General features: G+C 35.9%; 6 protein-coding genes, 1 long non-coding RNA gene and 1 pseudogene across 11 annotated transcripts; 7 read left to right on the plus strand and 1 right to left on the minus strand.

Moving 5' to 3' along the window:
* Window positions 1-7,596: 7,596 nt before the first annotated feature.
* On the plus strand, window positions 7,597-8,424 carry LOC114303499 (receptor protein kinase TMK1 pseudogene; annotated as a pseudogene).
* A 19,466-nt stretch (window positions 8,425-27,890) lies between these two features.
* Window positions 27,891-28,790, plus strand: LOC145791915 (uncharacterized). Its single transcript, XM_082872371.1, has 3 exons — window positions 27,891-28,279; window positions 28,389-28,650; window positions 28,752-28,790. The coding sequence occupies exons 1-3, from the start codon at window positions 27,891-27,893 to the stop codon at window positions 28,788-28,790; spliced, it is 690 nt and encodes a 229-aa protein (XP_082728497.1).
* A 27,159-nt stretch (window positions 28,791-55,949) lies between these two features.
* LOC114307779 (receptor protein kinase TMK1-like) lies at window positions 55,950-104,662 on the plus strand. Its single transcript, XM_082870550.1, is given in 3 exon segments — window positions 55,950-57,379; window positions 87,985-88,871; window positions 103,730-104,662. Coding segments are annotated over 3 exon segments (2,778 nt in total). The 3' UTR covers window positions 104,191-104,662.
* LOC114312507 (alpha-glucan phosphorylase, H isozyme-like) lies at window positions 59,000-67,410 on the minus strand. 3 transcript variants are annotated; one of them, XR_014330602.1, is made up of 11 exons: window positions 67,234-67,410; window positions 64,027-64,203; window positions 63,858-63,943; window positions 63,495-63,684; window positions 63,013-63,129; window positions 62,678-62,861; window positions 62,417-62,534; window positions 62,201-62,331; window positions 61,502-61,720; window positions 61,197-61,384; window positions 59,000-59,226 (listed from the first exon to the last, which is right to left on the minus strand). XR_014330602.1 is itself a non-coding variant. In XM_082870553.1 (11 exons), exons 8-11 carry the CDS (start codon window positions 62,318-62,320, stop codon window positions 59,203-59,205), a joined length of 432 nt encoding a protein of 143 aa, XP_082726679.1. In that variant the 5' UTR covers window positions 62,321-62,331; window positions 62,417-62,534; window positions 62,678-62,861; window positions 63,013-63,129; window positions 63,495-63,684; window positions 63,858-63,943; window positions 64,027-64,203; window positions 67,234-67,410; the 3' UTR covers window positions 59,000-59,202. The 3 variants fall into 3 exon arrangements, 2 of the variants coding, with proteins under 2 accessions (XP_082726679.1, XP_082726678.1); XM_082870553.1 differs by having other exon boundaries at window positions 61,621-61,720; XM_082870552.1 differs by lacking the exon at window positions 62,201-62,331 and having other exon boundaries at window positions 61,621-61,720.
* On the plus strand, window positions 89,396-91,723 carry LOC145791017 (uncharacterized). The gene is made up of 3 exons (XR_014330603.1): window positions 89,396-89,612; window positions 89,758-89,815; window positions 91,587-91,723. It is a non-coding gene; the product is annotated as an uncharacterized LOC145791017 (long non-coding RNA).
* LOC145790383 (uncharacterized) lies at window positions 95,478-97,698 on the plus strand. Its single transcript, XM_082868115.1, has 7 exons — window positions 95,478-96,246; window positions 96,326-96,376; window positions 96,459-96,587; window positions 96,863-96,918; window positions 96,992-97,111; window positions 97,252-97,371; window positions 97,512-97,698. Exons 1-7 carry the CDS (start codon window positions 96,091-96,093, stop codon window positions 97,696-97,698), a joined length of 819 nt encoding a protein of 272 aa, XP_082724241.1. The 5' UTR covers window positions 95,478-96,090.
* On the plus strand, window positions 97,524-102,180 carry LOC145791016 (uncharacterized). Of its 3 annotated transcripts, XR_014330600.1 has the most exons (8): window positions 97,524-97,881; window positions 98,039-98,245; window positions 98,326-98,415; window positions 98,601-98,687; window positions 98,764-99,224; window positions 100,667-100,717; window positions 101,128-101,271; window positions 101,782-102,180. XR_014330600.1 is itself a non-coding variant. In XM_082870551.1 (5 exons), the coding sequence occupies exons 1-5, from the start codon at window positions 97,840-97,842 to the stop codon at window positions 99,151-99,153; spliced, it is 816 nt and encodes a 271-aa protein (XP_082726677.1). In that variant the 5' UTR covers window positions 97,524-97,839; the 3' UTR covers window positions 99,154-99,652. The 3 variants fall into 3 exon arrangements, 1 of the variants encoding a protein (XP_082726677.1); XR_014330601.1 differs by lacking the exon at window positions 101,128-101,271; XM_082870551.1 differs by lacking the exons at window positions 100,667-100,717; window positions 101,128-101,271; window positions 101,782-102,180 and having other exon boundaries at window positions 98,764-99,652.
* A 28,847-nt stretch (window positions 104,663-133,509) lies between the features above and the next one.
* Window positions 133,510-135,148, plus strand: LOC114311519 (U-box domain-containing protein 21). Its single transcript, XM_028257665.2, has one exon. The coding sequence runs from the start codon at window positions 133,625-133,627 to the stop codon at window positions 135,017-135,019; it is 1,395 nt and encodes a 464-aa protein (XP_028113466.2). The 5' UTR covers window positions 133,510-133,624; the 3' UTR covers window positions 135,020-135,148.
* Window positions 135,149-144,179: the final 9,031 nt, after the last annotated feature.

The following is a 144,179-nucleotide window of genomic DNA, read 5'->3' on the forward strand; positions in this document are numbered from 1 at the left end:
AAAAATTTCATCTCTAACGAAGGTTTTTTTGTCTCTTATTTAGCTTAGGTGGATGATTAATTTTGTCATGAATTCTTTATTTCGTCGCTAAATGAATTTGTCATGACAAAAAATATTGTCACATTTTGTCACTATTACCCTCAATGTGTGACGAATTTTTTTTGACATTATTTCATTATTTTTAATGATGAATTTATTTTTGTCTTTATTGGTAGCTTCTTTGACAAAAAATTTTCGTCTTCGTTTATATTAAACGTGACAAAATTATTTTGTCTCCATTTCTTACATTTATGACAAAATACTTTTGTCTCTAATTTCTCCTTTAATGACAAAATATTTTGTCGCTAATTACTTCCAAGTATGTTCCTAACAGAGTGTATTGGAGACAAAAAAATTCGTCACAAATTTATCATTTTTAATGATGAATTTGTTTTTGTCTCTATTGGTAGCTTCTTTGACAAATTTTTTTTGTCTTTGTTTATATTAAACGTGACAAAATTATTTCGTCTCTATTTCTTATATTTATGACAAAATACTTTTGTCTCTAATTTCTTCCTTTAATGACAAAATATTTTGTCGCTAGTTACTTACAAGTATGTTCCCAACAGAGTGTATTGGAGACAAAAAAATTCGTCACAAATTTATCGTTTTTAATGATGAATTTGTTTTTGTCTCTATTGGTAGCTTCTTTGACAAAAAATTTTCGTCTTTATTTATATTAAACGTGACAAAATTATTTCGTCTCTATTTCTTATATTTATGACGAAATACTTTTGTCTCTAATTTCTCCTTTAATGACAAAATATTTTGTCGCTAATTACTTACAAGTATGTTCCCAACAAAGTGTATTGGAGACAAAAAAATTCGTCATAAATTTATCATTTTCAATGACGAATTTTTTTTTTCGTCTCTAAGACCCTTTAGCGACGACCCTTTGGCGACAGAACGGGTGACGAAAAATGTTCGTCGTAATTAGTTTGGGTGACGAAATATATACATTTTGGGACAAATTTGTTTCGTCTTTAAATCCCAAATTTGTTGTAGTGGTTTTTGAACATCAGTTTTTCACTTTCTTTTTCTTTCAAACCCTAGATCCGAGACTCTCTCTCTCTAAACTTACATTCTCTCTGAGATTTGATCTCCCTAGAGTGTGAATCTAGCCTAGGGCCTTTGTTAAAAAGATAGAGGGCGTTGAGAGCTTCGATTTAATCTGAAAAAGTTTGGATTTGGAGCACGTTGATCTTCGAGTCTTCATCTCCTTTTTGGCTCAAACTTCGAGGTAGGGATATCCTACTCCTCTCTATGGATTTTGTCTTTAAATTTTAGTATTTTGAGATGTTGGGGTTGGTTTGGTAATTTGGTGAAAGTTTGGGGCTTTTGTGTTATTTTACAAAAGTTGCGGTTTTATTCATAATAAACCTAGATGCATGTTTGGCATAGAGAAATGGAATAAATGTTGATTCATTGATGAAAATGGGACCTAAGGGTTGAAATGTTAATTATGAAAAATGACCTAAGTACATTGTTTGATTAATTGGGATAATTAATTGTGAGAAATGAGGAAATGAAATGAAATTGTTGAAAGTGGGAATGTATGGGGTTAAAGGGTGTAGTTGAATTATTTGTTACTCACCGGAATGAAATGTTGATTGAATATCCATTGTGCATTTATTTTCTGTTTAGAAATAACTGCTTTGGGCTATCGGTGGAGAATAGTCGTGATTGTTGTAGACAATGCATGATGATTAGGCAAACGGAAACTAATCAATGGAATGTGTCATGGAATTTGACGGTTGATAGAATACATTAACTGTATGTATTGGGTGATTGTATATAGAACCAATGTGTCTGTATACGTTATGTGTAGAGGAGAAGATGGGGGATGTACTCCGCGGTTTAGGGGAAGATAGGGGATGTACCTCTAAACCGGATAGTATTGGGAGAAGATAGGGGATGAACTCCGTAGATACAGCTCATATGCTTGTCTAGAGAAGTGAAGATAGAGCTTATATGCTTATCTGTGAATGTGGGATATTGTTGTTATACATATCTGTTGAGAATGTGGATATAGCTTATATGCTTATCTGTGAATGTGGGATATTGTTGTTATACAAATCTGTTGAAATAATGATAGAGCTAACATGCTTATCTGTTGAAAAAGGGAAAATGAAAAGTAACTTGGACTCTTAAGTCGTATGACATAAAAGGTGATTTATGTGAATGTATCAGTGTTGGCCATCTATCAATTGCTAATCTTTTAGTCATTGTTCATGGTTGGTTTAGTGTATTTCTACTGGGCTGTGGCTCACCCTATATGGGAATATCATTTTTAGGTACAGGTAGCATGCCACCTCCAAGGACATAGCTTGGGAGGCTAGAGGCGGACATACTTTTGTCGTTTTACTTTTGATGTATTACATGTAAATTCAAGCCAAGGGCTTAACGTGTATGAGTTAGTACTCTTTTGTTGTAACCAAGTGTTAACTTGGAAAGCTGTAAGCCTATAGGGCATTTGCTTTTGTTGTTAACATGTAATACTTTTTGTAATGAAACTCTGATAAATAGAAGAATGTGGTTATTTCATATGTTAAAGAATGTCTTATTTGATGGGTTTAATGTTGTTATTTTGAGGGCGTTACAAATAGGTATAGATCTAGAATGAGAGGGAGCGTGGCATAAGTTTTTAAATAATTTTTTTTTTTACTTTTTAAATTTAAATAATTTACATATACTTAGAAGGAAAATATTTTTTAATTTTCTAAAAAAATCACTAAATTCAAAAAATATATATAAAATTTAATATTTTACGACATGAAATGCATGTTATCTTAAGTGAAATATTTTATAATATATTTTTATATGCCATGAAAATATACATTTTTTACGGTATACTTTTGTATGTCAAAAAAAATCGGATTGAATTTTTTTTTTTTTTTTTTTGTAGAAGTTTTCACGACATTCATTAGCATGTCGTGTAAAGTTATAATATTTTACAATGTGAAATGTATGTCGTGTAAATATTTTACGACATATTTTTGTAAGTCGTAAAAACATACATTTTGTACGACATACTTTTGTATGCTATAAATATATAAATTAACGACTTACACGGTATGTATGCCATTATTGACAAAACATTAACGGCTTGCAAGAAAAAATGTTGTAGAATGTACTAACTATGACATGCATTTAATGCATGCCGTAAATATGATGCCGTAAATAGTTATTTTTGTTGTAGTATGGAGTGGTGGCGATGATGATAATAATGTTAGTTGTAGAGTTGGAGTGGCAACAGTGGTAGTGGAATGACATGTGCAGTAGTGGTGAATGTGGTAGAGGAGATGAGTGGTGAGAGAGAGGGATAAGTGTGAGACAAATAGAGAAGAGAGAAAGAGAGAGAGACAGAGTGATGAGTGAGAGAGAGAAAGAGGCAAAGTGGTCGCTAAAAATGCATTTTCTTGTAGTGGATCGATAAATTGAAATTTAATTATTTAAAATCAAAAAATTAGAAATTTTAGTTTGAGCTATTAAAGCACCCACAAGACTTGTGGTTAGAAACCCCATTTTACTTATATAATAGATAGATAGATAGATTTAATAAGAATTTATATTCGTTTTAGATATTTTTTAATATACAAATTATTTTTTTAATTTTTTTTATAAAAATAATTTAACAATCTCATCAATAACCATAATGTATGGGAGAAGTTGAAAAGGGTGCAGGAGTAGGTATGAGAGAAGTCAAAAAGGCTTGTGGGTTGGGAGAAGTCAATAAATGCTGAGATTTTTTTTTTTAAATCAAAAATTAAAAAAATTAAGATTGGGATATTGGAACTCCCACAAGGCATGTGAGTTAGAAACTTTTTTTTTCCTTATATAATAGATAGATAGATAGATAGATTTAATAAGAATTTATATTTGTTTTAGATATTTTTTTAATATACAAATTATTTTTTTAAGATTTCTTTATAAAAATAATTTAACAATCTTATCACTAGCCATAATGTATGGGAGAAGTTGAAAAGGGTGTAGGAGTAGATATAGGAGAAGTCAAAAAGTGGGTTGAGAGAAGTCAATAAATGCTGAGTTTTTTTTTGTTTTTAAATCAAAAATTTAGAAAATTAAGATTCGGATATTTGAGCTCCCACAAGGCTTGTAAGTTAAAAACCCCCCATTTTCCTTATATAATAAATAGATATAGATAGATAGATAGATATAGATATGGCCAATACCATTTATATCACACAAGGACCAAAGTACCGGGACAACTACTGTAATTTTTCCTTATCCAAATTAAAGGGATTTAAAAAGTAAAAAAAAAAGAAAAAAAATTATAATATTAAAAAATGTTCACTAAAAAAATATTGATTAAAAATTACAAATTAATTATTGAAAACTCCATACTAAACAAAGTAATGTTTTCTATTAATTTTGAAAATTAAAAAATAATTATTAATTTTTCCTCTGTTTTTTTTTTCTCACAAAAAAATAGCTACATTAATTATCTTCTTTTTTTTGTGTGTGGAGAGGGGTTTTGACCTGCGATTTTTCTAAAATGGATGTTCTATACGAAAATGGTAGAGTTGGTTCAGACAATAAGAAAAAGTGCTTATGCAAGAGGCGCCTTCACTATGAGAAAGAATAGTCGGTTTTGCATAAGGTGCCTTCTTGGATAATAGCTTCAATACTGGCATGCATGAAGGGCTTAAGTGTGAGACATATGAGAGGGGCTTTAGTGCGAAAATAGAAGAAATGGTTTACAGAGTGTCTTCTTGCTTCACGACTTCAATACTTGTGAGAGAGGAGTAGGCTCAAGTGCGAGAGAGAAATGACGGTTTGTAGGACGTGTCTTCTTGGGTCACGACTTGAGTGTGAGACAGAAGAGAGGGGCTTAAGTGTGAGACAGAAGAGAGGGGCTTTAGCGCGAAATAGAAGAAATGGTTTACAGAGTGTCTTCTTGAGTCACGACTTCAATACTTGTGAGAGACGAGTAGACTCAAGTGCGAGAGAGAAATGAGGGTTTGTAGAAAGTGTCTTCTTGGGTCACAACTTCAAGGTCCGTGTACATAAAAATGAGTGATAAGCGTCAAAGTGTATCTCTTGGGGTCACAGTTTCAATGCTTCGAAACACAAAACCATAGCATTTTAATAAAGAGAAATGATTAGTGATAAATATTTTTGTATTCTTAAATACCAAAACAAAGAATTTATTATTGGTGATGAAATATTTTTGTCTTCCACAACTTAACCTTATGAGACAAAAAATATATTCGTCACGCAATCAATTAGAATTTATTAGTGACGAAATATTTTCGTCTCCCATGACTTATTCTTCCGAAGCAAAAATATATTCGTCGCCTATTTAATAGAAAAATGAAATGACATTGTCTGCATGATGGAGTGTTTATTGGTGATAAAATATTTTCGTCTTCCATAACTTATCATTCCCAAACAAAAATATATTTGTAGCCTAATAAATGGAAATATGCAATGACATCGTTTAATAGGTATGGAATTTATTGGTGACGAATTACGTTCGTCACAAAAAAAAAAAAATATTTTGTGGCAAAAATGTTTGTCTCCATTGAGCTAAAATAATTTGCGCCAATGCAAATAAAATTAGCGCCTCATTTTTGCAGACGAAATTTTGTTTTCGTCTCCTATACTTTTGAGAAAAATTAAAACAAACGACAAAATTAATATTTCGTCATCTTTGGGTTAAATTTTAAGACAAAAAAAAAATTTCGTCACCAAATTTTGTCACAATAGCCTAGATATGTTTGAAAAGAAGGGAAATCATAAAAAGGCCTATAGTAAGCTTCTTGGGAAATAGGACCTATTAGTCCAACAAAAAACCTTCGGGACTAAATGGGTTAATATTCCTAAATTTGAGATTTATTGGAGCTTTCTCCATAATTATTTTTAGATAGTTAAAATTTAATAATATTTGAAATTTTATATTTATAATCATCATAGAAAGATTCACATTGTTATGTAATGACGTTGATTTAATTTTTCCAAAAATATAAATTTTAACAATATATAAATAGTAAAAAATTTAATTACATTGTAGAAGATAAATTAAATTAAATACTCTAATGAAATTTCTTTTACAATTAAGCTGCAAATCGAATTGAGATTATATTATTAAATTTAGACATATATTAATTTTTTTTTTTTTGGATCCTTTTGAAAGCAAGACTAGAATTATAAAGGGTAAATTAAAAACACACCTCTTGAGATTTACTTAAATTACAAATTACTTAATGTGATTTTAAAAATTATATTATGCCTCTAAGGTTTCTAATTTCATAACAAATAGGTCTTTTTATTAATAAATCATTAAGTTAATTAATAATTTTTAATAATGTTAAAATTTATTTTAATTAATAATTCAAATTTTATTATTGTATAGGTGAACACTTATAAATTTCATTTTTTCAATTAATTTTGTTAAATAAAAAATTCTGACAGGGAGGTATTTGTAATTTTCCAAACTACAGGGAACAATTCGTATTTTAAGCAAACCTCAGATGGTGTATTTGTAATTTACTCAATTATAAATTAGGAATAAAATTAAATACGAATTCTAATTATAAAATTTATGAATAAAACCTTTTTTCAAACCAACCTCAAAAAATAATTAAAAAAAAAAATGAGACCCAGGCATTGTGACAACTTTGCAACCATACATGAAAAATGCTGTAAAACTTAAATAATTTATCAAAATTTTCACATGAGTTTAAGTCTCATACAAATCACATATATATAAATTTAATATTCATCTAAAAAATTTAATAAATTATTTGAAATCTTTCACATAACTCACCATACATATATTCCTCCCTTTCTCAAATATCATTGTCTCTGTCAGTCTCATTTCTCTTGTACTTGTTTAGTATTTCAACCCGATTCTCCGCCGCTTCGTCTGCAAAATACTCAAAAACACTTTTCTGTCTCTCCCTCCCTCTAAAAATCACATTTTAAAAAAATTACCATTAATCTCAAATAATTTATTTAATATTTTATTAAATATATCATATGTATATGACTCGTACAAATTCATATGTGCGTAGATTTTACATTCATATCAAAGATTTAGTAAGATGGCTGATAGATTATTTAGATCCCATATAAAAGATTTAGGCTTGGTTTGACATGTTTATAAAAAGTCAAAAAGTCACTATCCTATTTAAGTCATATCATCTTATTTAAGTCACATCACCTCTCTAACATATCATTTCAAACTCAACTCATATTTCATAAAAAGTCAAAAAGTGCACTTATTTAGATCATCCCAAACGACCCCTTAGTAAAACATTTGATAAATTTTTGAAATTAATAGTGTTACATGCACTAATTAATATATACATTAATATATCAATTAATATTATGTCATTATTACATACTCTACCTATTATACAAATTATAAATATTTATAAATACATATAACATTCTTCTATTTATATCTCCAACATTACTCTTTATAATCACCCTCCTCAAAATGCCAGATCAACTCCCCCACCACCACCACTTTCTCTCATGGTTTCTAGGGTTTTATTCCTCTCTCTCGTCTCCTCTGTTGGTTATCCAACGATGTTTGCGGATAGTTGGAAAGGGAATGATCCTTGTGTCCAGTGGATAGGTCTCACTTGTTCTAATGGAGACATTACTGTTGTCAATTTTCAGAAAATGAGTCTTAGTGGGAATCCTGATATTGGGAATGATAGTGTTAGTCCATTGCCGGGTACGCCCTCAGTTAGTGGAACAAAGACTTCGGGAAGTAGTGGCAATAAGTTGACTGGTGTGGTTGTGGGTTTGGTAATTAGTTGTATTTGTGCGGTATTGGCTGTTGGGGTTAGTGTGTTCGACATTTGTAGGGCTAAACAAAAGCATTCTTGGAGGGTGCAGAGTCCAAATGCCATGGTGGTTCGTCCTCATCATTCATGTTCAGACCATGATGATGTTAAGATTACCATTGCTGATTTGGGTTTGACTGGTGGGACAACGGGTGAAACATACAGTCATGACAGTCGTGGACCTAGTGATATTCGTGTTATTGAATCCAGAAATATGGTAATCTCCATTCAAGTTTTGAAGACTGTGACCAACAATTTTAGCGAAGAGAACATATTGGGAAGAGGAGGATTTGGAAAAGTTTACAAAGGAGAGTTCAATGATGGGAGTAAGATTGCGGTTAAGAGGATGGAGTCTGGAGTGGTGAGTGACAAGGGTTTGGATGAGTTCAATTCTGAGATTGCAGTGCTTTTCAAGGTTCGACATAGGCATTTGGTTTCTCTCTTGGGTTACTGCTTGGATGGAAATGAGAGGCTACTTGTTTATGAATACATGCCTCAAGGGACTCTTAGTAGGCACCTGTTTATGAATACATGCCTCAAAAGAGGAGAGGAATATGAGGGATAAAACCCTAGAATCAAGATGGGGTGTTGTGTCCATATTCTCGAGAAAATCGGGGAGAAAGAGGAAGAAAACCATGAGACAATGGAAGCCCATTTTCTTTATTCACATAATCTATGAGCTCTACCCATTGTATAAACTCTGAAAACGATAAAGCATGATGCCCAGATTGCATGGGGCAATTTCCCAGACCTGTGAAATGGTGTTACATCTCAAGAGGCAAAGCGCTACCTTTTTCAACTTCTCACTACAGACGCCATAAACATCAGAACTAAGAATTATCAAGCCCGACCTTACCATAAAGCTAGCCAAGTCCAAGTTTCAGGCCTTAAAATTTGAGAAGGGCCAATTTTATAATATAATGTAATAAGCCCATGTGATTAATTATTTACTCTTCGAATAAAAAGGCCTAAAACAAACAAAAGGACCCAATGACCGATGCAACAGTCACAAAACTATGACTTGTCCCCTCCAGGATACAACAGCCCGACCGCTTTTCGTATGGTTCAGGCCAACTCTGCACAAGATGGTGAACCCAAAGCTCCACCAATAAAACACCCTTCTTTGCTAGTAATCTCTCTTTTATAGAAAAAATAGTTTTTATATGTTGATATAAAAGAGTAAACTATTTATAGGCCATTAGGACCTTACAGTTACACCAAAAATAATGACCATTAAACAAGAAAATGGTTACACCAAAATAATGACCATTAACCAAGTTCATGAATTCAATTTAACCTCCATTTATGACCAAGAGGTTACCAAAGTAATGAAACCCCATAAATAAATATAAGATATTAAAATGGTCCAACAATCCCCCACTCATTTTAATATCAAAAAAGATAAAAGAGATTACCAAACAAAGATAGATTAGTATGCATCATGAAGGTGTGCTCTGCATTGAACCTTCATTAGTGAAACAACAACCTCTACTCCAAAGTCAGTAGTGGTCTCAGACTTGAACTATGACTGCTTAGGGGAAATAAAGAATTACTGTTCACACATAATAATCCAGGTGTTGACATGAGCTTTAATAGCTAGCACATTACGGCCTTGTGTTAATCCCAGTTTTTTCATGAGCATATTTGAGAATAAGCCTTGTTCTCATAGAAAGCGGCCCCACTTTCATGCTCACATAGGTGAAATCTGTCAAGGATGTTCCTGTAATTTACACACCCCAATCAACAAGAGCGACAGAATTTCATTAAGAGTATAAAAACTCAACCCTCCAACATTACAGGACAAATGCACTTACATCATAGGGATAGACAATATAGCGATCCCGGATTTACCCTTGTTGTACAGTGATCCGGACATGTGTCCGTGGATGTTGGTAGTTGATTATTATCTTGTTTACATCCTTTTTACTTTGTATTTGAGTTATAGGATGTGTTGGGCAGGTTTGTTACAGGTTGGTTGAGTTTAGAAACCAAAACTAGTTGCCCAGATTTTTACCTATCCGCTCGAGCGGGGGTTTTGGCGCTCGAGCGGGAATTGCACCCATCCAGTATTTCCTGTGCAGTGTTGGACGCTCGAGCGTGGAGTTGGCCGCTCGAGCGGGGTTGTGTGAGTGCCGCTCGAGCGGGGAGTTGGAAGCTCGAGCGGAGACCTGGTTCTGTAAAAGTTCTGGGAGTGTGCATCCGCCGCACGAGCGGGATTGTTGACGCTCGAGCGGGAGTTTGTGAGTGACGCTCGAGCGGGGTGTTTAACGCTCGAGCGGGTCGATTGGGTTTAAGTTCCGTGTTTTGACTTTTCAAATCACTTTTTCACTTTCTCTTCTCTCTCCTACTTTTCCAAAAACACCATTGTTGAGCCTCTCACTCTAGAACTCTACCTTCTCTCTAGGTTTTGATCTAGTAGGAGTGATTTGCTCATCTTTGGCCTTTACAAAAAGGTTGTTGATCGTCGAGGGCTACATTTTAATCTGAAAATTTCGGGATTTGGAGCACGTTGGGTTTTGTCATCTTCTCCCTTGGAGCTCCGAATTTGAGGTAGGGATATCCTACTCCTCTCTATGGATTTTGTCTTTAAATTTTGGTATTTTGAGATGTTGGGGTTGGTTTGGTAATTTGGTGGAAGTTTGGGGCTTTTGTGTTATTTTACAAAAGTTGGGGTTTTAATTATAATAAACCTAGATGCATGTTTGGCATAGAAAAATGGAATAAATGTTGAATCATTGATGAAAATGGGACCTAAGGGTTGTAATGTTAATTAGGGAAAATGACCTAACTACATTGATTGATTAATTGGGATAATTAATTGTGAGAATTGAGGAAATGAAATGGAATTGTTAAGATTGGGAATGCATGGGGTTAAAGGGTGTAGTTGAATTATTTATCACTCACCGAAATGAAATGTTGATTGAATATCTATTTGTGCATTTATTTTCTGTTTAGAAATAATTGCTTTGGGCTATCGGTGGAGGATAGTCGTGATTGTTGTAGACAATGCATGATGATTAGGCAAACAGAAACTAATCAATGGAATGTGTCATGGAATTTGACGGTTGATAGAATACATTAACTGTATGTATTGAGTGATTGTATATAGAACCAATGTGTTTGTATACGTTATGTGTAGAGGAGGAGATGGGGGATGTACTCCGCGGTTTAGGGGAAGATGGGGGATGTACCTCTAAACCGGATAGGATTGGGAGGAGATGGGGGATGAACTCCGTAGATACAGCTCATATGCTTGTCTAGAGAAGTGAAGATAGAGCTCATATGCTTATCTTTGTGAAGTGTGGATATAGCTTATATGCTTATCTGTGAATGTGGGATATTGTTGTTATACATATCTGTTGAGAATGTGGATATAGCTTATATGCTTATCTGTGAATGTGGGATATAGTTTTTATACATATCTGTTGAAATGATGATAGAGCTAACATGCTTATCTGTTGAAAAAGGGAAAATGAAAAGTAACTTGGACTCATAAGTCGTATGACATAAATATGTGATTTATGTGAATGTATCAGTGTTGGCCATCTATCAATTGCTAATCTTTTAGTCATTGTTCATGGTTGGTTTAGTGTATTTCTACTGGGCTGTGGCTCACCCTATATGGGATTATCATTTTCAGGTGCAGGTAGCATGCCACCTCCAAGGACATAGCTTGGGAGGCCAGAGGCGGACATACTTTTGTCGTTTTATTTTGATGTATTACATGTAAATTCAAGCCAAGGGCTTAATGTGTAAATGAGTTAGTACTCTTTTGTTGTAACCAAGTGTTAACTTGGAAAGCTGTAAGCCCGTAGGGCACTTTGCTTTTGTTGTTAACATGTAATACTTTTGTAATGAAACTCTGATGAATAGAAGAATGTGGTTATTTCATATGGCAATGAATGTCTTATTTGATGGGTTTAATGTTATTATTTTGAGGGCGTTACAGACAAAATATTAAAGAGTGCATTTTTTACAACCACCATATGATTCGTTCTTTCCATTGAACCTAGTTACTGGATCTCTGGTCCCTAGGTTGGGTATCCTCATACATGGTTTATGATTTTATAGGCTTCAAACCCATCCCCCTCGATGTATTCCAGACCCTATCTCTCACCAAGGCCTTGGTTAACGGATCCGCAAGATTATCACAAGATCTTACATAATTCATAGTTATGATGCCATTACTCAAATAAGATCTCACATTACTGTGTTTCCTTCGAATAGGTTTGGATTTACCATTATAAAAATGATTGTTCACTCTACCAATAGCAACAGTGCTATCACAATGAATTAACACATGAGGAATTGGTTTTTCCCAAAAAGGAATTTCATGTAACAAATCTCTCAACCAATTCGTTTCCTCACATGCTGAAGCTAACGCTATAAGCTCAGCTTCCATTGTAGAATTAGCAATTATAGTATGTTTTTTAGACTTCCAACATATAGCACCACCACCCAAGGTAAAAATAAAACCCGAGGTAGAGAGAGAATCACCTGACAAAGTGTTCCAATCGGCATCACTATATCCCTCAAGTACCGCAAGATACTTGTTATAAAGCAAACCATAATTTTTGGTTCCAGATAAATATCTCACAGTTCTTCCCATGTTTGGGTGAGAACAAAGAAGGGAGGAGATAAAGATTGAATAACAGAGTGATCTTAAAGATAGAATGGAGATGAGACGTGGGTGAGTAGGAAGTTTAGTGTTTGGGCGGGAAGTAAATTGATATATATTTAAAGGGGCTCATCTAATCCATCTATCTAAATACACAATTGAATCATGACCGTTAAAATGTCCTAGTAGGACAATTGTCTCTAGGATAAATTCAAAAACCTTTCTCCCTTATTATATAGTTGCAGAATTTCAGCGTTAGGGACAATCGGATCACGGGTTTAGTACCCGTGTCTCTTAAAGCAGAACGGATGATTCCCAATATGTAGGATTATTCTATATAATAAAGCAGAACGAATTTTGAAAATATGTTAGACACAATTGTCCTACTAGGATATTTCAAGGGTCATGATTCATTTGTATATTCACATGGATGGCTCAGATAACCCCCTTAATTTTATATCAATCCTAAATATATATCTTCCCGCCCAAACATTAAGCCTCCTTCTTACCCACGTCTCCCCCACCCTTCTCTGCTCTCCAGCCAAATCACGTCTCTCCTCCATTCCTCTATTTACCCACGTCTCCCCTCCATCCCTCTTTATTTCTCTCTCTCGCTCCCTGTTCTTCTTCTTCCCGAAACTGCTTTACTTCACTTTACTTTGAATTGATCTCCTTCAACCACAGATTCGGTTCCGTCTACCTCTGCTTCAACCACTCAGGTATGGCAATCTCTATCACAACTGTTCTTCTCACCCTTTAGAATCAGAAATTCCAATTTAAAACTCAACAATTTCTAAACATATTTTTCTGAACAACGACTTGCGATCTTCAATTCCAAATCTTCATTCACTTCTCTCTAAAATCTTCTCCCTTTCGATTAATTTGAAAAAAAAATTAACAACCTCGATCCTCAATTACTCAACAATTTCTAAATATATTTTTCTGAACAACGACTTGCGATCTTCAATTCCAAATCTTCATTCACTTCTCTGAAATCTTCTCCCTTTCGATTAATTAACATTAAGCCTCCTCCTTACCCACGTCTCCCCCACCCTTCTCTGCTCTCCAGCCAAATCACGTCTCTGCTCTCCACCCAAATCATGTCTCTCCTCTATCCCTCTATTTACCCACGTCTCCCCTCCATCCCTCTTTATCTCTCTCTCTCTCGCTCCCTGTTCTTCTTCTTCCCGAAACTGCTTTACTTCACTTTACTTTGAATTGATCCCCTTCAACCACAGATTCGGTTCCGTCTACCTCTGCTTCAACCACTCAGGTATGGCAATCTCTATCACAACTGTTCTTCTCACCCTTTAGAATCAAAAATTCCAATTTAAAACTCAACAATTTCTAAACATATTTTTCTGAACAACGACTTGCGATCTTCAATTCCAAATCTTCGTTCACTTCTCTCTGAAATCTTCTCCCTTTTGATTAATTTGAAAAAAAAAATTAACAACCTCGATCCTCAATTACTCAACAATTTCTAAACATATTTTTCTGAACAACGACTTGCGATCTTCAATTCCAAATCTTCATTCACTTCTCTCTGAAATCTTCTCCCTTTCGATTAATTTGAAAAAAAAATTAACAACCTCGATCCTCAATTCCACTTCATGATCTGCATATCATGATTGTCCCGATACTCTTTATTACGTAATGTTCAAAATATGTACTGCGTTATGCTATGTTTGGTCGCTGAGAAATCCTGGCAAATCAAAAGAATTCCTGTAATCTCGGGATTTCCACTAAACTTTTTTATTTTATGTAATTTTATTTATTTGTCTTTATTGCGTAATTTTGTGTTGGGGTTACTGTGGAATTGATTTTGTTGAATTCTCTTTTTCCTGGATTATAACTGTTGTTAATCTTCTGAATTGAAAGGTAAATTGTTTTTATTTATCTTTTGTTCTTGATCATTAATGGGTTTTGAGTTGAAAGAATATAAGAAAGGCAAATTTTTGGTGATTTGGGTATTGTGCAGGGAGGTAATGCTTGAGAAACAGCTCACTCGACATCGGGTTGTTTTGGGAACAAGCAATTTCACAAGGTGATTCCTTCAATTGTTCTTGCGATCATAAATAAATGTGGTCTCTATCACTTATCTGTTCTTGCTTTCAGATTTTCTGATTATTATTTTCTGCTTCTCTTTCTCTTATTCTAATCTTTTTTTTCAGTCCAGGGCTTCACACCCATTAAGTGTTTGTTTGAATGGTAAAGTTGAGTAAAAGTTTCACTAATGTGGTAGATTGAGAGCTGCAAAATAGCCTTTGAAATTTTGAGTAAACATTTGGGTCTCCCTTGATTTGGGCAAAAATTTGAGTAAAACTCAAATTGGTATGAGTTTGGGTCAATGAGTGGAGGGTGTTTTGAGTGAGTTTTATGAAAATTTGAATTTGACATAGGTCTCTAATGGACAGACTCACATTTAAGTGTAAACTTGAGTAAAAGTGTCACTAATTCGTAAATTGAGAGCCACAAAATAGCCTTGGAAATTTTGAGTAAACATTTGGCTGTCCCTATAGCGATCCCGGTTCTTTCTCCTTTGGTTGTAGTATCCGGACTTAGTTCCATGGATTCCGGTTGTTGTTTTGAACTTGTTTCTGTCCTTCAATTCTTTAAATTTGAGTTATAGAATGTTTTGGACTTATTCGTTCCAGGTTGGGTGTGATTGGGAACAGGTGGTTGCTGCCCAGGTTTTTAGTCCTTCGCTCGAGCTAGATGTTTGTTGCTCGAGCGAGCGTGGAGTTTTGTGTCTCGTGGGTCGAGCTAGGGTGGTTTCGCTCGAGCGAGCGTTGCGTCTGGTACTAGGACCTGAATACTGGAATTCTTGGCTCGAGCGAGCTTCTGGTTTGTTTGCCCGCGTGTGAGTTTTCTGTGTCTGGTCACTCGAGCGACCAAGTCTTCGCTCGAGCGAGTCTATCGTATTTCAGTAGGCAGCAGCGGGGAAAAAGATCATTTTTCTCCCTCTTTCATTCTTGAAACCCTAGCAGCCGAGAGTCTCTCTCTCTAAACTTATTATCTCTCTAGATTTCATCTCCTTCTAGTATGAATCCATCCTAGGTCCTTTGTTAAAAAGGTAGAGGGTGTCGAGGGCTTCGTCTTAATTGGAAAAATTGTGGATTTGGAGCACTTTGATTTTGGGTCATCATCTCCTTTTGAGTTCTCCTTTGAGGTAGGGATTCTCCTTGTTCTTTTTCAATACTACGTCTATAGATAGACATGTGGTAATTTTTGTATTGCATGAAAACCATTTTATGTTGGATTTTTGTATAAATTCATGAGGTTGAACTTTGGGTTAGTTGTTGATTTAGATCTATTTTCATTAGATGTGTTTTGGGGCTAATTGGGTGTTAATTAGCATGTTGTTGTTATAAGGAGATGAAACCCTAATATTTATTTGGTTTAATAACTCAATAGAGGGGTTTTGATCATTGGGTAAATACTTGGGTATTTTGGGTTTTGAATGAAGCCATTGTTGTTTGTTGTAGATGATTGAACCCTTTTATCAATATTGGAAGAAGGGGAGGGAAATCCTGTTTTAGTGATTATGATTTAATTTGTATAATTAAATTGGAATGGCTTGGAGATAAATGTAGTAAATTAAAATGAGCTTTGGCTTTATTGTCCTTGGATTTGATTTTGTGAAAAACAAAAGGAATAAAACCGGTTTTGAAAAATAAAAAGAGTTGGTTTTGTGAAATGGGAAAGGTACTTTGAAATGAGTATGAATGTTGGATTGTTGTATCTTATACTACTATGTTAGTATTGGTGATAAGTTGATGATCTCATGATATTTGAGTCTGTTAATAGATGTACAATATACATGCATCTAGAGGTTTTGTCCTTGGTCATCGGTGGAGGATGACATAGTTGTGTTGAATTGTTGTGTATACATTACACCTATGTGTTTATCTACTTTAATTCGTTGTTAGATTCTTGTTGGTTATGTATATGCATTATACATGTTGGATATGCCTTGTTGCATGGTTGTTGTTGGCGTTATATGCCGCGCTTATAATCAAAGGTACCGTTACCTTCCAGCTAGCGCCTGGAGAACTGTATGCGCTGATAATAGAAGGCACCATACCCTTCCAGCTAGCGCCTGGTAAACTGGTATTTTGGCTTACTACGCACATAGCTAGTAGAGCGAAGTTGGTTGTAGTTATTTCAGTATATCTTTGGCTTACTAAGCGCATAGCTAGTTGAGCAGGGTGGAATTGTTGTTGTTTAATTGTAACTGAAAATATCATAGATTTGATTGGTTCCAGTTCGGAGAACCGAGTTACTCCATTGATTGATTGTATACATGTGGGTGGGTTGTAAATTTATATTTTTACAAGGTTATGCATGTATAAGTATGATAGTAGTGGAAATGAACCAAAATGTCTTTTTTTGTCTTTTGGAAAGTGTGAAGGAGAATGAATGTTTTAACGATAAACATGTTTTGAAAAGGTACATCTGTGTATGTATAGGAACGTTTTGTGAAATGGGAAAGGTACTTTGAAATGAGTATAAATGTTGGATTGTTGTATCTTATACTACTATGTTAGTATTAGTGATAAGTTGATAATCTCATGAAATTTGAGTCTGTTAATAGATGTACAATATACATGCATCTAGAGGTTTTGTCCTTGGTCACCGGTGGAGGATGACATGGTTGTGTTGAATTGTTGTGTATACATTACACCTATGTGTTTATCTACTTTAACTCGTTGTTAGATTCTTGTTGGTTATGTATATGCAATATACATGTTGGATATGCCTTGTTGCATGGTTGTTGTTGGCGTTATATGCCGCGCTTATAATCAAAGGTACCGTTACCTTCCTGCTAGCGCCTGGAGAACTGTATGCGCTGATAATAGAAGGCACCATACCCTTCCAGCTAGCGCCTGGTAAACTGGTATTTTGGCTTACTACGCACATAGCTAGTAGAGCGAAGTTGGTTGTAGTTATTTCAGTATATCTTTGGCTTACTAAGCGCATAGCTAGTTGAGCAGGGTGGAATTGTTGTTGTTTAGTTGTAACTGAAAATATCATAGATTTGATTGGTTCCAGTTCGGAGAACCGAGTTACTCCATTGATTGACTGTATACATGTGGGTGGGTTGTAAATTTATATTTTTACAAGGTTATGCATGTATAAGTATGATAGTAGTGGAAATGAACCAAAATGTCTTTTTTTTGTCTTTTGGAAAGTGTGAAGGAGAATGAATGTTTTAACGATAAACATGTTTTGAAAAGGTACATCTGTGTATGTATAGGAAGTGGAAGAGAGTATCGGGCTTAGTGAGATTATTTTCCTAAGTAATTGTTAATATTATGAAAGATTGGGAATGGGGATTAATGAAAGGAATAAGGAAAGATGAATCGCTTATAGCGTTGAATGAAAGGGTTGTTTTCAAGAAAGGTTTATATATATTTTTTGTATAAACTGTCATATTACTATTCTAGTACGAGAATGAGTGTGAATGATCATAGCTATCTGTAAGTTGTTATTGTTGAGGATCATGTTGAGATCCCTACTGGACTTTATGTTCATCCCACGTTGTTGAATCTTTTTCAAGTGTTTAGCAGGTTGTGCTACAAGATTTGGATCTTATTATTTGTTGGCCACGGGGCCTCTTTGTTGTTGGCGGAACACCATATGTGTAAAAGGGTTACACCCCTTCATTTGTTTATTTAAAAGTTGTAAGCCCAAGGGCAATTTATTGAGTATGTTCATGTAACATTTACTTTGCATACGAATGAGAGTATTTATATTCTTTTCTATGGATTGAATGTATGAGTTTATTTCCGCAAGTTATCTCTGAAATTGAATTAAGTTAATGAATTTGGTAATGGCTTCGAGTAATAAAAAGTGGGGCGTGACAGTATAGGAAGTGGAAGAGAGTATTGGGCTTAGTGAGATTATTTTTTCCTAAGTAATTGTTAATGTTATGAAAGATTGGGAATGGGGATTAATGAAAGGAATAAGGAAAGATGAATCGCTTATAGCGTTGAATGAAACGGTTGTTTTCAAGAAACGTATATATATATATTTTGTATAAACTGTCATATTACTATTCTAGTACGAGATTGAGTGTGCATGATCATAGCTATCTGTAAGTTGTTATTGTTGAGGATCATGTTGAGATCCCTACTAGACTTTTTGTTCATCCCACGTTGTTGAATCTTTTTCAGGTGTTTAGCAGGTTGTGCTATAGGATTTGGATCTTCTTATTTGTTGGCCGCGGGGCCTCTTTGTTGTTGGCGGAACACCATATGTGTAAAAGGGTTACACCCCTTCATTTGTTTATTTAAAGGTTGTAAGCCCAAGGGCAATTTATTGAGTATGTTCATGTAACATTTACTTTGCATACGAATGAGAGTATTTATATTCTTTTCTATGGATTGAATGTATGAGTTTATTTCCGCAAGTTATCTCTGAAATTGAATTAAGTTAATGAATTTGGTAATGGTTTCGAGTAATAAAAAGTGGGGCGTGACAGTCCCTTCCCTTGATTTGGGTAAAAATTTGAGTAAAACTCAATTTGGTATAAGTTTGGGTCAAGGATTGGAGGGTGTTTTGAGTGATTTTTATGAAAATTTAAAATTTGAAATTGATATAGGTTTGATTAAAGGTTTGGAGATGATCTAACTTATGATTTATTTTTGTTTGAAATATTTGATAATGAAGCTACTAGAATGCTGAACCCAGAAGAACTGTCAAATTAAATAATTTGTAATTAGTTACATATACTAGCCCTTGGAATATGGGTTTATTAAGTACCTCAGGGTTAAATTAGAGATTCGATTTTTTTTTCCTTTTTTGCCCGAGACAGAAGAACTGAAAATTGGAAATTTTGCTTTTGACAGTTTATAGAGTAGGATTAACTATACTTTACCCCGTGTTTAGGCCAAAAAACGTATAAAGTTTGGAGTAAGAAAATGTGCATTTAATCATTGAAGTTTGGACCAAAGTTAGAAATCTAATGCTGTTAACATTTTAATGCGAAATTTTCTAAAATACCCTTTCATTTTTTATTTCAATTCCTCCTTTGTGATGTAGCATTTTATTTATATGATGCAGAAGGTCAACAAGATACTGCTAAAGATCAAGTCGGGAATACAACTATCCCCAGTGGAAGGTAAGAAGGTGAAATTAATGCATCATGACGTCATTTCATGCTGAACCACTTGAAGCATTTTCTTTCATTTTTGGTGTTTTTAATGTGTCCTTTTTCTATTAAGGTGATCACTTCTTCCTTTAAAGTCTCACTGGAGTTCACTTTATTTGCTATAAAAGCTTATCAACCACAATATTTTTCTAATTCTTTCCACTCATAGTTGTTGTTGAGATTTTGTTTTCTTGAATAATAAAAGAATTATTTATTTATTTTTATTAACAAAAAAATTGGCTTGGCCGAACATAATGGAACTTTAGTTTTGAAGTTGATCCAGGGCATGATTGTTGCTCACATGTAGGAGGGGATACAAATTATGGTGTGGTTCTTTGCCATTAGTTAATCCTGATAGTTCATTTGGCTTTTGAAGTCATGCTATTGCAAATTTATATCATTCCTTGGTAGTGCTTCAGAACTTCTTGGTTCTATGTCAGAATTTAGGAGTTGGATCCCTTTAATATGTTATTCTGGGTTTTCTGGTTCGAGTTTTCTGGTATTACGATTGTTCTCTTTGTTCTTTGTTCTCATTGTTGATTGCTTATGTAGATAAATGTGGTGATAAGTAATATTTGAATCTGTTTTTGAATCTTTATAAAATATTACTTATCCCAAAGCATCTTTATAATGAGCATCAATCCATAAGAAGTAATATTACTGAATGTAATATCTCTATAATGAGCAGATTTTTTTGAACAAAAATACTCCATCTTATAAGAAGTAAAAAAACATTTGTTTATAAGAAGTAAAAAACATCTGTTTATAAAAACATGCTTAAAGAAGTAAAAATGGAGTGCAGAACCCATTTTTAAGAAGTAAAACATGCTTTGGGAATTTGAATTTTTATAATGAGCAGATGTTTTGAAGATGTTTTATAAAAATGGAGTGCAGTAATTTTGAATTCAAAATTTTTTACAAAAACATCTGTAATTTTGATTTTACAGATGCAATTTTGAGCAGATGTTTTGAACAGATATGGAGTAATTTTGAACAAAAATGGAGCAGATGTAATTACTGCACTCAATTTTGATGATGTTTTTGTAAAATTACTGCACTCCATCTCATTAGTTTTTGAATTCAAAATTTTAATTTTTGAATTCAAAACATCTGTTTTATAAAAAAACAGAATCCATTAATTCAAAATTTTGAAGTAATATTACTTTGGGAATTTTGAATTTTTACAAAACATCTGCTCAAAAATTACTGCACTCCATGTAATATCCATTTTTATAAAACCTGTTTTTATAAGAACTAAAAATTACTTCTGTTCAAAATTACATCTGTTTATAAAAATATGTTTAAAGCATCTTTATAATGAGCATCTGTTTATATCATCTGTTTTTGAGATGATAAGTAATATCTCAAAGCATCTTTATAAAACATATTTTTGTAATCTGTCAATAAATAAAAAATTATTAGTGACAACATTTTTAAAATATAAAAATTGTCAGTAAATCTATGTTGAGGGGTGCATTAAGTATTACATCCAAGCTTTGGTCTTTGTTGTTTATAAAGACTCATAATACTTCTGAGTTGGTAAGGAAAAACATGTGATGGTAGGGATAATTTTTAACATTTTTACCCTATATTTTGACCTAAAAAAATTTAAAAATGCATAACTTAAGTTCTACAAATCTATTTTTAACAAAATTAATATAGGTAGATTTGTCTTTCTGATATCTTTCAAATAAGATCAGTATTGAATATGAAATTTAAAAATAAATAAATAATATATTGATTTTTCGATTAATTAAAATAATAAAAAAACATTTTTTTTTTTTTTTTTTTGAGAAAGTAAGCACTCGAAACCACTTTCGGGAATTTTGAATGGATAGATCTCACAACAATAAATAAATAAATAAATAAATAAATAATTGGAATAAAAACAATTGTCTAAAACGGAATAACAAGCGTAAAGTTATGAGTTATTGTCCTTTTAACATCATAAGCGAATTTTTTTGCATCTTCATATACATATTTGTTCAAATGATTTGAATCTCATCGTCTAAATTATTTTAACTTTGTCCCATATTTGAACCTATCGGTCCAAATCATTTTAACATGTTTCAATAATTTTAATCTATCTGTACAAATTATTTGTCCCCATATTGTTGACTTTTGTGTCCAAATTATTTTAACATATGTATGTCAATATTTTTACCTATCTGTCCAAATTTTAAGGTCCGTTCATATTGTAAGGTCCGTTCAGTAAATCATCTATAAAAATAAAAATAAAAAATTAATTGGATATCTTTAGTCCCATGATTAGTTTTTAATTGTTTTGGAAGACATATGGTCCCCTGTTATAGGTCCTACATTGCTGCTGATTAGAGCATGTTCACAATCGATTTTGTAGTGTGTTCTTATATGCCTTCCAATATGTTTGTTCCTGTTAGCCAGTGTGTTACTTCCACCAAGTAATACAATCGATTGAGAACACACTGTATAGCCAGTTTTCTTTCTAACTATATATGCCTTCCAAAGGCACTTCAATCGATTGTATTCTTTTCATTTTGCCTTATGAATTTGGGGTTGTTTGTTCCATTTTTTTTTTTTAGAAATGTTCCATTGTATTTTTCAATGTGTTGGGTTAGTTTTACTTCAGAGTTAGTATAAATTGCTTGGGTTAGTTTTACTTGAGAGTTAGTATAAATTGTTGATTAAACATTTTTTTTTTTTTGGTGGCATACATTTATGTTTGGACTTTCTAAATGATAATGATAAATTTAAATTTAATTTCAACACTATAAAATTGAAGTCAGTTGGGGAAGAGAAGAGTTCAAATTTGGACAATTGTTGTATTCCCATTTTAATACTCTTCATGTTGCTAGGGTTGATTTTAATTTTATCATTTTAATGTGATTGTTAAAATACATCATCGAACAACCATAATTATATAACCAAACATTTCAGGTTGAAGTACAATAGTTATGGACAATATCACTATTTTCGGTCAAGTAAGTGTTCTTTTTGTTTTCTTTTTTTTTTCTCCCTCCATAGAAACGTAAATACCTCTCTTATAATGTAAGGCCTATTTATTTATTTATTTTAAGCTTATCATATCTAATTTTCTTCTAATAAATGCTTTTCCCCTCATACTTTATAGGTGGATGAAGGCTTACGCCGAACGGTAATATGAAGAAAGAAATGATTTTTTTTCTTATTTATGTGTACAAAATTTTATTTATCACTCTAAAGTTTTTGTATATATGGATTCAATTTCTTCAAGAAAGAAATGTTAATGTTGTTGTCCGCGATGAGCGTGACCTTAATACTATTCGCATTCGTGAGGTAAGCCTACAAGTAACTTATATTCGCATGCATTTTCTTATCATTTTAAAAATATATTTCAATTTCAATTATATATTCTATTTATTTTTTATGGGGAAAGGAAAAGGAAAAACACAAAGCAATATCAAAGGAGACAGAAAAGGCTATCCCTTCTGACAAAGGAAAGGAACATGCAAATCCCGTAGTCTGGTTTCCCAACATTTTTAAAAAGTTTGTTTTTCGAATATTTATTAATTTGTTTTATATAGATTTTTGTAAGAATTGTATAGTGTCATATACTATTTTTTATGAATATTTTTATGAATTATTGTTTTTAAAATATTTATTCAATTGTTTTGATTGATTGTAAAATATTTTTCTAAACTATGTTAAAGTAAGCAAACCATGTTAAAGTAAATATTTGTATAACATGTTAATGCATTTGTCTGAACATTAATTTGAACACATGTTGCATTTACAACATCTATATAAGAGAAGAAAATGAAAAACGAAATGAAGTTTTTAATTATATAATATAGATTTTTTTTTTAATTTTAATTTTACTTATAATTAATTTCTGTAGCAATGAAATTATTATCATTTTGAATTAATTTTTTTGTAAAGGATGTGATTCCAATATTAATAATTTATGTTAATTGATTTTTGTAGAATATGTGTACCAATATTATTTACACCGTGCCTTTAGGCACGGGTATACACTAGATGGATAGTGCATTTTTGGCATTTGGTGAAATTCCATGAGTTTTTTTCCTCCCTTTTAAAATTTTATCAATACACGCATTGGTTCTTATGTGACTAACAACTCAACCGAGCGAAGAAGAAAAGTTAGTTAAACTTTTGAGAACAAATACATGATAAAAGGGAAGCAAGAGATGGGACAATCTTCACATTTTATGCACCTAATTATATAATATTCTCATTTTAGGCACACAATGATAATGTGTTATCAAAAGCTGCATTGGCTCAACGTGCACAACGAGAACGTGAAAAAAATCAAAACTCATGTTCTGCGTACCAATTAGGACAACGCTTGCGACGAGAACGAGAGAGATCAAATGAATGTATTAACTCAAGACAAACTTCTGTAACACCCAATTGGTAAACAACTATGTTTAATTCTTGAAATACATACTCTTACTATTACCACTTTATTATACATATTTTAATTTATTCACAATCCATTTTTGTAGGCCTGCTCCTACAACCCCATCTAGAAATGTTGGTATGGTCATCCGTGATGAGCACGACCTTAATGTTATTCGTGTTCGTGCGGTAAGTACAAAATCAAGTAAAACATTGTATGTATTTTTATTTATATAAGATTTTTAAAAATGTTTTGAATATTTTATTTATATTTGTTAGGCAAAAGAAAAAGAAAAGGTCAACCCAATGTCTAAGGGAAAAGAAAAGGTGGCTCCTTCTGACAAGAGAATGACAAATGCATGTCAAGTGGTATATATTCCTTTTAAAAAATATGAAGCAAAACTATGTGAATTTGTTGCTTTATGTTTCTGCCCATTGAATGATTGTAATATATTTTCCTATAATTTGCTATTATTTATATGTATTTTTCTAATTTCTTTATTTTTATTTAGCATAGATACATGTGCATTTATAATGTAACATATGAAAAGAATAGAAAAAAAAAATGAAGAAATAAAGACAAACTATGTAATGAAAGAATAAACTAAATATGATAGATTTTTATTTCTTCTTTATTTTTTTTGATAAAAAACGAAATGCATAAAGAAAGAAATAAATACAGATAACACTATTAAAAGTATAAAACAAATAAAATATAAAACAAAATTAAGAGAAACAAAATAAACAAGAAGATATTTCATGTTAAGGACAAAATATTCACATATTTTGCACCAATGACAAAATATTTTCATTTTAGGCACAAAATGATAATGTAATATCAAAAGCTGCATTGTCCCAACGTGCACGACGAGAGCGTGAAAAAAATGAAAAGTCATACTTTCAATGCTCGCAACGAGAACAAGAGAGATCAGAAGAATGTATTCAACCAATACACCCTTCTTTAGCACCAAATCGTCGCAATCGCGCTTGCCTGGAATGGGAAACAATAACTGAAGATTCTCATTCGGCACAAAAACGAACAATGGTTGCCCATCATTCTACATGTTCGTTTTCTATGCCAAGCACATCTTTACCTCCACAAAGGAATCGGTAAACTACTATGTCAAATCTTGAAATACATATTCTTACCATTTTGTTTTATAGAATTTTATTTATACACAAATATTCGTAGGTCTACTTCTATAAATCAATTTCTTCAAGAAGATCTATGTACTGATGATGAATTAGAAGATATGCCTATGAGTACATCAATTGATGCCCGAGCACACAACAATTCTTGCCGCCATTATCTTGGCAAGATGGACGTATTATGTCCTTATTGTTCAACCTTACATTGGATGGATGAAAAATTGACCAAATCATCTATAAAGCGTCCCTTATTCGGAACTTGCTGTTTGGAAGGAAAGATTAGGCTACCTTTACTTATTACACCTCCTCCATCACTTCAAGTGTTGTATGATGGGAATAATGATCAATCAAAATCCTTTCAAAGTTATATTCGATTGTACAATGCAACCAATGCTTTTACGAGTCTTAGTGCTACATTGGATCCTAGAATACTCAGTGGAAGGGGTCCTACATCATTCACAATTCATGGGGAATTATGACATCGAACAGGATCACTGCAACCACAACCAGGGCAGGATGCGAGTTATGCTCAACTGTATATCTATGACCTTGATTCAGCGTTAGAAATTCGTAATCGTAGAAATCCTAACTTGAGAAGGGATGTGCTCAAAACTATTCAGGATAGTTTTTTGCAAGTCAATGCATTTGTAGCTACATTTCGCTAGGCTCATGCCATTTTACATCAATTAGACGCGGCAGGACACAATCTACCTGCTCATCTTCATTACAATTCAACAACTGATCGACGTCGGTATAACTTACCAACTGCAGATGAGATTGCGATTGTAATACCAGGTGATGGAACAGAGGTAAGTGGAATGAGAGATATTATCTTACATTTCCAATGAAATAATGAGTTGATGCAAATTAATGAATGTCACCCAGCATACTTGCCATTACATTATGTTCTATTATTTCCTTATGGTGAGCTTGGATGGGAACCTGAGTTGAAATTGTGGAATGCTCAATATGATCGACCTTCAACTGATCGACTTACTCAAATGGATTTTTATAGTTATCGTTTGTTTGAACGACCCACAGAGTATTCAACTATTTTGAGAGGTGGGAAACCATTTCAAGAGTTTTGGTAGATGCTTGGGCCACAACTGAGCAAAATCGATTGACATACTACAAGCTTAATCAAGGGAAACTTCGGGTTGAGCTTTACCAAGATTTGTCAGATATTGATCCAGATTATGTGCGACCTGGTCAAATTGGTCAAAGGTTTGTTTTGCCATCTTCATTTACTGGTAGTCCTAGACATATGTTTGAAATCTTTCAAGATTCAATGGCTATCACGTGATACAACCAACACCCAGATATTTTTCTTACCATGATTGCAAACCCTAATTGGCCAGAAATTACTTCAGCATTATTATCACATCAAAAACCTATTGATCGTTCTGATTTAATTGCCCGTGTTTTTGAGTTGAAGAGAAAATGTTTGATGAAGGAGATAGAAGCAAATAAAGTGTTTGGAAATAAAGTTGCACATGTTTTTACAATTGAATTTAAAAAACGAGGCCTCCCCCATATGCATGCACTTTTATTTCTTAAGGGTCCAGACAAAATTCGGACATGTGCTCAAGTAGACAAATTGGTCTGTGCAGAATTTCCAGACCCAAAAGATGATTCTATGCTTTTTGAAACTGTCAAATATTGTATGGTACATGGACCATGTGGTGCTCGAAATCCGCATGCACCATGTATGGAAAATGGTAAATGCAGTAAGAGATACCCTCGAGCTTTCATAGAAACAACAACTATGGATCAAGATGGATACCCCATCTATCGTCGTCGCAATAATGGCCAAGTACATACTGTGAGGGGGCAAGAAGTTGATAACAGGGACGTCGTACCATACAATGCATATCTTTCTAAACTTTTCAACTGTCATATAAATGTGAAAGTATGCGCCGGAACGAGATGTGTCAAGTATATACATAAGTACATTTATAAGGGTTATGATCGTACAATGATGGTGTTGGGATCGATAAATGAGATTCAACAATATCTCGATGCAAGGTATATTGGACCTCCAGAAGCTGCTTGGCGAATATTTGGTCATCCTTTGCTTGAAGAGATACCAACAGTTGTACGATTGGCACTTCATTTACCTGGAATGCATCGCGTTGTTTTTAACCCAGAAGAGTCATTAGAAACGATTCAATCTAGAGCTGGTCAACAAATGTCAACTCTTACTAGCTTCTTTGCATATTGTGCTGCCAGTGAAGATGAATGTCCATGCACTTATCAAGAATTTCCACAGCATTTTGTATGGCTCAAATCAGAAAAGAGATGGAAATCAAGAGAAAGAGGATATGCAGTTGGTAGAATGTACTTTGCCAGTCCTAATTGTGGTGAAAGATTTTATCTGCGTTTGTTACTAATTGTTGTCAAAGGACCAAAGTCATTTCGGTCTTTACGCACGGTCGATAATGTTGTGTATGATACATTTAAATTATCATGTGTTGCAAGGGGGCTTTTAAAAGATGATGAAGAATGGATACAATGCTTGAAAGAGGCTGCAGTTATGAAAACTGGATAGCAATTGAGGAGATTGTTTAGTGTTATTCTCACCTAGTGCTCTCCACTAAATCCATGTGCATTATGGAATCAATTCTCTACGCATATATGTGATGATCTTGCACATAAGATTCGTACATTGTTTTCCATTTCTAACCCAACTGAGGCTCAAATTGAAGATTATGGTCTCCATCTTTTGAATCAAATGCTTCATGAATCAGGCAAATGTTTAATTGACTTCTCACCCATGCCACAACCTACTGCAAATTGGAGTGCAGTAGTTGGTAATCGATTGATATTCGAACATCAACAACTGCAGAATGAGACACAACAGGCAGATCCAGAAATTACTATTGATTATCTCAACAGTGGACAACGGAGTGCTTATAACACAATCATTTCTTCAATTTTTCAAAATAGAGGAACTGTTTTCTTTCTTAATGGGGGTACTGGAACAGGGAAAACATTTTTGTACAATACGATTGCATTAAAATGTCGTAGCCTTGGGCATATCGTTGTTACTGTGGCTTCATCTGGAATTGCATCATTGTTATTGGTAGGAGGTCGCACTGCACATTCAACATTTTCCATTCCGTTAGATGTCTTGGAAAATTCACTTTGTGGGTTTACTAAACAATCATTACAAGCTGAGTTGTTTAGAGACAAAACTCATAATTTGGGATGAAGTTCCTATGCAACATAGACATTGTGTTGAGGCGGTTGATCGTACATTGAGGGATATTCGTGATAGAGAAAAGCCATTTGGGGGTATTACTGTTGTTCTTGGTGGAGACTTTCGACAAATCTTACTAGTTATACCTAAAGGATTTCGTGAGCAAATTGTGAATGTATCATTAAGACACTCTGTTCTATGGAAGCATATACATATCTTAACTTTGGATTTGAATATGCGCTTGAATCATGAAGACCATGAAAATGCTATTTTTCCCAAATTCTTGATGAAGGTAACACTACTTTAACCTTTTTCTTCATTATATAGATTATTTTAAATTAATAAATTGTGTTTACACTCATATTTTTTTTTAATTGATTTCACTTTTTTTAGATTGGGACTAATCCTCAAGAAATCATCAACCTTCCATGAACAATACACAAATGTCAAGATTTGAATGAATTGCTTTCTACAGTTTACCCACAGTTGAATATGATAGAGACGTCGACCCCAACATTTTTAACTGAATGCACCATTCTGTCTGCGCGTAACGATGATGTCAGTGACATTAATACTACTGCGTTGAATATCTTTCTAGGGAGATTATATACTTATTTTGCAGCAGATAAAATGTCTGAAGATAATGAAATTGATCCTACCATTACAAATAGATATCCTAATGAATATTTAAATTCATTGGATCCTCCCGGGCTACCAACTTTTAAGTTAGAGTTGAAAGTGGGTTGTCCTATAATATTGTTAAGAAATATTGCACCGAAAGATGAACTATGTAATGGTACAAGATTGATGGTTACTAGGTGCGACACTCGCATAATTGAAGCTCAAATTTTAACTGGAGAAAAGTTTGGCAATTTGGCATTCATACCAAGGATATCTTTGACACCATCTCCTTCAGAAATGCCTTTCCAAATGACAAGACGTCAATTTCCAGTCCGATTAGCATATGCCTTGACCATTAATAAATCACAAGGACAATCTGTGAAATTTGTTGGAGTTGATTTGCGCATACCAGTGTTTAGCCATGTCCAATTATATGTGGCATTGTCTAGATGTACATCCTTTGATCGTATAAGTATTCTCCTCCCTAAAGATAGTTTGGATTTTACTACAAATATTGTTTATCCTTGTAACGCCCTCAAAATAATAACATTAAACCCATCCAATAAGACATTCGTTGACATATGAAATAACCACATTCTTTTATACATCAGAGTTTCATTACAAAAGTATTACATGTTAACAACAAAAGCAAATGCCCTATGGGCTTACAGCTTTCCAAGTTAACACTTAGTTACAACAAAAGAGTACTAACTCATACACGTTTAGCCCTTGGCTTGAAATTACATGTAATACATCAAAAGAAAACGACAAAAGTGTGTCCGCCTCTAGCCTCCCAAGCTAAGTCCTTGGAGGTGGCATGCTACCTGTACCTGAAAATGATATTCCCATATAGGGTGAGCCACAGTTCAGTAGAAATACACTAAACCAACCATGAACAATGACTAAAAGATTAGCAATTGATAGATGGCCAACACTGATACATTCACATAAATCACATATTTATGTCATACGACTTATGAGTCCAAGTTACTTTTCATTTTCCCTTCTTCAACAGATAAGCATATTAGCTCTATCATTATTTCAACAGATATGTATAAAAACTATATCCCACATTCACAGATAAGCATATAAGCTATATCCACATTCCCAACAGATATGTGTAACAACAATATCCCACATTCACAGATAAGCATATAAGCTATATCCACACTTCACAAAGATAAGCATATGAGCTCTATCTTCACTTCTCTAGACAAGCATATGAGCTGTATCTACGGAGTTCATCCCCTATCTTCTCCAACACTATCCGGTTTAGAGGTACATCCCCTATCTTCCCCTAAACCGCGGAGTACATCCCCCATCTCCTCCTCTACACATAACGTATACAAACACATTGGTTCTATATACAATCACTCAAATACATACAGTTAATGTATTCTATCAACCGTCAAATTCCATGACACATTCTATTGATTAGTTTCCGTTTGCCTAATCATCATGCATTGTCTACAACAATCACGACTATCCTTCACCGATAGCCCAAAGCAGTTATTTCTAAACAGAAAATAAATGCACAAATGGATATTCAATCAACATTTCAATTCGGTGTGTGATAAACAATTCAACTACACCCTTTAACCCCATACACTTCCAGTCTCAACAATTCCATTTCATTTCCTCCTTTCTCACAATTAATTATCCCTATTAATTAACAATGTAATTAGGTCATTTTCCATAATTAACATTACAACCCTTAAGGTTCCATTTTCATCAATGATTCAACATTTATTTCATTTCTCTACACCAAACATGCATCTAGGTTTATTATAAGTAAAACCCCAACTTTTGTAAAATAACACAAAAGCCCCAAACTTTCACCAAATTACCAAACCAACCCCAACATCTCAAAATACTAATATTTAAAGACAAAATCCATAGAGAGGAGTAGGATATCCCTACCTCCAATTCGGAGCCCCAAAGGAGGAGATGACAAAACCCAACGTGCTCCAAAACCCGAGATTTTCAGATTAAAAAGTAGCCCTCGACGATCAACAACTTTTTTGTAAAGGCCAAAGGTGAGCAAATCACTCCTACTAGATCAAAACCTAGAGAGAAGGTTGAGTTCTAGAGTGAGAGGCTCAACAATGGTGTTTTTGGAAAAGTAGGAGAGAGAAGAGAAAGTGAAAAAGTGATTTGAAAAGTCAAAACACGGAACTTAAATCCAGTCGACCCGCTCGAGCGTCACTCACAGACTCCTGCTCGAGCGCCAACAATCCCGCTCGAGCGGAGGATACACACTCCCAGAACTTTTACAGAACCAGGTCCCCGCTCGAGCTTCCAACTCCCCGCTCGAGCGGCACTCACACAACCCCGCTCGAGCGGTCAACTCCACGCTCGAGCGTCCAACACTGCACAGGAAAATACTGGATGGGTGCAATTCCCACTCGAGTGCCAAAACCCCCGCTCGAGCGGACAGGTAAAAATCTGGGCAACTAGTTTTGGTTTCAAAACTCAACCATCCTGTAACAAACCTGCCCAACACATCCTATAACTCAAATTCAAAGTAAAAAGGATGCAAACAAGATAATAATCAACTACCAACATCCACGGACACATGTCCGGATCACTGTTCAACAAGGGTAAACCCGGGATCGCTATAACCTCCCTCCCTTAAAGAATTTCGTCCCCGAAATTAAGCACAAGTTTTCAAAAACAAGTTTTCCTCCATTTAAAACAATGTTACATTTTAACATTCAACAATTCGACCCATTACCGGTCATCCCATCCCTTTAACAAGAGGCATTTCACAATATGTAAACAACATATGTACTTTCAACATGCATCAACATTTTGCATTACCTTTCCAATTTCAACAATATATAGTGTTACATTCAACTTCCATATAAGGCAAGTTCCAAAACATACTTCCAACAAACCAAAACATTTTCAATGTTTCACAACTTAAGACATATATAAAAGCTCTTGAGTTCAACAATAGTTCAAAATTTAAATACAAATTACATATCAACAAACAAGTCCGGATATTTCTCACAGACTTCCAACTCACGTTCCCAAGTGGCCTCCTCCACTCTGTGATGCTTCCACAAGACGTTCACCAAAGGAATGGTCTTGCCACGCAGGACCTGATCCCGCCTATCCAAGACCCGAACCGGTCTCTCCTCATACGAGGCATCCTCATCTACCTCTAAATCGGTCCAATCCAACACATGTGATGGATCTGGCTCATACTTCCGAAGCATACTCACATGAAACACGTCATGCACTCCGGACAACTGCGGCGGTAAGGCTAACCGATAAGCAACTTCGCCAATCCTCTCAAGGATCTCAAAAGGACCAATAAACCGAGGGGATAACTTCCCACTCTTCCCAAACCTCATCAAACCTCGCCTAGGTGATATTTTCAGAAAGACATGATCACCTACCTCAAACGCCAAAGGCCTCCTCCTACGGTCAGCATAAGATTTCTGACGACTCTGGGCTGTAACAAGCCTCCTACGGATAAGCTCAACTTTCTCCGTCGTCTCCCTAACCAACTCCGGACCCAACAAAGGTGCATCACCCACCTCGGTCCAACACACTGGAGACCTACACGGTCGGCCATACAAGGCCTTAAATGGTGCCATACCGATGCTAGACTGAAAACTGTTGTTGTAGGCAAATTCTACCAAGGGTAAGTGCCTCTCCCACGTCCCACTGAAGTCCAGGACACAACCCCGAAGCATATCCTCGAGGATCTGGATAGTACGCTCGGACTGCCCGTCAGTCTGAGGATGATAGGCCGTACTAAAGGTCAACTTAGTGCCCAAGGCACTCTGCAGACTCTGCCACAACCTAGCAGTAAAACAAGGATCTCTATCTGAGACGATCGTCACTGGGACCCCGTGCAATCTCACTATGTCCCGAATATACAAGTCGGCAAGATGATCCACTGAATCTCTCACGCGCATAGGAATAAAGTGCGCCGACTTAGTCAACCGGTCTACAACCACCCAAATAGCATCACTACCCCGCTGAGTCCTCGGAAGACCTACAACGAAGTCCATAGTGACATGCTCCCACGTCCACTCGGCAATAGGCAAGGGTTGCAACAAACCCGCTGGCCTCTGATGCTCGGCCTTCACTTGCTGACAAGTAAAGCACTTCGATACGAAAACAGCCACATCTCTCTTCATACCCCGCCACCAAAACTGGCGACCCAAATCCTGATACATCTTAGTACCTCCCGGATGCACCGCAAGGCGCGAATGATGAAACTCTCGGAGTACTTCCTCTCGGCAAGACTCCGGCACGAACAAACGGTCTCGGTATCTCACACTCAGGTCGGGATACACCGTCAAACCCTTCTCAACTTTTCCACTGGAGATCTTCTCTCGGATGGATTTTACCTCAAGGTCACCTCTCTGTGCCTCTAACACTCGTGTCACAAGTATAGGCTGTACAACAACCGAAAACAAGACCGCAGCCTCAACAGATTCGCCCAGTAGCAAATCAAACTCGCCAAGTGCTTCCAACATCTCCCATTCCCGGATGGCTATACTAGCTACATCACTAATGGATTTTCTACTAAGGGCATCGGCCACAACATTGGCCTTTCCCGGATGATAATGCAACTCAAAATCATAATCCTCGATGAACTCCATCCACCTCCTCTGTCTCAAATTCAAGTCTCTCTGTGTAAACAGATACTTCAAACTCTTGTGGTCCGAGAATACCTCGAACTTCTCACCATAAAGGTAGTGCCTCCAGATTTTCAAGGCAAAGATCACAGCCGCTAACTCTAGGTCGTGCATGGGGTAATTCTTCTCGTGTATTTTCAACTGACGTGAGCCATAAGCTACCACTTTCCCCTCTTGCATCAACACACAACCCAAACCCTCTCGTGAAGCATCACAATAAACCGCATAACCCAACCCTCTCTCCGGAATAATCAACACCGGAGCAGTGGTCAATCTAACTTTCAGCTCTTGAAACGACCTTTCGCAAGTCTCATTCCACACAAACTTGACTCCCTTCCGAGTCAGCCTAGTCAACGGTGATGCTAACCTGGAGAAATCTTTCACAAACCGACGGTAATACCCAGCTAATCCCAGAAAACTGCGAATCTCAAACACACTCTTAGGCTGTGCCCAATCTTGCACTGCCTCTACCTTGGATGTATCAACAGACACCCCTTCCCCGGATACCACGTGGCCTAAGAATTAGACTTCTCTCAGCCAGAACTCACACTTCCCAAACTTGGCATACAGCCTATGGGCTCTAAGCAACTGAAGCACCACTCTCAAGTGTTGCTCGTGCTCCTCCTCAGAAGGCGAATAGATAAGAATGTCGTCCACGAAGAAAACCACAAATCGATCTAAGAACTCCCGGAAAATCCGGTTCATCAAGTCCATAAAGACTGCCGGTGCATTGGTAAGCCCAAATGGCATCACCAGAAACTCATAATGGCCATACCGCGTACGGAATGCTGTCTTAGGAATATCCTCCTCCCTGACCCTCAACTGGTGGTAACCCGATCTCAAGTCTATCTTAGAGAAACAACGGGAACCCTTCAACTGGTCAAACAGGTCATCTATACGGGGCATAGGATACTTATTCTTAACCGTAGCCCGATTCAACTTCCGGTAGTCTATACACAATCTCAAGGCACCATCTTTCTTTTTAACAAAGAGGGCCGGTGCTCCCCACGGTGAAACACTAGGGCGAACAAAGCCCTTATCGAGCAATTCCTGGAGCTGAACTTTCAACTCAACCAACTCTGCTGGAGCAAAACGGTAAGGTGCCATAGAAATCGGCGCCGTGCCAGGCACTAAATCAATAGAGAACTCTATCTCTCGGTGAGGTGGCAAACTAACAAGATCTTTGGGAAAGACATCCGAATACTCACAAACCACCCTCGGCAATACAATCTGGGTCTCATCACACTCACCACTCTCAAAGCTAGCAAGTAGACCACTAAGCTCACTTCGCCCTCGCGAATCATACCCCGGTGGCAACACACTACCAACCCGGTCTCCCAAGAAATGGAACCACTCCCCGCTCAAGGTACATAACGTGACCCTCTGGCGGTAGCAATCGATAACAGCCCGGTATGACGATAGCCAGTCCATACCCAAAATAACATCAAAACCCTTCATGGGCATGACAACAAACGGAAAAGGAAGCCTATAGTCGGCGACCTCTATATCACAACCTCTAACACCCTGTTTCAGTATCAACTCACCACCCAAAGGCGATACCACACAAATAGGAGATGCTAACTGTGCTAACTCCAATTCCAAAACAGATGCAAATGCAGCAGATACAAAAGAATGAGATGCACCCGTGTCTATCAACACATTAGCAACCGAGTTGCAAAACTGAAAAGTACCTCTCACTACCGATGGAGCCGGTACTAAATCCTGCGCGGTAACAGCATACACGCGCCCCGTAGGCCCCTGGTCTACCTGCTCACCTCTCGGAGCAAAAGACTGCTGCACAGACTGGGATGACGAAGCTCCCGGATTGGCCCTCGAGGCCTGCACAGACTGAGCTGGCTGAAAACCCTGCGTCTGCCTAGAACCAGACGCTCCCGAAGTGGCACTCAACTGCGGGCAAAACCTCTTCAGGTGCCCAGGCTGTCCACACTGATAACAAGACAAGGGCTGCCCCATGCCCAAACTCTGACTCTGCGGTCTAGCTGAAGAAGAAGCAGCTCTCTGACCCCCACCCTTCTGCAGGCAAACAGAAACCTTGTGACCCAGCTGGCCACACTTGTAACAGGTAAAATCCCCTGACTACCTCTCCCCGATCCTGCACTCGGCACTGGAAAGGTCGATCTAGCAACACCACTCTGCTACTGCTGAGGGTTAGAACCCCTCTGCCTCCTGCCATCACCCTGGCCATCTTGGCTCCTCTTGGAGCCTCTCTGCCCCTCATTCTCTTCCTGCATCATGAGCTCCATATGAGGTGCAGCATCTACCAGGTGCCTATACTCTCGGATATAAGACCCACCAACTCTCAACTTGAGGCCCCGCCTCAACTTCCGCTCAAACTCATAACAACGGCGTTCCTCAGACGCCACCAGTTCAGGTGCAAACCTGGATAGACTGGTAAAAGTAGCCTCAAACTCGGCCACTGACAAGCCCTGCTGATTAAGCCGGCTAAACTGATCCCTTAGCTTCTCCCGAGCTGCTGCAGACAAAAACCTTTCCTGAAAAGCATTCACAAACGCCTCCCAAGTACCACCAACACGAGCCTTCTCGTACTTCCACCATTGACCCGCATCTCCCTTCAGCTGGAAGGATACCAAGGTCACCTTCAGTGCTCCGTCCTCGATGCCAAGCATCTCGAACGTCTTACTCATTTGCTCTAGCCACTCATCAGCCTTCAGTGGCTCCTTCGGATCCCCGATAAACTCATCCGGATTAGACCGGAAAAACTCCCTCTTCAAAAAAGAAGGCCCTGCCTCAGCTGCCTGATTCCCAGCTCTAAGAATACCCAAAGCTCCTGCTATCTCTCTGGCCAAGGCGCCCATGGCCTGCTGACCCACTGGCTCGGCCACATTGGCCTGGCCAACTCCCTCCTGCACTGCCGGAATCTCACCCGGTAACGGTACTTCCTGCCTTGCAGGTCTACCACGCCTAGCACCTCTTCCTCGTCCTGACATCCTAATAAAGGTAACACAGAACGTTAGCACATTCATAAATGTGCCGAAACTAAACACTCACGTCCTAATGCATGGACAACTGTAATTCACTCCACGTAAGCACATAAACACATAAGCACTTACGAATTTCATTTCCGGATAATGATAGTCCCGAGGCGTTACTAGAGTTCCGGTTAGAAACAGCATTGATCAAGTGCCTTTCCAACAAGACTCCCAGAAACCCAAGGATCCAATCAACATCCTAGAAATTAAATCCCATACCCACATAATCACATAAGCATGTTATCAATCAAACACATAGCATATGACACTACATCTAAGTCTCTATCAAGCGAGACAAACCCATTGTGATACTAATCACTTCCCACGTACCCAAAGTATTCGAACCCGGTAGGCTCTGATACCAAGTTGTAACGCCCTCAAAATAATAACATTAAACCCATCCAATAAGACATTCGTTGACATATGAAATAACCACATTCTTTTATACATCAGAGTTTCATTACAAAAGTATTACATGTTAACAACAAAAGCAAATGCCCTATGGGCTTACAGCTTTCCAAGTTAACACTTGGTTACAACAAAAGAGTACTAACTCATGCACGTTTAGCCCTTGGCTTGAAATTACATGTAATACATCAAAAGAAAACGACAAAAGTGTGTCTGCCTCTAGCCTCCCAAGCTAAGTCCTTGGAGGTGGCATGCTACCTGTACCTGAAAATGATATTCCCATATAGGGTGAGCCACAGCCCAGTAGAAATACACTAAACCAACCATGAACAATGACTAAAAGATTAGCAATTGATAGATGGCCAACACTGATACATTCACATAAATCACATATTTATGTCATACGACTTATGAGTCCAAGTTACTTTTCATTTTCCCTTCTTCAACAGATAAGCATATTAGCTCTATCATTATTTCAACAAATATGTATAAAAACTATATCCTACATTCACAGATAAGCATATAAGCTATATCCACATTCCCAACAGATATGTGTAACAACAATATCCCACATTCACAGATAAGCATATAAGCTATATCCACACTTCACAAAGATAAGCATATGAGCTCTATCTTCACTTCTCTAGACAAGCATATGAGCTGTATCTACGGAGTTCATCCCCTATCTTCTCCAACACTATCCGGTTTAGAGGTACATCCCCCATCTCCTCCTCTACACATAACGTATACAAACACATTGGTTCTATATACAATCACTCAAATACATACAGTTAATGTATTCTATCAACCGTCAAATTCCATGACACATTCTATTGATTAGTTTTCGTTTGCCTAATCATCATGCATTGTCTACAACAATCACGACTATCCTTCACCGATAGCCCAAAGCAGTTATTTCTAAACAGAAAATAAATGCACAAATGGATATTCAATCAACATTTCAATTCGGTGTGTGATAAACAATTCAACTACACCCTTTAACCCCATACACTTCCAGTCTCAACAATTCCATTTCATTTCCTCCTTTCTCACAATTAATTATCCCTATTAATTAACAATGTAATTAGGTCATTTTCCATAATTAACATTACAACCCTTAAGGTTCCATTTTCATCAATGATTCAACATTTATTTCATTTCTCTACACCAAACATGCATCTAGGTTTATTATAAGTAAAACCCCAACTTTTGTAAAATAACACAAAAGCCCCAAACTTTCACCAAATTACCAAACCAACCCCAACATCTCAAAATACTAATATTTAAAGACAAAATCCATAGAGAGGAGTAGGATATCCCTACCTCCAATTCGGAGCCCCAAAGGAGGAGATGACAAAACCCAACGTGCTCCAAAACCCGAGATTTTCAGATTAAAAAGTAGCCCTCGACGATCAACAACTTTTTTGTAAAGGCCAAAGGTGAGCAAATCACTTCTACTAGATCAAAACCTAGAGAGAAGGTTGAGTTCTAGAGTGAGAGGCTCAACAATGGTGTTTTTGGAAAAGTAGGAGAGAGAAGAGAAAGTGAAAAAGTGATTTGAAAAGTCAAAACACGGAACTTAAATCCAGTCGACCCGCTCGAGCGTCACTCACAGACTCCTGCTCGAGCGCCAACAATCCCGCTCGAGCGGAGGATACACACTCCCAGAACTTTTACAGAACCAGGTCCCCGCTCGAGCTTCCAACTCCCCGCTCGAGCGGCACTCACACAACCCCGCTCGAGCGGTCAACTCCACGCTCGAGCGTCCAACACTGCACAGGAAAATACTGGATGGGTGCAATTCCCACTCGAGTGCCAAAACCCCCGCTCGAGCGGACAGGTAAAAATCTGGGCAACTAGTTTTGGTTTCAAAACTCAACCATCCTGTAACAAACCTGCCCAACACATCCTATAACTCAAATTCAAAGTAAAAAGGATGCAAACAAGATAATAATCAACTACCAACATCCACGGACACATGTCCGGATCACTGTTCAACAAGGGTAAACCCGGGATCGCTATAACCTCCCTCCCTTAAAGAATTTCGTCCCCGAAATTAAGCACAAGTTTTCAAAAACAAGTTTTCCTCCATTTAAAACAATGTTACATTTTAACATTCAACAATTCGACCCATTACCGGTCATCCCATCCCTTTAACAAGAGGCATTTCACAATATGTAAACAACATATGTACTTTCAACATGCATCAACATTTTGCATTACCTTTCCAATTTCAACAATATATAGTGTTACATTCAACTTCCATATAAGGCAAGTTCCAAAACATACTTCCAACAAACCAAAACATTTTCAATGTTTCACAACTTAAGACATATATAAAAGCTCTTGAGTTCAACAATAGTTCAAAATTTAAATACAAATTACATATCAACAAACAAGTCCGGATATTTCTCACAGACTTCCAACTCACGTTCCCAAGTGGCCTCCTCCACTCTGTGATGCTTCCACAAGACGTTCACCAAAGGAATGGTCTTGCCACGCAGGACCTGATCCCGCCTATCCAAGACCCGAACCGGTCTCTCCTCATACGAGGCATCCTCATCTACCTCTAAATCGGTCCAATCCAACACATGTGATGGATCTGGCTCATACTTCCGAAGCATACTCACATGAAACACGTCATGCACTCCGGACAACTGCGGCGGTAAGGCTAACCGATAAGCAACTTCGCCAATCCTCTCAAGGATCTCAAAAGGACCAATAAACCGAGGGGATAACTTCCCACTCTTCCCAAACCTCATCAAACCTCGCCTAGGTGATATTTTCAGAAAGACATGATCACCTACCTCAAACGCCAAAGGCCTCCTCCTACGGTCAGCATAAGATTTCTGACGACTCTGGGCTGTAACAAGCCTCCTACGGATAAGCTCAACTTTCTCCGTCGTCTCCCTAACCAACTCCGGACCCAACAAAGGTGCATCACCCACCTCGGTCCAACACACTGGAGACCTACACGGTCGGCCATACAAGGCCTTAAATGGTGCCATACCGATGCTAGACTGAAAACTGTTGTTGTAGGCAAATTCTACCAAGGGTAAGTGCCTCTCCCACGTCCCACTGAAGTCCAGGACACAACCCCGAAGCATATCCTCGAGGATCTGGATAGTACGCTCGGACTGCCCGTCAGTCTGAGGATGATAGGCCGTACTAAAGGTCAACTTAGTGCCCAAGGCACTCTGCAGACTCTGCCACAACCTAGCAGTAAAACAAGGATCTCTATCTGAGACGATCGTCACTGGGACCCCGTGCAATCTCACTATGTCCCGAATATACAAGTCGGCAAGATGATCCACTGAATCTCTCACGCGCATAGGAATAAAGTGCGCCGACTTAGTCAACCGGTCTACAACCACCCAAATAGCATCACTACCCCGCTGAGTCCTCGGAAGACCTACAACGAAGTCCATAGTGACATGCTCCCACGTCCACTCGGCAATAGGCAAGGGTTGCAACAAACCCGCTGGCCTCTGATGCTCGGCCTTCACTTGCTGACAAGTAAAGCACTTCGATACGAAAACAGCCACATCTCTCTTCATACCCCGCCACCAAAACTGGCGACCCAAATCCTGATACATCTTAGTACCTCCCGGATGCACCGCAAGGCGCGAATGATGAAACTCTCGGAGTACTTCCTCTCGGCAAGACTCCGGCACGAACAAACGGTCTCGGTATCTCACACTCAGGTCGGGATACACCGTCAAACCCTTCTCAACTTTTCCACTGGAGATCTTCTCTCGGATGGATTTTACCTCAAGGTCACCTCTCTGTGCCTCTAACACTCGTGTCACAAGTATAGGCTGTACAACAACCGAAAACAAGACCGCAGCCTCAACAGATTCGCCCAGTAGCAAATCAAACTCGCCAAGTGCTTCCAACATCTCCCATTCCCGGATGGCTATACTAGCTACATCACTAATGGATTTTCTACTAAGGGCATCGGCCACAACATTGGCCTTTCCCGGATGATAATGCAACTCAAAATCATAATCCTCGATGAACTCCATCCACCTCCTCTGTCTCAAATTCAAGTCTCTCTGTGTAAACAGATACTTCAAACTCTTGTGGTCCGAGAATACCTCGAACTTCTCACCATAAAGGTAGTGCCTCCAGATTTTCAAGGCAAAGATCACAGCCGCTAACTCTAGGTCGTGCATGGGGTAATTCTTCTCGTGTATTTTCAACTGACGTGAGCCATAAGCTACCACTTTCCCCTCTTGCATCAACACACAACCCAAACCCTCTCGTGAAGCATCACAATAAACCGCATAACCCAACCCTCTCTCCGGAATAATCAACACCGGAGCAGTGGTCAATCTAACTTTCAGCTCTTGAAACGACCTTTCGCAAGTCTCATTCCACACAAACTTGACTCCCTTCCGAGTCAGCCTAGTCAACGGTGATGCTAACCTGGAGAAATCTTTCACAAACCGACGGTAATACCCAGCTAATCCCAGAAAACTGCGAATCTCAAACACACTCTTAGGCTGTGCCCAATCTTGCACTGCCTCTACCTTGGATGTATCAACAGACACCCCTTCCCCGGATACCACGTGGCCTAAGAATTAGACTTCTCTCAGCCAGAACTCACACTTCCCAAACTTGGCATACAGCCTATGGGCTCTAAGCAACTGAAGCACCACTCTCAAGTGTTGCTCGTGCTCCTCCTCAGAAGGCGAATAGATAAGAATGTCGTCCACGAAGAAAACCACAAATCGATCTAAGAACTCCCGGAAAATCCGGTTCATCAAGTCCATAAAGACTGCCGGTGCATTGGTAAGCCCAAATGGCATCACCAGAAACTCATAATGGCCATACCGCGTACGGAATGCTGTCTTAGGAATATCCTCCTCCCTGACCCTCAACTGGTGGTAACCCGATCTCAAGTCTATCTTAGAGAAACAACGGGAACCCTTCAACTGGTCAAACAGGTCATCTATACGGGGCATAGGATACTTATTCTTAACCGTAGCCCGATTCAACTTCCGGTAGTCTATACACAATCTCAAGGCACCATCTTTCTTTTTAACAAAGAGGGCCGGTGCTCCCCACGGTGAAACACTAGGGCGAACAAAGCCCTTATCGAGCAATTCCTGGAGCTGAACTTTCAACTCAACCAACTCTGCTGGAGCAAAACGGTAAGGTGCCATAGAAATCGGCGCCGTGCCAGGCACTAAATCAATAGAGAACTCTATCTCTCGGTGAGGTGGCAAACTAACAAGATCTTTGGGAAAGACATCCGAATACTCACAAACCACCCTCGGCAATACAATCTGGGTCTCATCACACTCACCACTCTCAAAGCTAGCAAGTAGACCACTAAGCTCACTTCGCCCTCGCGAATCATACCCCGGTGGCAACACACTACCAACCCGGTCTCCCAAGAAATGGAACCACTCCCCGCTCAAGGTACATAACGTGACCCTCTGGCGGTAGCAATCGATAACAGCCCGGTATGACGATAGCCAGTCCATACCCAAAATAACATCAAAACCCTTCATGGGCATGACAACAAACGGAAAAGGAAGCCTATAGTCGGCGACCTCTATATCACAACCTCTAACACCCTGTTTCAGTATCAACTCACCACCCAAAGGCGATACCACACAAATAGGAGATGCTAACTGTGCTAACTCCAATTCCAAAACAGATGCAAATGCAGCAGATACAAAAGAATGAGATGCACCCGTGTCTATCAACACATTAGCAACCGAGTTGCAAAACTGAAAAGTACCTCTCACTACCGATGGAGCCGGTACTAAATCCTGCGCGGTAACAGCATACACGCGCCCCGTAGGCCCCTGGTCTACCTGCTCACCTCTCGGAGCAAAAGACTGCTGCACAGACTGGGATGACGAAGCTCCCGGATTGGCCCTCGAGGCCTGCACAGACTGAGCTGGCTGAAAACCCTGCGTCTGCCTAGAACCAGACGCTCCCGAAGTGGCACTCAACTGCGGGCAAAACCTCTTCAGGTGCCCAGGCTGTCCACACTGATAACAAGACAAGGGCTGCCCCATGCCCAAACTCTGACTCTGCGGTCTAGCTGAAGAAGAAGCAGCTCTCTGACCCCCACCCTTCTGCAGGCAAACAGAAACCTTGTGACCCAGCTGGCCACACTTGTAACAGGTAAAATCCCCTGACTACCTCTCCCCGATCCTGCACTCGGCACTGGAAAGGTCGATCTAGCAACACCACTCTGCTACTGCTGAGGGTTAGAACCCCTCTGCCTCCTGCCATCACCCTGGCCATCTTGGCTCCTCTTGGAGCCTCTCTGCCCCTCATTCTCTTCCTGCATCATGAGCTCCATATGAGGTGCAGCATCTACCAGGTGCCTATACTCTCGGATATAAGACCCACCAACTCTCAACTTGAGGCCCCGCCTCAACTTCCGCTCAAACTCATAACAACGGCGTTCCTCAGACGCCACCAGTTCAGGTGCAAACCTGGATAGACTGGTAAAAGTAGCCTCAAACTCGGCCACTGACAAGCCCTGCTGATTAAGCCGGCTAAACTGATCCCTCAGCTTCTCCCGAGCTGCTGCAGACAAAAACCTTTCCTGAAAAGCATTCACAAACGCCTCCCAAGTACCACCAACACGAGCCTTCTCGTACTTCCACCATTGACCCGCATCTCCCTTCAGCTGGAAGGATACCAAGGTCACCTTCAGTGCTCCGTCCTCGATGCCAAGCATCTCGAACGTCTTACTCATTTGCTCTAGCCACTCATCAGCCTTCAGTGGCTCCTTCGGATCCCCGATAAACTCATCCGGATTAGACCGGAAAAACTCCCTCTTCAAAAAAGAAGGCCCTGCCTCAGCTGCCTGATTCCCAGCTCTAAGAATACCCAAAGCTCCTGCTATCTCTCTGGCCAAGGCGCCCATGGCCTGCTGACCCACTGGCTCGGCCACATTGGCCTGGCCAACTCCCTCCTGCACTGCCGGAATCTCACCCGGTAACGGTACTTCCTGCCTTGCAGGTCTACCACGCCTAGCACCTCTTCCTCGTCCTGACATCCTAATAAAGGTAACACAGAACGTTAGCACATTCATAAATGTGCCGAAACTAAACACTCACGTCCTAATGCATGGACAACTGTAATTCACTCCACGTAAGCACATAAACACATAAGCACTTACGAATTTCATTTCCGGATAATGATAGTCCCGAGGCGTTACTAGAGTTCCGGTTAGAAACAGCATTGATCAAGTGCCTTTCCAACAAGACTCCCAGAAACCCAAGGATCCAATCAACATCCTAGAAATTAAATCCCATACCCACATAATCACATAAGCATGTTATCAATCAAACACATAGCATATGACACTACATCTAAGTCTCTATCAAGCGAGACAAACCCATTGTGATACTAATCACTTCCCACGTACCCAAAGTATTCGAACCCGGTAGGCTCTGATACCAAGTTGTAACGCCCTCAAAATAATAACATTAAACCCATCCAATAAGACATTCGTTGACATATGAAATAACCACATTCTTTTATACATCAGAGTTTCATTACAAAAGTATTACATGTTAACAACAAAAGCAAATGCCCTATGGGCTTACAGCTTTCCAAGTTAACACTTGGTTACAACAAAAGAGTACTAACTCATGCACGTTTAGCCCTTGGCTTGAAATTACATGTAATACATCAAAAGAAAACGACAAAAGTGTGTCTGCCTCTAGCCTCCCAAGCTAAGTCCTTGGAGGTGGCATGCTACCTGTACCTGAAAATGATATTCCCATATAGGGTGAGCCACAGCCCAGTAGAAATACACTAAACCAACCATGAACAATGACTAAAAGATTAGCAATTGATAGATGGCCAACACTGATACATTCACATAAATCACATATTTATGTCATACGACTTATGAGTCCAAGTTACTTTTCATTTTCCCTTCTTCAACAGATAAGCATATTAGCTCTATCATTATTTCAACAAATATGTATAAAAACTATATCCTACATTCACAGATAAGCATATAAGCTATATCCACATTCCCAACAGATATGTGTAACAACAATATCCCACATTCACAGATAAGCATATAAGCTATATCCACACTTCACAAAGATAAGCATATGAGCTCTATCTTCACTTCTCTAGACAAGCATATGAGCTGTATCTACGGAGTTCATCCCCTATCTTCTCCAACACTATCCGGTTTAGAGGTACATCCCCCATCTCCTCCTCTACACATAACGTATACAAACACATTGGTTCTATATACAATCACTCAAATACATACAGTTAATGTATTCTATCAACCGTCAAATTCCATGACACATTCTATTGATTAGTTTCCGTTTGCCTAATCATCATGCATTGTCTACAACAATCACGACTATCCTTCACCGATAGCCCAAAGCAGTTATTTCTAAACAGAAAATAAATGCACAAATGGATATTCAATCAACATTTCAATTCGGTGTGTGATAAACAATTCAACTACACCCTTTAACCCCATACACTTCCAGTCTCAACAATTCCATTTCATTTCCTCCTTTCTCACAATTAATTATCCCTATTAATTAACAATGTAATTAGGTCATTTTCCATAATTAACATTACAACCCTTAAGGTTCCATTTTCATCAATGATTCAACATTTATTTCATTTCTCTACACCAAACATGCATCTAGGTTTATTATAAGTAAAACCCCAACTTTTGTAAAATAACACAAAAGCCCCAAACTTTCACCAAATTACCAAACCAACCCCAACATCTCAAAATACTAATATTTAAAGACAAAATCCATAGAGAGGAGTAGGATATCCCTACCTCCAATTCGGAGCCCCAAAGGAGGAGATGACAAAACCCAACGTGCTCCAAAACCCGAGATTTTCAGATTAAAAAGTAGCCCTCGACGATCAACAACTTTTTTGTAAAGGCCAAAGGTGAGCAAATCACTTCTACTAGATCAAAACCTAGAGAGAAGGTTGAGTTCTAGAGTGAGAGGCTCAACAATGGTGTTTTTGGAAAAGTAGGAGAGAGAAGAGAAAGTGAAAAAGTGATTTGAAAAGTCAAAACACGGAACTTAAATCCAGTCGACCCGCTCGAGCGTCACTCACAGACTCCTGCTCGAGCGCCAACAATCCCGCTCGAGCGGAGGATACACACTCCCAGAACTTTTACAGAACCAGGTCCCCGCTCGAGCTTCCAACTCCCCGCTCGAGCGGCACTCACACAACCCCGCTCGAGCGGTCAACTCCACGCTCGAGCGTCCAACACTGCACAGGAAAATACTGGATGGGTGCAATTCCCACTCGAGTGCCAAAACCCCCGCTCGAGCGGACAGGTAAAAATCTGGGCAACTAGTTTTGGTTTCAAAACTCAACCATCCTGTAACAAACCTGCCCAACACATCCTATAACTCAAATTCAAAGTAAAAAGGATGCAAACAAGATAATAATCAACTACCAACATCCACGGACACATGTCCGGATCACTGTTCAACAAGGGTAAACCCGGGATCGCTATAACCTCCCTCCCTTAAAGAATTTCGTCCCCGAAATTAAGCACAAGTTTTCAAAAACAAGTTTTCCTCCATTTAAAACAATGTTACATTTTAACATTCAACAATTCGACCCATTACCGGTCATCCCATCCCTTTAACAAGAGGCATTTCACAATATGTAAACAACATATGTACTTTCAACATGCATCAACATTTTGCATTACCTTTCCAATTTCAACAATATATAGTGTTACATTCAACTTCCATATAAGGCAAGTTCCAAAACATACTTCCAACAAACCAAAACATTTTCAATGTTTCACAACTTAAGACATATATAAAAGCTCTTGAGTTCAACAATAGTTCAAAATTTAAATACAAATTACATATCAACAAACAAGTCCGGATATTTCTCACAGACTTCCAACTCACGTTCCCAAGTGGCCTCCTCCACTCTGTGATGCTTCCACAAGACGTTCACCAAAGGAATGGTCTTGCCACGCAGGACCTGATCCCGCCTATCCAAGACCCGAACCGGTCTCTCCTCATACGAGGCATCCTCATCTACCTCTAAATCGGTCCAATCCAACACATGTGATGGATCTGGCTCATACTTCCGAAGCATACTCACATGAAACACGTCATGCACTCCGGACAACTGCGGCGGTAAGGCTAACCGATAAGCAACTTCGCCAATCCTCTCAAGGATCTCAAAAGGACCAATAAACCGAGGGGATAACTTCCCACTCTTCCCAAACCTCATCAAACCTCGCCTAGGTGATATTTTCAGAAAGACATGATCACCTACCTCAAACGCCAAAGGCCTCCTCCTACGGTCAGCATAAGATTTCTGACGACTCTGGGCTGTAACAAGCCTCCTACGGATAAGCTCAACTTTCTCCGTCGTCTCCCTAACCAACTCCGGACCCAACAAAGGTGCATCACCCACCTCGGTCCAACACACTGGAGACCTACACGGTCGGCCATACAAGGCCTTAAATGGTGCCATACCGATGCTAGACTGAAAACTGTTGTTGTAGGCAAATTCTACCAAGGGTAAGTGCCTCTCCCACGTCCCACTGAAGTCCAGGACACAACCCCGAAGCATATCCTCGAGGATCTGGATAGTACGCTCGGACTGCCCGTCAGTCTGAGGATGATAGGCCGTACTAAAGGTCAACTTAGTGCCCAAGGCACTCTGCAGACTCTGCCACAACCTAGCAGTAAAACAAGGATCTCTATCTGAGACGATCGTCACTGGGACCCCGTGCAATCTCACTATGTCCCGAATATACAAGTCGGCAAGATGATCCACTGAATCTCTCACGCGCATAGGAATAAAGTGCGCCGACTTAGTCAACCGGTCTACAACCACCCAAATAGCATCACTACCCCGCTGAGTCCTCGGAAGACCTACAACGAAGTCCATAGTGACATGCTCCCACGTCCACTCGGCAATAGGCAAGGGTTGCAACAAACCCGCTGGCCTCTGATGCTCGGCCTTCACTTGCTGACAAGTAAAGCACTTCGATACGAAAACAGCCACATCTCTCTTCATACCCCGCCACCAAAACTGGCGACCCAAATCCTGATACATCTTAGTACCTCCCGGATGCACCGCAAGGCGCGAATGATGAAACTCTCGGAGTACTTCCTCTCGGCAAGACTCCGGCACGAACAAACGGTCTCGGTATCTCACACTCAGGTCGGGATACACCGTCAAACCCTTCTCAACTTTTCCACTGGAGATCTTCTCTCGGATGGATTTTACCTCAAGGTCACCTCTCTGTGCCTCTAACACTCGTGTCACAAGTATAGGCTGTACAACAACCGAAAACAAGACCGCAGCCTCAACAGATTCGCCCAGTAGCAAATCAAACTCGCCAAGTGCTTCCAACATCTCCCATTCCCGGATGGCTATACTAGCTACATCACTAATGGATTTTCTACTAAGGGCATCGGCCACAACATTGGCCTTTCCCGGATGATAATGCAACTCAAAATCATAATCCTCGATGAACTCCATCCACCTCCTCTGTCTCAAATTCAAGTCTCTCTGTGTAAACAGATACTTCAAACTCTTGTGGTCCGAGAATACCTCGAACTTCTCACCATAAAGGTAGTGCCTCCAGATTTTCAAGGCAAAGATCACAGCCGCTAACTCTAGGTCGTGCATGGGGTAATTCTTCTCGTGTATTTTCAACTGACGTGAGCCATAAGCTACCACTTTCCCCTCTTGCATCAACACACAACCCAAACCCTCTCGTGAAGCATCACAATAAACCGCATAACCCAACCCTCTCTCCGGAATAATCAACACCGGAGCAGTGGTCAATCTAACTTTCAGCTCTTGAAACGACCTTTCGCAAGTCTCATTCCACACAAACTTGACTCCCTTCCGAGTCAGCCTAGTCAACGGTGATGCTAACCTGGAGAAATCTTTCACAAACCGACGGTAATACCCAGCTAATCCCAGAAAACTGCGAATCTCAAACACACTCTTAGGCTGTGCCCAATCTTGCACTGCCTCTACCTTGGATGTATCAACAGACACCCCTTCCCCGGATACCACGTGGCCTAAGAATTAGACTTCTCTCAGCCAGAACTCACACTTCCCAAACTTGGCATACAGCCTATGGGCTCTAAGCAACTGAAGCACCACTCTCAAGTGTTGCTCGTGCTCCTCCTCAGAAGGCGAATAGATAAGAATGTCGTCCACGAAGAAAACCACAAATCGATCTAAGAACTCCCGGAAAATCCGGTTCATCAAGTCCATAAAGACTGCCGGTGCATTGGTAAGCCCAAATGGCATCACCAGAAACTCATAATGGCCATACCGCGTACGGAATGCTGTCTTAGGAATATCCTCCTCCCTGACCCTCAACTGGTGGTAACCCGATCTCAAGTCTATCTTAGAGAAACAACGGGAACCCTTCAACTGGTCAAACAGGTCATCTATACGGGGCATAGGATACTTATTCTTAACCGTAGCCCGATTCAACTTCCGGTAGTCTATACACAATCTCAAGGCACCATCTTTCTTTTTAACAAAGAGGGCCGGTGCTCCCCACGGTGAAACACTAGGGCGAACAAAGCCCTTATCGAGCAATTCCTGGAGCTGAACTTTCAACTCAACCAACTCTGCTGGAGCAAAACGGTAAGGTGCCATAGAAATCGGCGCCGTGCCAGGCACTAAATCAATAGAGAACTCTATCTCTCGGTGAGGTGGCAAACTAACAAGATCTTTGGGAAAGACATCCGAATACTCACAAACCACCCTCGGCAATACAATCTGGGTCTCATCACACTCACCACTCTCAAAGCTAGCAAGTAGACCACTAAGCTCACTTCGCCCTCGCGAATCATACCCCGGTGGCAACACACTACCAACCCGGTCTCCCAAGAAATGGAACCACTCCCCGCTCAAGGTACATAACGTGACCCTCTGGCGGTAGCAATCGATAACAGCCCGGTATGACGATAGCCAGTCCATACCCAAAATAACATCAAAACCCTTCATGGGCATGACAACAAACGGAAAAGGAAGCCTATAGTCGGCGACCTCTATATCACAACCTCTAACACCCTGTTTCAGTATCAACTCACCACCCAAAGGCGATACCACACAAATAGGAGATGCTAACTGTGCTAACTCCAATTCCAAAACAGATGCAAATGCAGCAGATACAAAAGAATGAGATGCACCCGTGTCTATCAACACATTAGCAACCGAGTTGCAAAACTGAAAAGTACCTCTCACTACCGATGGAGCCGGTACTAAATCCTGCGCGGTAACAGCATACACGCGCCCCGTAGGCCCCTGGTCTACCTGCTCACCTCTCGGAGCAAAAGACTGCTGCACAGACTGGGATGACGAAGCTCCCGGATTGGCCCTCGAGGCCTGCACAGACTGAGCTGGCTGAAAACCCTGCGTCTGCCTAGAACCAGACGCTCCCGAAGTGGCACTCAACTGCGGGCAAAACCTCTTCAGGTGCCCAGGCTGTCCACACTGATAACAAGACAAGGGCTGCCCCATGCCCAAACTCTGACTCTGCGGTCTAGCTGAAGAAGAAGCAGCTCTCTGACCCCCACCCTTCTGCAGGCAAACAGAAACCTTGTGACCCAGCTGGCCACACTTGTAACAGGTAAAATCCCCTGACTACCTCTCCCCGATCCTGCACTCGGCACTGGAAAGGTCGATCTAGCAACACCACTCTGCTACTGCTGAGGGTTAGAACCCCTCTGCCTCCTGCCATCACCCTGGCCATCTTGGCTCCTCTTGGAGCCTCTCTGCCCCTCATTCTCTTCCTGCATCATGAGCTCCATATGAGGTGCAGCATCTACCAGGTGCCTATACTCTCGGATATAAGACCCACCAACTCTCAACTTGAGGCCCCGCCTCAACTTCCGCTCAAACTCATAACAACGGCGTTCCTCAGACGCCACCAGTTCAGGTGCAAACCTGGATAGACTGGTAAAAGTAGCCTCAAACTCGGCCACTGACAAGCCCTGCTGATTAAGCCGGCTAAACTGATCCCTCAGCTTCTCCCGAGCTGCTGCAGACAAAAACCTTTCCTGAAAAGCATTCACAAACGCCTCCCAAGTACCACCAACACGAGCCTTCTCGTACTTCCACCATTGACCCGCATCTCCCTTCAGCTGGAAGGATACCAAGGTCACCTTCAGTGCTCCGTCCTCGATGCCAAGCATCTCGAACGTCTTACTCATTTGCTCTAGCCACTCATCAGCCTTCAGTGGCTCCTTCGGATCCCCGATAAACTCATCCGGATTAGACCGGAAAAACTCCCTCTTCAAAAAAGAAGGCCCTGCCTCAGCTGCCTGATTCCCAGCTCTAAGAATACCCAAAGCTCCTGCTATCTCTCTGGCCAAGGCGCCCATGGCCTGCTGACCCACTGGCTCGGCCACATTGGCCTGGCCAACTCCCTCCTGCACTGCCGGAATCTCACCCGGTAACGGTACTTCCTGCCTTGCAGGTCTACCACGCCTAGCACCTCTTCCTCGTCCTGACATCCTAATAAAGGTAACACAGAACGTTAGCACATTCATAAATGTGCCGAAACTAAACACTCACGTCCTAATGCATGGACAACTGTAATTCACTCCACGTAAGCACATAAACACATAAGCACTTACGAATTTCATTTCCGGATAATGATAGTCCCGAGGCGTTACTAGAGTTCCGGTTAGAAACAGCATTGATCAAGTGCCTTTCCAACAAGACTCCCAGAAACCCAAGGATCCAATCAACATCCTAGAAATTAAATCCCATACCCACATAATCACATAAGCATGTTATCAATCAAACACATAGCATATGACACTACATCTAAGTCTCTATCAAGCGAGACAAACCCATTGTGATACTAATCACTTCCCACGTACCCAAAGTATTCGAACCCGGTAGGCTCTGATACCAAGTTGTAACGCCCTCAAAATAATAACATTAAACCCATCCAATAAGACATTCGTTGACATATGAAATAACCACATTCTTTTATACATCAGAGTTTCATTACAAAAGTATTACATGTTAACAACAAAAGCAAATGCCCTATGGGCTTACAGCTTTCCAAGTTAACACTTGGTTACAACAAAAGAGTACTAACTCATGCACGTTTAGCCCTTGGCTTGAAATTACATGTAATACATCAAAAGAAAACGACAAAAGTGTGTCTGCCTCTAGCCTCCCAAGCTAAGTCCTTGGAGGTGGCATGCTACCTGTACCTGAAAATGATATTCCCATATAGGGTGAGCCACAGCCCAGTAGAAATACACTAAACCAACCATGAACAATGACTAAAAGATTAGCAATTGATAGATGGCCAACACTGATACATTCACATAAATCACATATTTATGTCATACGACTTATGAGTCCAAGTTACTTTTCATTTTCCCTTCTTCAACAGATAAGCATATTAGCTCTATCATTATTTCAACAAATATGTATAAAAACTATATCCTACATTCACAGATAAGCATATAAGCTATATCCACATTCCCAACAGATATGTGTAACAACAATATCCCACATTCACAGATAAGCATATAAGCTATATCCACACTTCACAAAGATAAGCATATGAGCTCTATCTTCACTTCTCTAGACAAGCATATGAGCTGTATCTACGGAGTTCATCCCCTATCTTCTCCAACACTATCCGGTTTAGAGGTACATCCCCCATCTCCTCCTCTACACATAACGTATACAAACACATTGGTTCTATATACAATCACTCAAATACATACAGTTAATGTATTCTATCAACCGTCAAATTCCATGACACATTCTATTGATTAGTTTCCGTTTGCCTAATCATCATGCATTGTCTACAACAATCACGACTATCCTTCACCGATAGCCCAAAGCAGTTATTTCTAAACAGAAAATAAATGCACAAATGGATATTCAATCAACATTTCAATTCGGTGTGTGATAAACAATTCAACTACACCCTTTAACCCCATACACTTCCAGTCTCAACAATTCCATTTCATTTCCTCCTTTCTCACAATTAATTATCCCTATTAATTAACAATGTAATTAGGTCATTTTCCATAATTAACATTACAACCCTTAAGGTTCCATTTTCATCAATGATTCAACATTTATTTCATTTCTCTACACCAAACATGCATCTAGGTTTATTATAAGTAAAACCCCAACTTTTGTAAAATAACACAAAAGCCCCAAACTTTCACCAAATTACCAAACCAACCCCAACATCTCAAAATACTAATATTTAAAGACAAAATCCATAGAGAGGAGTAGGATATCCCTACCTCCAATTCGGAGCCCCAAAGGAGGAGATGACAAAACCCAACGTGCTCCAAAACCCGAGATTTTCAGATTAAAAAGTAGCCCTCGACGATCAACAACTTTTTTGTAAAGGCCAAAGGTGAGCAAATCACTCCTACTAGATCAAAACCTAGAGAGAAGGTTGAGTTCTAGAGTGAGAGACTCAACAATGGTGTTTTTGGAAAAGTAGGAGAGAGAAGAGAAAGTGAAAAAGTGATTTGAAAAGTCAAAACACGGAACTTAAATCCAGTCGACCCGCTCGAGCGTCCGACTATCCGCTCGAGCGTCACTCACAGACTCCCGCTCGAGCGTCAACAATCCCGCTCGAGCGGAGGATACACACTCCCAGAACTTTTACAGAACCAGGTCCCCGCTCGAGCTTCCAACTCCCCGCTCGAGCGGCACTCACACAACCCCGCTCGAGCGGTCAACTCCACGCTCGAGCGTCCAACACTGCACAGGAAAATACTGGATGGGTGCAATTCTCGCTCGAGCGCCAAAACCCCCGCTCGAGCGGACAGGTAAAAATCTGGGCAACTAGTTTTGGTTTCAAAACTCAACCATCCTGTAACAAACCTGCCCAACACATCCTATAACTCAAATTCAAAGTAAAAAGGATGCAAACAAGATAATAATCAACTACCAACATCCACGGACACATGTCCGGATCACTGTTCAACAAGGGTAAACCCGTGATCGCTATAATCTTGAAGTGTTGTTGTAGTGTTCAATGTTCATTAAATCATGTTTTATCAAAAGGTAACCATATAGATTTATTTCTATTGATTATATATATAGATTTTTTTTTTATAAAATTTCAATCTAATAATAATTGGAAATATGGATTTTTTTAGGATTGGATCGAAAAATTTATGGAGCTTAAAAGGAGAAATACAACTAGCTTGCTTCGATGGGGATGTAATAAGGTAATTTCAATCTCAAAGTATTTTGATATGTATATTTTCAACAAATATACCAATCTATATTTTTTTTTTTGTTTCCATAAATTACCAGATTGTTGTGCATGTTCCTCATTGGGGATACATACAAGTTGATACCAAGACTTTTTCGAAAGTAATGATGAGGAAGTTTGGGCAAACACGTGTTTTAAGACATGTTATTGACACATCTTCTGTAAAGCATACATATTCTGGAAAGTTTCGACCCACTTTTTTTTATAAAGTTTTAACTCACTCTTTTGGCGTATGACAATATATAATGTTTGTTTTTCTTATGTAGTTAGAATTTGATTGGCAGCAGTAACACTAACTAGTGTGCATTTTAATTTTAATTTCTTTTAAATTGCAGAGTACTGGCTGGTGTGCACTATTTGATATTTAATTTTTTTTTATATTTGATTTGTTTAGAATTGTAGAGTGTAGTCTATTAAATATATTTTTATAATTGCATTTTAATCTTGAATTTAAATAGTGTTGCAATTACAATTATATTATAATCCTAATATTATTTATACTGTGCCTTCAGGCACGGGCATACGCTAGAATATGGACTACATGCTAACTATGCCTTCAGGATCCTCCTAATAGCGAAGAGAGCATATTGGGAAGTAGAGGAGAATATGGACTACATGCTAACTATTAGATATTGATTAGGAATCATCCCAACCATTCCAATGAAATGTATCTCTTAATCCTACATAATGGGAATCATTCCAACCATTCAAATGAAATGTATATGTTGTAGTCGTGAACATATTGGGAAGAGTCGCATGGCACGGTGTAAATAAATTTAAATAGTATTGGGATTACAATTATATTCTAATTTTAATATTATTTACACCGTATCTTCAGACACGGGTATACGCCAGTATATATAGAGAGAGAGAGAGAGAACTCAACTTTCCCATCTAAAAAAAAAGAACTGTAAGATTGCATTTTTAAATTTTTTTTTTTAATTTTTAATGTAAAATAAAGTTTGGGTCCTTTTGTTTGTTTTGAGCCTTTTTATTATAATAAATCACATGGGCTTATTACATTATATTATAAAAATGGTCTTTCTCAAATTTTAAGGCCTGAAGCTTGGACTTGGCTAGCTTTATGGTAAGGTCGGGCTTGATAATTCTTTGTTCTGATGTTTATGGCGTCTGTAGTGAGAAGTTGAAAAAGGTAGCGCATTGCCTCTTGAGATGTAACACCATTTCACAGGTTTGGGAAATTGCCCCACGCAATCTGGGCATCATGCTTTATCGTTTTCAGAGTTTATACAATGGGTAGAGCTAATAGATTATGTGAATAAAGAAAATAGGCTTCCATTGTGTCTCATGGTTTTCTTACTGACTCTACCTATTAATATACACATTAATATATCAATTAATATTATGTCATTATTACTGACTCTACCTATTATACAAATTATAAATATTTAAAATCTCTAAAATTATCTTACATCATCTATAATATACTAATTAATACATATAAGATTCTTCTATTTATATCTCCAACATTACTCTTTATGGTTTTCTCTGCTACTTATAAAATGCCATTCCCTGCTACTTCTAAACAAGATAAACTCCCCCATCACCACCACTGTCTCTCATGGTTTTCTTCCTCTTTCTCTCTGATTTTCTCGAGAATATGGACACAACACCCCATCTTGATTCTAGGGTTTTATCCCTCATATTCCTCTCTCTCCTCTCCTCTTTTGTCTTTGTTCATTGTCAGAGTGACGACGCTTCAGTAATGCAGGCTCTCAAGCAGAGCATCAACCCTCCGAGTTCACTCGGCTGGACCGACTCAGACCCCTGCAAATGGTAGAACGTGGGTTGCTCTGGCGACAATTGAGTCACCCGAATCCAAATTGGGCATCAGAAGCTGAAAGGCTCTTTTCCTCCGAGTCTCGCCAAACTCACTTTCTTGCAGAGACTCGAGTTCATGTCCAGCCAACTCCCTGGTCCGGTTCCGAGTTTGTCCGGGTTGAGTTCTCTCCAGTTCTTGTTCCTCAACAACAACAATTTCTCTTCCATTCCCTCCGACTTCTTTCTCGGAATGACATCTCTTCAAGGTGTTTATCTTGATTACAACCCCTATTCGCCGTGGCGAATCCCGAAAAGTCTCCAAAACGCCTCGGCTCTCCAGGTTTTCTCTACCAGTGCGGCCAATATAATCGGAAACATTCCCGAATTCTTTGGCGGGTTTGTGAATCTGGGTTCCTTGCATTTGGCATTCAACAATCTCGAGGGTGGATTACCGGGAAGCTTTTCGGGTTCGTCGATTCAGTCTCTGTGGTTGAATGGGCAACGGGGTATTAGTTCTAAGCTCAATGGCTCAATTGGGGTGATACAGAACATGACCCAATTGAACCAAGTGTGGTTACATTCCAATTCTTTTTCAGGTCCTTTATCGGAACTTCCAGGGCTAACTGGGTTGCAGAATTTCAGTGTTAGGGACAATCAGATCACGAGTTTAGTACCCGTGTCTCTTGTGAACCTTCCATCGCTTAAAGTTGTGAATTTGACAAACAATCTGTTACAAGGCCCGACCCCAAAATTTCATTCTTTGGTGGCAGTTGATATGACAATTGGGACTAATAGTTTCTGCTTATCTGATCCTGGTGTTGGTTGCGATTCCCGGGTTAATACATTGCTTACGATTGCACAATCTGTTAGTTATCCAACGGTGTTTGCGGATAGTTGGAAAGGGAATGATCCTTGTGTCCAATGGATGGGTCTCACTTGTTCTAATGGAGACATTACTGTTGTCAATTTTCAGAAAATGGGTCTTAGTGGTATGATTGCTCCCAATTTTTCATCAATTACTTCGTTGCAGAGACTAATACTTGCTAATAACAATCTTACGGGTACTATCCCTAATGAGCTCACAACTTTGCCTAACCTAAGAGAATTAGATGTTTCGAACAACCGACTTTATGGGAACATTCCATCTTTTCAGAGTAATGTACTTGTAAAAACTGACGGGAATCTTGATATTGGGAAGGATAGTGTTAGTCCATTGCCGGGTACGCCCTCAGTTAGTGGAACAAAGACTTCGGGAAGTAGTGGCAATAAGTCGACTGGTGTGGTTGTGGGTTTGGTAATTAGTTGTATTAGTATTGGCTGTTGGGGTTAGTGTGTTCTGCATTTGTAGGGCTAAACAAAAGCATTCTTGTATGGTGTAGAGTCCAAATGCCATGGTGGTTTGTCCTCATCAGTCAGGTTCAGACCATGATGCTGTTAAGATTACCATTGCTGATTTGGGTTTGACTGGTGGGACAACGGGTGAAACATACAGTCATGACAGTCGTGGACCTAGTGATATTCATGTTATTGAAGCTAGAAATATGGTAATCTCCATTCAAGTTTTGAAGACTGTGACCAACAATTTTAGCGAAGGGAACATATTGGGAAGAGGAGGATTTGGAAAAGTTTACAAAGGAGAGTTGCATGATGGGACTAAGATTGCGGTTAAGAGGATGGAGTCTGGAGTGGTGAGTGACAAGGGTTTGGATGAGTTCAAGTCTGAGATTGCAGTGCTTACTAAGTTTCGACATAGGCATTTGGTTTCTCTCTTGGGTTACTGCTTGGATGGAAATGAGAGGCTACTGGTTTATGAATACATGCCTCAAGGGACTCTTAGTAGGCACCTGTTTCACTGGAACGAGGAAGGGTTGAAACCCCTTGATGTTTGATAAATAATCCTGACGTTGCTAATGTTCGATGTTTGATGAATAATGTTTACAACAAATTTGGGATTTAAAGATGAAACAAATTTGTCCCAAAATGTATATATTTCGTCACTCAAACTAATTACGACGAAAATTTTTTGTCACTCATTTTGTTGCCAAAGCGTCGTCGTTAAAGGGTCTTAGAGACGAAAAAACAAATTCGTCATTGAAATTGATAAATTTGTGACGAATTTTTTTGTCTCCAATACACTCTGTTGGAAACATACTTGTAAGTAATTAGCGACAAAATATTTTGTCATTAAAGAAAGAAATTAGAGACAAAAGTATTTTGTCATAAATATAAGAAATAGAGATGAAATAATTTTGTCACGTTTAATATAAACGAGGACGAAAAAATTTTGTCAAAAGAAACTACCAATAGAAACAAAAACAAATTCATTATTAAAAATGATAAATTTGTGATGAATTTTTTTGTCTCCAATACACTCTGTTGGAAACATACTTGTAAGTAATTAGCGACAAAATATTTTATCATTAAAGAATGAAATTAGAGACGAAAGTATTTTGTCATAAATATAAGAAATAGAGACGAAATAATTTTGTCACATTTAATATAAACGAAGACGAAAATTTTTTGTCAAAAAATCTACCAATAGAGACAAAAACAAATTCATCATAAAAAATGATGAAATAATGTCAAAAAAAAATCGTCACACATTGAGGGTAATAGTGACAGAATATGACAATATTTTTCGTCATGACAAATTCATTTAGCGACGAAATAAAGAATTCATGACAAAATTAATCTTCCACCTAAGCCAAATAAGAGACGAAATGAAAAATTTTGTCACTAATTCCATAATATTTTTTTCCACATTATATACCTATGTTATCAAAATCTGAATTTTAGTTCAACAAATATAACCCTGTTCATGTTGAAACCTGTTGAATATAACAATTCCATTCACAACTTAACCTAACCTGTTATCAACACATTTATGAATTAACAAAATGAAAATATCCATTCATCATTACAAATAATTTCATCCTAATACAATAAAATAGTGCAATATCCACAAAATATCTAAAAGTTATAACTTATACAATTCTACCAAACATCCAACAATAACTAGTGCAACTCCACAAAGTATGTGTATCCTTATCAAACAAAATGAACATTCAAGCAAATTACATCATTGTTGCACGTCAAAAACGCCACCCCAATCCAATCTGCAAAAAAAATAAATTAAAAGCTTTAGTAATTAATTAATTATACAAAAGATTAAAAACATTAGTAACTCATCAATTTACAATTAGATCAATTATATAATTTATCCCTCTAACATACTTTTTTTCGAGATTATGAGAACAAAAAATTAATTTTAAGGCTAATTCACAAATGGTGCATCCCATTAATGTGCCGTAAGTTCATACAACTCATATTGGTCTCTCCTAAGGTGTTTCTGTTGGTTCCTGTACAAATAATTTAGCCTTTCGATGGCCTTTTTTGAAGCTTTAAATATAGAGAAAAAGATACAAATTGGATGTCCCATGCATGTTTCCATTACTTTCTAGTTCTTCAAACATATATTCTTTTATAAAATTTGTTATATTAAAGTTAACATACTTTACCAAGAAGAATGTCTACTTGTGGATGAGTCCCCTCCACTTCCAAAGTGTCCAGTGAATCCTTTGGTCCTCAAAAAGTTGACAACATCAGCCATTATCTCCCCTTGATTCTTCCTACACTTTGGTACTCAAAACTAGTTTGTCTAGAATAAAATCCGGCTCTAACTCCCAAATCGGGAACCCGATTCGAGTCCCGACTTCTCCCACAAGTCTCTCGTGCCTAGGCGGTCGTGTGTGCCAAGTTTCGTTCTAATCCGACACCGTTTGGTGATTTTGGGACATCAACACCTCGAATTCTAAGTTTCTTAAAGAATTAATTCGCCTAGAGTGAAATCCGATTCAACTCCCAAACCGGGAACCCGATTCGAGTCCCGTCTTCTCTCACAATTCTCTCGTGCCTAGGCGGTCGTGTGTGCCAGGTTTCGTGCTAATCTGACGCCGTTTGGTGATTTTAGGACGTCAATACCTCAAATTCTAAGTTTTTTAAGGAACTAGTTTGCCTAGCATGAAATCCGACTCTAACTCCCAAACCAGGAACCCGATTCGAGTCCCGATTTCTTCCACAAGTCTCTCGTGCCTAGGTGGTCGTGTGCCAAGTTTCGTGCTACTCCGACGTCATTTGGTGATTTTGGGGCGTCAACAGCTCGAATTCTAAGTTTTTTAAGGAACTAGTTTGCCTAACGTGAAATTTGGCTCTAACTCCCAAACCGGAAACCCGATTCGAGTCCCGTTTTCTCTCACAAGTCTCTTTTGCCTAGACGGTCGTGTGTGCCAAGTTTTGTGCAACTCCAACGCCGTTTGGTGATTTTTGGGAGTTAACACCTCGAATTCTAAGTTTCTAGGGATGATTGATCAACTCTCCTTCTTAATCCACACTTGTTAAGCCATATTTTCACCTATGTAGCAAGCTTTATTTGAGGAAGAAACATGTAGGGCCATTTCAGAACCTTATCCAACAACAAAGTATTCTTCGGTTTTCTATACAACTTCTAAAACAGCTTTTCCAAATATTAGAAGTGAAAACTGTTACCTGTTATTGCATGCATCATCAATTTAGCATAATGTGAATCAAAAGCCCTGAAGTGAACATATGCATTAACGGATAGATAAATAAATACATGCATAAATGCATTCTTGTGGAAGAAAATAGAAAGGAATCTAACATTTTCTGTTGCAGCTTGTTCAATCAATGCACAGCCCAGTACCCAATTTACAAAACTACTCGAATCACTCTTAAATTTTTGCTAAATTGAAAGATATACTTTGAAGACTGGAGCTTAACTTCATTGAACTAATTGCTTGTAAAAGATTATAATCATTTCAGGATTTTACCATAATAAAAAAAGGAAGACCAGACCAAATTATCTATTATATGACTGTCAGGTGCATTGACATTTATGAATTATGAACTCTGTTGACATACCCAGATATATGTGTGTGGAGAATATATTGACACAACAAACTTAGTGTATGTAGGCAGTAGGTGTAATGAAATTTTTTTAGCAAGGTAAAGTTATTTAAGCAAAAAAATTACATGATTAATAGTTTGAACACAAAGAAGTTTATGATACCTTTAACTTCTTGTACCTATAGACCACACCCAGAATATTTAGCAGCTGTCTTTTATATTCATGGATCCGCTTGAACTGTAAGTCAAAGAGGCTATTTGGGTCAATGCTTACACCTGTCACTTGAAATATGAACTGAGCTAATCGCTGCTTGTCAGCCATCTTGGCTGATTCCCACTCAGCTTGGAAGTCTGCATCATCAGCAAACAATTGGAGAAGAAGGTTCAGTAGTGACATTTATAACCATACAGAAAAATTCACCGACAGATGATTTTTAATATGAGCTAAAAATCATCTCTAGTACATACTTTCTGAAGATCTACAAGTAGGTCAAGGTTGGTCACCCATTGATCATTTTTTAACCGTTTGGTGATGATGTGGCTGAGTTCAGGGCTACAAAATCAAAGCCATCTGCGAGGAGTTATACCATTGGTTTTATTCTGGAACTTCTTAGGCCATATAGAGACATAGTCTGCAAATAACTCAGACTTTAAAATGTCACTATGCAACTGGGCAACACCATTCACCTGCAGGTAGATGGCCAACGAGAGAAGTCACTTTTTCATTTCCAAATGAAATTGATCAACAGATTATAAGAGGTAGTAAAGGATTAGTGGATCAAGGGCTTAACAAATGAGCAGGACTACGGGCATACGACTAAATAAAGGCAAGGAAGCAATATAACAATAATAATAGGTCAAGGGGACAACATGATTCAATCAGCAGGATTTTTCAGCTTTTGATAGTATGGTCTATATCTAGTTGGAAATTAAAATTACTGTGGCTCCCAAATCAACATAAAAATTGTAGTTTAACAATAAGAAAAGAAAAAAAAAAAATCAATATTCAGTACGGAGATGTTCTCAAGAAAACTTATTAATTGTTTAATACAATTTTCTGCTTTCAGCTTTTCAACAACTATCACTCGGTAATTCTCATAAGAGTTTTAGATTATGGTTGTACACAACATAATCTGTTTGTTGATCCACAAAGAAGGGAGCTCATACCGCATGTGAAGACACCACGCATAAATTTGCCATCCGCACAACTGGTTTTTGGGGATTGTTATCCATAATGCGCATGCTGGAAAGCTTACTTTCAAGTTCTGGTTTTGTTGAACGTATCATTGCGCTATAAACTGCAAGAATTTCATCTTCTTTTTTCAAAAATTGTAAAACCATATACACATAATAAAGAGAGAAAATAAGACATGATGGACAAACCCTCTTGTCGATTTCTTCAATGATTTCCATATGGTAAGGAAGAAGTTTCCACATAACAGCTTGCGAACATTTCTCCAGTGCCTCAGGAAGGACAGTATGATTTGTATAAGCAATTGTCCTGGTTTAAAATTTCCCTTTTTGTTATTCATTAGCACCAATCATAATTTTGGACTATGAACACATTAAAAGTGGCAACAGAAAAAATAGGTGCTGAGAAAGAGTAAATGAAGCAAAACAATTAAGAGAAAACGATAATTGCACCTTGTTGTCACATCCCAAGCTTCATCCCATCCAAGTCCATCATCATCCATTAGTAATCGCATTAGCTCTGGAATTGCAAGAGTAGGATGGGTATCATTCAGCTATACCACAACCTTATTGGGAAATTCATACCACTGCCACGAGCTCTTTCCATCTTTTCTCTCCTTAAATCTGACAATCATGTCTTGAGATTGATCCCGTGATTAGAAAACAACATGGAAAAGTAGCAACTGAGATTGATATCAGCAAAATTAAAAAAGAAAAAGGAATCACGAACTTAGTACTAAAGAAGGATGGGGGACCTAAACAAATACAGAATTGAAAAGGCAGCCAACCTGAAGTGATGCACTGCACAGGAAAAATTGTTGCTTCAATCGCAAAAGCTTTCTATTTTCTGTGGCATCCCCAGGATAAAGAACAGCACAAATTTGCAAAGGCACATTTCCAGATCACTATACCACACAAAAACAATTGAAACACAGATGAGAACAGAAGCAACTTTCCAACAGTTACAGTTACATGTAGTCTGAGAATTTATTATGAGAAAGAAAAACGTAGCAGTTTTAATTCAGGACATACTGATTTTTCCTTCAATGATTTTGTATTTCACAATTACAGCTCAGAATGAAGACCAAAACCAAACTTTCCCTGGACAATTATTCACAGCCCTAGAGTAGAAAGATAGCAGAGGTTTTGAAAGAAGTGAATGACATTTTGGACAACAAGAATGTAAGGGACCATGGTAGTATGTCATGAATTGTGTTCTTTGGCCAAAAAGGGAGGCTCACTCTCCTTTATATAGTAAGGAAAAACCAACCTGCTGAGCTCTAAAATGGAGCTGTGCAGCCGATTCATACTGTCCATCATTAAATTGAAAGAGGTTGAAGTCTTCAGCACCAGCTTTGGCTTCCCACAAATGAAGATTAATAGTGTTCTTGGTTTTGTATCCTGGAATAGGAACATCATATGCTAGAGCTTGTACAACCTCCCCACCAACCCATTTCCGCCTGTAATGCATTCAGAAAGAACCATCACATGGAGAATGTGCAGAAAATCCAAGCAACCACGCAACTACAAATTTAAATTCAAAATCAAACTAAGACTTATAATCGCTTTCTTGAACCTAAACATATGAGCAACAATCCAGTTATACGCAAAGAATCCTATAAGTCACACTTACGATCCAGAGGGATGTACTTCAACTTGACCAAAAAATCTGACAGGGAACACAATGTCATGTCTGACAACTTCCCAATGGCTAAACTTCTGCACAATTCCCACCAAATTTAGGCTTAGTACGCTCCCATAATATAATCAATATTTAAAAGGACTATCATGTAAAATCAAACCTCAAGTCAGTCTTCGACAATTTCTTCTTGGCCCTCTTTGCCAAACCGCTGCTTGAACAGCCCATATATGTACCTCAAACCATACCCCCATGCAGGCAAATTCAATGTTGCCATAGAATCTAGAAAGCAAGAAGCAAGCCTTCCCAGACCCCCATTTCCGAGAGCTGCATCTTTCTCCTGCAAAAAAAAATATTTCTGAAATAATCAATAACTTGATACAGTTACAAACTAAAGTTAAAGAATGAATATAGCCCAAAAAACACACTAAATATTTTTGTTTTGCAAATGGTGAAAGGCTGATATGTCTACCTAAGGTCCATAAGAATGTAGAACCTTACCAAGTTACTAACAAAATTGAACCAATAAAATTGTGTCAAATATTATAGATGCATCTTTTACAACAAAGCACAAATAATAATAGATTTTCTGAGCTTCTTTGAGCCAAAATCAGAAGCCAATATGAAATCAAATGAGATGGGTAGTTATAAATGGTAAATCCAAATGCAAAGACCTCCATGGTAAAATGCTTAGTACCTAAGTATTGATGCTTATTTAACAAAACTAGAAGCTAAGTGCTATGATATCTAATCAGCACATCTTTATTACCATGCAATTTGTTATTGAAGCATAGTTCCATGGAAAAAAAGTAACACAGTCCTAAACATAGAATTAAAAGGTAAACAGGAAAGGAATGAAGAATGGAAAGAAGAAAAGTACTGAAATAAGTCTAAAATAGACTAAAATACTAAGAAAACATTAACTACAAGAAGTGTGAGCTTATAATAATCATTGAACAAAATGAAACTATCATTAGCAATCATTTCAAACTTCAAAGGGCAAAGACAAACTCAACTGCTATGCCAAAAAACCTAGAGAAAACTGAACACAAAACAATGCCAAAAAGCAAGATTTTCTTCTGTATTGAACATGAGAAATGTTGGAAGAACTATAATTAACAAAACCCAATTGTGCTGTTATTGACAAAACATTAAAGCTAATTACGACATGCATTTAATTCAAAGGAATCTATCTAATCTCTTGACTACAAAAGATGAATCATGAATTTAATTCCTTTGAAAAAGGCTACATAAATCCTATTTTTTCATTCCACTCAATCAAGGGTGTAAAATTAATCTAAGTTATGCACTCAAGAAGTGGCTAATTGCTCTGTTACTAGTCAAATTTTGTCCTCGTCTTTTGTTCGCATAAAATTTCTAATTTAGAGCTCAAAAGGAAAAAAAAATAAAAAGAGACACCTCCTATTTGGCTTTATAAAACTTTTGAATTTTTTTTTTTATTTAACTATCTTGTACTTGGTGGTGTCACTAATTTTAGTAGATTACAAGAAATTTGCTACAAATCCCAAAAATGAGATTTGAGAAATAGTCAAGTTCTGACAATCTTTATACATCTTAAAACATTATTTTGACCATTTTCCTATTTATTTAGGATTAGCCAATGCTTTGAGGGCAGATAAGGATGACAATTTGTTATGGAAAGCCAAGAGCTCTGGTTAGTTTATACTTCAGTCCAAATTCCAATGATATAAGAGGAGTTGATAAGATGATTTGGCAGAATGTAACCCCACCCGAAGTCAGATGTTTTGCTTGGTTAGCTTGGAGACAAAGATTGAAGACTGCTACATACTTGCAAAGAGTTTGTGTTATCAATGGCAATGCCAATATGGATTGTGTGTTCTGTAATGCTGAACCAGACTGTGAACCATGTGCTACTATGGTGCCCACATATCTGGAGAATTTGGTCTGATGTGCTACTATGGTGGGGGATCCATTGGGTGATGCCAAAATCTGTGGAAGGAGTATTGCTTTGGTGGTCTGGGTTCACATTCAACAAATTTGAATAGAAAATTTTGGAAAGCCTTACCTCTGGTAGTATTATGGTCCATCTGGAAGCTGAGGAATGTTGTTTTCCTGGGTAAGCAACTAGATTTGCTGGCACTATGCGACTGCATTAAAACTAAAGTGGCTATGTGGGTGGGTTAGAGCTTCATCTCTAGGTGTGCGTTTCTATGTGGGTTAGATGACTGGACACTTGGACCCATTCCTATCCCCAGGTCCATGTAATATAGCTTTAAAGGATACATTGAAATACTACTCAAGTACATTAAGGCACAAAAACAAATTGAAGATGCTTGCATACTAACAGAACATTACATGTCATTGATTTTAGAGTTACAAACCTAAGCATTGATTATGTAGTCCTGTATTCACCTTAAAGGTCAAACAATTGAAAAATGCTAGTCTTAGAGCATGATGACTAGATTAAAAATATTATAGAACTTTGCTTAAGAAACTTTCCCCTTATTGTTGGCATTACTAACTGATCTTTGATTAAATAGACTGAGTTAGAAAGGATTGACCAAAACTTCATTCTTGCATCACTTCTACTTCATAAGTATCGTATCTATTTGGTTGGCAATGATTTAATATTCCAATGAAGTAGGCAAAACTGCAAATAAGGTGGGGGTCATTGATGAGAGCAACTAGTACATCCTCTTATACATACATGGTTAATAAGTTGTTTTAAATTTACTTCACAGATTTTTGACTTCTGGTTTCATTTGTATTTTTTATAAATCAATTAATATATAAGAAGTCACTTCATTCTTATTTTACATACCCAGATAACTTATTTGGGAATGAATATATATCTTACAAGAGAAAAAAAGTAGTTATACTTCTTATAGATCATATTTAAGGAACATACATCTGCTCAAATTCCTTTGTTGCTCTATTTAAGCCAAAAAAAAAAAAAAAAAATATGAATTTACAGCAGTTACACTTACAGATCAAATTTTATTTCTTGAGCATTTTAAGCTTCAATATACATTTTTATTTACAAATACATATACATATTCAACCTCCGTTTTAAGCAACCAAGAAAAACCAAGAAAGACAGACCTAGAAATGGAATGGAGAATGCAGAGAAATTCAATAATAATAATAATAATAATAATTGATATCTTATCAGTGAATCAATGAATCAATGAATTTCAATTTGTGAATCAATGAAATCAAAAAAAAAAAAATACAATCCTAGATCTTATCAGTGCATCAATGCAGAAACAAAGCAACAAAACACAACAATTTCAGACAAATCTAAGGGTTTCGATTTCCTCCAAACCAATGTTCGATCAAATATGAAATTGCTATCCCATTTCTCTCTCTAGAAGTACAAATTAGTTACCTGGTGAATGGGAGATGATAGATCGGAATGGACGAGAAGGAGGCGATCGATGGCGTCGTTTTCGATTGATCTTCGCTCACAGGTTCATAGATGCCGATGGAGAGAAAAGAAGAGAGAGAGAGAGAGAGAGAGAGAACGAATTGAACTGGGGTTAGCAAAGCAAAAACAGTGTGAAGTAGAAAATTAATAAGCAAAAACAATATTAATAAAAAAAAATTGGAAGGTAAAGATTGTGTAACTTTAACAATATTAATAAGTAAATAAAACTTGAAGTAAAAAATTTTAGATAAAAAGATTTTAGGTAAGTTTATAAATTATGTTTATATTAAAAAATTGTATATTATAAATAGAATATCTACTAGATTTTCTAAATAAAAAAAAATTGTCATATCTACTAGAAATTTATAAATATCTAAGAACATCTAGAATTGTTTTTTTATTAATATTTATAATTAAAATATAATTTGGTAAAAAACAATTTAAAACAACACTTACTGATTTAAAAAAACATTTATTAATGCAATCTTTAGAATCACAGGGAGTAATTTTTAGAAAGAATTTTCACTACATACTAATGCATGCCGTGTAAAATTATGATATATTATAACGTAAAATGCATGTTATCTTAAGTATAAATATTTTACGGCATATTTTTGCAAGCCGTGAAAGTACATAAATTATTTTTATATTAAAAAAAATCTAGATTGTAACTAGAATATCTAGTTTATTGGGAAAAAAAATAAAAATTTCTCATATCTACTAGAAATTTATAAATATTTAAGAACATCTAAATTTTTTATTATTATTTATAATTAAAATATAATTTTTGTAGTGAATGAGAGGGTTTAGGACAAAAATAGGTATAGATCTAGAATGAGAGGGAGCGTGGCGTAAGTTTTTAAATAATTTTTTTTTTACTTTTTAAATTTAAATAATTTACATATACTTAGAAGGAAAATATTTTTTAATTTTCTAAAAAAATCACTAAATTCAAAAAATATATATATAATTTAATATTTTACGACATGAAATGTATGTTATCTTAAGTGAAATATTTTATAATATATTTTTATATGCCATGAAAATATACATTTTTTACGGTATACTTTTGTATGTCAAAAAAAATCGGATTGAATTTTTTTTTTTTTTTTTTGTAGAAGTTTTCAGGACATTCATTAGCATGTCGTGTAAAGTTATAATATTTTACAATGTGAAATGTATGTTGTGTAAATATTTTACGACATATTTTTGTAAGTCGTAAAAACATACATTTTGTACGACATACTTTTGTATGCTATAAATATATGAATTAACGACTTACACGGTATGTATGCCATTATTGACAAAACATTAACGGCTTGCAAGAAAAAATGTTGTAGAATGTATTAACTACGACATGCATTTAATGCATGCCGTAAATATGATGTCGTAAATAATTATTTTTGTTGTAGTATGGAGTGGTGGCAATGATAATAATAATGTTAGTTGTAGAGTTGGAGTGGCAACAGTGGTAGTAGTGATGGTAGTGGAATGACATGTGCAGTAGTGGTGAATGTGGTAGAGGAGATGAGTGGTGAGAGAGAGGGATAAGTGTGAGACAAATAGAGAAGAGAGAAAGAGAGAGAGACAGAGTGATGAGTGAGAGAGAGAAAGAGGCAAAGTGATCGCTAAAAATGCATTTTCTTGTAGTGGATCGATAAATTGAAATTTAATTATTTAAAATCAAAAAATTAAAAATTTTAGTTTGAGCTATTAAAGCACCCACAAGACTTGTGGTTAGAAATCCTATTTTACTTATATAATAGATAGATAGATAGATAGATAGATAGATTTAATAAGAATTTATATTCGTTTTAGATATTTTTTAATATACAAATTATTTTTTTAATTTTTTTTATAAAAATAATTTAACAATCTCATCAATAACCATAATGTATGGGAGAAGTTGAAAAGGGTGCAGGAGTAGGTATGAGAGAAGTCAAAAAGGCTTGTGGGTTGGGAGAAGTCAATAAATGCTGAGGTTTTTTTTTTTTAAATCAAAAATTAAAAAAATTAAGATTGAGATATTGGAACTCCCACAAGGCATGTGAGTTAGAAACCTTTTTTTTCCTTATATAATAGATAGATAGATAGATAGATAGATAGATAGATTTAATAAGAATTTATATTTGTTTTAGATATTTTTTTAATATACAAATTATTTTTTTAAGATTTTTTTATAAAAATAATTTAACAATCTTATCACTAGCCATAATGTATGGGAGAAGTTGAAAAGGGTGTAGGAGTAGATATAGGAGAAGTCAAAAAGTGGGTTGAGAGAAGTCAATAAATGCTGAGTTTTTTTTTTGTTTTTAAATCAAAAATTTAGAAAATTAAGATTCGGATATTTGAGCTCCCACAAGGCTTGTAAGTTAAAAACCCCCCATTTTCCTTATATAATAAATAGATATAGATAGATAGATAGATATAGATATGGCCGATACCATTTATATCACACAAGGACCAAAGTACCGGGACAACTACTGTAATTTTTCCTTATCTAAATTAAAGGGATTTAAAAAGTAAAAAAAAAGAAAAAGAAAAAAAATTATAATATTAAAAAATGTTCACTAAAAAAATATTGATTAAAAATTACAAATTAATTATTGAAAACTCCATACTAAACAAAGTAATGTTTTCTATTAATTTTGAAAATTAAAAAATTATTATTAATTTTTCCTTTGTTTTTTTTTCTCACAAAAAAATAGCTACATTAATTATCTTCTTTTTTTTCTTTTTTTCTTTTTTTTTTGTGTGTGGAGAGGGGTTTTGACCTGCGATTTTTCTAAAATGGATGTTCTATATGAAAATGGTAGAGTTGGTTCAGACAATAAGAAAAAGTGCTTATGCAAGAGGCGCCTTCACTATGAGAAAGAATAGTCGGTTTTGCATAAGGTGCCTTCTTGGATAATAGCTTCAATACTGGCATGCATGAAGGGCTTAAGTGTGAGACATATGAGAGGGGCTTTAGTGCGAAAATAGAAGAAATGGTTTACAGAGTGTCTTCTTGCTTCACGACTTCAATACTTGTGAGAGAGGAGTAGGCTCAAGTGCGAGAGAGAAATGACGGTTTGTAGGACGTGTCTTCTTGGGTCACGACTTGAGTGTCTGTGCACATGAAAATGAGTGATAAGGGTCAGAGTGTGTCTCTTGGGGTTACGGTTTTAGTGCTCTGAAACACAAAACCATAACATATTAATAAAGAGAAATAATTAGTGATAAAATATTTTTGTCTCCTTAAATACAAGAATAGAGAATTTATTATTAGTGACGAAATATTTTTATCTTCCACAATATAACCTTATGAGACGAAAAATATATTCGTCGCGCAATCAATCAGAATTTATTAGTGACGAAATATTTTCATCTCCCACAACTTATTCTTCCAAGACAAAAATATATTTGTCGCCCATTGAATAGAAAGATGAAACGGCATCGTTTGCATGAAGGAGTGTTTATTGGTGACGAAAATGTTTGTCTCCAAAGAGCTAAAATAATTCGCGCCAATGCAAATGAAATTGGCGGCTGAATTTTGCAAACGAAATTTTTTTTTGTTTCCTATACGTTTGAGAAAAATTAAAAACGACAAAATTAATATTTTGTCATCTTTGGGTTAAATTTTAAGATAAAAAAAAAATTTCGTTACCAAATTTTGTCACAATAGCATAGATTTCTTGTATTTTGTTTCCTTGTTTAATTATTATTATTTTTTTCTTTTTGTGGAGAGGGGTTTACAGTGAGAAAGAATAGTAGCTTTGCACAAAATGTCTTCTTGGATAATAATGTTTGCATGCACAAACAGCTTAAATGTGAGAGAGAATAGAGGAGCTTCAGTGCGAAATAGAAGAGATGGTTTATAGAGATTGTTTTCTCGAGTCACAGCTTCAATACTTGTGAGAAAGGGACTCTAATATGAGAGAGAAATGAGGGTTTGTAGAGGGTGTCTTTTCAGGTCCCGACTTTAGTATTTGTGTGTGTGTGTGACAGTAAGTGATTAAGGTGAGAGTGTTTCTTAGTTTTTGACGACATTTTAATGAAGAGAAATAATTAGTGATAAAATATTTTCGTCTCAAACTCATATGTTCGTTGCCTAATCAACAAAAATACAAAAACAACGTTGTGTGGGATGGAGAATTTATTGGTGATGAAATATTTTCGTCTCCTTCAACTTAACCTTATGAGACGAAAATATATTCGTCGCGCAATCAATCAAAATGTAATACGACACATGGAGAATTTATTAGTGATGAAATATTTTTGTCTCCCAAAACATATCATTCTGAGACAAAAATATATTTGTCACCTAATTAACAGAAAGATAAAACGAGCATGAAGAGTTTATTGGTGATGAAATATTTTCGTCTCCCATAACTTATCCTTCCCATACAAAAAATATATTTGTCACCAAATAAATAAGAAAATGAAACAACATCGTCTAATAAGTTTAGAATTTATTGGTAACGAATTCCTTTTGTCGCAAAAAACTTTAAATTTTGTGACAAAAATGTTTGTCTCCAATGAGCTAAAATAATTGGCGCCAACAAGAAAAAAAAATTGGCGTCTTTTTTTTTTCTAACGAATTTATTTTTTCATCTCCTATAGTTTTGAGAAGAATAAAAAGAAATGACAAAAGTAATATTTGGTCATGTTTGGGTTACATTCTAAAACGAAAATAAATGTTATCACCAAATTTTAAAAATTAATTATTGAAAACTCCATACTAAATAAGGTAATATTTTCTATTAATTTTGAAAATTACAAAATTTTTATTATTTGTTTCTCTGTATTTTTTCTCACAAAAAAAAATAAATAGCTACATTAATTATCTTTTTTTTTTTTTTGGTGGAGAGAGGTTTTGACCTTCGATTTTTCTATAATGGGTGTTCTAGACGGAAAGGATAGAGTTGGTTCAAACAATGAGAAAAACTGCTTGAGTGCAAGAGGGGCCTTCACTGTGAGAAAGAATAGTGGGTTTGCATAGGGTGCCTTCTTGGATAATAGCTTCAATGCTAACATGCACGAAGGGCTTAAGTGTGAGACAGAAGAGAGGGGCTTTAGCGCGAAATAGAAGAAATGGTTTACAGAGTGTCTTCTTGAGTCACGACATCAATACTTGTGAGAGACGAGTAGACTCAAGTGCGAGAGAGAAATGAGGGTTTGTAGAAAGTGTCTTCTTGGGTCACAACTTCAAGGTCCGTGTACATAAAAATGAGTGATAAGCGTCAAAGTGTATCTCTTGGGGTCACAGTTTCAATACTTCGAAACACAAAACCATAGCATTTTAATAAAGAGAAATGATTAGTGATAAAATATTTTTGTATTCTTAAATACCATAACAAAGAATTTATTATTGGTGATGAAATATTTTTGTCTTCCACAACTTAACCTTATGAGACAAAAAATATATTCGTCACGCAATCAATTAGAATTTATTAGTGACGAAATATTTTCGTCTCCCACGACTTATTCTTCCGAAGCAAAAATATATTCGTCGCCTATTTAATAGAAAGATGAAATGACATTGTCTGCATGATGGAGTGTTTATTGGTGACAAAATATTTTCGTCTTCCATAACTTATCATTCCCAAACAAAAATATATTTGTAGCCTAATAAATGGAAATATGCAATGTCATCGTTTAATAGGTATGGAATTTATTGGCGACGAATTACGTTCGTCACAAAAAAAAAATATTTTGTCACAAAAATGTTTGTCTCCAATGAGCTAAAATAATTTGCGTCAATGCAAATAAAATTGGCGCCTCATTTTTGCAGACGAAATTTTGTTTTCGTCTCCTATACTTTTGAGAAAAATTAAAACAAACGACAAAATTAATATTTCGTCATCTTTGGGTCAAATTTTAAGACAAAAAAAAAATTTCGTCACCAAATTTTGTCACAATAGCCTAGATATGTTTGAAAAGAAGGGAAATCATAAAAAGGCCTATAGTAAGCTTCTTGGGAAATAGGACCTATTAGTCCAACAAAAAACCTTCGGGACTAAATGGGTTAACATTCCTAAATTTGAGATTTATTGGAGCTTTCTCCATAATTATTTTTAGATAGTTAAAATTTAATAATATTTGAAATTTTATATTTATAATCATCATAGAAAGATTCACATTGTTATGTAATGACGTTGATTTAATTTTTTCAAAAATATAAATTTTAACAATATATAAATAGTAAAAAATTTAATTACATTGTAGAAGATAAATTAAATTAAATACTCTAATGAAATTTCTTTTACAATTAAGCTGCAAATTGAATTGAGATTATATTATTAAATTTAGACATATATTAATTTTTTTTTTTGGATCCTTTTGAAAGCAAGACTAGAATTATAAAGGGTAAATTAAAAACACACCTCTTGAGATTTACTTAAATTACAAATTACTTAATGTGATTTTAAAAATTATATTACGCCTCTAAGGTTTCTAATTTCATAACAAATAGGTCTTTTTATTAATAAATCATTAAGTTAATTAACAATTTTTAATAATGTTAAAATTTATTTTAATTAATAATTCAAATTTTATTATTGTATAGGTGAACACTTATAAATTTCATTTTTTCAATTAATTTTGTTAAATAAAAAATTCTGACAGGGAGGTATTTGTAATTTTCCAAACTACAGGGAACAATTCGTATTTTAAGCAAACCTCAGATGGTGTATTTGTAATTTTATAGCGATCCCGGTTTTGCCCTTGTTGTACAGTGATTCGGACATGTATCCGTGGATGATAGTAATTGATTATTGTCTTGTTTACATCTATTACTACTTTGTATATTGAGTTATAGGATGTGTTGGGCAGGTTTGTTACAGGTTGGTTGTGTTTGGGAGCCTAGTGCTGCTGCCCAGATTTTTGGATCTTCGCTCGAGCGAGGAGTTGGTCGCTCGAGCGAGAGTTGAGTTCGTGTCTGGTGGGTCGAGCCAGAGTGGCTTCGCTCGAGCAAGCGATTGCGCCTGGTTCTGGACTTGAGAGTTGCATTTCTTGGCTCGAGTGAGCTTTCTTCGCTCGAGCGGTCTGGTTTGTTCTTCGCTCGAGCGAGAAGTCTGTCGTTCGAGCGTGCTTCTGGTTGCAGACCTGAGGGTTTGAGTTGTTGGCTCGAGCGAGCATTCTTTCGCTCGAGCGCACTTCTGAGTTTTCGGCTCGAGCGAGAACTTCTTGGCTCGAGCGAGAGTTTTCTGTGTCTGGTCGCTCGAGCGACCAAGTCTTCGCTCGAGCGAGCGTGTTTTATATCAGCGGACAGTAGCGTTTTTGAACATCAGTTTTTCACTCTCTTTTTCTTTCAAACCCTAGATCCGAGACTCTCTCTCTCTAAACTTACATTCTCTCTAAGATTTGATCTCCCTAGAGTGTGAATCTAGCCTAGGGCCTTTGTTAAAAAGATAGAGGCCGTTGAGAGCTTTGACTTAATCTGAAAAAGTTTGGATTTGGAGCACGTTGATCTTCGAGTCTTCATCTCTTTTTTGGCTCAAACTTCGAGGTAGGGATATCCTACTCCTCTCTATGGATTTTGTCTTTAAATTTTGGTATTTTGAGATGTTGGGGTTGGTTTGGTAATTTGGTGAAAGTTTGGGGCTTTTGTGTTATTTTACAAAAGTGGGGTTTTATTCATAATAAACCTAGATGCATGTTTGGCATAGAGAAATGGAATAAATGTTGAATCATTGATGAAAATGGGACCTAAGGGTTGAAATGTTAATTATGGAAAATGACCTAATTACATTGTTTGATTAATTGGGATAATTAATTGCGAGAAATGAGGAAATGAAATGGAATTGTTGAGATTGGGAGTGCATGGGGTTAAAGGGTGTAGTTGAATTGTTTATCACTCACCGAATTGAAATGTTGATTGAATATCCATTTGTGCATTTATTTTCTGTTTAGAAATAACTGCTTTGGGCTATCGGTGGAGGATAGTCGTGATTGTTGTAGACAATGCATGATGATTAGGCAAACGGAAACTAATCAATGGAATGTGTCATGGAATTTGACGGTTGATAGAATACATTAACTGTATGTATTGAGTGATTGTATATAGAACCAATGTGTTTGTATACGTTATGTGTAGAGGAGGAGATGGGGGATGTACTCCGCGGTTTAGGGGAAGATGGAGGATGTACCTCTAAACCAGATAGTGTTGGGAGAAGATAGGGGATGAACTCCGTAGATACAGCTCATATGCTTGTCTAGAGAAGTGAAGATAGAGCTTATATGCTTATCTTTGTGAAGTGTGGATATAGCTTATATGCTTATCTGTGAATCTGGGATATTGTTGTTATACATATCTGTTGAGAATGTGGATATAGCTTATATGCTTATCTGTGAATGTGGGATATAGTTTTTATACTTATCTGTTGAAAAAGGGAAAAGCAAAAGTAACTTGGACTCTTAAGTCGTATGACATAAAAATGTGATTTATGTGGATGTATTAGTGTTGGCCATCTATCAATTGCTAATCTTTTAGTCATTGTTCATGGTTGGTTTAGTGTATTTCTACAGGGCTGTGGCTCACCCTATATGGGAATATCATTTTCAGGTACAGGTAGCATGCCACCTCCAAGGACATAGCTTGGGAGGCTAGAGGCGGACATACTTTTGTCGTTTTACTTTTGATGTATTACATGTAATTTCAAGCCAAGGGCTTAATGTGTAAATGAGTTAGTACTCTTTTGTTGTAACCAAGTGTTAACTTGGAAAGCTGTAAGCCCGTAGGGCATTTTGCTTTTGTTGTTAACATGTAATACTTTTGTAATGAAACTCTGATGAATAGAAGAATGTGGTTATTTCAAATGTCAATGAATGTCTTATTTGATGGGTTTAATGATATTATTTTGAGGGCGTTACAAATTTACTCAATTATAAATTAGGAATAAAATTAAATACGAATTCTAATTATAAAATTTATGAATAAAACCTTTTTTCAAACCAACCTCAAAAAATAATTAAAAAAAAAAATGAGACCCAGGCATTGTGACAACTTTGCAACCATACATGAAAAATGCTATAAAACTTAAATAATTTATCAAAATTTTCACATGAGTTTAAGACTCATACAAATCACATATATATAAATTTAATATTCATCTAAAAAATTTAATAAAAAATTTAATAAATTATTTGAAATCTTTCACATAACTCACCATACATATAGTCCTCCCTCTCTCAAATATCATTGTCTCTGTCAGTCTCATTTCTCTTGTACTTGTTTAGTATTTCAACTCGATTCTCCGCCGCTTCGTCTGCAAAATACTCAAAAACACTTTTCTGTCTCTCCCTCCCTCTAAAAATCACATTTTAAAAAAATTACCATTAATCTCAAATAATTTATTTAATATTTTATTAAATATATCATATGTATATGACTCGTACAAATTCATATGTGCGTAGATTTTACATTCATATCAAAGATTTAGTAAGATGGCTGATAGATTATTTAGATCCCATATAAAAGATTTAGGCTTGGTTTGACATGTTTATAAAAAGTCAAAAAGTCAGTATCCTATTTAAGTCACATCATCTTATTTAAGTCACATCACCTCTCTAACATATCATTTCAAACTCAACTCATATTTCATAAAAAGTCAAAAAGTGCACTTATTTAGATCATCCCAAACGACCCCTTAGTAAAACATTTGATAAATTATTTAAATTAATAGTGTTACATGCACTAATTAATATATACATTAATATATCAATTAATATTATGTCATTATTACAGACTCTACCTATTATACAAATTATAAATATTTATAAATACATATAACATTCTTCTATTTATATCTCCAACATTACTCTTTATAATCACCCTCCTCAAAATGCCAGATCAACTCCCCCACCACCACCACTTTCTCTCATGGTTTCTAGGGTTTTATTCCTCTCTCTCGTCTCCTCTGTTGGTTATCCAACGGTGTTTGCGGATAGTTGGAAAGGGAATGATCCTTGTGTCCAGTGGATAGGTCTCACTTGTTCTAATGGAGACATTACTGTTGTCAATTTTTAGAAAATGGGTCTTAGTGGGAATCCTGATATTGGGAATTATAGTGTTAGTCCATTGCCAGGTACGCCCTCAGTTAGTGGAACAAAGACTTCGGGAAGTAGTGGCAATAAGTTGACTGGTGTGGTTGTGGGTTTGGTAATTAGTTGTATTTGTGCGGTATTGGCTGTTGAGGTTAGTGTGTTCGGCATTTGTAGGGCTAAACAAAAGCATTCTTGGAGGGTGCAGAGTCCAAATGCCATGGTGGTTCGTCCTCATCATTCAGGTTCAAACCATGATGATGTTAAGATTACCATTGCTGATTTGGGTTTGACTGGTGGGACAACGGGTGAAACATACAGTCATGACAGTCGTGGACCTAGTGATATTCGTGTTATTGAAGCCAGAAATATGGTAATCTCCATTCAAGTTTTGAAGACTGTGACCAACAATTTTAGCGAAGAGAACATATTGGGAAGAGGAGGATTTGGAAAAGTTTACAAAGGAGAGTTCAATGATGGGACTAAGATTGTGGTTAAGAGGATGGAGTCTGGAGTGGTGAGTGACAAGGGTTTGGATGAGTTCAATTCTGAGATTGCAGTGCTTTTCAAGGTTCGACATAGGCATTTGGTTTCTCTCTTGGGTTACTGCTTGGATGGAAATGAGAGGCTACTTGTTTATGAATACATGCCTCAAGGGACTCTTAGTAGGCACCTGTTTATGAATACATGCCTCAAAAGAGGAGAGGAGAGAGAGGAATATGAGGGATAAAACCCTGGAATCAAGATGGGGTGTTGTGTCCATATTCTCGAGAAAATCGGGGAGAAAGAGGAAGAAAACCATGAGACAATGAAAGCCCATTTTCTTTATTCACATAATCTATGAGCTCTACCCATTGTATAAACTCTGAAAACGATAAAGCATGATGCCCGGATTGCATAGGGCAATTTCCCAGACCTGTGAAATGGTGTTACATCTCAAGAGGCAAAGCGCTACCTTTTTCAACTTCTCACTACAGACGCCATAAACATCAGAACTAAGAATTATCAAGCCCAACCTTACCATAAAGCTAGCCAAGTCCAAGCTTCAGGCCTTAAAATTTGAGAAAGGCCAATTTTATAATATAATGTAATAAGCCCATGTGATTTATTATTTACTCTTTGAATAAAAAGGCCTAAAACAAACAAAAGGACCCAATGACCGATGCAACAGTCACAAAACTATGACTTGTCCCCTCCAGGATACAACAGCCCGACCACTTTTCGTATGGTTCAGGCCAACTCTGCACAAGATGGTGAACCCAAAGCTACACCAATAAAACACCCTTCTTTGCTAGTAATCTCTCTTTTATAGAAAAAATAGTTTTTATATGTTGATAGAAAAGAGTAAACTATTTATAGGCCATTAGGACCTTACAGTTACACCAAAAATAATGACCATTAAACAAGAAAATGGTTACACCAAAATAATGACCATTAACCAAGTTCATGAATTCTATTTAACCTCCATTTATGACCAAGAGGTTACCAAAGTAATGAAACCCCATAAATAAATATAAGATATTAAAATGGTCCAACAATCCCCCACTCATTTTAATATCAAAAAAGATAAAAGAGATTACCAAACAAAGATAGATTAGTATGCATCATGAAGGTGTGCTCTGCATTGAACCTTCATTAGTGAAACAGCAACCTCTACTCCAAAGTCAGTACTAGTCTCAGACTTGAACTATGACTGCTTAGGGGAAATAAAGAATTACTGTTCACACATAATAATCCAGGTTGTAACGCCCTCAAAATAATAACATTAAACCCATCAAATAAGACATTCATTGACAAATGAAATAACCACATTCTTCTATTCATCAGAGTTTCATTACAAAAGTATTACATGTTAACAACAAAAGCAAGAATGCCCTATGGACTTACAGCTTTCCAAGTTAACACTTGGTTACAACAAAAGAGTGCTACACATTAAGCCCTCGGTTTGAATATACATGTAATACATCAAAAAGGAACTAAAACCATAACAATCTGCTCGCCTCTAGCCTCCCAAGCTATGACCTTGGAGGTGGCATGCTACCTGTACCTGAAAATGATATTCCCATATAGGGTGAGCCACAGCCCAGTAGAAATACACTAAACCAACCATGAACAATGACTAAAAGGTTAGCAATTGATAGATGGCCAACACTGATACATCCACATAAATCACATTTTTATGTCATCCGACTTATGAGTCCAAGTTACTTTTCATTTTCCCGTTTTCAACAGATATGCATATTAGCTCTATCATCATCTCAACAGATATGTATAACAACAATATCCCACATTCACAGATAAGCATATAAGCTATATCCATATTCTCAACAGATATGTATAACAACAATATCCCACATTCACAGATAAGTATAAGCTGTATCCACACTTCACAAAGATAAGCATATGAGCTCTATCTTCACTTCTCTAGACAAACATATGAGCTGTATCTACGGAGTTCATCCCCTATCTTCTCCCAATACTATCCGGTTTAGAGGTACATCCCCCATCTTCCCCTAAACCGCGGAGTACATCCCCCATCTCCTCCTCTACACATAACGTATACAAACACATTGGTTCTATATACAATCACTCAATACATACAGTTAATGTATTCTATCAACCATCAAATTCCATGACACATTCCATTGATTAGTTTCCGTTTGCCTAATCATCATGCATTGTCTACAACAATCACGACTATCCTCCACCGATAGCCCAAAGCAATTATTTCTAAATAGAAAATAAATGCACAAATGGATATTCAATCAACATTTCAATTCGGTGTGTGATAAACAATTCAACTACACCCTTTAACCCTATGCACTCTTAATCTCAACAATTCCATTTCACTTCCTCATTTCTCACAATTAATTATCCCAATTAATCAGATAATGTAATTAGGTCATTTTCCATAATTACCATTTCAACCCTTAGGTCCCATTTTCGTCAATGATTCAACATTTATTCCATTTCTCTATACCAAACATGCATCTAGGTTTATTATAAATAAAACCCCAACTTTTGTAGAATAGCACAAAAGCCCCAAACTTTCACCAAATTACCAAACCAACCCCAACATCTCAAAATACCAAAATTTAAAGACAAAATCCATAGAGAGGAGTAGGATATCCCTACCTCAAATTCGGAGCCCCAAGGGAGAAGATGACAAAACCCAACGTGTTCCAAATCCCGAAATTTTCAGATTAAAATGTAGCCCTCGACGATCAACAACTTTTTTGTAAAGGCCAAAGATGAGCAAATCACTCCTACTAGATCAAAACCTAGAGAGAAGGTAGAGTTCTAGAGTGAGAGGCTCAACAATGGTGTTTTTGGAAAAGTAGGAGAGAGAAGAGAAAGTGAAAAAGTGATTTGAAAAGTCAAAACACGGAACTTAAACCCAGTCGACCCGCTCGAGCGTCAAACACCCCGCTCGAGCGTCACTCACAGACTCCCGCTCGAGCGTCAACAATCCCGCTCGAGCGGCGGATACACACTCCCAGAACTTTTATAGAACCAGGTCTCCGCTCGAGCTTCCATATCCCCGCTCGAGCGGCACTCACACAACCTCGCTCGAGCGGCCAACTCCACGCTCGAGCGTCCAACACTGCACAGGAAATACTGGATGGGTGCAATTCCCGCTCGAGCGTCAAAACCCCCGCTCGAGCGGACAGGTCAAAATCTGGGCAACTAGTTTTGGTTTATAAGCTCAACCAACCTGTAACAAACCTGCCCAACACATCCTATAACTCAAATACGAAGTAAAAAGGATGTAAACAAGATAATAATCAACTACCAACATCCACGGACACATGTCCGGATCACTGTACAACAAGGGTAAATCCGGGATCGCTATACAGGTGTTGACATGAGCTTTAATAGCTAGCACATTACGGCCTTGTGTTAATCCCAGTTTTTTCATGAGCATATTTGAGAATAAGCCTTGTTCTCATAGAAAGCGGCCCCACTTTCATGCTCACATAGGTGAAATCTGTCAAGGATGTTCTTGTAATTTACACACCCCACTCAACAAGAGCTACAGAATTTCATTAAGAGTATAAAAACTCAACCCTCCAACATTACAGGACAAATGCACTTACATCATAGGGATGGACAAAATATTAAAGAGCGCATTTTTTACAACCACCATATGATTCGTTCTTTCCATTGAACCTAGTTACAGGATCTCTGGTCCCTAGGTTGGGTATCCTCATACATGGTTTATGATTTTATAGGCTTCAAACCCATCCCCCTCGATGTATTCCAGACCCTATCTCTCACCAAGGCCTTGGTTAACGGATCCGCAAGATTATCACAAGATCTTACATAATTCACAGTTATGATGCCATTACTCAAATAAGATCTCACATTACTGTGTTTCCTTCGAATAGGTTTGGATTTACCATTATAAAAATGATTGTTCACTCTACCAATAGCAGCAGTGCTATCACAATGAATTAACACATGAGGAATTGGTTTTTCCCAAAAAGGAATTTCATGTAACAAATCTCTCAACCAATTCGCTTCCTCACATGCTGAAGCTAACGCTATAAGCTCAGCTTCCATTGTAGAATTAGCAATTATAGTATGTTTTTTAGACTTCCAACATATAGCACCACCACCCAAGGTAAAAATAAAACCCGAGGTAGAGAGAGAATCACCTGACAAAGTGTTCCAATCGGCATCACTATATCCCTCAAGTACCGCAAGATACTTGTTATAAAGCAAACCATAATTTTTGGTTCCAGATAAATATCTCATAGTTCTTCCCATGTTTGGGTGAGAACAAAGAAGGGAGGAGATAAAGATTGAATAATAGAGTGATCTTAAAGATAGAATGGAGATGAGACGTGGGTGAGTAGGAAGTTTAGTGTTTGGCGCGGGAAGTAAATTGATATATATTTAAAGGGGCTCATCTAATCCGTCTATCTAAATACACAATTGAATCATGACCGTTAAAATGTCCTAGTAGGACAATTGTCTCTAGGATAAATTCAAAAACCTTTCTCCCTTATTATATAGTTGCAGAATTTCAGCGTTAGGGACAATCGGATCACGGGTTTAGTACCCGTGTCTCTTAAAGCAGAACGGATGATTCCCAATATGTAGGATTATTCTATATAATAAAGCAGAACGAATTTTGAAAATATGTTAGACACAATTGTCCTACTAGGATATTTCAAGGGTCATGATTCATTTGTATATTCACATGGATGGCTCAGATAACCCCCTTAATTTTATATCAATCCTAAATATATATCTTCCCGCCCAAACATTAAGCCTCCTTCTTACCCACGTCTCCCCCACCCTTCTCTGCTCTCCAGCCAAATCACGTCTCTCCTCCATTCCTCTATTTACCCACGTCTCCCCCCCATCCCTCTTTATCTCTCTCTCTCGCTCCCTGTTCTTCTTCTTCCCGAAACTGCTTTACTTCACTTTACTTTGAATTGATCTCCTTCAACCACAGATTCGGTTCCGTCTACCTCTGCTTCAACCACTCAGGTATGGCAATCTCTATCACAACTGTTCTTCTCACCCTTTAGAATCAGAAATTCCAATTTAAAACTCAACAATTTCTAAACATATTTTTCTGAACAACGACTTGCGATCTTCAATCCCAAATCTTCATTCACTTCTCTCTAAAATCTTCTCCCTTTCGATTAATTTGAAAAAAAAATTAACAACCTCGATCCTCAATTACTCAACAATTTCTAAATATATTTTTCTGAACAACGACTTGCGATCTTCAATTCCAAATCTTCATTCACTTCTCTGAAATCTTCTCCCTTTCGATTAATTAACATTAAGCCTCCTCCTTACCCACGTCTCCCCCACCCTTCTCTGCTCTCCAGCCAAATCACGTCTCTGCTCTCCACCCAAATCACGTCTCTCCTCCATCCCTCTATTTACCCACGTCTCCCCTCCATCCCTCTTTATCTCTCTCTCTCGCTTCCTGTTCTTCTTCTTCCCGAAACTGCTTTACTTCACTTTACTTTGAATTGATCTCCTTCAACCACAGATTCGGTTCTGCCTACCTCTGCTTCAACCACTCAGGTATGGCAATCTCTATCACAACTGTTCTTCTCACCCTTTAGAATTAGAAATTCCAATTTAAAACTCAACAATTTCTAAACATATTTTTCTGAACAACGACTTGTGATCTTCAATTCCAAATCTTCATTCACTTCTCTCTGAAATCTTCTCCCTTTTGATTAATTTGAAAAAAAAAATTAACAACCTCGATCCTCAATTACTCAACAATTTCTAAACATATTTTTCTGAGCAACGACTTGCGATCTTCAATTCCAAATCTTCATTCACTTCTCTCTGAAATCTTCTCCTTTTCGATTAATTTGAAAAAAAAATTAACAACCTCGATCCTCAATTCCACTTCATGATCTGCATATCATGATTGTCCCGATACTCTTTATTACGTAATGTTCAAAATCTGTACTGCGTTATGCTATGTTTGGTCACTGAGAAATCCTGGCAAATCAAAAGAATTCCTGTAATCTCGGGATTTCCACTAAACTTTTTTATTTTATGTAATTTTATTTATTTGTCTTTACTGCGTAATTTTGTGTTGGGGTTACTGTGGAATTGATTTTGTTGAATTCTCTTTTTCCTGGATTATAACTGTTGTTAATCTTCTGAATTGAAAGGTAAATTGTTTTTATTTATCTTTTGTTCTTGATCATTAATGGGTTTTGAGTTGAAAGAATATAAGAAGGGCAAATTTTCGGTGATTTGGGTATTGTGCAGGGAGGTAATGCTTGAGAAACAGCTCACTCAACATCGGGTTGTTTTGGGAACAAGCAATTTCACAAGGTGATTCCTTCAATTGTTCTTGAGATCATAAATAAATGTGGTCTCTATCACTTATCTGTTCTTGCTTTCAGATTTTTTGATTATTATTTTCTGCTTCTCTTTCTCTTATTCTAATCTTTTTTTTCAGTCCAGGGCTTCACACCCATTAAGTGTTTGTTTGAATGGTAAAGTTGAGTAAAAGTTTCACTAATGTGGTAGATTGAGAGCTGCAAAATAGCCTTTGAAATTTTGAGTAAACATTTGGGTCTCCCTTGATTTGGGTAAAAATTTGAGTAAAACTCAAATTGGTATGAGTTTGGGTCAATGAGTGGAGGGTGTTTTGAGTGAGTTTTATGAAAATTTGAATTTGACATAGGTCTCTAATGGACAGACTCACATTTAAGTGTAAATTTGAGTAAAAGTTTCACTAATTGGTAAATTGAGAGCCACAAAATAGCCTTGGAAATTTTGAGTAAACATTTGGCTGTCCCTTCCCTTGATTTGGGTAAAAATTTGAGTAAAACTCAATTTGGTATAAGTTTGGGTCAAGGATTGGAGGGTGTTTTGAGTGATTTTTATGAAAATTTAAAATTTGAAATTGATATAGGTTTGATTAAAGGTTTGGAGATGATCTAACTTATGATTTATTTTTGTTTGAAATATTTGATAATGAAGCTACTAGAATGCTGAACCCAGAAGAACTGGCAAATTAAATAATTTGTAATTAGTTACATATACTAGCCCTTGGAATATGGGTTTATTAAGTACCTCAGGGTTAAATTAGAGATTCAATTTTTTTTCCTTTTTTGCCCGAGACAAAAGAACTGAAAATTGGAAATTTTGCTTTTGACAGTTTATAGAGTAGGATTAACTATACTTTACCCCGTGTTTAGGCCAAAAAACGTATAAAGTTTGGAGTAAGAAAATGTGCATTTAATCATTGAAGTTTGGACCAAAGTTAGAAATCTAATGCTGTTAACATTTTAATGCGAAATTTTCTAAAATACCCTTTCATTTTTTATTTCAATTCCTCCTTTGTGATGTAGCATTTTATTTATATGATGCAGAAGGTCAACAAGATACTGCTAAAGATCAAGTCGGGAATACAACTATCCCCAATGGAAGGTAAGAAGGTGAAATTAATGCATCATGACGTCATTTCATGCTGAACCACTTGAAGCATTTTCTTTCATTTTTGGTGTTTTTAATGTGTCCTTTTTCAATTAAGGTGATCACTTCTTCCTTTAGACGTCATTTCATGTGTCATTTTTGGGGTTAGTGTGTTCTGCATTTGTAGGGCTAAACAAAAGCATTCTTGTATGGTGTAGAGTCCAAATGCCATGGTGGTTTGTCCTCATCAGTCAGGTTCAGACCATGATGCTATTAAGATTACCATTGCTGATTTGGGTTTGACTGGTGGGACAACGGGTGAAACATACAGTCATGACAGTCGTGGACCTAGTGATATTCATGTTATTGAAGCTAGAAATATGGTAATCTCCATTCAAGTTTTGAAGACTGTGACCAACAATTTTAGCGAAGGGAACATATTGGGAAGAGGAGGATTTGGAAAAGTTTACAAAGGAGAGTTGCATGATGGGACTAAGATTGCGGTTAAGAGGATGGAGTCTGGAGTGGTGAGTGACAAGGGTTTGGATGAGTTCAAGTCTGAGATTGCAGTGCTTACTAAGGTTCGACATAGGCATTTGGTTTCTCTCTTGGGTTACTGCTTGGAGGGAAATGAGAGGCTACTGGTTTATGAATACATGCCTCAAGGGACTCTTAGTAGGCACCTGTTTCACTGCAACGAGGAAGGGTTGAAACCCCTTGATGTTTGATAAATAATCCTGACGTTGCTAATGTTCGATATTTGATGAATAATGTTTGATGTTTGAAAAGAAGGGAAATCATAAAAAGACCTATAGTAAGCTTCTAGGGAAATAGGACCAATTAGTCCAACAAAAAACCTTCGGGACTAAATGGGTTAACATTCCTAAATTTGAGATTTATTTGAGCTTTCTCCATAATTATTTTTAGATAGTTAAAATTTAATAATATTTGAAATTTTATATTTATAATCATCATAGAAAGATTCACATTGTTATGTAATGACGTTGATTTAATTTTTTCAAAAATATAAATTTTAACAATATATAAATAGTAAAAAATTTAATTACATTGTAGAAGATAAATTAAATTAAATACTCTAATGAAATTTCTTTTACAATTAAGCTGCAAATTGAATTGAGATTATATTATTAAATTTAGACATATATTAATTTTTTTTTTTTTGGATCCTTTTGAAAGCAAGACTAGAATTATAAAGGGTAAATTAAAAACACACCTCTTGAGATTTACTTAAATTACAAATTACTTAATGTGATTTTAAAAATTATATCATGCCTCTAAGATTTCTAATTTCATAACAAATAGGTCTTTTTATTAATAAATCATTAAGTTAATTAACAATTTTTAATAATGTTAAATTTTATTTTAATTAATAATTCAAATTTTATTATTGTATAGGTGAACACTTATAAATTTCATTTTTTCAATTAATTTTGTTAAATAAAAAATTCTGACAGGGAGGTATTTGTAATTTTCCAAACTACAGGGAACAATTCGTATTTTAAGCAAACCTCAGATGGTGTATTTGTAATTTACTCAATTATAAATTAGGAATAAAATTAAATATGAATTCTAATTATAAAATTTATGAATAAAACCTTTTTTCAAACCAACCTCAAAAAATAATTAAAAAAAAAAAATGAGACCCAGGCATTGTGACAACTTTGCAACCATACATGAAAAATGCTATAAAACTTAAATAATTTATCAAAATTTTCACATGAGTTTAAGACTCATACAAATCACATATATATAAATTTAATATTCATCTAAAAAATTTAATAAAAAATTTAATAAATTATTTGAAATCTTTCACATAACTCACCATACATATATTCCTCCCTCTCTCAAATATCATTGTCTCTGTCAGTCTCATTTCTCTTGTACTTGTTTAGTATTTCAACCCGATTCTCCGCCGCTTCGTCTGCAAAATACTCAAAAACACTTTTCTGTCTCTCCCTCCCTCTAAAAATCACATTTTAAAAAAATTACCATTAATCTCAAATAATTTATTTAATATTTTATTAAATATATCATATGTATATGACTCGTACAAATTCATATGTGCGTAGATTTTACATTCATATCAAAGATTTAGTAAGATGGCTGATAGATTATTTAGATCCCATATAAAAAATTTAGGCTTGGTTTGACATGTTTATAAAAAGTTAAAAAGTCACTATCCTATTTAAGTCACATCATCTTATTTAAGTCACATCACCTCTCTAACATATCATTTCAAACTCAACTCATATTTCATAAAAAGTCAAAAAGTGCACTTATTTAGATCATCTCAAACGACCTTAGTAAAACATTTGATAAATTATTTAAATTAATAGTGTTACATGCACTAATTAATATATACATTAATATATCAATTAATATTATGTCATTATTACGGACTCTACCTATTATACAAATTATAAATATTTATAAATACATATAACATTCTTCTATTTATATCTCCAACATTACTCTTTATAAACACCCTCCTCAAAATGCCAGATCAACTCCCCCACCACCACCACTTTCTCTCATGGTTTCTAGGGTTTTATTCCTCTCTCTCGTCTCCTCTGTTGGTTATCCAACGGTGTTTGCGGATAGTTGGAAAGGGAATGATCCTTGTGTCCAGTGGATAGGTCTCACTTGTTCTAATGGAGACATTACTGTTGTCAATTTTCAGAAAATGGGTCTTAGTGGGAATCCTGATATTGGGAATGATAGTGTTAGTCCATTGCCGGGTACGCCCTCAGTTAGTGGAACAAAGACTTCGGGAAGTAGTGGCAATAAGTTGACTGGTGTGGTTGTGGGTTTGGTAATTAGTTGTATTTGTGCGGTATTGGCTGTTGGGGTTAGTGTTTTCGGCATTTGTAGGGCTAAACAAAAGCACTCTTGGAGGGTGCAGAGTCCAAATGCCATGGTGGTTCGTCCTCATCATTCAGGTTCAGACCATGATGATGTTAAGATTACCATTGCTGATTTGGGTTTGACTGGTGGGACAACGGGTGAAACATACAGTCATGACAGTCGTGGACCTAGTGATATTCGTGTTATTGAAGCCAGAAATATGGTAATCTCCATTCAAGTTTTGAAGACTGTGACCAACAATTTTAGCGAAGAGAACATATTGGGAAGAGGAGGATTTGGAAAAGTTTACAAAGGAGAGTTCAATGATGGGACTAAGATTGCGGTTAAGAGGATGGAGTCTGGAGTGGTGAGTGACAAGGGTTTGGATGAGTTCAATTCTGAGATTGCAGTGCTTACTAAGGTTCGACATAGGCATTTGGTTTCTCTCTTGGGTTACTGCTTGGATGGAAATGAGAGGCTACTTGTTTATGAATACATGCCTCAAGGGACTCTTAGTAGGCACCTGTTTCACTGGAAGGAGGAAGGGTTGAAACCCCTTGAATGGTCGAAACGTCTGACCCTTGGCTTAGATGTGGCTAGAGGTGTTGAGTATCTACATGCTTTAGCCCATCAAATTTTCAGCCATAGGGATCTTAAACCAACGAACATTCTTCTAGGAGATGATATGCGTGCTAAGGTTGCAGATTTTGGACTTGTTCGTCTCGCACCAGATGGGAATGTTTCAGTTGAAACAAAACTAGCTGGAACTTTTGGGTATCTTTCACCAGAATATGCAGGTATTGTATATTAAGCTCATTTTGGTGTAGGATTAAGTTTTACAACTATTGCTCGTCTTCTATATGTCTTGACAAATAATTAGTTTGTGGTGCTTGAAATAGTGAAAATACACTTGTGTGGTTTAATTTATTTGAACTGTCATATCTGTAAACAACAGGGGAACATCAAACTATCAACAAACAAACCAATGAAACATGAAAGAAAGAAATTTCAGCTAGCAAAGGATGAGTGTGAACATAATGCAATACAACTTAATATTTTGTTTTCAATTTCGTGAATGCCTATCATATCCCATTGGCTGATCATGTGGGATTGGATTTACTTCACTTCACAATTAGGTTGTCTCTTTTTCAGTGTATCTAATTTTTTCAAGTTAAAAATTTGGAAACCAACTTCACAAACTTGGCGAGAATCACTACTAGAAATATGATTTTTTGCGTCTATTTTTTTGCGACAGATTATTAAACGGTCGCAAAAAATCAATTTTAGACATCAAAATTTTATTTTACCATCTCATTTTCCTGACCCAATCATTTTTTGACATCATAATCTTATTTTACCATCAAAATCTTATAAAACTTGACACTCTCTCTCTCCCTCTCAATCCGCCCCCTTTTTTCCCAAATCTGAGCTCTCTTTCTCTCCCTCTCCCTCTCCCTCTCAAAGTCTGCCTCTCTCGCTCGAATCTATCGATCGATTCAACTTTCTCAAGTCCACAACTGTTGAAGATTTCATAATCGGTAAGCCTAAACACATCTTCATCGATTCAACTTTGCCTGTAATGATCCGAGAAATCAAGTTGTGTGTACAGAAATCAAGTTGTGTGTAATGATCGATTCAACTTGCTTATCCACTAATCTCACTGCAATCATCTCGATCGATCAGGTTGTGTGTACAGAAAGTGAAGGAATCGGAGATAACCGAGCAGGACTCGCTTCTACTGGTACAGTTCAGCTTTTGATTTTCATTTACAGATGATCATAGCAACTTATATATAAATTTCACTATCTACTTATCTTCATTTTTTGGATCGAATTCCGGAATTATTATTTGAACTTATGGTTTTCTCATATTCAGAATTAGATCAGTGAAATTATCTTCAACATGCTCTTGTTATGTATTAAAACAAGCTACTGATTATAATGCTCTGTCACGGATAGGGAAAAAATGTGCATTATATATTGTATGAGTGATGTCTTCCTCTAGTTGATAAGCCTCAACATTTCTATTGGAAAACACATATAAGAAAATATAAATTTGAGGCAAATAGACATATTGAGGGAATATTTTAATGTCCTGTAACAATTAGCATAGTTCATTTTCCTAAACCTACAATTGCTCAGTTCTTTATTCACAAATACAATTCATTATATGTATATAATGAAAGGCTATTTTTTGTTTGTTTGTTTGTTTTTTTTCCCCCTTCCCTTTGATGATTTTAAAATGTTACATGGCTTGGAGGCACTTAGATTGTACTTTGACTGTGTATGAAATAGAGCTTCTTCTCATTATAAGTGACTTCAATTGGGATAAAATTTATGTGACAATAGTTTCATATATATGCATCTATCTTTTTTCTTCATGTTTTCTAATGGATGGTTGTTAAGATTACTAATAAAAGTTTATGCAAACAATTTGAACTTTGGCTTGATGAATTTGATTGGCTGTACTTTGGCACTTCTTCACTTCATCTACTCCTTAAGATGTAGGTCCTTTATGATTGCTGGTAGTTCTAAATTTTGATTTTCAGCTATCTTAATTGGTGTAACTTTATGTTTGTGGATCATATTCCTCCTTTCATTATTTTGTGAAATATGGTACAACTGGTTCTTATTTACATTGTTGCCCTTCCATCTTTGTTACTGTATTTTGTTCAGTTAAACCTGCTATATTTACCATGTGAACACTGCCTAAGCACAAGATCCAGAGTTTTAAGTTTAATTTTTTTAGTATTATTTGTTGTAAAAGCTAATATCTCAGCGGTAAAAGGAACTTATTCATTCGGAATGTGACCTCAAAGAAGGAAAAGGATATGCTTTTGGCAAATAGATATATATGGTTTAGTCCTATGTTACATGGCTAGGATATGAGTATTGATTGTAGGCATCGAACCTCTTAAATCCAATCTTAAGTTGAAAAACTCTTAGATGGTAGGTAGGAAGTACAGGTCCTAATCCTCTCTACCCCATTCCTCCTACACACATACACACACACATACACACACCCATCACCGGTCCCACAATATTCCTCCAATGGCTTGGTTTATTTCTCTACTGTGAGTTTAGTTTGGGGCTACAGGCTAATGTAATAGTCTGTCCTCAAATATTAAGCCTTGACAGGGCAGTCAATCAATGAGGAATATAAGCGAAAGCCGCAATAGACAAAGAGCTCAAAGAAGGGATGATTTGGATTCGTGGTGTCATACACTGTGACCCAATCAAAGTCCCTATCATTTGGATGAAAAGAGGAGATGGTGTGCATCCTGCTTATTGTCTGGAGTTTGGGTTGAGCTTTTCTCCCTTCTTGACAAGGGATTTAGGAAAAGTTAGATATGCATTTGTTTTGTTATTAGGAATGAAAAATCCAATTTTATATCTATGAACTTATATTACACTTGAAATGAATAATTAAGAATATACCTGCTAACCAAACATGAGATTGTGAATTTGGGTTGAGTTTGGTTTTCCATGGTCTTGATCAACGTCTTCTCTTAGGCAGTCTTTGAGAGGGGCTTTGATGACTCTAAAGATGGGAGGCCTAATTTCTATTTGGGCCTTGGCGGTTCAGAGTTGGGTTCTTTCCAAGCAGGTTGGCCTTTAGTTGGATAAAGTTAAAAAGCCCATTGATAAAGTGGACCATGTCAAAATAATGATATAAAAACAATTGGATTTTAATTCAAAAATCATTATGTGTTGTGTTGGGGCAGTCTTTCTACATATACCCAGCAGTGTTGTCTCAGTGGCATAATCAGTAGTGCTTGTGAAGCGAGTGCAAAGAAGAAAATTGAAATAATTTTTTCAGAAGAGAACCGAGTGCTAAAAGTTAGACATAAAACTATGTTATGCAAATTTTTTTGTATATTACTTTTTATATCATACTATTTGTTGCAATGACACAAATTCTTTGGATTATGGACTTTGAGCTTCTGAATATTCTTTGAAACTTTAGAACATGGACTGCTGGCATGGAAAAACTTGAGTGTATTAGTCTAGGCTGATATTTATAACTATTGTCTGAATACTCTTTTGCAATTCATATTAAGGTAAAGCAGTCGAAATAGAGAATCTCCTTAAAGTAGAAAACATTACATTCTCTTGCAGGCCAATCATGCATATCACATTTCCTATTGGTGCAATGTCAATGTTATTGTGATACTTTTTGAACTATAATATGCAATTGTTATTGTGATACTTTGCAAACTCATTCTTTTTATGGATGTGTACAAAAACAGTTAAAGAAATAGAAAGATGGACAAGAATTGGATTGATTTGCCAAATCGGATGTCAATTGAATACGTGAATGGGATTGATAATTTCTTGAGATTTGCATACAACAATAGAGATGAAAGTTTATCGATTAGTTGTCCATGTCGATTTTGTAGTAATCGATACAATTTTTCACGAGAGGTTGTAAGGGAGCATCTTATTTCCAATGGGTTCGTAAAAAAGTACAAAAATTGGATTCATCATGGGGAATCCTATGTCCAATTACATGGTAACCAAGAAAACCAAACATTAATGGCGGATTCAGTGACTAGAGATGATGTGGTTGGGATGGTACAAGAGGCCCTGGGAATTCCACATATGGGTGTTGAGAATGATGAACCAACTGCAAGTGATCCAGACCAAGCAGGGGCAAGTGATCCAAGCCATGTAGAGGAAGATGATCCGGTTCAGATAGGGGCAAATGACGAAACTTTGAAATATTTTAAACTTTTGGAAGATACACAAACTGATCTGTACCCGGGGTGTCACAAATTTACTTCATTATCATTCATTGTTCGAATTTTGCATATGAAGGTGCTCAATCAATGGACTGACAAGTCCGTTGACATGTTACTTGAACTTTTGAATGAGGCTTTTCCTACGGGCACAAAACTTCCAAGCTCATATTATCAAGCTCAGAAGGTTACTACAGATTTGGGTTTCACATATGAGACTTTTGATGCTTGCCCCAATAGTTGTATGTTGTTCAGAAAAGAGGATACAAAGCTTGATAAATGTGTTATATGCAGTAGTTCTAGATGGAAACAAAATGGTGGTGTTGGAAATGATGAAAGGGAATCTGGTAAACGGGTAGCAGCAAAACAGATGAGGTATTTCCCTTTGAAGCCAAGGTTGTAGAGATTGTTTATGTCATCGAAAACGGCAAAGCTCATGAGATGGCATGCGGAAGAACGAGTTGATGATGGTGTGTTAAGGCATCCTGCTGACTCCCTCGCATGGAAGGACTTTGATCGGCGAAACACTTGTTTTGCTAGTAATAGTCGTAATGTACGTCTTGGGTTAGCTACAGATGGATTCAACCCATTTAGATCAATGAACATAGTTCATAGCACTTGGCCAATTGTGTTGATTCCGTATAATTTACCACCATGGATGTGCATGAAACAACCAAATCTGATTTTGTCTGTGCTGATTGATGGGCCAAAAGGACCTGGCGATAAGATCGATGTGTATGTGCAACCATTGATTGAAGAGTTGAAGGAATTATGGGATGAAGGTGAACAAACATTTGATGCATCAACCAATGAAATGTTTCAATTGCATGCAGCTTTGTTATGGACAATCAGTGACTTTCCTGCCTATGCCAACTTATCAGGATGGAGTACGAAAGGTGAATATGCTTGTCCTTGCTGCAATGTGAAAACTCAATCATATTGGTTGAAGCATGGTAGGAAGTATTCATACATGAGTCATCGTCGTTTCTTACCAGTTAATCATAAATTTCGAAAGGATAAAGTATCGTTTGATGGTAGTCGAGAATGGAGACTAAAACCTCAAATTTTATCTGGATCTGAGACGTTGCATCAGTTGGAATCAGAAGGTGTCCTTAGTCAGTACAAGAGGAATGACCTGAAGGAAATGTTCAGGAGACAAGAAGAGAGGGAAAATAACGGAAGAAAAGGCCATAATTGGAAGAAAAAAAGTATATTCTATGAATTGTCGTATTGGGAGCACAACTTAATAAGACACAATCTCGATGTGATGCACATAGAGAAAAATGTCTGCGATAATATATTGTGGACAATACTAGGAGTTGGAGGAAAATCCAAAGATAATGTGAATGCTCGACGTGATTTACAAGAAATGAATATCAGAAAACCATTGCACTTGCAGTCAAGAGGGTTTAATAAAGTTTGTGTACCTCCTGCACAATTCACAATGATCAATGATGAGAAAGATATGTTTCTCAAAGTACTCAAGGAAGTAAGAGTACCAGACGGTTATGCATCCAATATCTCGCGACATGTGCGCTTACAAGATAGAAGTATTTGGGGTCTTAAGAGCCATGATAGTCATATTTTGATGCAACAACTTATTCCTTTAGCTATACGGAGGTCCTTGCCTAAGAATGTGATTGAACCATTGATTGAGTTGAGCACTTTTTTTAGACAATTGTGCTCCAAAGTGAATCGTACAAGTGATTTGGAATATATGCAGGATCGTATAGCAATAACTCTTTGTCATCTTGAAAAAATTTTTCCACCATCTTTCTTTGACATAATGGAACACTTGCCTATACATCTTGCTGATGAAGCTTTGATCGCTGGAGCAATACAGTTTCGATGGATGTACCCGATTGAAAGGTTTCTTCTTACATTGAAACAATATGTGCGTAATCGAGCTCATCCGGAGGGCTCAATAGCTAAGGGGTATTTGATGGAAGAATGCATGAACTTTTGTTCTCGCTATCTCCTTGATGTGGAAACCAAATCTAATGGACCGAGGAGAAACAATGAAGGTGATAACAACATGGGTCGAGCTGTAGGCGAAAGTACAACATTTTATCTTAATGATAATGAATTACAACAGTGTCACCGATATGTGTTGTTCAACACAAGTTCAGTTGCACCGTTCATAAGGTAATTTATCACTTTCCTAGTATTGTAAAATTCTAAAGTGAAATCTATATGATATTTACTATTCCCTTCCAATTTACACAGCAAACACCTTGAAGTCATTAAGAGCAAAATGCCACATGCAAGCGATCATCAAATTCAATCTGAGCATTTCGAAACATTCTACACTTGGTTTAAGGACCATGTATGTATTTAGACATTTCATTTCACATATCTAAATATACATAAATTTTGAGTTGGAGTTGAAGTTGAATTTATATTTGTTTTTTTAATGGGTTCAGACCTTGCGAAGGACAAGTAATATTACATTTACTGAAGAAATCAATAAATTAGCAGATGGTCCTCATACTTTGGCTAGGCGATTCAATGGTTACATTATCAATGGGTTTCGTTTTCGTGTGAAGGCTGTGGATGATCGTCGGGTGACTCAAAATAGTGGTGTAGCTTTAAAGGCTGATACAATGAGTTATGCTAGTCGGAAGGACAAGAGTCCTCGCGTTGGTGCTGTGTACTACTATGGACAGTTGACTGATATTGTCGAAATCCGGTACACTAACAATATGAAATATGTGTTGTTTAAGTGTGATTGGATTGATAACACTAGGGGGAAAATGGAAGACGCTTTCAAATTCACATTAGTCAACTTCAATCGTTTGTTGTACCCAACCGATCGTGTTAGCAATGAACCTTTTATATTATCATCCCAAGCCGAGCAAGTTTGGTATGTTCCTGATCCTTTGGAACCAGATTGGCAAGTTGTGGTAAAGATGTCTCAAAGAGGTCTTTTTGATATGAATTCTAATGATGATCCTCAAGTTGAACCCTATATGACTCAACATTTGGAAGACAACGCTGTGCTTCGTGATGAAGAAATTGGTTGGGTGAGAGAAGGAATAGAAGGAGCAACAATTGATGTTGATGAAGATGGTTGAACTTCATTTGTGATTGTTGAGGAAGAGGGTTGAACTATACTCCGTGTTTCTTAGGTTTCTATTATTTGCAAATAAGAAAAGTTTAAATATTGTTAAAATGTCTCGTGCTTAATTGCTGAATTTGTGATAAATTTATATATGTTTATGTGTTGTTCTATTATCAAGTGTAGAATTTCATAAAAATTTTCTTTCTTTTTATAATAAATGTTTACTTACTGCGGTGGTTGTTTTTTATTCAATTACAATGTCGGTTCTAATAGTTACGAGCGTAGGAGACATCGTTGTGGACTTGCATACGGATCTCTGTTCTTTGAAATGGCCAATGCAATTGAGAGGGAAATCACTACCTTGCAATTGAAAGTATGTTAAAGAGTTTATAAGTAATGTTTATGTTTTTTATTCAATTACAATGTCGGTTATAAATTATTTGTTGATATAGGAAAAGAAACTTGTTACGGAGATAAAGAGAACTGCTAAAACAGGAAATGAGGTACATTCTGGAACGTATTTCTCTTTCTTGTTTTTATATTCAGATTTATCTTCTTATTTTTATTTGTATTTGCATTCTGCAGGCAACAACTAAAATTTCAGCATGTCAGCTAATCAATCTTAGGCAACAAATAACAAAATTACAAGCTTGCTTACAACAAATGTCCCCAGCTAAGCAGACTGAAGAGGAAACTGAAGAGCTAACCAACCAGGTTCATTGTTTAATTTTTCTTGTTCTTCTATTGGTTTATGTTTTTTATGAATCAAGATGATTTATGTTTTTTGTTATTGTTAATTGAATAACACATGTTGGGTAGTTTGTTTATTTATTTATTTATTTACTTGACAGGTCCTAGATGAAATTGGAGTTGATGTTGCTTCTCTAGTCAGTATTCGTAGGAGTTTTTTTTTTATGACTTTATCTTGTTAGTTGATGCTATTTTTCATGTATTAAATTGGTTTTGAATTTGACTTGCACTCTTGACAGTTATCAGTATCGCCAAAAGGAAGAATTGTTGGGAAGACAACCGAGGATGCTAATAGGTATCTTATGTTATAAGTAAATTGCTATCCATATTTCTTGTGTATTAACCTTTTCATATTTCTTTCATTTTAGGATGAAGCGGAAGGTTAAGACCTTTAAGGCCCCTTGCATTATGGATGAGGCTTTACGTGTGTGGGCAAGTCCCTCGCTACCTTGCACTATTGATGGAGCATCTTCTCCATATGTTTCGAGGTAAACTTTATTGCTAAAGTTTTATTTGCTCTGAAACTAATTTGTATCATTTGTTGATATTTATATCTTGTGTTATATTATTAGTAAATTGATATCCATATTTCTTGTGTATTAACCTTTTCATATTTCTTTCATTTTAGGATGAAACGGAAGAGGAAGACCTTTAAGGCCCCTTGCATTATGGATGAGGCTTTACGTGTGCGGGCAAGTCCCTCGCTACCTTGCACTGTTGATGGTGCATCTTCTCCATATGTTTCGAGGTAAACTTTACTGCTAAAGTTTTATTTGTTCTGAAACTGATTTGTATCATTTGTTTATATTTATATCTTGTGTTATATTATTAGTAAATTGATATTCATATTTCTTGTGTATTAACTTTTTCATATTTCTTTCATTTTAGAATGAAGCGAAAGAGGAAGACCTTTAAGGTCCCTTGCACTATAGATGAGGCTGTACGTGTGCGGGCAAGTCCTTCGCGACCTCGCACTATGGATGGAGCATCTTCTTCATCTGTTTTATCTCCATATACAGTATCAACTACCTTAACACGACGAGGTCGAGGATTTGCCCGAGGGATAAAGGAATGAGGTACAGGCACTAAGATCCAAGTAAAATTTGATGATAAGTTTCAGCCAGTGGAGGATGATGGCAAAAAGTTGAAAGGACAATTAGGGTTGATCGTGCGCAGCGGGCATAGAGTCCCACTTACATATCTCAGTTGGAATGTGATGCATGTTGATATAAAGGAGAATATTTGGCAAGAGGTGAAGGTATATAGTTTAGTTATTTTATGATTTTATGATTAAGGTATATAATTTTATGATTTCTTGTTAATTGTGTTTAGTTATTAATTATTAGCTTGCTTGTGCATTTGTGTATGCTCTATAATTATGAGGATGAAATTGGCTTTCAATTTGTGCTTTTTAGGACAACTTGGTATACTGTCCAGATGAATTCAAGGAGGTTTGCATGCGACTTTGTAGGACATCGTGGAAAGATCATAAAAGCAAGACAAAGTCCAAGTATTGGGTTCCATTCAAGAATGATCCGGACATTGCTTCTAGAGTACCTAGTAACATAGTGCCGACCCAGTGGAGGAAACTTGTACAATATTGGGCGAGTAAAGAAGTGCAGGTATATGTATTCTTTATAAAATTTTAATTAATGTTTTAATGATAAATAACTAATGTTTGATATTCTAACCAATGTTATAGGCGATTGCTAAGAAGAATTCTTCTAATCGGGGATTTCGTGGGCCTCCACATACGACCGGAAGGACATCTTTCTCAGATATTCGTTTCAATGTATTGATCTTGTGGTTGCACCTAAGGCATCATCTGTGACTACAATTGTTGCTGCAGCTGCAGCCGCAGCCGCACCTAGTGCACTTGGTGTGACACTTGTGGCTGCAGTTGTGGCTGCACCTAGTGCTGCATTTTTGAATTATTATGTTGTGAAGACTTAAGCTCCTAACTTGAAAAAAATGCAGATGACACATAAAGGAGAGCGAATAGATAAGATGAGTCTCTGGAAGAGGGCACACAACCTGAATGATCCTGATGTGGTAGCAATTGTGGTATGTCTATGGTTTACATGTTTTTACACATATTTTGCTTTTTACCAAACATTGTCCTTATGTTTTCAAAATGTAGGAGGAATATAATGCGCATCTTTGGAAAGTTCCTAAGGAGCAACATACGATTGAGTATTGCGATGGGATTTACCATAAAATCCTTGGGAAGGATGGACATGGGTATTGCAAGACCTATGGGAGAGGAGTGCCCTGGAGTGCGGTGTATGCGCGAGGAAGCGGCCCATCCCAATCATTAGCAGCCCCTTCATTTATTGATGAGATCACACAGCATGTAACACAAGACGTTGAGTCTAGGTTCACTACGATGATCAAGAACCTAACGGCACGTGTTTTGTTCTTAGAGTCACAGGGTATGGCTGGGAGTATGAGCTTGAGAGAGGTGCAATACTTACAAATTGACGAATTTTACGTTTTATCAATTTGCATATATACATATGGAAATTATTAACACATTATACTAACATATTGTAGGTGTCAGATGCATCTAGTGGGCAGCAAGCTTCAAAAGAACATGAATAGGTATGCCACTCTACTATATTTCTGCATGTATTTATGATATTTGCTGTGTATGAAGTTCTTGAAGGATATCACTATATTTCCCCATGCATGTATTTATGATATTTGCTGTGTATGAAGAGAATGTATGCAGCACAAATACTCAATTTTTCATGCCCTACGCGAAAGAACAGGTACATTATGTCATTTATTAATTATATGGCTTCAAATGATTAAGAACCTAGCTATCCACCAACTTGATATTGAATGAAACACATGAATTTCTAGAACATTATAAAACCCATATAGAAAAAGTAGAAGCATCAGTTTTTATTGAACTACCAATTAGATTACCCAGATATAACACCTCTACTGCAATGAAGAGCGCAGAACTATATATATAAACATGTGCTGGAATAAACAAAGTTACAGGTCCCATGTTCACTCAATAAAAACAACAAAGCAAAAACAAAAATGCAAAACTAGAAACAAACCAATGAATAAACAAATTCCCTCTTGCAGTCTGAGCCATTGCATGTCAAGATCTCAAGCTTTGCACTACCAAACTGCTTTTGGTATTCCTTGTGCAATGTTTAACTGAATTCTCTCTAATCATGATGAGGCTGGTTAGCTGTGGGTTTGATTTGTCTAATTTGTTTGATAAACAGCTGGATAGGTAAAAGCTTTAATAAATTTTCACTATAGATAGTTTTGATGTTACCCTTCAAGGTTTATCTCTCTTGTTTTCTATTTTGTTCTCCTCCCTCCTTTTATGTTAGTTCAGTCAGGTTCTCACTGTCCAAATTTTCTATTTAGTCTTTTAGAAATTTTCCGTTTTATATTTTTGGGAAATTAACCAAAATCTTTTCCTTGGAGAGGACGAGTTCTGCTATGTTGAATGAATCACCATCAAATTGTACTACTATAAATATTTGAAGAATGAGGAAAAACGGAGAGCATTGTTTTTTGTTATTTTATATACATTGTGTGCTATTGGGTGCTTATTTTTCTTTTTACCAATTAAGGCTTGTAAAGGTTGGATCATTTCCTGTTCAGGGGTGTTGAATGATTCCACCCCCACGACTGTGGTTTTGGGTTTATCTAAAATAACCAGCAGATTCCAAATTCTGTGTCACTTTGATTGCTGTTGACCTGGCCCTTAGCCACCCAAACTGCATGAAGTCTGCTGAGAAAATCCTGCACTTCCTTGAAAGACATTTGTGCTATTCATGCTTTTTTCATTATCATTTTACTTTTATCTGAAACCTTGAGTGTGCAAATCCTGTACTTTTAAAGATAGCTGGAGGACATGGCTTTTGGATTTGAATTTTTCATGCCTTCTGAGGCTTTTAATTGATGATATATGTACTATTGAATAATTATTTTCACCTTGTATACCTTTGTTGTTGGTTTCATAAGTTGAAATGTCTTGTTAACAAATTCTTATCATGTTTCTGTTACTACAGGTCAGGGAGCAGTTAGTTCCTATATTCCGAGATTATGATATGAGGCCTCAGGCAAGCGTTGCATTTAAGTGATTTTGCTCTTTCTCTGCTTCAGTTTAATTTTCATTCATTGATAAGCATGCTTGATCATTGAGCCAAAAAGAGAGAAATATAAGGCAACTGCAGTAAGGAGAGTTTAATTTGTTAAAAGATTAGCTTGATTAGAGAAGGCTTGGTATAACCACAATTATGAAAAAGGGTAATACCTCTACTAAGTTATATCAATTAGTTGCCCATACTTTGATTTCTTTGATTTTCCTCTTTCTTGATCTTCGTAATATGTTTCTTTGATATGAAACAATTTATACGCCAAATGACCATTCAAAATAAACTCCTACACTGCATTCATAAAAAAATGAGAATTGGTTTCTAACATTTGTACAACCATTCCTGTTTTAGTAATTTTTATGCATTGATTGTAGGCACTCTCTTCGTATGTATTTATAGCGGCTAATGTCATCCTCCATGCATCAGCAACAGTTCAATCTTGTTATTTAGTGGAATTAATTCCTCCTATAATTCCGTTATTAACCTCACATCACCACAGTTTACGGGGTTTTACCCAGGTGCTTCTCTTTGATTTGTTTACTATCATTTATTTCTTACCAATCAAAGGCATAGCAACATGACTTTTGGTAGCCCCACGTGACATCTTTCTGGTTTTTGCATATTTTGCAAAGCCCTCAGTGTCAAGTCTTAATGGTTGCCACCACTGGATCTTTTCATCCTTCCAAACAAATATTTAGTGGATCTTATTTTAGTTTACGTAGAAAGGTGATAATTACCTGATCAGATATTGGTGTTTTTTTCATCTGAAGTTTTGTTAGATGAGATGCATTTTGATTGGGTATGTTCAGATTTCATATTTTGGTGCCCTTATCTGTATATATTTATATATCTATACTTATATGTAAAGTGAACAGTTCATTTTTGTGTTCACCAAATTGAAGTGGTGTAATGCTTTTTCTAATTCCAAAATTGTCCAACAAAAATGACTTTTTGAATGTTCCAATTCCAAAATTAAACAACAAAATCACTTTTTGAATGATTGGTGTCTCATGATTTAATCTGTGCAGGATGTTAGAGAAGACCTTAGATGTTCTATGGCTAAGGATGCAGAGACTATCAAGAACGAGAGCTTAAGCATCAATAAAGATCCAAAATGTGTGGAACTATCAATAAATGCAAACAAAGACAAATTGCAAGTACAGCTACCTAAGGATATACCATTGGATTTTCAGAAAAAGGTTATTATAGCCAAACATGAGAAGCAAGAAGCCAACTCTGATATTTTCTTGGGAAAAAATGAAACTTACAAGCGTCTTATGGGTATGTAAACAGTGGGAATTAACTGCTTATGCAAAAAGGGTTAACTGAATTCTTTCTTCAAGAAGCATAGTGTATGGTAGTTGAACCATGTTTTGAACATATATGTCTTCTATCAATGGTCTAATTGTTTAATTGTGACATTTTTTGTTTTTATTTTGTTCAAACTTTAATATTTGAAGAAAATAGGAAGAATATCTAGAGGTTAGCTGTGGGTTTGATTTGTCTAATTTGTTTGATAAACAGCTAGATAGGTAAAAGGGCTTTAATGTTTCATAATTTGTTTGTTTATTTATTTATTTTTATTTTTATTTTTAATTTTTTGCGACGGTAACAAGATGGTCGCCAAAGATCATGTTAGTATTTTTCTTTGTTTTTTGCGACGGCAAAATAGGGGTCGCCATAAGTAGTTTAGGTGGTCGCAAATAATTTGCGACCGTTGCTTTGCCGTCGCAAAAAGTATTTGCCACCCCCATATTCGCGACCCCCATTTGCCGTCGCATGGGCCGTCGCAAAAAGTCTTTTGCGACTGTTTTTTATTATTTGTGACGGTTTATGGCGGTCGCAAAAAGTATTTTTTTTAGTAGTGAATGAATGAGATAGTGATGATGACTTTATAGATGATGCATTGTATTCGGATTTCTGAATGATGGATTATCTCTCAAGCTTTGGATCTGGAAGTATGTTTGCATCTAATTAGACAGCTTCGCTCATTTTCATGGTTGGTGTTATTAAAGTATTCATTTCAACATGATTTTGGTTGGTGTTATTAAAGTATTCATTTCAACATGATTTCCAGCTATTATTAGCTACTGCATAAGCATGAATGGTAATCATTGTCTTTATGTGTATGTCAGTCTACAAGGTTTTCGGTTTTAACCACTTTGAGGATCCTTTTGTTTGAGAATAAATTTTTTTTTAGAAGTTTTGGTGTTTGGTTGCACAAAAAAAAAAAAGGATGGTAAAATATATTTTCGCAAGTAGAAGGAAATTGACTTGCGAATCTGATTTCCATAAGTTAGTGTACGTTCCATGCTCTCACCACTTACAGGAAAATACAACATACTCGCCCCAAAAACAAGACCTGACCTGTGTATATAGACCCTAGCGTATGGAAAACTTCTATAAGGTGCTGACCAATTCTCCATCATTTGGACAAAACCTTGCAATATATTTTGTTTTCACCTTGCCTGAAATTTGTTTGGAAGTTCACTGCAAAACATCAGAAAATGAGATAATGAAATTGTTTTCCAAGTAAAAAGTTGTACATGAAACATGGTATTCCATGCAAAATATTTTACATTGAAACAAACAGAGCCTTCACATTGACCCCTTGTTTGACATGCTGATCTTGGGTTTATTTGAAACCCGGTACGCACATGGTGTATGATGTATGTTTACCAAGTTGAATGAATCCATTTATTTTGCTTTACTTGAAATGTATCTGTTGTAGTCTGTACATTTTCAATAAATCTTCATATTGTTGGAGTAAGATCATTGTGTGGTTTGTTTCATTATTGTATCACATACAATTGATGACTATGTCTCGTTGAATTGAAAGTGCCCATATAATGATTTATAATTACTATAAAACTCCCCAGGGGTGGGTGTTCGGGTTTACACATCATTTTCTCTGTTTTTGGTTTTCAACATTCATCTTACTGATTACTAAAATGTTAATGTTTGACTAATGTACAGAGACAGGACGAGTGACAACTAAGAGTGATGTGTACAGCTTCGGAGTGATTCTAATGGAGCTGATTACAGGAAGAAAGGCACTAGATCAGACCCAGAAGGAGGAGAGTGTTCATCTCGTCACATGGTTCCGCAGAATGCATAACAAGAAGGACACATTCCGGAAGGCTATTGACCCAACAATTGATCTTGATGAAGAAACGGTTGCCAGTGTCAGCACTGTTGCTGAGCTGGCTGGACACTGCTGCGCAAGGGCTTCATCTCAGAGACCTGACATGGGTCACGCCGTCAACGTACTCTCATCTCTCACCGAGCTTTGGAAACCATCAGACCCTGATGCTGATGACATTTATGGAATCGACTTTGATATGACGCTGCCACAAGCAGTCAAGAAGTGGCAGGCTCTGGCTACGTCTTCATCAGCTTTACTTGGCAGCAGTGACAATAGCCAATCGGTCATTTAAGGGTTCATTTGCATCTGCAGATGGGAGGTTAGAGACTAACTGAAAAAAACAAGACTGCAGTGTGAGTAGAGTTATTATTGATGGATGGTTCTTGTTGAGGTATGTTTGTTCATTCTCCAGTGGGTTGTTGATTTAATCTTTGAACAACTTTTTTTACTTTTCTTTTGTTATATGTTCTTAAAAGTCTTGGAAATGCATATAAATAAATTATTATGAGGTCTCTTAATGTTCATTCTGTTGGGCTTTGATGGAAAATCACCCTCACCCAATATTCACAAAGATAGTTAACTATAATCTACCATGTCCTCTTCTCTAGGTGGACTATGAAGTGATACATCCACGTTGGCTATGAAGTGAATTCTTATTATAATTATTTGTCATATGATTATATAATGTGTTATCATCATTGTTGTGCCATGTGTTGTTTCCCATTGTCTTATAATGCTGGACGCACAATTTTTTTTTTTTCTTACATTTAGTTTATTATATTTTACATGGTACATTAGTTAGATGTTAGTTGATTTTATGTGATTTTTATTATATTCATAATGGTTGTGTTGTGGATCTATAGCATAATGTCTACCCAAGTTTTTTGTTTTTATTTATTTATTTAATTTTAAATTTTATTTAAATTAAAAAAATAAACAAACAAACGAATAAAAAACTGCCCACTGTACGCTGTTTTGTATCTTATGTAATGAATATTGATATATCTTGTATTGTATCCATGTTACATGAGATATCACCTTTTCTCATATAAGTAGGCACTAGTTTTTAGTACTGAAAAAGCCATCAAACTAGATTCATAAAAACTTAGTGATTGACGAACCAAATTTGTTATAAAAAAAAAGAAAGAAAAAAAAAACGTTAAACCAAACTAAATTAATATAAATCAAATAATTGACAAAACAAAATTTCCAAAACATAATAAAATTGCACAATTGAAGATCTAAATAATGGAACACCTTTGAAATGCGTCATATTCACAACAAAGTAGTGAGTATTGATCTTTCCACTGTTTCTGATCAAACATGAGTCTTTAAAGAGTGAATCTGACAACATTGAGAAGTCTATAAAATTATGATTTGCTACTGACCATCATAGTTCTTGAAAACCAAATCCGCGCAACATGCTGGTCTCTCCTTTTATTTATTTTTAATTAAGTAAAAGAAGTATATAATGGTAGTTATCTTCTTGTTCGCTAGCCAATTTCATTTCATCCTGGGTCTCTCGAGCAAGGATCCTCGGTCGTCCTTTCCTGTGACCCTCCCTGCCGCCCTCACCAAAACGAGGTCGTTTTGGCCAAAACGACGTGTTTTGGTTAGTGTTTTTTTTAAAAAAAAAAACCCAAAATTTGAGTTTCATCTTCCTCTTCCTCTTCCTCTTCCTCTTCCTCTGATATGTTCTGTTTAACCCTAACATATCAACAGGTACAGAGAGAGAGAGAGAGAGAGAGAGAGAGAGAGAGAGATATGGAGTATAGACATCCATCCTGCAAAATGAAGAGATCAAACACAAGTGAATTAGTCATAGATAGATTTATGCTATGTTTGGGTTCATTAATTTTTTCATTTCCTTCTCTGTTTCATGCACAAACCCCTCTACAAAAAAATTATTTAAACATTATTAGGAGATTTGGAACAACTTTTAAGTAAAAAATTAATATATTGAGTTCTTGTATGGTTCCCTTTTTGCTGGTGTACTGCTACTGAATTTAAAGAGTGGGATTGAGAGCAAATGTAAGCTCAATGATAGTATCATCTGTAAATCCAGTTAAAACAAATATATTATATAATGAAGATTGAAGATTTGGAGAGAATGAAGATTGAAGGGACCACATCTTACCTCGGCTCGCCTCACCGCCGAATCAATGCCATCTTGCCTGCCGTTGCCGTCCTCCGACTCTACTCCTTCCGTTTCGTTTTTCTCCTCTCCTCTGTTCATGGTCTTCTTTGATGGTTGGGGTTCACATCGACAGAAAAAAAAAATTAAAAAAAAAAAAAAAATTAAAAAAAAAAATAAATTGAATTTAACGCCAAAATGACGTCGTTTTGGAACGCCGCAGGAAGTGCCGTAGGAAACTGCGACCGGGGATCCGGACTCGGGTCTCTTCGAGTATCAAAGAAGAAATCTTTCTAAGGACTCTACTTCAATATTTTTCAATTTATTTTATTTTATTTACTTTTTAAGGGGATAGGATCTAGGGGTGGGTGTGAAGATAATTCCAATCTATCTATCTATTATATAAGGGAAAATGTCTTTTTAATGAGAATGCATATGACACTTTCAAAGTCCCATCCCAAAATTGTTGATTTTTTAATTTACAAAATAGATTAGAAAAAAAGTCTATCGGCCAATCTATTTAATTAATTATTTAAAAAGTAGTTACTCCTTAATTTATAGATTTCAAAACGAATGACTTTTAAAAGGAAATGTTTACGGTATATCTTCTCTCCAATCTATACTCTCTAACCCAAAAAACCCTAGCCGTCTACCCGTGCTCCCTTTTGACGTTCACTCAATAGGTCAAGTATTCAAATTCATAATACATATTAATATATGTGACTTATATTTTATCAATGTACATCTCAATTTATATGTGTATTATTAAGGTATATTCCGTAAGTTCTCCATCTATATGTGCATTGATTTTAATATTAGTTAGTAAATGTGAGGAAGAGATTTTTATTATTATTATTTATGGATCTCCAAGATGACTGAGGATGTGAAGCTTTTCGACTTTGTTAAAAAATATAATAAAAATATTCATTTTCTGGTTTGAAATTTGGAGTTGATTAGTTAATTTTGAATCCATAATAAATCAAACTAAATAATTTTATAGTGCATATAATATTTTATTGAGAAATACTAGACATCTTTTCAAAATTGATTTTTTAGTTCTTGGGTTGATTGCTTTTTAAACTAATTAATAATTAATATGGAGTAATTCAAATTATTGTGAATAAATTTAGGAATCATATTTTAAGAATTTCAAGTTTTTTCCTATATTATTTATGTATACAATGATGTATGTTAATTTATAAATTTATTAAACTATTCATGTAAATATATTAAACTATTCATGTAATAGTTTTAACCGTTAATTTATAAATTTATAAATTTTAATCAATATGTATAAAAATGTACATATTTCTTATTTTATTATAAAAGAAAATAAGAGGTATGCATTTGGTGGCTTTTTTGGCTTTCGAAAGTTAATAATGTAATTTTAAGCATGTAAGCAAGGATCAATCAGTCCTGACAGAATATTAATTACTAACCAATTATCAGACGATTGTGTTTTAATTCTCTCAGCCTCAATGAAGAGGATTTTTACTGGTGGCTTGTTTTAGGAGAATGTAGTAAATAACAACAAGTGAAGAATAATTTCAGAATCTGAATTTCATTAAGCAAAATGAAAAGCTTACAATGATTTGACCCAGCCTCGTAGAGGTTTACATTAACAAACTATTTGAAACTACTCCTAGGAATGAAGTGCAGTACAGGAATTGAAGTGCAGAAATGTAAAGAACTGTAAAAAACTGGAAGGAAATATGAAGTAAATAAACTGGTTTTTTTATCTGAGTCTGGATCCCTCATTCTGGGGCCTTCTCTGCTATTTATACTTTTCAATGATAACTGAACATGCTCTCTCACAGTCAGTCCCACTACGCCACTATTGCAGTTAGGCTTCCCTCCTGATTTTGAATTTGAACTTTGTGAGTAACCGTTAGGCCATATCACCTTGTATCCCTCGATTGTTCTAGTGCTACGCAGATCAATACAGGTTGACACGTGCCTGACTTTGGTTGGCAACTTGTATTAACTTCTTAAATTGCCCTATCCACACCACGTGCTGAATTGTGATTGGCTTTTACAAATTATACAGCCAACATTACCCCCTGCACTAATATACCCAATACTTGATGATATTAGTGGATCAATGCACTTCACCCACGTCCTAGGACGTGCATGCGCTTTGCATATTCTTAGAAATGCAACCGACGTCCATCATTGCAGTGTTTGTACTGCATTAAATTCTCATCTATGCCTTGAACATTTCCCACTATCTGAGCTTTCTAAAAGGCTGATACAGTCCTCATGGCCAAGCAAACCTTTTCTTACATTAATCCTGCATACGAGGAGTCTATGGAAGATGATTATAGGCCTCGAAAGAATCTTAATGCATTTATTGATTACATCTATCGGCCTCTATTTATGCAAGTTATGGATGCTTTCGCAATGTACCAACCTTTAGACCCAAAGTTTGCCAACTACGAACCCTTGGATCTAGCATTTGCAAAAATGGATCTTGGAAACTCTTCTTCTGCCTCACCATCCTCTGCATGGGACACAATTGCTTCTTCCTTTGCCCCACCACCCTCTGTATAGGACACAGCTACTCCTTCTTCCTCTAGGTCTACTGGCTGGGGAAGCTGGCCAGAACATGATGAATCCAAACTAAGAGAGCGAATTCACCATCGATTCATCTAATTCACTGATCCTCTGTCAATTCCTCTTTCTGCTTGGAGCTTAGTGGTTTAACCCTATGTACCCATTGATCACCGACGCAGTCTGGAGGACTAATTACTTGTGGCTTGGTACACATCTTCCATGCCCACTGTTATCCAAAAAAACAACCTAAAAGAGGGGGTGAATTAGGTTTCTACAAATTAAAATTAATAATATCCCAATAAAATTAACTACTAGTACAACAAATTATTAACAAGCACAATGATGAACTTAGCAGTAAATAATCAAGCAAAATAACAATGAAGTATAACTAACATACAAGGTAAATCAAATCATTAACATATGAATATTAGATAGCTATAGCAGTAGTAGGAAAGTAAAGAGATTAGGGAAGAGGAGACAAACAAATTTATAGTGGTTCGGCTTCAACCAAGTCTACATCCACTCTTCAAGCTTCACTTGAGATTTTTCACTATCTTCTAGCTTCACAGGGGTGCTAGCAACCTCATAAACATGGACCAATCCTCCATAGAATTTACACAGACTTCACAAGCCCAAACCCTTGCAAATCTTAAGTGATTCATAATCACTCTCTAGATTTCAAAAACACAGTGTTTGCAACACTTTTACAAGATGAAATAGTATTTTTGCTTTCAAAGAAAGCTTACAATAAATATCTCTCCCAGATAGATATACAAAATGAAGCTTTGGTTTTTCTGTAAACCTCACACAGGAAAGATAGGCTTAAAACTACACGTCTCAGTATATAATTTCTGAAAGAGGATGTAAACAAAAATTAAATAACACTTCTCAGAGAATTTTTCAGAGAATAGACGTGAGTAATTATAGATTAAAGAATATTTTCTGATTTTTTGTAACTTGTTTACATTAGAGGCTTTGGTATATATAATGGAATTTATAGCCGTTTATAGCAATTGTACTCCATCATTACTAATTTGAATATCTTCCACTCCATCATTACAAATTTGAATATCTTCTAGTTGAACCTTTTGAACCTTTTGAACTGCTATTGTGCTGGGTTGTTTGAACATCTGTTTTGGGTTATTTGAACTCTTGATTTAATCAAATATTAAATACATTCTAACAATATTTAGGATAAAGGTTTAGGTGAGAAATAATGGGACAAAATAAATTTTGATTATATTTTTCTCTTTCAAATAAATTAAAACATAATTAAATAAATCATCAAAATAAATTTTGGATTCTATTTTTCTTTTTCAAATAAATTAAAATATAATTAAATGAATCATCAAAATAAATTTTGGATTCTATTTTTCTCTTTCAAATAAATTAAAACATAATTAAGTAAATCATCAAAATAAATAATTCTAACACCCACGAAGATAATGCGAGCAACTCCTCGTCCAGAGGAAACACAAGGATACAATCCGTCATTCTTGGCCAAGAAGGCAAAATTTTGCTCTTCTGACTGGCTTGAATATGTGAATAATCCCCAGTTCCCTTTTTCCTTTGGGATGGACCCTCTTGCGCCTTCTCTTCCTCCGAATCCTCACTGGATGGAGGAACTGAAACTTACTCTCTTCGAGAATCAGTTTCTTTCTTCCTACGAACTTCCAGATTTTCCAACTATATTTGAGCGATACCAAGCTCAACTTCTGCTTGTAGTCTTTTCTCACTTGCCTTTCAATGTTCTTGGAGATGAGACTCATCTCAAGAACTTTCGATGGGCTTGTAACATTATGATTCGGGGTCATGTTCTCAGCCCCATTGCTCAAGCAGAGCTTCAGGCTTTTTTGGATCAACTCCCGCTTCTTCTCCATTGGTACCAAATTTCTTTGGCTACCACTAATTCTTTGGACAACATCTCGGCCAAACGAATTCTAACCCAATACGAGGTAGAGAATCTTATTGATGAACATAATGACTTTAAGAATAAAGATTCTGCATATTGGGATTATCTAGAGATGGACGAAATGGAACAAGGATTGAAGGAGATAGAGTTCGAAACAAGAGCTGAACAGCTTTTTCATCAAATAAGAACATATCAGTTACAGCAACCCAGCTTGGATAGGACAGAGGACATAATAAAGAAGGAACATAAATTCATTGACCACTGTTGGGGCAAATTTCATGACCTTGTTATTCTTTCTATTCCTTATTTTAATGAGATTGAATTTGTAGCCAAGAAGGCTTTCAATGTAATTATTTTCATATAATAAAACTAGGTTTTTCTTTCTTTATTTGGCATGGTCTGATTTTATGTTCCAATTGTATGCTTGATTTATATGGTTGTTGTGACTTAACTCCTCATTTTGTTCAAAGAAGCTTCGAATCAACCAATTTTGCTCTGAAGCCTAACTCAAAAACTTTCAAAGTGTGGAATTTTCTCTTAAGAAGGGTAACCTTTGCTTTACGTTCCAATTATATGGCTAACATAGTCTGTTCTTGTTTAACTAACAGCTTCGAATTAACCAACTTTGACTCAAAACACAATCTACGTGGTTCGAAGTATGGAATTTTCTTTACCCCGCTTACTCCTAAAGAGTGAGCTTGTTTTGAGTTTCTTCGCTACTTGACCAAATACTGGTTTTGTAAAGTTTGTTTATCTCGAAGTTCAAAATATCAAGCATGAACCGTGTTCTTACAAAAGGCTCCTTCGAAGGACTTCATCCTTCATTGAAAACCTAAAAGCATGCTTTTAAGTCTTTCGAACCAAATTAATCCTAATTACTTTTGCATTTGGGACATGATTCTTGTTTCGAAGTCAATTGCTTGCTCCCAAAACCATTTGACAATCAGGCTTTGAAGCCAGCCTCTTATTTTAAAGACCTATAGAGACTTCGAAGCCAACTACACTTTGTCAAGCTGGATACTCAACATATGTTTCCCTCCAGAAACTCTCTTCATTTTAAATTTGGGACCCTCCATATTTTAAAATAAGGGTTTTAATTTCACATGGACCCAAACCATAAAATAATCATTTCAGATCCACCTGACCCACTCAACTTGTTTGGGTAACTTTTGGACAGAAAGGTTTAAAAACTCATTTCCTTCGTATTCCATCTATATTCTTGCCCAAAATTTCCTTTCTTTTCCTTTTGAACTTGTCCGCAACTTTTCACTTCTCATCCACCTTCCTTTTTTACCCCTTTAGTAATGGCTTCTTTGAAAGTGCATGCCGTTGAGTGTGTGAGTCCTTCTGTAGCTCTAAGGAGACTCATCAATGAAGAATGTGAAAAATACAAAGCTGGTGAATAGTGTGCTGTTGATGGGCGCATTCTTATTCCTCGCCGTTATGCTCAAGAAGAGTAAGTACTTGGACCCATTTTCAGGGAGGCTCCTACTTAGCTCCCTGCCTTATACGCTCGTTTGGAAGGTCATTGCTTACTCTACGAGGGGGGCCTTGACTGGGGAAGCTGGAGGTTGAACCGACCCCACTTTTGCTGGCCCACAATGCAACCTGAATGGGAAGAATGGTATGATCGAGTTTTTCCCGCTAGGACACTTGACCTTCAGGAACTCTACTTCCTTGATGCCCTTTGACTGGCCAGGTTTTCTATTCTTAAAGACCCTTTCTTCATACCTGTTGCTTTATGTTTTTGGAATTCTTCTTTTAATTTTTTTCCAATTTTGATGCGGTATGATGGCCCCTACCATTCTGGATATATGCCATCTCTTAGGGTTATCCCCCATTGGCACTCCTTTTGGTCCTAACTATCCCGATCTTAATGTGCCCTTTTCCATCCCTCCTTTGAACTCCTCCTTCAGTGATTTTGTACACTCTGAAAACCCAAGGGAAGGCCCTGTGTCAGACAGAGAGTTCTTCTTCTTTCTTTTGTATTCGCTTTGTAAATTCTTATTTTGTACTTCTTTTCGGAGGATTATGCCTGAGTTTGTCCCCTTGCTAAGGCTCTGGCTTTGGGGAAGAAAATAGCTTTAGCTCCATATACTCTGGGCCATGTGTATAGAGCCTGCTCCTAGTTTTGTGAAAAACCTTTAGATGCCAATCAAGGGGGGCCACTCTAGATATTACAGCTTTGGCTTTTTGCTTATTTCACTGCTTTGCATTCTAAGTGTTTGAGATTTTTACTGTCGAACCCGACTTCTTATGGAATAAAATATGCCAGAGTTTCACTTTATCCCTTCACTTTTGCCTATTATTCTACTTTCTTCCATCAACTCCCAACTTCCCCTCATTCTCACACTTTCTTCTGTCCCTTCGAAACCAATATTGGCTCAGCCTGGTTGTGGACTTTCCTAGCTGATAGAAACTATTCTTAGCCCCGGCACAGGGATATGTGGGCTTCTATTTTAACTCCAAGAGAACTTTTCATTGGCACTTTAAACCTTAGAGCCTATAAATGCGTAGCAAAATCTTATTGCCCTGCTTAATTTTCTAGGCAATTTGGGCTTACCCAAGGGATCCCTATTCCTCTTTGTAGTCAAACTAACCTCAATCTTGTCACTAGAGAGCTGAAAGTGCAAAGATCAAGGTTAGAGGAGGCAACCTCCAAATTAATTCAAGACTTGAATTTCAGTTCATTCCCTTCATCCCACAAGGCATTGCACTAAAGAGGTACCAGAACTGGTGGTCAGCAAATATGGAGGTATACTTAGCCATTCCCCCTCAAGATCTATTGGTGGGTCTAGGCTTACCTTCTCAGGCCCAATCTAAGGGGACTGGGCTCATCACTTCTTCTACTGCTTCTGCTACCACAGCTTCTGCTATCTTAGAGACTACTCTTGTTGTCTCTCCTCCTTCTCCTAGAGTCACTAGGGCTGCTTCGAAAAGAGGCATGCATTTCCATTTTTTCCTTTCTCTTCTCTTTATGATGTTTATAAAGCCATGTTCATCTACTTATGGCTTTTATTTATTTATTTTTTTAATGCAGGAGCTTCACAAGTAGAATCTCTTCAGAGAGTTCAGGCTTTCAATGTCCTCAAAGGTAAGCAACAACAACAAAGGAAAAGAAGATTTTTGCTTGATCCTGAGAAGGAGATGCCTGAAACTCACTTAAAAGAGGAAGAAACAGAAAAAGAGAAAAAGATACCATTGAAAAGAAGGAAGAAAATGAAAGAGATTCCTATATCTTTATCCTTTGGCTTAACTCCATATCTTCCTCATCTAATCTTTACCTCAGCCCAATTTACTCTCCCTATAATCCTGGCTGCTCTTTCCCCTCCTCAGGAGATCCCAGTTATCACTTCATCTTCAATGATAACTGATATTCCCAGAGAAGATGCTGGTAGTTCACCAATTCTTTGTCCACCATCACTACCCAACTCTAGTCCTTCTTTTCTTGACCTACTGGCGGCCAAGAATATAGACACTGCTATGGACACTTTATCCTCCTCTCCTATCCCTATGCAGCCATCTCTTCCTTTCATTAAAGACCTTTCTGCACCTTCAATGTCAGTAGAAGAGATGGACATTTTTGAAGCTAGGTTGACCAGCCTTTTTAACATACCTTCTACCATTCCATCAGCTAGTAATGAAGCTGAGCCATTAGTTCTGGTTGACTCTTTCTTGAAATTTTTTTAGAGCTCTTCAACCATCGGTAGGGCTTCTTTACCTTCACTAGACATGGGTACCTGTTTGGAATTGCTAACATCATTCTTAAGGATCCCATTCGCAGCCTTACAAAGACTTATCATCAAGAATGGTTTCCTCTAGTGCTGTAAGGTCATTGAGCAATTCAACATGGCTATTTCAAGTCATCTGTCTCAGGCAGCAGCTACCATAGATTTTTATGTCAACATTTGTCATATTGCCAAAGCTGTAGAGGAGAAGCTATCAAAAGACAAGGAATTTATTTCTCATATACATGCTGAGGTGTCTGAATTGAAAGGATAACATTCCTCTACTTCTCTGTTTCGAACCCAACTCTTGGAGAAGAAGGCTCAATTAGAGGAAGAGTTATCAGCAGTTAATCTAGCCTTGGATCGAACTACTACAAAGCTATAGATCACCAATCAAGGGCTGACTGATAGAAGGTAGGACATGGCTATAGCCATTCAGTTGTTTCCATCCCTTAGGAGTAGAGAATCAATTATAAGGGAACAACTAAAACATTGTACTGATTTTTAGGCTAACTTATGGCTGCATATATTCAATTCTATATGAAATGAAATCCTTATTTATTGTTCAAGTGTTTTGGTGCTTCTTGTTTAGCATTTTCTACAGTCATTGTGTTTCCCACATAGTTGGATAATAAGGTTTCAAGTACCTGCCGTTAATTTTCTTAGGATGCACATATCCATTCAGATTTCTTAAATGGTCTGCTCCCCCAGGCAAGACTCTATGAATTTGATATGGACCTTTTCAATTAGGTGACCATTCGCCAAACTTGTGGCTTTTAATTCCTATTGGAAGTATTGTCTTCTATACTAAATCACCTTCATCAAAATTAATGTGCTTAACCTTCTTATTGTAGCTCTTGATTGTCTTTTTCTTTTGAAATAGAATATTATTTAATGCAAGAGTTCGAGCTTCATCTATACTCTCTAATTCCAAAAACATGCTTTGATTGTATTGCTCGGAAGTTAATTGGTTCTGGCATTTCACCCTCAAAGACTTAATGTTAATTTCTATAGGCAATAATGCATCATGTCCATATACTAAAGCATAAGGAGTTACTCCTGTACTTGATCTTGGAGAAGTCTTATAAGCCCATAATACATCCAACAACAAATTATGTCAATTTCTAGGATTATCCTCCACAACTCTTTGTATTCCTTTTTTTAAGGATTTGTTGGATGATTCTGCTTGATCATTTGCTTGTGCATAGTAAGGAGTGGAATTAACAAGGTTAATTCAAAATTCTGCTGTGAAAGACTTTACCATCTTTCCATCAAATACACTCTCATTATCTATAGTTATGGTCTGTGGGATGCCAAATTCGTAGATCAGATATTTAATAAATCCAATAACCTCAGTTTGATCCACAACTTTATATAGTTTAGCTTCAACCCACTTAGTGAAGTAATCTGTAGCCACTAGAATGAAACAATGGTGCTTTGAAGAGGGTGGATGCATTTTCTCTATCATATCCATAGTTCAATCTCTAAATGGCCAAGGCTTCACAACTGCATGTAAAACAGTTATTGGTACGTGTCTTATCATGCCATGTTTTTGGCATGCCTGGCAACCTTTAGCATACTCTGTACAATCTTTAAGGATAGTTGGCCAATAGTATAAATGCCTTCGAATCAACCATCTCATCTTTACACCAGGCTGATGGATACCACAAATGCCTTCATGAATTTCAACTATGGCTGTCAATACTTCCTTTGGCCGTAGACATTCCAATAATAATCCATATTCTCTCCTTTTGTAAAGAGCATTACCAAACACTATGTATTGCATAGAATGTAATTTAATCTTTCTGCTAGCTTTCGAAGATAGGCCAATTAGGTATTGCATTATTGGATACCTCCAATCTTGATCTTGTAAGTCATTATGATTGACTTCTAACACCACATTTCTTTTAACTAAATGTGGTATTAATTTTTGATATGTTGCTTGACTTATATTCATTTGAGTGTCATCCCTTCTTCTGAAATTCGAAACTTTCTGAGTTACATCATTGGCTTTGTTATTCATGAACCTTGGGATATAAGTCACATTTGTTGTCTGAAACTAAGAAAGCAAATGTAATGCAACAACATAGTATGGCAACATGCTTACACTTTGACATTTGAAAATTCCTTTCACTTGGTTGACCACCAATTGAGAATTTCCAAATATATCAACTGCATGAGTTTGTAATCCAATTAGCATTTACAGTCCCATTATTAAAGCTTCATGTTCAGCTTGATTATTGGAACAAGTAGTTTCATTCACTCTGAAACCATGTGTGGTTTCTACTTCCTGTGGTGACTTAATTATAACACTAATTCCAATCAGACCATTGGCCTTTAATCCGTTAAACCACATCTACCATGGCTCAACATTGATCATACCAAGATCCATTACCTCCTGGCTTTCCATTTGGCATGGATGGTCTGCCAAAAAGTTAGCCAAAACTTGTCTTTTTACTGCCTTTTGGGGGACATATTCTAGGTGAAATTCTAACAAGGCTAATATCCATTTGCCAATTCTTCTTCTCAACATTGGTCTAGATAACATATATTTAACCAGGTCTGTGGTTTCAATTATTGAGACAATATTAGGCAAAAGATAATATCTTAATTTCATTGCTGCAAAGTACAATGCATGCACAACTTTTCTACAGCTCAGTATTTATATTCACAAGAATGTAAAAACCCACTAAGGTAATAAATTGCTTGTTTCTTGCCTTCTTCATTGTCTTGGGCTAGAAAAGCTCCCAATGAATCCTCTGCTGCAGCAATGTATAACTTTAAAGGCTTGTAACTCTTTGGTGGCATCAGCACTAGAGGCTTGGCCAAGTAGGCTTTAATTCCTTCGAAAGCAGTTTGATGCTCTGCTGTCCACACAAACTCCTCTTCATCTTTCAGCTTTAATAAAGAAGAAAATACTTTAGTTTTCCCTGTAGTGTTAGAAACAAATCTTCGAAGAAAATTAACCTGACCAAGGAACTTTTGTACTTTTTTCTTACTTGATGGAGGCTTGGCCTCAATGATGGCTTTAGCTTTATTCTGATCAATTAGTATTCCCTTCTTGTGTACTACATGACCCAAGAAGTTTCCAACTGATACACCAAAAACACATTTGAGAGGATTAAGCTTCAACTTGAACTTTCCCATTATTTCGAAAGCTGCTTCCAAGTGTGTCAAGTGTTCCTCCATGGACTGGGATTTTACTACAATGTCATCAATGTAACAGTCTAAATATCCTCCAATGAGATCTTGAAAGATAGTATTCATTGCCCTTTGATATGTAGCCCCAACATTCTTCAGACCAAATGGCATTTTGACCCATTCGAAGGTGCCAATGTTCCCTGGACATCTGAATGTTATCTTATGGACATTCTCCTCTGCAATGCAAATTTGATTGTAACCAAAATGTCCATCCATCATAGACAAAATCTTATGCCATGTTGAACTGTCCACCAATAAATCTACTATGCGCATGTGGTACTCATCTTTTGGAGTTGCTATGTTCAGGTTTCTAAAATCAATACATACCCTCATTTTACCATTCTTTTTAACTACAGGTACAATATTGGACAGCCATTCAACATATCTGGCTGTTTTAACAAAGCGAAACAATCCTTATAATGTTTTAAGACAACCAATAACTGGCTTCTATCATAAGGACTTAACCAAGCACTGATATAAATAGGTTGCTGTACAGAACTTTTTCTTAAATTGACTTCTTCTAAGGGGTCTTGTACTTGAGCACTCACTAATGCTTCTCTTTTGATTTCTTCTTTCAACATCTTTGCCTTCTTTCTCATAGGCAATGTCTATCTATAAGGCTTCTTTTTCCTGTATTTTCTAGACTTTTGTTTCAATGTCCAATGCACAGTATTTATCAAAGGTCAAAGACTTGACCTGTTGTTGCCCCTGCTTACAGCCAACTACCATGGCTTCCTTCTCTTGTTCTTGAACCTTATGGATTATCGATTTTATGTCCAACATTGAAAACTTAACTAAAGACAAGGGTTTGGCTTCTTGGGTTTCATTTTCTTGCCTACAACCAGGCTTCATTATCATCCTTGATGGCAAATTTTTCATCAGCACTCTCATGAACTAAGTGCTTCAAGTGTGCTACTTCCTTATCAGCTGTTACTTCGGCTGAACCATCAGGTTTTCTCAATATACTGAGTGGTGTCACTCCTTTCGTATACAACTTGGCCTCTGTAAAGTCAGGACAAGCAATAACGGGTTGAGGGTCTGTATTGATCTCCTCTGCCTCTCCATTGCATAAAGCCATCATTATCTTCTGATGTAGAGAGGAAGGCACACATTTGTTGGTGTGAATCCAATCCCTGCCAAGTAAAGCATTATACTTAGTATTACTATCAATAACAAAGAATGCCGTCATGCAATCTCTGGTTCCCACACTCAGGTTGATGGGCAAAATACCCTGAGCTATCTGCTTATCCCCAGCGAAACCAGCAATGGTTGTTATCCACCAATACCCTGTTTATTTGTATCTCATTGAGAAAAGCCTTGATATACCAGGGCTTGACATGCTGCGTCATGGATGTTGTAGGATACTCAAAAGGATATGAGAGATTAATACTCACTTCCTTACTCTCATCTTCAGTTTCCATTGGTGTGGCCACTTCAGACTCATCTTGAACCATGCTATCTTGTGAATCTTCACTAGAAACTAGAATAGGGTCAATCTCCTGACCTTCTTGGTTTCCATCTTCAGCCTGGAACTCTTGTGGCAGTATATGCACTATATTTACCGACACTGGAGGAAATAAGCCAAATTGAACTGGTGGCTGCACTTGTTTCTTTTCCAGGCTAACTTGTTCAGTTATTTTAGAAGCATCTTCCATGCTGCACTCTGGTACTTCAGTACTAGTGACTTCTATTCCTACTGATTTTTTGACCAAAAATGTCTGTTCAGCCATGAAGGCTTCAAACATCTCATCTTTAACCATTTCTTTCATTTGGCCTAGTTCCACTTCTCCTTCTTTCTTACTGTCGCTTTCTATCAAGGCCTTTTCAAGACTTGCTAAGCTAGATCTTTCCTTAGCTTTCAGTTCAGTGTGAACTCTAGCCAACTGCTCCTTGCTGAAACTTCTTTTATTCTGAGGAGCCAATTTTGGACTAGGATCCAATTTTGGACTTTCTCTTTCCTCTGTCTGGCCTTTTGGTTAGGCCAATGAAGAACTCTCTCCACTTTCCTTCAGATCCTTTTGGTACTGAGTGTACCTTCGTTGGATCTTCCTCCTTTGAGACCTAGAAATTACTGGAACCATATTTGGTTCCTTTGTTTTTGGATGCTTTAGTAATACCCAATTATTTGGAGCCACGAGGGGAGGTTTAACCATTCTACCCTAGTCTCCAAAAACACTTCTCTGGGCAGGCATTTTCTTAGGCTTGTTCTGCTTGACAAACCAATCTGGAACTCCAAGTACCCATGAACTTACTAGTTCAGTTGCTGAACTAGCTCTTTTTGCCTTCAAAGCCAGCTTCAAAGCTGCCTGTGGAGGCCACTGCTTGGCCCTGATCCCCTGTCTTGAGCCTAATTCAGGCCTTTTGTCAAGGTAGTTACCTTCCATCTTGTTTGAGGCTGATCTTGAAGGCCAATCTTTGGCTCTAATTCCACAACTTGAGCCAACTTCAGGCCTCCTCTCAGGATAATTACCTTCCATCCTGTAATAGTTGGGTGGTCTGAACTCATGCAGAGGTCTCTTAGCCTTGGGATACACTCTAGCGGCTGGTGGTCCAACCAAGAATGGCTGCTATCTGGGACCAGTTGGGTATGGCCTCTTGTTATAGGTACTGGTTGGTTTAAGGAGTCTTTGCACATCCTTGTAATACTTTTTTTCATCAATTAGGAGACTTTTTAACCATTTGTAACTTAACCTGCATCTAGGACACATCCTTTACATGACAGCTGCCTCTAGAGAGTCATCATCCAGTGCCTCCTCACTAGAGTCCTCCTTTTGGTCCGCAAAGCTCTGTCCATCTGCTAGTGAACTTTTGATATCTTTTTTGAAAGCGGTCTGGTTAGCAACATGCATCTGCACATTAACCTCCTCCAATCCCTTCAAGGATAGGTTTTGGAAGTCTAACACACCAACATTGACTGTAACTTCTCTAATCTCTGGGAATGGGTTAGTGTCAATCCCCATAGCTTTCTTCGCTTTGGTTGGGAACTTTAAACTCCCCTTTCGAATATGTTCTTGGATCCTGTCCCGAAAAATAATATAGTTTTTAGTTGAATGAGATCAAGAATTATGCCATTTACAATACATTTTCCCTTTAAGTTCTTCTGGGAAAGGAATTTTAACTCTCTTTGGTAACTTTAGGATATTTGCTGCAAGCAAATGATCAAAAATGTCATCTGCCTTTGTTAAATCAAAAGAGTATTTCCTATGAAGGTCTTTCATTTTAAACTACTGGTCTATTGTAGTATCCTTATGAATTAATGCCTTACAGGTCATAGGCTATTTTCCTACGATCTTTGTTGCATCAATCTCGTAATTAGGGTCTCTATAATAAGTCTTGTATGATACATTACTTCGATCTTGTTCTTCCTCAAGTAATGATTCATATCTAGACACCTTATAGGTTAATTCCACTAAGTCTCGAAACTCAATTGAGTCGAACTTCTTTCGAAGCCTAAACTCTAAACCATTTTGAGCCAATCTCACAAATTCAGGCTCTGGTAGAATGACCCTACACTTGTTTTGTGCTCTTTTGAATCTGGCAATAAATTGAATAACTCTCTCATCAGGCCATTGACTCAACCTTGCCAAGTCTGCCATGGAAACTTCTGGCTCTATTTGGAAGAATTGGGCATGAAATGCCTTCTCCATTTGTTGCCAAGTTTGGATAGAGCCAGGTGTAAGGTTGTTATACCATACAAAAGCTGTCCCAATTAAAGAATTTGGAAAAAGTCTTAACTTCATGTAATCATTATTGGTGAATTCACCACATTGGGCTGCGAACCTAGCAATGTGTTCTACTGTAGACTGGTTTCCATTCCCATAAAAGAGAGCAAAGTCTGGTATTCTAAACCCCCTTGGGTATTCATGCACCCTATCCATCCATTCTAGGTATGGCTTCCTATACGCAGGAGTTTGAACCCCCCGAGCCATAGGTCCACATATTTCTCTGACAATATCAGCAATTTGATCCCTAGGAACCATATTTTGTGCTTGTTGGACTACTACTGGAGGAACAAACACAGGATTTGGTAGAAACACTTGTGCTTGAGGTCCTCTTGGTCCATAGGGGGGTTTTGGGGACTGGCTGTCCCTGTGGTACTGGCTGCTGTTGCGGGTATGGTTGACCTCTCTGAACCTGTCCTGCGAAAGGACCTACGAAAGGTGCTGCAATAGGAGGAACATGTGTTGTTTCTCTCCCAGCCACATGAAACCCTTTCAACCCCTCAAGTGTGAATTTGAACAGTGGATTAGTGAACCCCCTTGTGCCAGGTATGGCTTCGAACACTGGATTTGGAAACACTCTCATGCCATTTTCCTGTGTTGGCCTAAATCCACCAATTTGTATGGCTTCGTTGTTAGGTAATGAGGCATTTTAATTTACCACAAGCATCAAAAGAGGTTCACACCATGACTGGGGTATTGGTGATGGTCTTTTATAATTTTGATTACTAGTCTGACCATTAGTATGTTCATTACTTTGCATAGGCTGTTTATCTCTAGCCAATCTTTGCTGATGAACATTTGAATTTTCCTCGATGTGCCTTGTACTAGTTGGTTGATGGGAATTCATTCGATCCATAAAGGATATTGCCCATCTTTCCATTGTGTTCATTAACTGTTATCCTATGGCATCTACCAAGCCTCATCATGGATTCATTGGCTGAGTAGATGGAACAGTGGATGATCTAATTCCATGGCCTCGTCTAATATTTTGAACATGTGGTGCATGTTCTGAATTGCTAGTCTGTTCGACCATAGGTTCTGATGAGATAGGTATTTCCATAGGATGTGTTATCACATTTTCCTCCAGATCAAGTACTTCTACCTCTCCCTCCACACCTTTTTCCAAGCGTCCATTTTCTCATTGTCTCTTATGTCTAGCAATTTCAATTAGTCCCACTAGGCGTGCCAAAAATATATGTTGGCTTTTTTAGCTTTCGAAGGTTAATAATGTAATTTTAAGCGTGCCAGTAAGGATCAATTAGTCCTTACAGAATATTAATTGTCAACCAATTATCAGACGATTGTGTTTTAGTTCTCTCAGCCTCAATGAAGAGGACTTTTACTAGTGGTTTGTTTTAAGAGAATTTAGTGAATGACAAGTGAAGAATAATTTCAGAATCTGAATTTCATTAAGTAAAACGAAAAACTTACAATGATTTGACCCAATCTCATAGAGGTTTATAGCAACAAGCTATTTGAAACTACTCCTAGGAATGAAGTGCAGTATAGAAATTGAAGTGCAGAAATGCACAGAACTATAAAAAACTATAAGGAAATATGAAGTAAAAAAACTGTTTTTTGATCTGAGTCTGGATCTCTCATTCTAGGGCATTCTCTGCTATCTATACTTTTCAATGATAACCGTCAAAATGCCCTTCCATGATTGCTAAACATGCTCTCTCACAGTCAATCCCATTACGTCACTTCTGTAGTTAGGTTTTCTTCCTGATTTTGAATTTGAACTTTGTAAGTAACCGTTAGGCCACATCACATTGTATCCCTCGATTGTTCCAGTGCTACGCAGATCAATACAGGCTGACACGGGTCTGACTTTGGTTGGCAACTTGTATTAACTCCCTAAATTGTCCTCTTCACGCCACGTGTTGAATTGTGATTGGCTTTGACAAATTATGCATCCAACAGTATTTACTAATTTAATAAATGGGTCAATTGGTCCATGGGTTGAGTATAGACTGATAACAATTTTTTTATTGATTAAGATTAGGGTGTAAAGGTCTATCTCATCTTTAATGTCAAACCCAATTTTAGTTTTAGAAGCCAACTCTTATTTGTTTTTATTTGAGAGTTATAACCTAAGATAAAGTATTTTTTTATGCTTCAAAAGAGAGGAGATAAAAATTGAAGAGATGATGGTTGGTTAAGGATAGAGACTTCACGAGGGTTATTTTGGGAAGCAATATCATGCTCCTCTTAGAAAGAGATAGCTGACAAATCTATAAATCAACATATAAGATAATCGTATATAGAATCATTTGATAAGGTAGACCACTTATAAACTTTTTAACAATGACTCATCTTAATTAGGCTTCGTTTGGGAAGAAAGGTTGGGTTGGTTTGGGACTATTTTAGTCACAAAAAGATAAAATAGGTTTTTTAGCCCAATAAAACAAAATATCACATTCAACCCATAAACATTATATTCTTTCTCTCACAAAAAGTCAAAAAAATTAAAAAGTCATTCCCATACGAGACTTTTTAGCTCCAGGCTAAAACAGCAAAAAAATTAAAAAGGCAATCCACTTTTCAAACGAAACCTAGTAAAATTCCGTGCATAACACGGATAATATACTAGTTTTAGTTAGGATAATGTGAAGGAAAGTTGCAAAAGTCACCCTATCTATTAATTGATTAATTTCAAAATGGTTTATTGTGAGCATTTTATTTAGTTATTTATCTATATTTACTAGCAATACTGGTTTGCCTTGGCAAGTTGGCACACATATGGGGTCACTTGTGTTCTCCACAACCATACATCAGTCTCTCTCATGGGATTTATTCTCTCTCCCTCTTGTCTCTGTCTTTGGGCCATCATGAAGGGTCCTATTAAAGCCTAGTTGGCTTGAAAGTGAAATTGATTGGTATTTATGCTGTATTTGAAGTGTGAATTTAGAAAGGTAAAGAAAAAAACATAGTTGAAATATGAATAAAATATAATTATATATTATACATATATATATATATATATATTTATAAATTTTTTATTTAAATTCATACTATAAACATAATTTTAGCGACAATCATATCCCAAACGCTGGACCGACATCTCAGGCCAACATGTTCGGTGAATAAGACTTACAATTGCGGACTAACTGAAATATTGACTATTGGATCAACCAGCCTAATGCAATCAATCCTTTAAGCCCTTTTTTTGCATTCAAATTTTAATTACATTAGAAAATGGCATTCTATTCATGTTGCTGGACAGTGGGTATGAACAAGACCAGGTTACCCTCCCCTGTATAGTCTATTGTTATGGGAAATGCATATTAATGAACTAAGTAATGTAAATTTAACTACTACATTGTGGAAACCATTTCATGTGTGAGTAACGCATTATTATGCAGAAGGTAAAATTCATTAAACCAGTGGCATTAATAATTTAAATTTTTTATTAATTTACTGTGGCCCTCATTAAACATATTTCAATGTAAATTAGAAAAAAAGTTAAAATAGTTTGGGTAAATTACACTGACACCTCTTGAGATTTACATCCTACTCCTTGATGTTCTGAAAATTACATTCCTACCCTTGTGGCTAATAGTCTCATTTCATAAACCCTTACTTATATAAAAAGTAACAACTCCTAATAAAAAAATATAAAAAATTACATTGAAAAAAATAAGTAAAGGAAAGGGGGAAAAAAAAAAAACAGAGGAAGTAAAGCAAAGCAAAAAAAGAGAGAGTGTATGAGTTTAATGTTTTCATTCCGTCTAAATAATTACAATGACAGGAGATTAGTATAATTTTCCAAACGTTAGGGAGTAATATGAATTAAATCCAAATCTCAAGAGTTGTAAGTGTAATTTACCCAAATAGTTTCTAATGTATAACTAATTTTTTGCTCACCAAACAATTTTATTAAACATGCCCTTATCATATATAAAAAAAAAAGGGACGATTTACACTAATGGTCCTTGTAATTTAGGGCTTATATTATTTTGGTCATTAACCTTTCAATTGTGAAACATTTGATCTTAAATTTTGAATCATGTTCCAAATAAAGACAATTAAAGATATAGTTGTTATCTTTCAAGGGAAAAATTGTCAATTTAATAAAATATAAATTAGTTTGTCAAAAATAAACGTGAAAAAATTATTTTTGAATTTTTAAAAATTATTTCTATCCACCAAAGATAAAATTATATAAAAATGATAAATCTTTTATATTTTTTTTTATATTTTTTTACCAAATTAATTTTTAGTATGTGTTTGGATGATGATCATGTAATGATTGATTGTTTTTGTTGATTTTTTTTATGGTTATCATGTAATAGATGATTGTATTTGTTATTAACAGATATTTTTGGATGATATTATTATAATGGATGGTTATTAGGCTTTTATGTGTAATCGATATGTTTAATATATGGGGTATTTTTAATTTTGGAGTTTTGATTTAATGATTGGTTTGATGATGATATCAAAATTGTCACCATATTTGATCTTTGAAAATATAGAAACTAATTTAACTAAAATAAATATAAAAAAAAAGTTTATTTCTATCCTCCCAGAAGATAAAATTATATAAAAATGATTCGTTTTTAATTTTTTTTTCAAAATTCAAACATGGCGACAATTTTGGTGTGATTATTAAACCAATTCATCAAATAAAAAAATCTAAATTAAAAATATTTCATATATTAAACATATCGATTACAAATTAAAAACCTAATAACCATTCATTACATGATAACCATCCAAAGATATCTATTAACAACAAATACAACAATCCATTATATGATAATCATAAAAAAAAAATATTAACAAAAACAACCAACCATTAAATGATCATCATTCAAACATATACGAAAAATTAATTTGGTAAAAAAAATAAAAAATAAATAAAAATATAAAAGATTTATTATTTTTATATAATTTTATGTTTGGTGCGTAGAAATGATTTTTAAAAATTTAAAAATATTTTTTTATATTTGTTTTTATCAAACTAGTTTATGCTTTATTAATTTGACAACTTGCCCTTGAAAATGGAGCAATAATATCTTTAATTGTTCTTATTTGAAATAAAATTCAAAATTCAAGGTCAAATATATCACAATTGAAAGGTCAGAGACCAAAGTGAGTCGTAAACTATAGAGACTGTTAGTATAATTCGCTCTAAAAAAAAAAAGAGATCAAACCTTGGACCAAATATCAATTTTTTTTTTTTTTTCAACGGCAGACCAAATAACATATGACCCCATGAGTCCTTAAAGTGAAAAGAGCTTGTTTGGCATGACTATAAAGTACACTTACGCCTTGTTTGGGAACAAATTATTTTAGTAATTTTTTAGCTTTTTGTCTTAAATATGAGGGGGGGAAAATTAGTATGTTTAGAATGATTTTTTAGTTTTTTACAAAAAATATGTAAAAAGTAGAGAGAAAAAATAATCTTTGAATTTTCGGTATAACTTATAGGCTTTTGGTTTTTTCAATAATTTTTTGACTTTTAAGCTAAAACAAACACTTGCCAAACGAGACTTTATTTATCATTTTATCTTTTTTAGGTCATATCACCTCTCTATTTTTCTGTATTTTTTGATAAAAAATTAATATATATACTTATTTAGATTATTCCAAAAACTCCGAAATAGACACTCATGCCAAATGTCCATTTTTGAAACTATTAGGTCAATAAGCTTAAATCTTTTTTTGCCAAATGGACACCTATTTGTTCAAAACTTACCCATATGTCTGTTTGATCAAATGTCAAATATGTGTTACCTATCTATTTATTTATCTGTTTAATATCACCTATCTATTCACCTATGTGTTTAATAACATTTACCTTTCAGCAGCTTTTCTATCAATTTTCTAACCATTTTTCAACATGTGTTCTTACTACAAAAAGAGATTAAATTTTAAACGGTAAGGGCTCATTGGGCTTTTTGGCTCAATGAGGTATAAAAGACAGAATAGGCTCATGAGCCACAACAAACAAAACATCTCATCCAACCCCATAATCATTACACTCTTCTCTCACAAAAAAATCAAAAAAGCCAAAAAGCCAAAAGCCCTTCCCAAACTAAGCTTTTGAGCCCAGGCTCATATAGTCAAAAAAGTCAAAAAGCCAACCCACTTCCCAAACGGAGGCTAAATAACACATGACTCTTAGACTTTTTACCAATTAACCTAATAAAATATCCATGAAAAAGAATTTAATTATAAGAAGAACATTGCCATTTTTTTTGGGGGGAAAAAAAATAAAATATCTCTCTACAAATTTGTACAGTAAGAGAGGTCAAATTTACTTTTTGGGTAAATTACACTGACACCCCCTGAGATTTATATTTATTACAGTTTTCCTCCTCACCTTTTGGAAATTACATCTCCTCCTGAGATTTAAAGTTTCATTACAGATTCTCCCTCAACAATTTAATTTTTTTAAATATCAATTTTGCCCTCACTGGGTAAATTACATTGTCACCCCTCATATTTTAGAAATTACAATCCTCTCTCTAAGGTTTAAAGTAGTATTACCAATAGCTCCCTCGGTTAGTATTAGTTGGCAAAAAAATTAATTGAAAAAAAATTTTGTTGGTAAAATTTTTAAATTTCTATTTAAAAACCAACGTAAGTTCATTTTTTGAATTTACGTTTTTTCTCAAATTTACAAACTGAGACAACCATTTATAAATCAAAAAAATTATCAAACAAGTTTTTATGACAGTTTTTAAAATTTTTGTAAATATAAATTGAAAACTAAAAATAAAATAGTTACCAAACAGGCTTTAGATAGTAAAAATGTCGTAAAATTAACAAATAATTAAATAAGTTACCAACGTAAGAAAAGATTTATCAAAAGATTCTTAGGTTATGTATGGTTTGATTTTTAGAATTTGTTTTTAAAAATTAAAAATTAATTTAGTTAAGAAATAAAAAATAAAAAATAATTATCATTTATATATAATTTTTTATCTTTCGAGTGGTTAGAAATAATTTTTTACAAATTAAATTGAAACAACCATACGTATGTATATAACCTGCCCAAAAGTTAAAATGATAATTATTTTTTACCCTTAAATGATTTTTTTTTTTTTTTTTTATTTCTTAACCAAATTAATTTTTAATTTTTAAAAAAAAATTCTAAAAATCAAACCATACACAGCTTAAGAATTTTTTGATAAGTCATTTCTTATGTTGATAACTTATCTAATTATTTGTTAATTTTACGACATTTTTACAATCCGAGGCCTGTTTGGTAACCATTTCATTTTCAATTTTCAATTTATATTTACAAAAATTGAAAAAACTGTCATAAAAACTTGTTTGATAATTTTTTTGGTTTATAAATGGTTGTCTCAGTTTGTAAATTTGTGAAAAAAAACATAAATTCAAAACATGATTTTACATTGGTTTTTAAACAAAAATTTAAAAATTTTACTAAATTTTTTTTTCAATGAATTTTTTTTCCCAACTAATACTAATAGAGAGGGCAATTGGTAATACTACTTTAAACCTTAGGAAGGGATTGTAATTTTTAAAATGTGAGGGATGTCAATGTAATTTACCTAGTGAGGGCAAAATTGGTATTTAAAAAAATTAAATTGCTGAGTGGGAAATCTGTAATAAAACTTTAAACCTCAGGAGAGAGATGTAATTTTCAAAAGGTGAGGGGGGAATTATAATAAATATAAATCTCAGGGGGTGTCAGTGTAATTTATCCTATTTTTTTATTAACTAAGATCCCTCAATATTTTCACAGAAAAAATTCGATTTAGAAAAATTTTACCTCATTTAGAGAAATTTCACCAAACTCAGAGAAATTTTGACTCCTGACTTAGAGAAATGTGAAAATTTATCTGATATGATTACAGAGAAATTTTGAACCTCTGAATCGGGACAAAATTTCTCTAAGTCGGTAAAATTTCTTTGAGTCAAATTTTCTTTATAGAAATATTAAGGGACCTTAATTATTATAAAAATATTATATTTCTATTATTTTATAAAATTTTAATATCAAGAATTTTAATTTTTTTTTCTTCTTTTTATTGGTATAAATGAAAAAATTATAAATAAAATATACATACAAATAATTTGTTGTCATTGGCGTGTAACAAATGCTAAATTAAAGGTGCATGGTGGAATTATTCAACAGCATGTCAGCAGCTAGACTGAGCAATACATAGTACAGGTTAAGCCGGTCAGGTTGTACGTGATGATGATTCATTACCCACATTTCAAGGCCTCCGCGTTTGGTGCGCTTGCCTAAAGCCCCAAGCGTGATGAGGGCTCTTTTGGGAACAAAAAAAAACGCAGCTTTTTACCATTGAGCAAAACGCCAAGCTGCGTTTTTTTCCTCATTTGGGAAGTGGAAAAAGTGGCTTGGAAAATTACCTAACTACCCTCAATGTTTACATCTTGTGAGTTTGGATAAAATGTAATTTTTTAATTTGGGTGAGGTTATTTTAGTCATTTTAGTGTGATGTGACACTATAAATAAATATTAATAAAAAAAGAAATTTTTTATCAACTTTCCAAATCACTCTAAAAAATCTTGGTTAAAAGCAAAAAAAATGATTTTTACCACCTTCTCAAAATAGGATTGGAATCCTAATTACTGGTTTCAAGCATTCACACTCTGATTGGATTGAGAAATTTGGTAAAAAAATAAAAGAAATAAAAAGAATAAAAGTGATTGAGAAGGAGAGAGGAGAGAGAAAAAGTGATTGATTGATGTGTAAGAGAGAAAAAGTGATTTTGAAAATTTTTTGAGAAAAACTCACACCAAACAAATTTTTGAAATTTTTTTTCTAAAATTCATCTCCCGAAAACAAACCAAACATACCCATTGTTTTTTTTAAAATTTTCTTATCATTTGTTTGGATAATTAATGAAGTAAGTAATGGTGAGAAATTTAAATCACACCCAACTTCAGTTTTGTTTTTTCACCAAATAAGAAGATAAAAAAAAATCATAATTTTCTTTATTCTTTTCCTACATAAGTGAGAAAGTCTAATAATAATTTTTTTTTTCTATCTCTCAATCCAAATGGAGTGTAAGGCAGTCCTCACCCTTCCCTCTTTCTTAAAAACGTACTACCTATTATTCTCGGGGGTTTCTAACTCTGAAAGCACTTGAAGCAATTTTATCTTAATAAAAAGTTCTAAATGGACTTAAGTGGATGAACTTTGTATGCCTATTAGGGAGCAGTTTTTTTGTCGAAATTCATCCTGTCTATACCTCTAAAAAATCCACTATTTTAGTTTTTTGTTTTTTGGGTAAATTACACTGATACCTTCTGAGATTTTTATTTAATATTGATTTCACCTTTATATTTGAAAAATTACATTTTCTTTTTTGAGATTTGTAATTTCATTACCAATTGTCTCGTGAATTACTGATGTCATGCTCTAAATTTTTTAAATGACCATCTTAATATTTTTTTTACCATTTTTTCTTCTTATCATTATAACTATATTTTACAACTTTTCATCATTAAATTTTACCTGAATATATTCTCATTGGGTGATGATAAACAAACATAAATTTTATATAGAATTTTCAAACACAATGATATATCTTAATGATGACTTTTCACTTTAAAACAAAGTACCTATAAACATGATTTATATTTACAACAATATCACTATCACAATTTTTATGATATTTTTTGTATAAATTTTTATATATGAATATAATTTTTCATTTTTATTTTGACAATTATATCTAGATTAGATCAATTTAATAAGATATATTTAAAATGTATAAAATTTATACAAAAAATTTAAAAAAAAATTCCATTGAATACAACAAAATAAGATAATGTATTAAATTTTTGTATTTTTTTTTTGTGTATTTAGTGAATTTAAAAAATAAATAAATATTATACTTCTTAATTATATCTAGATTAAGTGTATTTAAAAAATAAAAAAAAATTGCTTAAAATATTAAAAAAATCTAATAAAATAAAAAAAACTCAATTTCTTTTTTATTTTTTGTGTAAGTTAAACTAAAAAAGATGATTATTATTTCTCTTGAAATGACATGAACTAAGTTTTTTTCTTCTTCTTGTTTTCATAAATAATTTTTAAAAAAAAAAATTAGGATAAATTATAAATATATTTCTTGAGATTTTCTTAAAATGCGGATTATTCTCTATGATTTAAAAAATTACAAATACTACCTTGTTAGAATTTTTAATCTAATAGAATCAATAGAAAAAATAAAGTTTCCGACTATTCTCTTATACAATAATAAATTATTTAAATTGTTAATTGAAATATATTTCTACAGTTATTAAAAATTATTAATTGATTTGATGATTTGCTAATAAATTAATCATTTGTTATGCGATTATAAAGTTGAAGGGGTAGGATGTAATTTCTAAAATCACAGGAGTCAATCCGTATATTAAACAAACCTTAGGGGATGTATATGTAATTTATCCAAAAAATTAAAAGGATTAATTATTTTAATATTATTTTTATTTTTGAATAAGAATAATTTTTAAAAATTGAAAAATAAGTCTTCACATGTCTTAAAAACTTGAGTTGTTTTAGAAATTTTATTAAAAAAACGATTCAGCAGACAAATTATTTATATTTTCAAAAAATATAAACAGAAAGCTTTAAACAAAGGCTCAATTACAAAGACCTCCTTGTGGTTCTACAGATAGTTTTAAAAATCACAAGGTCCTCTCTTTTTATTTTTGAAAATATACGATCTCCCGTCTGTAAATCCAAAGTTAGAATAGTTACCATATTATTGTGTTATCTGCAAGTTTAATTATTTAAATGTCAAAATTACTCTTTTGTCTGTCTTTTATCTACAACAACCCCGCTGCATACCCCCAGTGGGGGTCGCGCCCCAGTGACGTGGCGCGCCCCCACTGGCCGAAAACTTAAAAAAAAAAAAAAAAAAAAAAAACAGTTTTTTTTTGGGACCAATCCCCCAGTGACACCTCACTGGGGGGTCGACCCCCAGTGGGGGTAGGAAGCATTTTTGTATCTACAATTGCAACCATACAGCTCACCTCAATATTAATTTCATGACCAAACAAACTAAAACCTATGATGTTCCTCTTCTCTTCACTTCTCCTTCCCTCCAACCGTCACAACCAACGCCCTTTAAATAGCCCATATATATCATTGCGAACAAGATCTTTCCAATTATTATTGAGTAGTGCTAAAAGGTAAATTAATTTTTGTAAATTTAATAATATGACAATCTATTATAATATTTAAGAAAATCTCTCTCTCATTTTTTTTAATTATTAGTTAATTATCTTTTTTACATGTCGCTAGATTTAAAAAGTGAATTTGTATATTATTTTCCACTATGATATGAAGTACATACAAACAACCACATACACATGTATAACCCATTACCATCCCAATGTAATTTCAAAAACCATAGAAGAGATTTTTGTAATTGTCAAAATTTGAGGAGCAGGTGCAGAATGTGATACTCTCTATATCATTTAAATGCAAGTGTGATAATCTTTTTTTTAATTTGTAACAATTATAAATTTAAATTTTTATTTCAAAATCATTAAATATATAATGAGAATATTCCAATATATACATGAAATTATGTAAATCAAAATCCAAAATGATATATGTTTAATTAACAATTAAACAAAACTAAAGATAGTAGAGGTGATTGCGAATCGGATTGAGTCGGGTGACATCTCAGTTGTCATTCTTTCAAAATTAGGCTGGTTGGAAAAAAAATCAATCCGCCTACCGGTTTGGTGAATGCGAATCAAGTGAGCCGTGTGGGTTGGCGAATGGATGCAATCGGTTTGGCATTTTGAATTTTACAATTTTTGGACATTTTTTTGAATTATAATTCATAACTTTTACAATCTCCAATAACTAGTAATCTAAAAAAAATTGTCTATAACAGGCATGACGCCACGCATGCATATTTTTAAAGTATTACTTTACATTTTCACAAAAATATATATTTTATTATTTCTACTCTAAATTAATACTTGTTAACATTTTTTTTTTGAACTTCATCTAAAGAATAATTAATCCGCCATAAGAATTATATCGATAAATTTTAAAATATTTCATTTATATTTGTACATTAAAAAATATACATCCACTCAAAATCATTCTGGTTGGATGAATTCACCCTTAAAAACAGGCGCGGATGATTATATCACCGACACGGCTTTCTCGTCAACGATTTAGAATTCCTGTAGCCCCATCTGACGGTGATGTTGTTTACCATTTCAAACTTCTACGGTCAATATTCAACCGTTTCTCTCTCCCCACCTCTCTGTCTCTCTGTAGAACGTTCTTTTCTTTTCTTTTATTTTTTTTTATTTTATTTTATCTTTAATCTATTATTTTATTTTATCTTTAATTTACTGTCCTTAGTTTTGAAGTTTTTGAACCGCCTACAAAGACTCAACTTATATGTACATACTACCCACCTTAACTTGCATTTCATTCTCGACTTCATATTTTACATGAAAACACCGCAACAAAAAAAAACTTAAATTCATGATTTCGTCTTGGCGGAGGCGAAGAGCGGCTCGCCGTGCCCGCAAGAGGCATGACGAACACGACGACAACGGTGGCATGACGATGCAGATGGACATGGAGACGGAACTGATGATACCTAGCCATTTCAGGTGTCCAATATCTTTGGACTTGATGAAAGATCCAGTGACACTGTCAACCGGGATCACCTACGATCGCGAAAACATCGACAAGTGGATTGAAGCCGGTAACCACACTTGTCCGATCACTAGCCAAAGCTTGAAAACTCTGGAGCCAATTCCAAACCACACCATTCGAAAGATGATTCAAGATTGGTGTGTTGACAATGTTTCACTTGGTATTGAGAGAATTCCCACTCCTAGAATACCCGTTAGCTCCTTCGACGTGCTCCAAATTCTCTCAAAACTTGCATTGGCAAAGCAGAGAGAGGATAGTGAAGGGTTTGTGGAGTTGGTGGTGGAGCTGAAGGGTTTGGCGAAGGAGAGCGAGCGTAACAGGCGGTGCATTGTGGCTAATGGTACGGGTTGTGTTCTATCTGCCATGTTTGAGGCTTTCTCTGAAAGGTCTTTTCATAAAAACATTGCAGTTTTGGAGGAAATATTGTCAGCTTTGACATTGATGCTTCCACTTGATGAAAATGCCAAGTTTCATCTAGGCTCATGTGTATCTTTGAATTGCATTGTTTGGATTTTGAAGCATGGAGGAGACTTATCGGGACGAAGGAACGCAGTTTTGGTGCTGGAAGAGTCTCTATCATCGTCAGCAGCAGATCAACAACACAAGGTAGATGCTTTGGTAGAGATTGAAGGAGCCATGGATGCTTTAGTCAAGTTGATCAAAGAGCCAATTTGCCCTACAACTACAAAAGCTTCATTGACAACCATTTACTACATGCTTTCATCATCATCATCGTCAACATCATCATCACCTACTCTTGTGAATGAGAAGGTCATAATAAGATTTGTAGAGATGGGTATGGTGTCTTTGCTGCTAGAAATGCTTGTTGAATCGGAGCGAAGCATATGCGAGAGGGCTTTGCATGTTTTTGATGGACTTTGCAGTTGTGACCAAGGGAGAGAAAAGGCTTATGATCATGCTCTAACTATGCCTGTTTTGGTCAAGAAGATATTGAGAGTTTCGGATTTGGCGACCGAGTTCTCAGTTTCAATCCTTTGGAAGCTTGGCAAAAATGAGAAGAGGGAAGAAGAGGGAAGTGTTCTTGTTGAAGCTCTTCAAGTAGGTGCTTTTCAGAAGCTCTTGTTGCTCTTACAAGTTGGATGTGGTGAGAAAACAAAGGAAAAGGCAAGTGAGTTGTTGAAATTGTTAAACCTGCATAGGGATAGGTTGGAGTGTATTGATTCTATGGATTTCAAGGATCTCAAAAGGACTTTTTGAACCAAACTGGTCCTTATTCCTCCTTAGGGGAAAGAATTATACCGGTATTTGTGATATTTTACTGCTCAACGTACAAAAAATTCGAAGAGAAATTTATAAATATACGTGCTATACATTAAAATTCTTACACATTCTAGAAAAATGATTTAAGGTCTCAATATGTGTTGGGTTTTTGAATAATTCTCGGTTGTGAGGAGTGCTTGATCTAATAGAATAATATATATTTGTTAGAATGGATTGTCAAAATCTGAGTGTGCACTATTATGATATGATCAATAATGAATAAGCCCCATGATATAGATTTGAGGCACTTTATACATGCTTTTCTTGTTCCTCTGCGTATTTGAATTTTGACTTGGCAATTAAGTTTGAAGACATTTTTTTCCTTGTCTCTAAATTTTTCTCTTTGAATTTATGGATCAGAAAATCTACTTATCCAAAAAAATTGGTCTAGGACGTTAATAATAAAAGTGATGCAGGGTGAAATTAAAATCTTTTATGATAAAGAGTCGTGCTCGAAATAAATTTTAATAATACAAATAATTTTTTTTGTTGTTGATATTTTTCTAAGTAATTTTTTTTAAATATGTATACCACTAACATGAATTTCTTTGAATTAAGCCATAGAATAGAAAGAGAGAAGTCTTGATTAGAAACCAATCCTCTTTGGTCTGAGCCGGAGTTCCATGCTATTATGAGCCATAATGATAGATGTTTTTGGTTTTAAAATAAAAGATCCACAATAACAATATCATTCTATGTAAAAAAATATTACAAATATTTATTTGTTTATCATTGCTCATTCATTAAAGGCGTTGAAATGTATAAGCAATTATGCCAGGTATCCAAGAAGGGATGAGCTTTTCTCCGCTACACCATTGGCCCTGTTTGGTAGAGCTGTAGGAAAGTGCTTATAACTTATGCCTAAACAGCTTATAACTTATAGCTATGAACATAAGCTGATTTCTGACTTATAAATTAAGCATCTCCTGCCCTACTCAAAGAATAAGCTGATTTCTGACTTCCAAAAAGCTATAAACTATAAGCTAAACCAAACACATCAAAATAGCTTAAATTAAGCTGAAAGCTGAAATAAGCAACTTTTAAGCTGCACCAAACAGGCACAATGTCAACTGGAAAGCGTTTTCCGAGCATGTGGGATTCATTACGAGCTTTATTTTGATAGTTTGATTTGTTCATTTTGTTATTTCATGTTTATAGATTATTCATGAAAAAAACAATAGATTGAACTGATAATTATAACTATGTTTGTCTTTAAAAACTAAATGGTTTAATTTTAAAATTATATTGATAGTCTATTTTTTTAAAAAATAAACATAATTTTAATCTCCAAATTATCTTAATTTGGTCTCTTAATATAATTTCGTCACTCGGTTTGTTTTTACCAGGTGTAAGACTTGAAAACTATGTGTGTGTTTTGTTTGAGTATTTAGATTAAATTTTTTGAAAATTGGCTTTTTTGTTTTTCAATTTTTTTTTTGTTTTATTTTTGTTTTTAGTGAATATTTTTAAAATTTTAAGTATTTTTTTTTTTACTTTTTTAGATGCACCTTACTTATATGTATCTAAAAAGTAAAAAATTTGGGAAAAAATATTTTTAAAAATCAATAAATACATAAAAATATGAAAAATATATTGAATTCTTTTTTTTTTTTGTATTTTTGGTATTTAGTGAATTTTTAAAAGATTTTTTTCACAAAAATTATACATTTTATGTATATTTATGTTAGTTGTGTCTAAAAATTAAAAAAAAATTAAAATATTAAAAAAATTCAGTAAAAACAAAAAAAAAATGCGAAAAATAAAGAAGTAGAATTTTCTAAAAAGTATTTTTAGAAAACCAAAAATAAGCAAAGTGTATATTTTTGGTGATGAAAAGGCCATCGCCAAAAAAAAAAGAAGAAGAAAAATCGTCAATGAGGATGTCATTTTAATGCAATCAGTAATAAATTTTGACTATTTTTTGTTTTAAATCACGAAAAGTTATTGAAGGGTGATTGAAGCTCACTCACCAGAAGATGGTTAGAGATTATTGAAAATGGTAAGAGAGGGACAAATGAGTAAAATCCTAAACAAAATTTTTTTTTTTCTCAAAACTTTTGAAAATTTTGAAATTGGTTCTACTTTAATGAAAACGAAAATACTATACTTCATTTCTAATATTAAAAAAAAAAATTAAACAAACAAATAAATCAAAAAGTTAAAAAAATATCAAATGGCGCTTAAGTGTTGGGGGAATTTATTAGAAAATCCTCTTTTAAGTAATTGGATCCCAATTAATTCATAAGATATTCTTGTACTAATAAGTTCTATTATTTTAGACATTTGATTCATTAATTTTAATTCTCATTAATTTTAATTCTCATACTTAAGGTAATTTATGGATAATTTTACCCTTACAAATATTTTTTGAACTCTTAGCAATTTGGTGTGCATTATTATTTTGGACTATTTTAAATGTTCTATGATGTGAACATTTACATTAAATAAATTTAATAGTGTGAATGTTCACATAATGAAACATTTACACTGTTAATGTGAACATTAATATATGTTTCACTCTATTATTATTATGAGTGTTTTTGTAACTATAGAACTTATTGGACTAAGTAAAATATAAGTAGATGAATAGAGATTTATAAATAAATGTCCTAAGTTTTATGTTATACAAAGAGAACATTAATATGATTTAAATTAGATATAAGAAGTTTGACATGCTTATACATAATATATGGGATTACGTATAATATATAATATATAATCAATTTAAATGTTATTAATTAATATTTTTAAAATTCTCATTAAAATCAGATTGAAGCATGGAGGAATAGGACTGCAAACGAACCGAGCTGTTCATGAACAAGTTCGACTCGTTTATTAATCGAGCTTGAAATTTAAGCTCGAGCTCGGCTCGTTTATTAATTGAGTCGAGTTCGAGTTCGGCTCGTTAAGGCTCGTTCGAACTCGACTCAATTAATAAACGAGCCGAGCTCGAGCTTAAATTTCAAGCTCGATTAATAAACGAGCCGAGCTCGAGCTTACTATTGCTCGACTCGAATAGGCTCACGAGCTCAAAAATATAAATATTAATTTATATTTTTATATTTTAAATATATATATATTATATCATATATATATATTATAATAAAATATTTTTAATTGTATTATATATTATATATAATATAATATATATATTATACATATCAAAAACTTTGAACTTTTTATTTTTTATTTATATAAGATTTTATGTTTTATATATTTATATATATATATATATATATTATATTTTATGTTCAATATATTTATATATTATATTGTCCTCAGAAGTTGGCTACCACTACCGTTGCCAACAGCTCCATTTATAAGCAGTGAACCTTAGCATGCTTCTTCCTTTGAGCGATGTGGGACTTTTGGTGCACTTGACAAAACGACGCCGTTTGATAAGCAATGTTTGAAATACATATGTTTACATATGTATTTCAAAGACAAACAAATCTCTATTTAAGTGTAGTAGCTGCTAGCCTTTGGTGGTTTCACTTGGCTAACGAGCCATAACGAGCCGAGCCCGAGTTACATAAATTTTAAGCGAGCCGAGCTCGAGCTCACATACTTAGGCTCATTTCGAGCTCAAGCCGAGCTCGAACACCTCTGTAATAAATCGAGCCGAGCTCGAACATAATGAAACTCGGTTCGGCTCGACTCGATTATAGCCCTATGTAGGAACCAAGAATAACGTAACAATTCTAACATAACAGGTTGCCACAACCTCTCTCTCTCTCTCTCTTTTTCTCTCTCTAAAAACCTCCTCCCCATGCCTCCTTTTGAGCTTGTCGGCCGCCGCCTACGGCTATGGCGGTCGGCTGGCCTAGCTCTTTCCGGTGTTCGTTTTGTTAGTTTTTTTCTCCAATAAACTTGATTTCCTCATTTCTTCCACCTTAGGGTGTTTTGTGTTGCTGCGGTTGGTTGTTTTTGCACTACAAGAAAAAACACTTTTGGCGACCACCTATTTTTTTTTGTCGCAAATAGTCCACCTTCTGCGACTAAAATTTAACTTTTGGCGACCACAATTTTTTGGTCGCGGAAAATCACCTTTTGGCGACCAAAAAAAAAAGTTGGTCGCAGAAAGTATCCAAAGGCTTTTTTGGTCGCGAAAGATCACCTTTTGGCGACCAAAAAAAAAGTTGGTCACGGAAAGTATACCCTTTGGCGACCAAAAAAAAAAGTTGGTCGCGGAAAGTATACTATTGGCGACCAAAGGCTTTTTTGGTAGCGGAAGATTACCCTTTGGCGACCAAAAAAAAAAGTTGGTCGCGGAAAGTATGCTATTGGCGACCAAAGGCTTTTTTGGTCGCGGAAGATCACCTTTTGGCGACCAAAAAAAAAAGTTGGTCGCGAAAAGTCTACTATTGGCGACCAGAGGCTTTTTTTGTCGCGGAAGATTACCCTTTGGCAACCAAAAAAAAAAGTTGGTCGCGGAAAGTTATGGCGGGATAAATTTTAAAAAAAAATGATACTACAGTAATTACATGCTATTTTTCTATTTAGGCATTAAAAGTTTTATAAAATAATATATAACCCAATTTTTATGGGTTATATATTTTTTTTGTCAAATATGAACAAAAAGTATGTTATTGGCAGAGTGGCAGAGTGGATTGGGTGCATGGTGACTCCTTGGTTAGGAGTTCAAGTCCCAGGGAGGACAAAAGAATTATTTTTTTTGGGTCAAGGCGCTGACTTTTGGCGACCAACTTATCTTTGGTCACTAAAAGTTTACTTTTGGCTAATATGAATTGGACTTTTCGCGACCAAAAAAGTTGGTCGCGAATGGTCACTTTTAGCGACCAAAGATTTTTTTGATCGCAGAAAACTATCTGTGACGAGGCTTTAGCAACCAACTCGCGACCAACATATTTTGGTCGCGAAAAGGTTTTAGCGACCAAATATGGTACTTTTCGCGACCAAACATGTTCGTCACGGAAAGTGTTTTTTCTAGTAGTGTTGGTGACTCGGGGCTGATATAGCTGATTCATCAGGGCATGTCCAGGATCTACATTCGTGCGCTCTTTTGCGAGTAAAAACTTGAGGGGTGAACTCTGGTTCAGGTTGGTGGAAAAGTATCGATGCTTTGTTTGGGCGGAAACATGGGTTCGAAGGCGATCGAGATCTGTCTGGTTTTCATTCGAGCGCTCCTCTTCGAGTGAGAGTTTGAGGGGTGATCTTTTCTAGATGTTTGGTGGCGTCTTAGCGGTTGGTCGGGGTTTTGGTTGGTGTGTGGAGCTGCAGTGGGTGTGGGTGATGATCTGTCTTCGGGTGATGATCTGTGTGGAGCTACAGTGGGTGTGGGTGTGGGTGTGGGTGTGGGTGATGGCCGATGTGTGGAGCTGCAGCGGAAGAGATAGCGGTGGCAGTGGGTGATGAGCTGTCTTCGGTAGCAAGTGTTGGAGTTGCAATGTCAAGTTTAGCAGGGGTGTTGCAGGTGGGTGGAGTTGTGGAGTTTGGAGGTTAGAGTTGCAATGTCCGGTGAGCCGTTGGCTATGGTGTTTGGAGCTGTGAGCTGTTGGTTGATGGGTGTTGCCGTTGGCTTTGGTGTTTGGAGCTGTGAGCTGTTGGTTGATGGGTGTTCAGGTGTTCAGGTGAGCGGTTGGCTATGGTGTTTTCCGGTGGTATGGCCTCGGGAGTGGGTCTTGGCGTGGTGTATACGTTGTGTTCAGGCGGGTGTTGGCTCCAGAGTAAGCGTAGGTGTGGGCTGCAGAGTAGGCGTGGGTGGCATGGGCCTTGGGTAGTGTGGGAAATCATGTTTATTGATTATTTTACCAGCCTTAGAATTGTTTATGTTAGAATTGTTTTTTGGTGGGGTGATTTTGTGGGAAATCATGTTTTTTATTTTTTGTTAAATCCTTCTTAACTTTTTTGTTTAAAAAAAAAAAAAACGTGAGGTCGAGAGGTTGGTTATATGGTTGCGAATAGCAGTAGTAGGCGTATTTTTATACTTTCCGAATCTCTCTCAGTGCATTTTATCTTCCTGTACCTTTAATTTCATGTTAATTAATGAAATTTTTCTTTACTGATAAAAAAAAAAAAATTTAAAATTCTCATTAACCAAACCCTTAATAACAAGTGACATATGAAGAAGATAAGGATTGATGCAAATAAAAATTGTGTATGACCAAAAAAGTAGAAAGGCAAGTAATATGTTTTCGAGAAGAAGGGTAGGATTTGCAATGTGGCTTTCAAATCACTGTTGTTGTTCCCTTTTCCGTTTTTAACTACCATTAAGAATCAATTAAATACATAAATAATTGAGTTTGCTAATCTCATGTAGCTAAGTTGAAACGTTAGGACGACTTTTTGACCTTAGAACATATTTATCATTTTCCTATTTTTTGTATACCTAGTGTAGCTAAGTTGACTCACGTATCAAAAGTTTTTGAGTCTTTGTTTTGGGGTGCAAATGGAGCCGCCATGGGCAGGTTTGGCACCAATTCAGGTTATTTTTGTCTTTTTTGAGTGCATCACTGACTGTCCTGATGTGTGGCCTTCAATGCTTTCTTTTATTTTGGAATACTCTTCAAGGGAAAAGGTTTGATTTATTTATTTATTATTTTTTAGGTAAATTATTAATAAGTCATAATAATTAGATTTAATTCTCATCAAATTCTATTAAAAATAAATCTTGATAAAATTATAGTTAAAAATAATTTTTTTGTGATAATTTTTTACATACGTCGCTAAAAATTGACAATTAGTGATTTTTTTTTGAGTCATGATTTTTATAAATTATTGTTAAAACTTACAATTAGTAATTTTTTTTTATAACAAATTTTTTTCATAGGACCTATTAAAAAATAAATTCACTTATTGAGACTTACACGTAAGTACCCTTATTTTTTTATGACTAGCTAGGAATCTCCTTCAAAAAATCTTCTCCCTCTGGTTTAATTTTTAAAATGAGTTTTGAATTATATTTTAAAAAATAAGTTATTGAAAAAAAAATTGAAAATTAAAAATTTATTTAGTTGTAAGTTTTGAAAGTAGTTTTGGAATGATTTTTAATTTTTTATAATTGAATAGATGGGTATCAGAAAAAAATTTAATTGATTGATGTGTAGAATATAAAAGAATGAGAGAGGAGAGAAGAGAGAGGAGAAAAAAAAGTGATTAATTGATTTATTAATAATAAAAAAAAAGAGAAAGGAGAGAAAAAAATAAATTTTGAATTGTATTTTAAATTTTTTTTAACCAAGCAAACATTTTTATTTTTAATTCAAATCATGTTTTAAAAATTAAGCCAAACATTCCCTTAATTTTGGATACTACAAGCAGTCTCAAATTAAGGGTAATGATTAGAAAATTCCTTTTGCAGCATTTATAGGTTTGCTTATTTATTTTTTTAGAAAATATCATTTTGTATCTCAAATTTTGAAACGTTTTTTAATTTAACCCCAAATTTTGTATAATATCAATTTGTAATTGTAATTAGTTTATTTTTTAAATTAATTTTAATAGAATTGATTGACTAATAGTAATTTTAAAATTGAGTGAGAAAAAAATTTAAAATTCAATTATTGTCTGAAGAATAATTAATAGAACTAATACTCAATTTTTTGATTTAAATTTAAATTTTTTCATTTTTTAGATAAAAAATTATTGATTAAATATTGTTTTTTTATCTAAATATTTGGGGGGCTAATTGATTTTTTAAGATATAGTTTGGGGGAAAATGAATTTTCAAATGAAGCTTGATACCATTTTTTTTTTTTTTTTATCAGCAAACAAAAAGAGAGTATATATATTGAACACAAATACATCAGTAGCATAGCAAATGAAACCAAACAAAATTGGCTCCAATGAGCTAGCCCGATTAACCGCTAGTAATACAACTGCTGGTGAGAAACCAACAAGAGGAAACCAACAGGAAACAGAGGAGAAGAGCAGCAAAAACCAAAGGAGACACCAGCAAGAGGCACCCATGTCGTTGCAGCTGCATGAACCAAAACAGAGGCCGATACAGCAACATAAGCCAAAACAGAGTCTAAGGCAGTAGCATGCACCAGTAGACAGTAGAAATAGAACCAAAACAGAAGCAGTAACGTCCAAGTAGAACAGCAGAGGCACGGCTGGTTTTCCAAAAAACAGTAGCAGATTCCAAGAAGAAGAAAGAAATTATCACCAACATAGGGCTTCAGCCTAACCCTCTTTGACAATACTTAATTTGTTGTAAGTTATACAAAATAACATTGACTGAAAAAGACAGCTTCACATCAGCAGCTCTAACCCACATAGCAGACCTGGTTTTAATTATCTCACATAGACCACACAGATCAGGTTGCAATTCAGAAAACAACACCTCATTCCTGTGTTTCCATATAGACCACAAGGCAGCAGCAGGTAATACATTTCAGACTTTTCTTTCAAAGCTAGTACCCGAAAACCCAGCCCAAAACTATAAAACTCCATCCACTGTTGCTGGCATAACCCACTGGGATCCCCACCAGAGAAAGATATCAGCCCACACCCTCCATACAAAGGGACACCACAACAAAACATGATTTACCGACTTCTCATCAGCTTTGCAAAACACACATTGGGTATTAGCAGCAGCTGGAATGACACCAATCCGCTATAGGTAAGAGGACGTTTTTAACCTTTGCCTCCAAGCTAACCACACAAAAGCTTTTGCTCTAGGAGTAGATACACTTTGCCAAATCATCTTGGAGATTGCAGACTGTTTTCACACCACCTATAGGCAGATGATATGCTGAAGCAGCCCGAGTTTTCAGCCCCTCAACATAACGCATCAACCTTATTAGCTCTTAACTCCGGAGTGTTATTAACCAAATTAACCAAACGAGCCACCTCTTCCTTTTCCCAATCTCGGAGCATTCTATTGAAGCATTCCTCCCAGTCATGTAGGCTCCTTCTTGATTCAATCACCTGCTTAATTGTTTTCAGCTTATCTGGAGAGATACGATATAGTCGAGGAAATTCATCTTTTAAACATGTAACACCAGCCCATGTCAGCAAGTTCTATTTGATTGTAGACGGAATGTGACGGCAGGAGCCAAATTGGTCAAAATTTTAAAAGTTTAGGGGGCAAATTGATATTATACTTAGTTTAGGGTCAAATTGAAAAACGCAT

Source organism: Camellia sinensis, chromosome 5 (genome assembly GCF_055761805.1).
Source record: "Camellia sinensis isolate YWXY chromosome 5, ASM5576180v1, whole genome shotgun sequence".
Lineage (NCBI taxonomy): Eukaryota > Viridiplantae > Streptophyta > Magnoliopsida > Ericales > Theaceae > Camellia > Camellia sinensis.

What these genes read in the sequence shown, in the direction of transcription:
- LOC145791915 (XM_082872371.1), top strand. Translation starts at nt 27,891, where the DNA reads ATGCTTCATGAATCAGGCAAATGTTTAATTGACTTCTCACCCATGCCA. An exon ending in CATTCAACATTTTCCATTCC is followed by an intron (nt 28,280 to 28,388) that starts GTTAGATGTCTT and finishes TATGCAACATAG; the next exon opens with ACATTGTGTTGAGGCGGTTG. An exon ending in TTCCCAAATTCTTGATGAAG is followed by an intron (nt 28,651 to 28,751) that starts GTAACACTACTT and finishes CACTTTTTTTAG; the next exon opens with ATTGGGACTAATCCTCAAGA.
- LOC114312507 (XM_082870552.1), bottom strand. Translation starts at nt 62,739, where the DNA reads ATGCGATTACTAATGGATGATGATGGACTTGGATGGGATGAAGCTTGG. An exon ending in GCTTGGGATGTGACAACAAG is followed by an intron (nt 62,535 to 62,677) that starts GTGCAATTATCG and finishes ATTTTAAACCAG; the next exon opens with GACAATTGCTTATACAAATC. An exon ending in GTTCCAGAATAAAACCAATG is followed by an intron (nt 61,385 to 61,620) that starts GTATAACTCCTC and finishes CTGATGATGCAG; the next exon opens with ACTTCCAAGCTGAGTGGGAA.
- LOC145790383 (XM_082868115.1), top strand. Translation starts at nt 96,091, where the DNA reads ATGTTTACTTACTGCGGTGGTTGTTTTTTATTCAATTACAATGTCGGT. An exon ending in CTGCTAAAACAGGAAATGAG is followed by an intron (nt 96,377 to 96,458) that starts GTACATTCTGGA and finishes TGCATTCTGCAG; the next exon opens with GCAACAACTAAAATTTCAGC. An exon ending in TCTTCTCCATATGTTTCGAG is followed by an intron (nt 97,112 to 97,251) that starts GTAAACTTTATT and finishes CTTTCATTTTAG; the next exon opens with GATGAAACGGAAGAGGAAGA.
- LOC145791016 (XM_082870551.1), top strand. Translation starts at nt 97,840, where the DNA reads ATGCATGTTGATATAAAGGAGAATATTTGGCAAGAGGTGAAG. An exon ending in ATATTTGGCAAGAGGTGAAG is followed by an intron (nt 97,882 to 98,038) that starts GTATATAGTTTA and finishes TGTGCTTTTTAG; the next exon opens with GACAACTTGGTATACTGTCC. An exon ending in CTGATGTGGTAGCAATTGTG is followed by an intron (nt 98,688 to 98,763) that starts GTATGTCTATGG and finishes TTCAAAATGTAG; the next exon opens with GAGGAATATAATGCGCATCT.
- LOC114311519 (XM_028257665.2), top strand. Translation starts at nt 133,625, where the DNA reads ATGATTTCGTCTTGGCGGAGGCGAAGAGCGGCTCGCCGTGCCCGCAAG.